Here is a 144,179-nt window from a genome sequence, read left to right as displayed (position 1 = left end):
TAGGCAACAGTCCAGGGTACGGTCAAGGGGGTGCCAAGGTCAAGAGGCAAGAAGTGGGCAGGCCTGGGTGAAAGGCTGTGGAAGGGACCTTGGGGCAATGGGAGGAGGGGAAGAGGAGACAGCAGAGTCAGGGAGTGATGGTAGGTTGGGAGGTCAGGGAGGCAACGGGGACTGTAGGTGAAGGAAAGATGGGGGGTGGAGAAGGCAGTAGAGGCCTGGGGCAGTAAAATACAACTTTCACCAGGGTATTATTTTCACTATGGCTGGCTCTCTCTCCCTCTCTCCCTCTCTCTCTCATTCTCAAGCTAGAGAAGTGGTTGAAGTTGATTTGCCCATAAGAAGCCCTTCACAGAAACCAAAGGGATAGGTGAAAAGGACATGCCTTTGTGTTATATATCCTGTCTAGCAGCCTTTCTCTAGCAATTCTGTACCTGTAGCTAAATTCTTAACTTGCTCTGAAGTATCCAAAATGTAAGCAGTGGTCCCAGAAGGAATCCAGCACTTGTCTGGCATTCCATTCCAGTTTGAACACAGAGTTGGTCTGTAGTTTCCAGCTCTTTTCCAGTCTGAGAATGTGGAATCAGTTCTGTCCCTCCCCACCATGTGGGGTCATCAGATGGCTGACAGATGGCTCTTTCTTTCTCTCCTCAGGGAGAATGCACAGTAAACATATGCTGATAAAACACTTGTGACCACCCCTGTGATTCAGATGTCCTGTGATGGGTTAACACTGCTCCTCTGGGGTGCCACCTGATGTACCGGAGTTCCACTGAGCCTGCCCGTTGACATCAGCCTGGGCTCCTTCAACGTGTGCTGCAAAGCCAGGCCCTCAAGCCTTGGCTAGCGCACACACAGATTGGAACACATCCACTGCAGAAGGAGACAGGCATTTAAATCAGTGCTGCCTGGGAAGGCCTTAGAATTGCCAAGCCCCAGGGCAGTTGCTCCGTTTGCATTCCTCCCCCACCCCCACCCTCCAGTGGTGGGCCTGTAAAGTGGTAGAGGCCAGACTCAGGGTAAAAATGCTTTTGAGATGAAACAGGGAAAGGAAGAGCAAAAGGTCCCCCGTGGAGCAGAAGTTTTGGTTAATAAAAATGGCCATTTTTCATGATAAATGTCGTGTTGCAATGTGAACACTCACGGGCTACATCTACACTGGCAGCTTCTTGTGCAAGAACTGTTTTGTGGAAGAGTTCTTGCAGAAAAAGTTTTCCACAAGAGCGCATCTACACTGGCATGTGCTTTTGCGCAAGAGCATCTATGGCAGTGTGGACGCTCTCTTGCGCAAGAAAACTCTGATGGCCATTTTAGCCATAGGGATAGACATCTTTAGCCAAGAGCTCTTACACAAGAGGGCTTATTCCTCATGGGGAGAGGAATAACTCCTTTGGAAAAAGCCCTGTTTTCCGACGCTGTACTGTAAATTTACTTGCGCAAGAATGCGCATGCAGTGTAGTCTCCTGGCAAGTTTTTGCACAAGAACAGCTGTTCTTGCGCAAGGAGCCACCACTGTAGACATAGCCATACAGTTTTGTCAACAAAAGGCACTTTCCCCCAACAAAACATGCCAGTATAGACAAAGCCTGAGCTAGGCCTGTGTGAATCATTTGCTGCATGCTGAAGCAGCCATAAAAAGTGAAGGGCGGTTCAGAGACAAAAGGGGGAAAATCTGTTTAATTCAGTTCACCTAATTCTAGCCCTGACCTTAGATGTTGACATATCCTCATATAGCTCCCTCAAGTTCAGAGGATCAAAGGAGAAGAACTGTTATAGTGCTAATAAGTCACACATAAGCTTGTAACATAGGATGGGCTGTCTGCACAGATGGATTTTTTTTCCGCATTCTGTCCTTAAAACCTATCCACATTCTATCCTTACAAAATGAGCTGAACAGGAAACTACCTTGGCCAGGAACAAGATTGGGTCCATTGTTCACTGTTGTCAATTAAGAGTCCTTACAAAAAGCATCTAGCTTGTGAGACTGAAATATAACCAGAAACACAAGTTCTGGAGGCAGGTCAGTTGTCTACAGACAAAGAAACATGCAAAAGGAAATAAATGGGAGTAGGAGACATGACAGAGCTGCCAAAGGTGCAAAACCAACATTGGTGCAGCAAATGTGCCCTAGTGGAGCTAATTTGGAAAATGTTTAACTTCTGTTGAGCGCTCAGTCTGCGATGTGGCACTTATTGTGGGCTGGGCAGAAGCTACCTTTCTTGTCCTGGTGGAAAAGTATCTCCCATAGACACAGGCTAAAACAGAAGAGGAGCAGTGGGGTATGTATATGACATTCAGCCCCACCTGCACTACAGCCAGAGTGCTAGGTGGACTATGTGCTCACACAGAGCTGGCCTGTCCATAGGATGGTTCGGGATAGTTGCCCATATTGATGTGAGCCTAGGGGATTTTCTGGGGGGCCTGACGCAGGGCAGCAGCAGGAGTCGGGTCCCCCCCCTCAATCACCACAGCCGTGGGAAGCAGAGTGACGCAGCCTCCTGCATCACTCTGCTGCCACATCTCAGGCAGCAAGTGGAGTGACGCAGAGCTTGGGGGAGCGCAGTGGGCGGGGGCAGGGTCACTCCACTTCCTGCCGCCATGGTGAAGCAGAGAGACCCTCCTGGGGGATGTCAGTGGCGTGGAGCAGGCTGCTGGGTCGCTCTGCTTCCCATGGCTCCCGCTGCTATGGTGAGTTCAGGGAGACCCGACCCTTGCTGTCACCCTGCACCAACTCCCCTCACCCCAAGTAATTCCCTGGGTCACATAGTTTGGGGGAGGGGGCTTCAGATAACGGATACAATGGTAGTGGGGGGGGGGGGGCAAGGCTTGGGGAAGGGGTGGAATGGGGGCAGACCAGGAATGGGAAGAGGCAGGGTGGGGTGAAGGCAGAGCCTGGGGCAGAATCGGGGGTGGGGTAGGGGGATTGCTCCAGGTTCTGAACCTCCCTAGAGACAACCCTATAGCCATATCACAGTAGCAGGTTTGGAAGGGAGAAATGAAACCTTTGAGGGGTTTTCAGGCATTGATCCTTCTGTTGCTACTGCCGTTAACCTTGTATTTCTGCAAATCCCGTAGCTAGGAAACTGCTTGCCAACTGCACAGTTAACGCTTCTCAGCGTGGCTTCCCTTTTCTACCAGCCCCCGGCTGAAATGACAAGGAGATGATTTCCTTTCTCTGCAGCTTAGGCTCAAGCTGGGAGAATTAGAAAGAGAAAAAACTAACTGAACAGAGAGCGTGGAAAAAGGCTGGTCCAATGTATCTCTGACTAGGTGTGTGGATACTCAGAGCAAATTATATCACCTGCACTTTGCTTCTTTTATGACATCCCCGGTGTTGGAGCAATAGCTGCTGGGAAACTGCCCCACTTGTATTCCCACAGTGCTCCCACACTGTCACTCCTGAGAGCTCTGCATTCCTGGGGAGCCTCCAGCACCCTTTTCCCTCCAGTTTAAGACCACAGCACTCACTACACACTACGCCAGGACTACTCAATTTGGAAGCCCTGGGGGCCACAGTGATACTTACAGCACATGCCGAGGCTCACAACTTAAGTGTGGTTGCATGTACATGCAAATATATATGCGAATATATGCAAATAGCTTCTTTCACACTGACAGGTATGAATACAAGGCCTTAAGCCGTGGCACTGGACCCAAACATGGCCAATGTGAGCCAGTCAGCACCTCTCAGGCTCTGTCCACAAAGCTAAGCAGCCAGCACTTCCCACAATGCCCCGGCGCTCCCGGCACCTCCTCCCTGGGGGCTAGAAATGCTGACGCCTTGTACCTGTCTGTTCCAGCCAGCCCGTCTACTTCCATCTTCCAATGCTCACTCTGCCTGGGAGACGCCTCGCCGTCGTGGAGCGTGTTCCCAGTGAAGGCCATTTTCAAAGGGTCCCACTCGTGGGCCTCATGTTGCACCCTGCGTAAACCCAAACTGCAGCGCAGGCCGTAAACAAACGGGCAGCAGGCGCATGATGAGTAGCCCCGCACTAAGCCAAGGACATTCTTCTCACTTGAAAAGGACTGGACATAGGTGACTTCAACCTCAGAGGCCCCCCCGGTGCTTCTTCATTATTCAGATGGATTTTGTTCAGGAGATATGGGACATTCCCTTTGCCAGAGCAGGAGAGCCCAATGTTTACAGGGTCATAAAGGATGAACCTTTTCCTTAGCCATATCCAAAGCTAAAAACGGTATTCCCTACCTCAGCGTGTTCTACTTAAGGCTTAACAGTAAAGAACGTGCCTCCATTCCTATCGGCTGCTAAGATCTGACCAAGAACATGGCAAATAAAGGGATTTTCATGTATATAGGAGAATGATTTTGGATGCAGCATTCCCATGATGAGAGAACCAGCTTCTCTTCTGGTGGTCCTAGATGCTGTTCCCACCTCCACTTGCCACAGGCATTGGTAACCATGGTCACTATTCTGGAGTCCTCCAAGGCTTTCCTGGCTTAGGAAGAGAGCAATGGGACTCCTGGTTCCATGCTGAGCACAAGTCACAAAGGACACTGGGTCAGCCTTCATTATTACATATCTGTCACATGTCTTTTCTGGTTTTAAGGAGAACAGCGAGACATCATGGCACCTTGCCGACACACGATGGACATTTTACAAAGGCACTGCCAGAAAGCTATGGGTCTAGGTCAGCAGTGGATTATGGTTGTAGGCAGCATGGCAAGGGCCCCCGACAGGAGTGTGGTGGCAGTGGCAGGAGGCAGTGGGTAGGATGCTGTTCACAGTCCTGGAGGTGAATCACCTATAGCGCTTGCCTGGGAGCAGTGCACCTGACAAGGTACTGGGAACAATGTCCTATGACCCCCTTGTGTCCCCACAAGGAAGTGATAGCTACACTAGGTACACTGTAGACAGGTTAGCTACAGAGTTGTTCCAGGGTTAATTTGTGACTTCAGGCTACAGTGAACAGTACTAAAAAGTAAGTGCTCCCCACCAGGTACCCACACCACACCAACCCAGATGTTTCTACTGTAAGTTCTCATCTCCTGCTTGTAAATTGTAACTGAAGGCCTAGCACATCGGTCATAGCAGGAAAACTCTCCTGCGTTATCAATGAGCTCAGAGCGTCCCATAAGCATGTCCAGAACTCTCTGTGCATTCCCAGAATGCAGACACCTGCACCCTTCTGAAACACCTGTGAACTGCAAGAGCACTCTAGGTGCTAGAGCCATGCAGAGAAGTGCCCCGAGTACTTCACTTCAGAACCCAGTGCTGCTATTTACATGAAGCTGGTTCTGACTGATCAAATTTTCAGACCTTTAAAATGAGCAGTGAGACTATTCAAACAGTTCTCTTGGGACCATTGCAGGACATTTTCCTTTTCGGCATGGTCTTCTTTGTGTACTAATTTTATGAGATGGATAATCCTCTGCGAAGGGCAACAGGATCCTGAATTCAGGATCAGTTTGCTTTTTTGCTTAGGGATGAGGATGGATTCACTGTGGTCAGCCCCTTGTTTGTTTAGGTCAAATGATTCCCCTCCCTTCCCTTATTTATGCAAAGAAGGTGGAACCATATAATTTCAAACTAGATTACCCTCTGCTTACTATTTTAGCACATGCTTTGTCTCAGAGTCTACAGTATATGTAGCTGGGGAGCACCATAATTTTGCTTTATCGACACCATGCCTTTCAAGCTCTAGAAACTGCAGGAAACTGCCATGTGGTGTTCCAAATCAGACTCAGCCTATGATCGAGAAAACATGCACAGACTCTACCTATTCTCTTATGGAGACTTTACTTTTGTTCTCTCTTGCTCTCATTGAACCTAAAATAAAAGCAATTATTATAAAAGCAGAAAACATAGGGGCTGTGTCTAGACTGGCAAGTTTTTCTGGAAAATCATCTGCTTTTCCGGAAAAACTTGCCAGCTGTCTACACTTGCCGCTTGAATTTCCGGAAAAGCACTGACGATCTCATGTAAAATCATCAGTGCTTTTCCGGAAAAATTATGCTGCTCCCATTTGGGCAAAAGTCTTTTTCCGAAAGACTTTTGCACAAAAGGGCCAGTGTAGACAGCTTAGTACTGTTTTCCACAAAAAAGCCCCGATTGTGAAAAAGGCGATCGGGGCTTTTTTGAGGAAAACCGCGTCTAGATTGGCCACAGACGCTTTTCCGCAAAAAGTGCTTTTGCGGAAAAGTATCCTGCCAATCTAGATGCACTTTTCCGAAAATGCTTTTAACTGAAAACTTTTCCGTTAAAAGCATTTTCGGAAATTCATGCCAGTGTAGACGTAGCCCTGGTAACTCCTTATGTATATAAAACATAACAAGGAATCAGTGCAGGGGCCTCATTTAAGAAAAATTTTCAGGACGGGCAAAGTAGTATCAGCATATCGGATATTCTTTGTGATTGTTTTATATCGTTCAAAGTTGGGGTGTGTGAAGTTGAAGATTTAATGGAGCATATACATTACTAAAAGCTGCTGGGTTTGGGGAGGTGCACAAACTGCTCCCCTAAATTCACAGCAATTCACCCCTCTAGATCTAAAACAAAGAAAGGCTCTGAGAAAGTACAGTAGATAGAAAGAGGCCTTCTGGTGAAACAGAAAACCTTAACATTGTGATCCCACAGGTATCACTTCCAGTATTTAGTCCTCATCAAATGCCTGCAAGAGGCCACTTTTCACATGATCACTCACTGTAGGCAAAATTAGTCTGACACTACCAGTAAGAATTTCCTTTAGAAGCACTTTCATTGCCTGCTTTTTGCATAGTTGAAAGTTTCCACCCTGAGGTCTTGTTTTTCTATAAATAACCAATGATCATAATTGCCTGTCCAAGAGCCTGTTAGCATTCCTTTGTTGAATTCGATCAGAAATGGAGGATAATAATTGTGATACCTAGCTCCTAGATCAGCTTTTCATCATTGGATCACAAAGTGCTTTACAAAATCATTATCCCCTTTTTACAGATAGGGAAACTGAGGCACAGAGTGGGGCCAATGATTTGCCCAGGATGGCCAAGCAGGCCAGTGCCAGAGGCAAGAACAAAACCCAGATCTCCTGAGTGCTCTAGCCTCTAGAATCCACTGCCTCCATCATGCCAGGAATCTGTTGATCATTAGGTATTTTCAGACAAAACACATTTAGGCATAACTGAATACCAGCCATTGTCAGATTCTCTGTAGATTAAGGTCCTTCCTTCTGAAGAGGAGCTTCCTGCTGCTGTTTCAGTGAGCTTGGATACAACATCTGTGCATCACTGGGGAAAGGGCTCAGTCAATCTCAATGAGAAATCATCCCCTTCGTGATATCCCCCCATTCAGCAGGACACTAGTGGAGCCAGGACTAATTTAGGAAACAGAGGCCTCCTCTCCTGTCCTGTACACTGAGCTCGAACCTGTCAACAGGGGGCTGCTGCAGTAAGAGTCATGGGAAAGTTTGTTCTTAATGGAAATGTTGGGCGAAGAACTGGCTTACCAAGTTGCCTTGTGACACACAGCTTGGGTTACAGCTTTCTAGGTGTGTGATGGTTACAACAACACACCTCAGAGAGAAGCCTGCTAGTGGAATTTGGAACAAACTCCTCCTAGAGCATGGCCTATTCCTGGGATCTCAGGTTTGGCTTCAAAGGCACAATGGTTGGACTGAATCCCAGTTTATTACAAAGACGTGAGAGTTCAGCTCCAGTTCAGTCTCCCCTTGGGGAGTGTTTGTCCCACTGGTGTCTTGGAACCAGCTGGACATTCACAAATGCAATCCCAATCTAAATCCGTGAGCTGAGCTCCCCCTCTGCCTGCAGCCAGGGCGTGGCTCCAGTAACTCTTGGAGGGACTCTTATCCCTGGGTGACAGCCCAGATTTGCAGTGTGGATTGCAGACCAGCACAAGTAGGAGACTTATGGTTATTATGGAGGTAAGGATATTAGGAAGCTTTCCCTTGTCCTGGAGGGCAATCTGAATGCACAGCTCAGGGGCAGCATGCACATGCTCTTGTGTACCAGGAATATTATTAACTCTCTATCATCAATTATTTCTATGATCAGAGCACCTAGGAGTCACAGTCAGGAACCAAACATGTTGAAGAGCCAACCAACAATGAGGGGTTTTCTCACCTACCTCTGGAGTCAGCTGGAGGTCACATAATGACAAATAGGGGCACTGCACCCCACAGGAATGGCTCTAACAAGGTATCCGGGAAGCTGTTTTGCCTTCTCTTTGTACCAGCACAACCAGTGCAAATGGGCCCCAGAGCTGCTGTGGCTCAGGTCCCTGGAGCTTACAGGTTGAATGAGAATTAGGGGCTCTTCAATGCAATGAAACACATTGTACATTGGATAAACAGACATAGGCCTGAACCAGGACACTAGATCCCAGCAGACTTCCAGCAAGCAGGCTTTGAATCACCACTATTCTTACCACGAGAACAGGGGTGGGCAAATACCAGCCCATGGGCCAGATCTGATTTGCCAGGGTTAGCCCCTAGCAGACCGCCACCTCTACAGGTATGGGTGATTGCAGCTCTCAGCTGCAGATCGCCATTCTCAGCCAATGGGAGCTGTGGGAAGTGGTGTCGTGGTCTGCACTGTTTCTTGCAGCTCCCATTGGCCAGGAATGGTGATTCATGGCCAATAGGAGCTGCAATCACCCATACCTGTGGAGGCGCAGATAAATATAGCCATGGCAGCCTGCCAGGGACTAACCCTGGGGAATCACCACTGTTTTATTGCCCTCCCCTGGCCTAGAAACTCCAAGCAGCACAAGACCCCATCATGAGTGCCCTTCTAAATCCTGTAGGGGACTGATGAAGTTGGCAATACTCTGGGTGGGCTGGCTGCAGTAGCTTTGTTTCTCTGTAAGTATGAGCTTTGGAGCCACATTCAGTAGCACAGACTCTCTCCCTCCCTTACTATTTTAAGCCGTTTGCAGGTTTCCTGCTTCTGAATGGAGGAAGTTGGGTTGGCTCAAGCAGTTTACAGTACCACTGTGCAGGAGGGGTAGGTCTGGTTTCCAGTTACACCCATACAGCCTATAGACATCATGCACTTTACTTAGGGACAAAAATATCAGCAAGTGTTCTTTATGCAAACAGATGACGAATCCTTCCCACCAAGGACAGATCTTACTGTGATTTACATGCAGAATGGAGCATAAATGAGATAACACAGGTATACTATTTCTCATCACACTAGCTGATCTTGGCAGCCCAGTACACTTTTCAAGATTGTATTGCAATTAATTCAATTTAATGTCAGAGCTACTTTTGTTTTATTCCATTATCTTTTCCAAGGTTTTGTCAGACCTCAACTTTCTCTTTAGAATTACTGTCTTCTCAAGACAAGGGGAAGTTATTGCCTCTCACATTTAATTTCCATGGTAACAAACTCAGAAACCCAAACCCCAACACAGTGAGTCCATGAGATGCAAATGTGTATCAGGCATGAACAATCTATAACCCCAGGGGAAAAAAAGAGAACAAGCCATCCAAAACCAGAGGAACTCATTTTCCTTGAGCTGACTCTTCACATAGAAACATGTGCTGTGAAACCTGATCATACCATTGGACTGTCAAGTGCAGTGTCTTCCCACCAGCTCAAGCTACAGTCATGACAGATATAGCAGAAGATAAAAGAATCCTGTAAAGCAGAGCTGTGCAAAATATAGCCCGCAGGACAGGTCTGGCCCACCAAGCTACGGGATCTGGCCCACAGATACAGCAGGCTCCCTGATTGCTTCTCCCCACCCACACGCTGCTCAGAAAAGTGGCTGCTGGGCAGTTTCTCTTTCACCTCTGTGAGCCCAGAAGAGAGGAGGGGAAGGCTTCATGAGCTGCCCCAGCCCCAAGCACAATCCCATTTGCCAATTTCTGGCCAATGGGAGCTGCATGTTTGAAAAGCAGGCAGCACACAAAGAACCATGCCCCCCCTTCTCTCCAGCTCGTAGTTATTCACACATGCACGTGGCCTGTGCAAGGGCAGGGCAGGCAGGCAGGCTACCTCAGAAACGGCTGGGCTGCTGTCCGGGAGTCACCCAGATAAGTCTTCTGGCCACAGCCTGCCTCTGGCACTCCCTGATGGGTGGGCAGCAGAGGTGGCAGGTAACTGATCACGTTCTGCCTGCATTCATCAGCCACTGCAGCAAGCAGCTGCTGCTGGCTGAAAATAGGAGGTGGAGGCAAGCCTGCTGGGCCTGCATTGACAGACCAGAAAAGGGAGCAGCTGCATGCTGCAGCTTTGCTCTACCACCAGCCTTGCACACTCACCCCCATAGTTAGCCACTGGATCGCCCCACTCACTGCCGGTGGGTGTATGGCTGGTGAGCAAGAATCTGGTAAGCAATAGGCGAGGGGGAAGAGACAGAAAATACAGGATAATTTGCCCATTAAAAAACCAGGGACCCCCACAGAAGGGTTGAAATGTCTTTAGAAATGGGACATCTGGTCACCCACCTTAGGGGACCCGCTTTTCTGAAAGTGCTGAGAATGTCTCCTCTAAGCATCAGCCTACTTTATGGTACTGGAGTCTGAACACTACCAAACCACTAGTTCCTTATGGACATTGTAGCCAGAGTCCTTTACCCTCTTCAGTAAACACAGTGTCCTTCGTCATTTTTCTAGTTTACTGGGGTCCCAGGATCAAGGTGGCTCAAGTTTCCTTGCTGCACCCCTGTTTGCTATTAGTTTAGTGATGCTTTAAGAGCAGCCCTCTTGCTGGGGTGAGATACAGGAATTCCATCTCTCACCCCCAACAGCACTAGAACCTAGACTTCGAGTGATACTAAGGAGCCCTTAACTCCCAATTGATATCAGTGGCAGCAGCAAATACTCAAGCCTGGGTGTTCTCATTTAGTCTTTCTTCTTCTAAGCACCCCGGTATAGGCATGCTTGAATACGGGCAATACACAGCTTAAGGAAGTGGGTCTGGCCCACGAAAGCTCATCATCTAATAAACCATCTTGTTAGTCTTTAAAGTGCTACATAGTCCTGTATTTTGTCACAGCTTAAGAATGAGCCTTCTCTCTTGCTATCTTTTTCTTTAAAAGTCTGCAATGTTCCTTCTTTCTATCCTGTCCTCAGCACAGACTTCAAACTATCCCTTTCCCCTCTCCCATGGAAGTGGCTCCCTAGATAACTGTGGGTGCGTCTACACAGCAACGTTATTTTGGAATAACGCACATTATTCTGAAATAACTATGAGAGTGTCTACACATCAATTCCATTATTTCGAGATAATATTGAAATAACGGGTGGCTTATTTCAGCATTTGTAAACCTCATTCCACGAGGAATAATGCCTCTTCCAAAATAGCTATTTCAAAATATTGCCTGTGTAGACAGAGCAGCTGAAGTTATTTTAGAATAAGTGGCCTCCAGCCCTTCCCACGGTGCCCTGCTGGCCACTCTGTCTACATTTAGTCAAACTCTATAGTCTCCCCTTCCCCTGGAGCCCTTTAAGCTGCAGCCTCAGGGGAAAGAGCTTGTGGCAGACAGGAGGCCCTGAGAGCCCTGAGCCACCCAGCAGCTGCCACAGCTACCCATTTTGGCAAAATGAGTGACTCTGTTGCTCCCATCCAACCCTCCACTGCTCCTAGGGAGCAATTCAGACAGCTCCCAGGAGTTTACCTGGGGACGCAAGAGACATGCACCTTCCTGGTCTGTGCAGAGATCCTGGACCTTATTGAGGTTCAGGATGATGAGACCAACCTCCAGGATCTCCACACCAGATGCAGGAACGCCGACATCTATGGCCCCCATGGCTGGCCACCAAGGGGCACATCCACACTCAGGAGCAGGTGTGGATGAAAGTCAAAGAGCTCCACCTGGCCTATGCCACGGCTCAGGAGTGCAGCTCCCACTCTGGGGAAGAACCCTACACCTGCCCCTACTATGAGAACCTGGACATCCTGGAGGGCTGGGCAGTCTCTACCCGCTCCAGTACTGCCACCAGGGCTCAAGACACCTGTTATCATCCTCCCAGGGGACAGAGCTGGTGAGGAGGTAGAGGAGGAGCCAGACGAGGTGAGCACTGTCATCCTGCTGACCCTGGAGCCGGTACCCCATGCTCTGGGCATGTCTGAGGCATTGACTGAGGCTGGGAAAGGCACATCAGGTGAGTGCCAGCATGTTCCCTACACACATGGGGTGGAGTGGTGGGTGGCGAGAGGCTGGGGTGTGCTCCTCACTCGGCCTTTGCAGCCTGGGGATCGCGCAGCAACCTGTGCAAGTGGGTGCACATGGAACGCCACTCCAGGGCACACGGCCCCAGGAGCCTGTATCAAAGGACCCTTGTGCTATTGGCCACAATGTTTCTGGAGAGGTCTGCCATACTCCTGACACCAGGAGGGGACACCCTCCCACCACAAGCCACCACTAAAAGGAGGTTAGGGACATTGACACACACGCGCACACTCTGCAGTCCTGCACATGGCACATGGGCACTTGCCGCTCACACACACCTCCCCCCTCAACACCTTGACCCCCTCTTCTCCAGTGGGCAGGGATACAAGTTCTCTCCCTGCAGGACACTGCCACTGCCAGACCCGGTGTGTGCGTGGCAGGGAAGGAAGCCCAGCCGCCCCATGCTCCCCGCCCCCCACCAGCAGGCTCCCAGTCTGGCCAGTACCTTCACATGCCTGCTTGTCCCCAGGACATGGGGGTAGTAAGACTCCCCCCCTGGACATCTGGGCCCCTGTAGGAAAAGGCCCACTGGCTGGAGTGCACATGGTCTTACTCCAAGCACATTGCCTTTGTCTGAGCAAAGAACTGTCACTCTTGGCTCTGAGATGAGGGCAAGGCTTCAGGCACAGTGTCTCCTGGGATGACTGACCATCTCTCTGTCCTCCACAGCCAGACCAGCTGCAAGAGGGGTGCGGTCAACACCACCCTGGGCAGCCTCCTGACCCCAAGGGACCTGCTGGTGCAGGAGACTCATGGATGACTTCCAGAGGGAACACCTCACAGCACTCTGATCCCTGGAGCAGACCCTGGACCACTGATTGCAGGAAGACATCCACCTGCGGCAAGACATCTGGCAGGAGCTGCTGGAGCAGGCCCATACCATGTGTGCAGAGGTTCAGTCTCTGATTGCCAGCATGCTGCTTGCTCCTGCTCCTGCAACTGCTCCTGTTCCCGCTCCTCCCTACCTGCCCGCATGTGGCTGCCGAGGCCCCCGCTCCCGTGGCGGTGGGATCTCCAGAGCCAGGTGCCACTCCCAGCCCCAGACCTGAGTCTCTCCTCCCCCTTCTCTCCCTTCAGGCTCTGTCCCCCCTCTCCAAGATTCTCATCCTCCCTACTCCCCCTCTCTCCTCGCTTCTCCCAGGTTCTTTCTCCAGTCTCTCCCCAGTTACTTTGACCCCAAATAAAAAAGCAAAGAGTTTATTTTTTTCAAAACAAAAACTGTGGTTTATTGTCTCTGCTGGAGAGGATGGAGGGGGCGGAAGGGAGGGGTGTGGGAGGAAAGGCAAGGAGGGGCAATGCACAGGCCCCTAGTGAGAAGGCCCAGGGGAGAGCTGGCTTTAGGAATTGCAGGGCCCAATTCGAACAATTTCGATGGGGCCCCACAGCAATTTTGGTTGAGAAAAAAAAAAAAAAAAAAACCAGCACAAAAAAAATCCCCGTCAACACACACACACACACACCCTCCCGCGGCACAGGAAAACCCTGCGCTAAACTCACGCCTCCTGTGTATAATTTTTGGTGGTGCTCCATTAGCCACACCTCCTGACCCCCCTTAACCATGCCCTGACCCCCATTAGCTACACCCCCTGACCCCCATTAACCAGGCCTCTGGAGGTAACACACTTGGGACAAAATGGACACATGACCAGAAGTAAAAGGTGTCATGTGACCCTTCTCGAAGGACTTTTCCCACCATCCTCCTACCAACAGGGATTAGTCTGGCCCCACCAAATCCCCTCATGCAACTATCCTGCAGTTGCATTAACCCAATGTGTGTGACATTAACTCGGGGGCAGAGAGACTTGGGGAAGTGTTCCCTCTAAGGTTATGTCTACACTCACGGCTTCTTTTGCAAGTACAGCCGTTCTTGCGCAAGAACCCACAGAGCAGCCACACTGCCTGCCTGCTCTTGTGCAAGGAAATGTACAGTACGGTGTGGTAAGAGAGGGTATCTTGTGCAAGAGCTACGCTCTTTTCTAACAGTTGTAAATTCTCTTGCACAAGAGGGCAGTGTGGATGCTCAGCAGGGATTTCTTGCACAAGAAACCCCTATGGCTAAAATGGCCATTGGAGCTTTCTTGCTCAAGAGAGCGTCTACACACACGGATGCTCTTGCGCAAAAGCACAGCTCGCACATGGCAGTGTGGACGTGTTCTTGCGCAAGACAAGTACCCTTGCATAAGATGTTCTTGCACAAGAAGCCGCCAGTGTAGACATAGCCTAAGAGTTTCCTCCCATGAGCAGAATGGATTTTATGTTGCCTGTACTGAGTTCATGTGGCTTGTTTGGATGTGCCACTGTGGCACCCAAGGGTATGTCTACACTACCACCCTAGTTCGAACTAGGGTGGTAATGTAGGCAACCGGAGTTGCAAATGAAGCCCGGGATTTGAATTTCCTGGGCTTCATTTGCATAAAGCCGGGCGCCGCCATTTTTAAATGTCCGCTAGTGCGGACTCCGTGCCGTGCGGCTACACGCGGCACGGACTAGGTAGTTTGGACTAGGCTTACCGTTACCATCCCCCCTTTGCCCTCTTTTTCCCTGATGCCCACCCCGTCACCACTCTCTGCCCCATTCCCCTCCTGCCCCTCTGTGCCCTCACACATGACTTGCTCCATCCCCACTTTTCTCATGCCCACCCCTTCTTTCAAGCCTTCTCCCAGCACCTCCCGCTCCCCTCTCTAGCCCCCAATGCCCTTCCCCTTTCCTCTCCTCTCCCAGCATCACCCTGTCCCTCCTCCCACTGACACCTCCCCTCCTGCCCTTTTCCTCATTGTCTGCACTTGGCCCCCTGGCATTTGTCTCTCCTCCACCCTGTCTCTTGGTGTCTTCCTCTTTCTTCTCCTTCCCCCGCCCCCTCTGCACAAGTCCCTTCCTCTCCCCCCTCTGCACAAGCCCCTTTCCCCTAGTTTTTCCCCTCCCCTACCTTCTGCCTTCCACTTTGCGGGGCTGGAGTCTGCGCTCGGGCCCCGGGCTCTGAACCCGGAGCCAGGCTACATGATGCAACATGCCTCCGAGAAGTTTTAAAGTCCCGGGTCATGCCCGGGTGTCCTACCTGCTCATTTGCAAATGCTGCGCACGGCAGCAGCACGCACTGGTGAGGGGGAGCTGCACTGAGAGCCGCACACAGCAGAGATGGGACGGGGCTGAGGGGGACGCTCTGGGGTTGGGGTGGGAGGACGCATGGGGTGGCCGGGACCCGCTCCAGGCAGAGCCAGGGGAGAGACCAAGCTCCACATATTGCTGGAGCAGGGCCCCGGTTCTGAACATTAACTCACTGCCCATAGCGCCTGGCACACTTCCGGGTTCAGGGCAAGGGGACCCTTTAGGTGCAGGGCCCCATTTGGGGGAATCGGGTGAATTGGCCTAAGGCCAGCCCTGCTCAGGACCTCCCAGAGGTGCATGCCCCCCCCCCCCCGCCATGTGCTTGTTGGATGGCAGCCATGTGCGGCTGCTCAAAGGCCCTGCCAATCCAGTCAGCCTCTGCCCCCGACCTTGGTAGGAACACCTCCCCCTTCCACTCACAAATATTGTGAAGCACACAACATGTGGCCACCACATGTGGGATGTTCCACTCCCTGACATCCAGCTGGGTGAGGAGGCATCAGAACCACGCTTTCAGATGCCCAAAGGTGCCCTCCACAACCATGCAGCCTTGCTGAGCCTGGTGTTGAACCATTCCCTGGAGTGGTCAAGGTGGCCAGTTAGGGCCAGGGCAAGAGAGGGCAGGCTGCATCCCCTACTATGCACATCAGCATGTCCACCTCCCTGACCCCAATAGTGCTGTCGAGGAAAAAAAGTTCTGGCTCTCAGCTTCTCGAAGATGCTTGAATTGTGGAAGACATGGGTGTCGTGAGCCTTCCCTGCACACCCAACTTATATATCTGTGAACTGGCCCCAGTGGTCCGTGATGGCCTGCAGGACCATCAAGGGTGGGAGGGATCCAGCAGCATAAGCCACGTCCTCAGAGAGCCAATGCCGGTCTCCCAGAGAAGCTGGGAGTTGGGTTCCTGCGAGGCAGCCTGCAGAAACTGCTGCACGAGGTGCAATACAAACTGCAATAGCCATCAAGTGCCCAGAGGCAGCTCCAGCTCCATAGGTGGATCACTGAGGTGTCTGCAAGGGCAACCACAGCAGGCAAAGAAATGGGTTTGCTGTCCCTCGAGGAGGTAGGCAAAGAAAAAAGCCTGAGACACTGCTGTACAGTCCTTTAAGCAAGAGCTTCAGATAGCCTCAGGCAGCAGCCACGGGAAATGAGTGCTGTCCTGATGCCCTGCCTCAAGGGGTTCTGGGTGGCCTTAAATACGATTCCGTGTCCAATGCATGTGGACGCTCTATTCCGAAATAGCTCAGCATTATTTTGGTGCAAATTTGGTGTGTAGACACGCTACTTCAAAAAAAGCAATTTTGCAGTATTTCTTCCGGAATAACTTCTTCCGAAATAAGTGTGCAGTGTAGACGTAGCCTGAGTGATACAGCACGCAGGCAACTCAGCTAAGTTTTGGACTAGAATCACTTAGGCTGCGTCTAGACTGGCAAGTTTTTCCGCAAAAGCAGCCACTTTTGCAGAAAAATTTGCCAGCTGTTTACACTGGCCGCTTTGAATTTGTGCAAGAACACTGATGATCTAATGTAAGATTGTCAATGTTCTTTCGCAAATACAATGACTCTCCCGTTCGGGAAAAAGCCCTCTTGTGCAAATGTTTTTGCACAAGAGGGCCAGTGTAGACAGCTGAGAACCATTTTGCACAAAAAAACCCCGATGGCGAAAATAGCGATCGGGGCTTTCTTGTGCAAAACCGCGTCTAGATTGGCACGGACACTTTTCCACAAAAAGTGCTTCGGCGAAAAAGCGTCCTTGCCAATCTAGACACTCTTTTCCGCAAATGCTTTTAACGGAAAAACTTTTCCGTTAAAATCATTTGCGGAAAATCATGCCAGTCTAGAAGTAGCCTTAGGGTATGGCTAGACTGTGGAGGTTGGGGGGGGTTGGGATACTGGAGGTATCCTGAAAAAGCTCTGCTGTGTCCAAGGAACGAGTTTGCTCTTCCACTTTTTTTTGCAGAACAGCAAACTTGCTTTTTCAAAAGCCCCTGTATTCCTTGTTCTATGAGGAAGAAGGGGGGTTTTGAAAGAGGGGGTTTTGCCGACATTTGGCCCAGTCTAGACAGGCCAAATGTCGGAAAAGCCTCTTCCAACAAAAGTATTGGAAAAAGCTACGCAAAATGCGAAGTGCATTTTGCATAGCTTTTCCCAACAAACAGATGTTGTCTAGCTGTACCCTAAGGAAAATGGAAAATCTTTAGCTTAGCTCTATCCACATTATCACTAGGCTACAGTTAAGAGTTAAGGGTATGTCTACACTACAGCACTAATTCAAACTAACTTAGTTCGAATTAGTTAATTCGAACTAAGCTAATTCGAACTAACGCGTCTAGAACTAAAAACTAGTTCGAATTAGCATTTTGCTAATTTGAATTAGCATGTCCACATTAAGTGGACCCTGAACCGGGGTTACGGATGGCCGGAAGCAGTGCCGGCAGGGCATCAGAGGAGGACTTAAAGCGTAAAGATGCTGTCTCAGGCTAGCCGAGGGCTGTGCTTAAAGGGTCCCGACCCCCACCCTGGACAGACAGTTCTCAGGGGTGCCCCGCTTGCAAAGCAGTCCTGGCTTGGAGTGCCCGGAGTACCCACACTGGGCACATAACAGCACTCGGCCATCAGCCCGGCTGCACTTGCCGCAGGCTGCCATCTGGGGAGAGGGAGCAATTGGGGGGCTGCAGGAGAGCTTCCACCCCCAGAAACCCACAGAGCTAGCCCAGTCCTCCCCATCGGGGGCTCGTACCCCATTCCTCCCTCACCTCCTTCCACTTACCCTTCCCTAGCCCCTTTTCTTGATGTACAAAATAAAGGACAATTGTGTTCAAAAATGGAATCTGTCTTTATTGAACAAAACTGGGGGAGACTGGGAAAAGGAGGTGGGAGAGGGGAAGAGAGAGGCTGGGAGAGGGGAGGGCAACTAAAATGATCAGGGGTTGGGAACAGGTCCCATATGAAGAGAGGCTAAAGGAACTGGGACCTTTCAGCTTAGAAAAGAGGAGATGGAGGAGGGACAGGATAGAGGTCTCTAAAAGCAGGAGTTGGGTGGAGAGGGTGCATACAGAAAAGTTCTTCATTAGTTCCCATAAAGAAGGACTAGAGGACACCAAAGGAAAGGAATGGGTAGCAGGCTTCAAACTAGTAACAGAAAGTTGTTTTTCACAAAGCAAAGAGTCAACCTGTGGAACTCCTTGCTGCAGGAGGCTGTGAAGGCTAGAACTAGAACAGAGTTGAAAGGGAAGTGAGATCAAGTCATGGAGGTTGGGTCCATGGAGTGGTATTAGCCAGGGGGTAGGAGTGGTGTCCCTGCCCAAGGTTTGTGGAACGCTGGAGAGGGATGGCACGAGACAAATGGCTTGGTCACTGTCTTTGGTCCATCCCCTCCAGGGTCCCCAGGGTTGGCTGCTGTCGGCAGACAGGCTACTGGGCTAGATGGACCTTTGGTCTGAACCAGGACGGCCACTGTAAGCTCAGGGCTCAGGGTTGGGGGTCTCAGTGGACCCCCTTGATTTTCATGCTCACCTGCTCCTGGGTGGCCAGGCTGGCAGCTCTCCTGCCCAAGCTGGCCACTTTCCTGTGCCTAGTGCGGAGATTGTGGACGAGGTCCACGATGTCTGCACTAGCCCAGGCGGGTGCCCACCTCTTGCAGTCCCGGGCAAGCTCCCGGGAGCCGCCAGCCTGGTCCCGGGAAGAGGGGGAGGGCTGGGGGGCATCGGCTGGGTGGCTCGATCCGTGCCAGGTGCAGGGTCTGCTGGCTGGGTGCTGGCAGGCTTGCACCTGGAACGGGCACCGTAGCCAGCCCGTGCCCCTCTAAGGGCTCCGGGGCCGGGAGGGGGGCATATGAGTTGCCCTGGTGGTGCCCAGAGTGGCCACCAGGAAAAGCTGGGGAGGGCTAGCCTCCCACTAGTTCGAATTAAGGGGCTACACACCCCTTAATTCAAACTAGTAAGTTCGAACAAGGCTTAGTCCTCGTGGAATGAGGATTACCTAGTTCGATCTAAGCGCTCCGCTAGTTCGAATTAAGTTCGAACTAGCGGAGTGCTAGTGTAGCGCCCATGAAAGTTAGTTCGAACTAACGTCCATTAGTTCGAACTAACTTTGTAGTGTAGACATACCCTAGGAGAGGTTAGACACTGGCCTTTTCTGGGCAACGCAGGGCTGGTCCCTACTGAGCCTCAGAGTGTCCTGAACACAGTGGGCAGTATCAGCCCATATGCCAAGTTCCACTGAGGAAGGTCAGCAGTGCTTGTGAAGGAATTCCTGGCTGAGTGTCTCTTTTAGTTGGGCTAGAAAATGGGAGAGGAAAAAGACTAGTCCTGCAAAGCCACGTGAGGAGCCCTCTGGTAGCTGAGAGAAGAATGTTAAGGGCAGTTGTGAAGGGCACTTCTGTCATCAGGCAGACATCTGCACAGGGCAGGCCAGGGCCGCCGAGCCTCCACAGGCAAACAAGGCCCTGGAAAGCTAACCCCCAAAAAGGGATGGAAAAGTAGCAGAGTCATGAACTTTCATTCCCTGGTAGAGGGTCTGGAAGGCAGATCAGACACAGGTGCAGCGTAGGCGAAGATTCAGTGAGTCAAGTTCCTTTTTCCTCCCTCTAATAATAACCTGCGACATCCCTTCTGGAGAAGTGTTACAGGGAGTTGTGGTCTGGGTTACATTAGGTCACATGGAGTCAAGCACTGAGGGAATTTGAGCTGGTGAGGCTCTGGGGGAGAGGCAGCGATCCAGTAATTCCACCCGTGGGCATGATCCTCTTCTCAGTTGCACCCGGATTTACTTCAGTATAACTGATGAGATCAGGCCCAGTACGCCTGGCTGAAATCAGCATGGTTGATGCAGGTACAGGTTGTTGAAAACTCTAGCAGGGGATTCTCCCCTGGATGGTTTCAAGATAATGATATCAGGAGATGACTCTTCCTAAGAGAAGTGAAGTCCCAAAGAGAGCACTTTTCCCCTCTCCCAGCTCAACTCTACAGCACCCCAGGGAGCTTTTAGGGTACCCCAGGATTTGGAGCTGTGTGCTCCCCTGAAATAGAAACTATCAGCTCCTCTGGCAGAAGTGAGGGTGCCAAGTAGGGAGCTGTGTTAGTGGTAGATCATCTGCAATGATGTGAGTGGTTGGTACTATATAAATAATCCCTTTCAACAAATCCAAACTGACTCCTCACTGCAACCTCCCTCTCCAAACACCTGTATTAAGCCCAGCATGCGACTGTCAAATATGAATAGGGTTTGTTAAGCCCACACAGCAAACAAGCCTTCATCATCTCCTGTGCCTTGGCAGGGACAGGAATCCAGGCATGAAAAGGGAACAAACTCCCTACCCAACCCTTCCACGCCTAATACATGATCCTAACAGGGTGTAGGATTATAAATGCTTCGTCATACACCATCCTGTGGGATGCTGTGCCAAAGTTTCAGTGATAAACCTCCTATATTCAGGGCTACATAATGGATCAATAATAAAGATAAAGCTCAATTGAGTTGCCTTCTGTTGCCATAGAGCCAGCTGTGGGAACACTCAGAATTATAAAGCACATTTCCTATGGCCCAGCAGCTGAGCCCTCCCTGCCAGCGAGCTCGGTGCCAGAGTAAGAAGACGTAGAAATGTCTGTCTTTCTCCTTCCAAACAGCTCCAGAGGAACCCTCTCCGTAGGCCAAATCCCAGACCCATTTAATAGGAAGAGGCAAGATTTGGGTTTTGGGTCCTGAGAAGGTTAGCCTATTAAAGCTTCTCTAAGCAACAGCAGCCTCCCCAGGGCTGCATGTTGCTTGTACAGAATCCACACATCTCTCAAGGCGGCTATGAATTCTCTCACCTCCGGCTCTGATCCTGCTTGGTCCCCAGCACCGGGACTTGCAAGGAGCGTAGCATAAGGATACGTCCACCCTATCCTGCTCTTCACCCAAGCACGGCCTACTTTGGTACACTGAGGCTTTGGCCGCATTCAGCAGAAACCGTATAGGGAGGGGGCAGAGCTGGCACTCTGTATTTAGGTTGCCAAAGATGTTATGATTCTGCTGTGGACAATACAGTTTAGAACCCCTTCCATAACTTCCCCATGATCTCATGTCATATGCCCTCATCCTAGAGCTGCAGCAGGGAACAACACCTGGTCTTTGTTAATTCGGGCAAGACTCAAACCAGTGAGCAATGAGTCTGTACTACTGCCCATTCCCTAATGCTGTGACCATCAGCATTTGGCCTCTGCTTGTTTGCTACACGTTTGGGGCAGGACAAACCAGGATGTTCATTCATATTAATTTTTCTTCCGTGTTCCTGTGTGCTAGCGATCCACATCTGCTCTCACTCATCTTGCAACCCCAGACTCTTTGCCTTTTCATCTGGCTTCAGTGAGTCCAAAGCCTGTCTGGTGATTTTGGCTCATTTGATATTTATTGATAGTTATATTATTATAACATACTATTTGCTCAGTCAAGACCCTACCTGCTGCAAGTGACTCTGTGAGGCTGTCCCTCCCCTTGTAGGGTCATGTTCTTATAGGTTTAATTGCTCAGACATTGTGTGGGTTCATTACTCAAAAAACCAACTCAAAATGCTGTGTGGAACTTGCTTCTAGAGATGGACCTGGTAACTGATTCATTTTGCTCAGTTTGCTCATCCCTAACTAAATATTCAAAAGGTCAGAAAATATCAGAATGAATCAGATATGAGATGAATATTGAGCAAAAGGATTTTCATGTCAATTGGTGGTGGCGGCTATCATGCTTATAAAAGTTAGTTCAACTTTTCCTCTCTGAATAAGACTCTGCATGAATCCCTGCACCTTCTGAACTCCTGCTTCTAATCTACCTGGCTCTTTAAATGCCCCTAGACTGGCAAGAGGAAGATATATAGAAAAACAATTGGATTCTATTTCTTTTCCTCTCCTTTCATAGCTCTTCTGCTATGATAGCACTTCTTTTTTTATTGGTGTTGATTAAAGCATCTAGTTTCCTCAATGAAACTGACCACCCGGATCAGTGACAGCAAATCCCAGTGTGCCAGGTTTAATTAAGAATTTGAGAAATAAACCTTATTTTTCAGAGCAAAAACTGATCACCAGCAAAGCAATCAGAAAGATCCTTCATTTTGTTCCAACCTCTCCTTCCTGTCATGCTAAGTGATAAGGTATTACAGGCATTATGGTGGTTTATTTTTATACCTTTCTCTAAACACTGGCTGTTCTTGGAGCCAGAGCAGATCTAAGGTCTATCAGCAGGATGTCGGACTAGGTGGAACATTGTTTTCTTCCAGCTCGACAGGAGGAAGGACACCACTGATTTTTTAAGAATTATTTATCATTTGTATTATGGTAGCACCTAGAGACTCAAACTGAGATCAGGCTAAGCAAAGGATCAGTGGATGAGCTGGAAATAGGGCTTGGGTCTCCTGACTTTTTAGCTGGTGACCTATGCACTAGGCTGCACTGATGCCCAGGTAGACTATGCTGATATGGACCATGTGCACCAGATATGAAGTACCTGGCACAAAGGAAGAAGAGTACACTTTGCAGCAGTACAAATTCCTGTGGGAGCTACTATGAAACCCACATTAACACCCTATTAGTTCATTAGGATTCATGCTAGAGCCAGGAAGTCTTCACCAAAGGAATGAATAACAATGAGGCCATTATTTTACAGGGTTTACTGGAAACAATTATTTTGCTTCCATGCAGTATTAGCATAGCCAGAAGATGAAGTTCTAGGCAGAGCTGAGAGACGTTGCCAAAAAGCAGTGATCGCCTAATTCCTACCAGTTAGCAGCTGAGCCAGGACTCCAGGGCCATGCTTCCCTGCTTATTTTAGAGGCCATGTCTTCTTATCTGATTAGTGGGAAACCATTCCAGGGCCATGCAAAGCGTCAGCTGCGAGAATCCAAAATTGGTCTAGGGAGTGACAGTGGCTGACTTCTTTTGCCTACTTTTCTCCTCTTTCTCCACTGGTTTTAGGAACATAGGTCAGGACAGTGGAACAGTCGTCACCATTTTCTGTGGTCAAAAAGAAGCTGTGCCTGAGAAAGACCAGGTCAGATCTTACCTGCTCACTAAAGAAAGTGATTGGAAATAACCAGAATCATCATCCCTCCACTACATGCATCTGACGAAGTGGGTCTTTGCCCACGAACGCTTATGCTCCTACACTTCAGATAGGGTGTGTCTAGACTACATGCCTCCTTCGACGGAGGCATGTAGATTAGCCAGATCGGAAGAGGGAAATGAAGCCGTGATTAAAATAATCGCGGCTTCATTTAAATTTAAATAGCTGCCCCGATCTGCCGATCAGCTGTTTGTCGGCAGATCGGGGCAGTCTGGACGCGATGCGCCGACAAAGAAGCCTTTCTTCATCGGCACAGGTAAGCCTCGTGAAACCAGGTTTACCTGTGCCGATGAAGAAAGGCTTCTTTGTCGACGCATCGCGTCCAGACTGCCCCGATCTGCCGACAAACAGCTGATCGGCAGATCGGGGCAGCCATTTAAATTTAAATGAAGCCGCGATTATTTTAATCGCGGCTTCATTTCCCTCTTCCGATCTGGCTAATCTACATGCCTCCGTCGAAGGAGGCATGTAGTCTAGACACACCCTTAGTCTATAAGGTGCCACAGGACTCCTCGTCGCTTTTGCAGATTCAGACTAACACAGCTACCCCTCTGATACTTGCCACTCATGTTTGTGGATGTTTGCACTGTGAGATCTGTGTCTTTCCCATCTCTGCCCGTCTTGCTTCCCTTGTATTTTTCTCTCAGTAAGTCTGACTGTCTTTTCTCTCTCCCCCTTCTTTCTCTCTTTGTTCACTTTCCTCACTTCCAATTTTTCTAAGGCCTTGCCATTGAGGGATCCCTTTTGCATGGGGAGAAATGGTGCTTGGCTGTTACTGAGGCTCAGCTGCAGTGACATTTTGAAATCAGGGCTTCCTGTGAAAACAATCCCCTCTGAGGTGTTCTGTCCCTACCTGGCATTGGCTGTGTGCATGCACACAGGGCAGGGTATGATCTGGGACAGTGAGTGCAACGTCTTCATCTCCTGAACTCCCCCTTCCCCAGCCCAGTGAGATTAAACTCCTCATGCACAATTTAAAATGAAGAGGGGAACGGAGCAGGCAGAGGCAGGGTCCCCAGCCAGTGAGGAACAGCCTTGGGCAATACAAAATGCTGCCATCTCTCACAAGCTGCCATGTCTGAATATGGTTTGCTTTTGCCCATCTTGAGTGCCTGCACAGCCTGACACCACACAAAACCAGCTTCTTCTGCTGCTTGTTTTCTCACCGGGAGGGGAAAGCACAGCCATGCAAACTCAAAACTCTCCATGTGCTCTTCGGTGCAGGTGCAGATGAAAATTGTCTTTACTCATTTTTGAAAATCCTGCAGAGATTCCTTCAGCCTCTCTCTCATCTCCACCAGCACTGCTTTCCTTTTGGTCCTTCCATACAATCTGGCAGCTGTTGACAACAGTCTTCTTCTCTGCACTGTCTGAAATCTGGAACAGCTTCTCCTGTCTCTCCGCTTGACTGGCTGTCCATCTCATTTCAGATCTCAAATGAAAGCCATCCCTGTTTTCTCACATCCTTCCAAACCCCTCCCACATCCTTGGCTATTTTTCTCTGTAATTCTGTCACCCATTTGTACAGGATTGAAGGGTACCGTATGAGTTGTAGCAGACACACAAAGTTACAGTGGTCTGTGTGGAGTGCAGCTTTCATTATGTCTATGTATTTTTGCAACATCTGAATGTTACCTGCTGAGTAATTTCCCATGAGACAAAGAAGGTTTCGCTTGAGTTTGGCTTCTAACCTCAAACCAAGTAAAGAAATGCCTCTGAGATGAGTCTGGGTTTCCCCCTCCAGTTGATCCTAAGGCAGAGACAGTACATACTCCAGAGATACCATCATACTCTACTCAAAACAGCTCTTTGAATTTTGGTCCCGATAATCTCTCGTGCTATTAATGGTGGAGTAAGGGAGGCTTACGAAGAGACATGGTGGTGTTCAGAGCTTAACTGATAACTACAATTAAGAATCATATTTATATGTGTTTACTATAAATACCTGTTACAGCATGGATTTGTATTCCAGTAAGAGCAACGAAGACTTTCTTCTTCCACATTCAGAGACAGAAATAGCATCAAGCTGACATGCAGGGGGCACTAACTGGAAGAGGAGGAGACCCCAGGAAGTATCTGTTTCCTGATCTTAAAACCTCAACGTGCTTGTGCTGAATATTGCATTTTTGGTGTCAACATGACAATTATCAGAGGGGTAGCCGTGTTAGTCTAAATCTGCAAAAGCAGCAAGGAGTCCTGTGGCATCTTATAGACTAACTGAAGTGTTGGAGCATATGCTTTCGTGGGCAAAGACCCTCTTGGTCAGATGCATGTCATCTAATGTCTACATGACAATGATATCTAAATAAAGGTTTATACAAAATAATCTCAGTAGGGATTTAATATGTCCATCTCATTTCAGACTATGCTGTAAAATTTCAGGTGTTTCTTTAATGCAGTACACGGAGTTTATACCCTCTGAAATATCAGTGTAGGTTAAAATGACCAGAAGTACACAGTCAGACTTAAACTGTGCACAAAATTCCTTGTCACCGCAAAAGATTAATAGTTGTGGGAGAAAGAGGCACTTTGAATACCAGCTATTGCACCTGTGACTACTGCATGGCAGGCGTGGCATCTTCATTAAAATGGCAGGATTTGGGCAGACACCAGGCTATCACTGAGTTTGCCTTGAATACCCATGTTACAGTGCCCAGTAAAAAGGTCTTGCCAATGAAGGAGGGGACAGGTGTTCAGCTCAGTAGTTGATTTAATCATCTCCAGGTTTACTTTCCAAAATTCCTGAGTTCCTATGCTACGGCCAACCAGCATCTGTATCAGGGGTGGGCAATAATTTTCACAGCTACGTCTACACAGCAGTGTTATTTCGGGATACCAGAGGTATTCTGAAATAGCTATCCCGTGTCTTAACAGCAAACCCATTATGTTGAAAAATAATGGGATTGCTATTCCAATGTCCCTGTAAACCTCATTGTATGAAGAGTAAGGGACGCTTCATAATAGGGGGTAATTTCAAAATTTGGCACCATGTAGACAGTGCCAAATTACAAAATAAGCTATTTCAAAATTGACTAGAAATAAGCCACACAATTTGCATAGCTTAAATTGCATATCCTATTTCAAGCTACAGGTGCAGTGTAGACATACCCTTAGGGTAAGTCTGCACAGCACCATTATTTCCAAATAGCTGACATTATTTCTAAATAACAAAGTGCACGTCTCCACATGAGCAGTTAATTCGACATAATGTTGAAATAATATCCAACCGAAGGACTTCTTACTCTGACTCCTGTAACCCTCATTTTATGAGCTTAAGGGACGTTGGAGGAAGAGTGCTCTATTTCAAAATAAGTGCTGTGTAGACATGCTCAAATTCACAATAAGTGTAGTTCAAGTTGCGTAGCTTATTTCGATTTAGCCCTGCTGTGTAGACGTTCCCTTAATGAATTTTGGCACAAGGTCATGGGCTGGCTCCATCCCCACCGGAATGGATGGAGCTTGGGGTGAAAGGGGCAGGATTGAGGACTAGCCTTCCCTCATAATTGTCTGGGACCAGAGGCTGCCTGGGGTTGCTACAGCTATATAAAAGGCCAGTGACTCTGTCACCTGCTGGGGTGTTGCTGCCCTGGAGCCAGGAACATTTTTAAATGGGATCCTGCTGCCTGAACCACCACTTGGAAATTTGGTGTCACAGGCAGTGGGACATAAAGAGAAAGTGACCAGAAGCAGTCCATGGGCTAGATCACAGTGTTCGGTGGGCCACATCTAGCTCCCAGGTAGCATCTTGCCCAGCTCTGTCCTGTATGCTCAGAGAACACAAGATACCCACAGGATGGGTAGCTTGAAACATGATTGACTGTTATGTAAATAGAACACTAAAAAAAAATAACCAAAAATGAGATTTCACCAAAAAAAAAATTTTGTTCTAGGCAAAATGCCATTTGTGACTAAACTTTTCAATGGAAAATTATGAAGCATGGCCACATTTTTCATGTCATTATCAATGGACATTTTCACTTAGATTTAGCTTTTGAAGACAGACTTTTTTTTTCCAAAACTTTAAATTTTTGGTTTTGCCCTTTCTACACTTGGGTTTGTCTTGGTTTTTTAAAATTTATTTATTTATTTATTGCCACTAAATGCAATAGAAATAATGATATGTAAAGTATTTTTCTCACACTTTTTCCACTATTTTTTCTTTCCAATCCCTAAAATTTTTAAATGCGTGTATGCCAGGGCATCTGCACTGCACTGGCCTAGCAAGGGGTAAATTCAGCCCTGGGAGAGGACTGAGGGTATGTCTACACTACCCTCCTAGTTCGAACTAGCGGGGTAATGTAGGCATACCGCACTTGCAAATGAAGCCCGGGATTTGAATTTCCCGGGCTTCATTTGCATAAGCAGGGAGCCGCCATTTTTAAAACCCCACTGGTTCGAACCCCGTCCAGCGCGGCTACACGGGGCTCGAATTAGGTAGTTCGGACTAGGAAGCCTAGTCCGAACTACCTAGTTGGAGCCCCGTGTAGCCGAGCTGGACGGGGTTCGAACCAGCGGGGTTTTAAAAATGGCGGCACCCCGCTTATGCAAATGAAGCCCGGGAAATTCAAATCCCGGGCTTCATTTGCAAGTGCGGTATGCCTACATTACCCTCCTAGTTCGAACTAGGAGGGTAGTGTAGACATACCCTGAGATTGTGGAGCCCACAGCGGTGGCACAGATCAGCCAGTTAGGGCCCAGCTGGGAGCTATATAAATGAGTGCTCCTGAAGGGGAGGGGAGAGATACTTCTGCTCTAGCTGTGGAGTAGGGGGGACCTGTCTGCTAGGGAAGCTAGAGGCAGGGAAAGGCAGGCAGGCAGGCAGAGCTGGGGACCTCTAGCCTGACCTCACTTCCAGGCTCCAGGGCCTGAGGCAAGGCCTGAGGATACTAGGGCTGCAGGGAGGCAGCCAGGGCAGCAGGTCCACCCCTTTGCCTATGATGAGTGGCCATTTCAGACTGCCATTTGCCCTGGGGGCAGGGTTTAGATAATGACTGGCAGTAGGTCACTGAGACAAGATGAGTATAGGACACTGGGGGTTCGTTGAAGGGAAAAAATAGTCAACATGGATTCACAAAGGGAAAGTCGTGCCTGACTAATCTGATTAGCTTTTATGATGAGGTAACTGACTCTGTGGATATGGGGAAGTCAGTGGATGTGATGTACCTTGACTTTAGTAAAGCTTTTTTTTACGGTTTCCAACAATATTCATGCCAGCAAGTTAAGGAAGTATGGAATGTATAAATGGCCTGTCAGATGGATAGAATGCTGGCTAGATTGTCGGGCCCAATGGGTAGTGATCAATGGCTCAATGTCAGGTTGGCGGTTGGTTTCAAGTGGAGTCCCCTGAGGATCAGTTCTAGAGCCAGTTTTGTTCAATTAATGACTTGGATGAGGGGATGGATTGCACCCTCAGCAAGTCTGCAGATGACACTAAGCTAGGGGAAGAGGTTGGAGGTCAGGAATAGGGTCCAGAGTGACCTAGACAGATTAGAGGATTGGGCCACAAGAAATATGATGAGGTTCAACAAGGATAAGTGCAGAGTCTTGCCCTTGGGACAGAAGAATCCCAAACATTGTTACAAGCTGGGGACCGACTGGCTAAGTAGTAGTTCATCAGAAAAGGACCTGGACGAGAAGTGGATGAGAAGCTGGATATAAGTCAATAGTGTGCCCTTGTAGCCAAGAAGGATAATGGCATATTAGGATGCTTTTAAGAGGGGCATTGTCAGCAGATCTAGAGAAGTGATTATTCCTTTTTATTCGGCATTGGTGAGACCACATCTGGAGTATTGTGTCCAGTTCTGGGCCCCCCACTATAGAAAGGATGTGGATGCATTGGAGGGGGTCCAGCAGAAGGCAACCAAAATGATGAGGAGAGACTGAGGGATTTGGGTTTGTTTTGTCTGCAGAAGAGAAGTGTGAGGGGGGATTTGATAGCAGCCTTCAATTTCCTGCAGGAAGGTTCCAAAGAGGACGGAGAAAGGCTGTTCTCAGTAGTGACGGATGACAGAACAAGGAGCAATGGTCTCAAATTACAGTGGGGGAGGTCTAGGTTGGATATTAGGAAAAGCTATTTCACTAGCAGGGTGGTGAAATACTGGAATGGATTACAGGGGGTATGTCTACACTACAAAGTTAATTCGAACTAACGGACATTAGTTCGAATTAACTTTGATAGGCGCTACACTAGCGCTCCGCTAGTTCGAACTTAAATCGAACTAGCGGAGCGCTTAGTTCGAACTAGGTAAACCTCATTCCACAAGGACTAAGCCTAGTTCGAACTTACTAGTTCGAATTAAGGGCTGTGTAGCCCCTTAATTCGAACTAGTGGGAGGCTAGCCCTCCTCAGCTTTCCCTGGTGGCCATTCTGGGCACCACCAGGGAAACTCGTATGCCCCCCTCCCGGCCCCGGACCCCTTAAAGGGGCACGGGCTGGCTACGGTGCCCGTTACAGGTGCAAGCCTGCCAGCACCCAGCCAGCAGACCCTGCACCTGGCACGGCTTGAGCCAGCCACCCGATGCCCCCCAGCCCTCCGCCTCTTCCCGGGACCAGGCTGGCGGCTCTCGGGAGCCTGCCCAGGACCGCAAGAGGCGGGCACCCGCCTGGGCTAGTGCGGACATCGTGGACCTCGTCCACGACCTCCACACTAGGCACAGGAAAGTGGCCATCTAGGGCAGGAGAGCTGCCAGCCTGGCCACCCAGGAGCAGGTGTGCATGAAAATCAAAGTGGTCCACTGAGACCCCCTACCCTGAGCTTACAATGGCCATACTGGGTCAGACCAAAGGTCCATCTACTCCAGTAGCCTGTCTGCCGACAGCAGCCAACCCTAGGGACTCTGGAGGGGATGGACCAAAGACAGTGACCAAGCCATTTGTCTCGTGCCATCCCTCTCCAGCCTTCCACAAACTTTGGGCAGGGACACCACTCCTACCCCCTGGCTAATAGCACTCCATGGACCCAACCTCCATGAATTGATCTAACTTCTCTTTAAACTCTGTTCTAGTTCTAACCTTCACAGCCTCCTGCAGCAAGGAGTTCCACAGGTTGACTATTTGCTTTGTGAAGAATAACTTTCTGTTACTAGTTTGAAGCCTGCTACCCATTCCTTTCCTTTGGAGTCCTCTAGTCCTTCTATTATGGGAACTAATGGAGAACTTTTCTTTATGCACCCTCTCCACAGCACTCATACTTTTAGAGACCTCTATCATATCCTCCCTCCGTCTCCTCTTCTCTAAGCTGAAAAGTCCCAGTCTCTTTAGCCTCTCTTCATATGGGACCTGTTCCAAACCCCTGATCATTTTAGTTGCCCTCCCCTCTCCCAGCCTCTCTCTTCCCCTCTACTACCTCCTTTTCCCAGTCTCCCCCTGTTTTGTTCAATAAAGAGAGATTCTATTTTTTAACACAATTGTCCTTTATTTTGTACATCAGGAAGGGGGGCTAGGGAGGGGTAAGTGGAAGGAGGTGAGGGAGGAATGGGGTACAAGCCCCCGATGGGGAGGACTGGGCTGGCTCTGTGGGCTGCTCGGGGTGGAAGTTCTCCTGCAGCCCCCCAATGGTCCCCTCCCCCCGGATGGCAGCCTGCGGCAAGTGCAGTCGGTCTGATGGCCGAGTGCTGTGATGTTCTGAGTGTGGGTACTCAGGGCACTCCAAGCCAGGACTGCTTTGCAAGCGGGGCACCCCTGAGAACTGTCTGTCCGGGGTGGGGGTGGGGGTGGGGTCCCTTTAAGCACAGCCCTCGGCTAGCCTGAGACAGCAGCTCCACGCTTTAAGTCCTACTCTGATGCCCTGCCGGTACTGGTTCCGGCCATCCTTATCCTCTGTTCAGGGTCCACTCAATGTGGACATGTTAGTTCGAATTAGCAAAATGCTAATTCGAACTAGTTTTTAGGTCTAGATGCCCTAATTCGAATTAGCTTAGTTTGAATTAACTAATTCGAACTAAGTTAGTTTGAATTAGCGCTGTAGTGTAGACATACCCAGGGGGAGGTGGTGGAATCTCCATCCCTAGAGGTTTTGAAGTCTCGGCTTGACAAAACCGTGGCTGGGGTAATTTAGTTGGGATTGGTCCTGCTTTGGAGGCTGGACTCGGTGACCTCCTGAGTTCTCTTCCAGCCCTATGTTTCTATGACCTCAGAGTGTGGGGGCACTAGGTAGGGCAGTACCCTCAAGGAAGGGCTCCACAGCTGGGAGGGACACAGGTCCTGATACAAGGTGGAGAACAAACGAACAGGTAAAGAGCAGGCAAGACACCAGTCAGAAGCGGGTGCTTCAGGGCTGATGTGAGCTAATTCCGCAAGTATCCAGCAAGAGACATCATGGTAGTGAGTTGTGCCATGTGACAGCCTCCAGTAAAAGAAAAACTATATTATGCAAAGGAAAGTAAAGCAACCACAAATCTTGGCCAATATTTACTTTATTGACTTTTGTCGTTCAGTATCTCAATCTTCTTCCCCCAAATAAGCCAAAGACAGAATAATAAGAAAGCATCCAATTGCTCTCCTTGCTTTATTGTTCCATTCCTGAGTTTGGCCTTCTCAGATGTGCTGCCACTATTGGTTTCCCACTGATGAAGCACCAGCAGTGCTTTCAGTCCTATTCTAACAGCTTCTAATAATGCCAGACAGCTGTGCCCTGCCTGTCAGGCTGAGAAGAAGATCATAGAATCATAGAACACTAGAACTGGAAAGGACCTCCAAAGGTCATCGAGTCCAGTCGCCTGCCCTCCCGGGAGGACTGAGCACCGTCTAGACCATCCCTGATAGATGTCTATTTAACCTGCTCTTAAATATCTCTAGAGATGGAGATTCCACAACCTCCTTAGGCAATTTATTCCAGTGTTTAACCATCCTGACAGTTAGGAAGTTTTTCCTAATGTCCAACCTAAACCTCCCTTGCTGAAGTTTAAGCCCATTGCTTCTTGTCCCAATTTTTGCATCTCCTTATCACATCAGCCATCCAAGCTATTAGGCACAAACCTCCTGTCAGCAAACGTGGGGTTAAATAACTCATTGTGGTAATTTACCATAATTTTGACTATTATGAAAGAACTTTAAGACTCTGACACTCCACTTTGGTTTCCATGGAAATTGATAAAAAGGACATCTTTAAATTGCAGAATGCTGGTGTAGATGTGTCACTAGGAAGGATTTTGCATAATTTGCTCATAGAGCAGTTTAATTGTTATTTATGTTTTTTAAGAAATTCATAACGAAAATGTGGATCTATGCAGACCAGCCTCTGATCTGACAACATGAAGTGAAAAGTGAGGGAGAAAACAGTGTTACCAAACTGAAAATGTTGATAATTAAATCCCAGAAAATAAAAATAAAATGTATCCAGGTCTGACAAGAAAAACAGACCTGTTTATTGATGCTGCTTGCCTCATCAGACTTGTGGCTGTGACTTGGAATTGAAGACTCAGAAGGGTACCCAATTCTTCAGGGTGAACTGTTATACTGTTGTTTTCTGCTGAAGCTTTTATGGTGAATTGAGGTGCCAATGAAATCATAATGAATGTGACTGTGAACTATTCAGGTGGATGAAAGACTCCCATTGACTTGAAGGGCCTGATCCAAAACCAAACACAGCACAGGTAATATAACTGGCAAGTGGATCAGCAGTGGAGATATACTTTATTCACCTGCCATTAGAGTACAGCAAAGTGGTGAATGAATTAGATACTCAGCTGTGGAGCACTAAAATTCCAGTCTGATTTCCATCATCTGTTCTTGCTAGAATATTGCAAAAGCATACATAAAGGCACAGCCACCATAAAAACATACCACAACAAACAGCAGGCTCAACAGCTTCACTGGGTGTCAGGACTCTTCCTCACTCTGGCACTCTGAAAGCAGAAGATGGGAGCCCACAAGAGACCTTAAATAACTTGCCTCTATAGGCTCCACTTACAAAAACTCCCCAGAGTCACAGATTTACTGACTTTGGGGGGTAGCTGCCATGACCAAGTGAAACAAACCCCTTCTTGAACCCAGGAAGAAAGCACTTGGACTTCCTTCCCCAGGGGTACCCCAACCTTGTCTTCCACGAGAGAGCTTTTAAAAAGAAACAAAAGAAAACAAACTATCTCTGATAGCTGACCTCTCAGGCTAGGCACACACACACACAGGCCTTCTGTTTCTTTCCAGGACACAAATCAAATCATTGGCTTAAAAAGGTGATTTTATTAGCAAAACAAAAAGATATACCTGATAAAACATACTTGGTTTCTAGGTGTTGCAGACATATAGGTTAAATTCAGAATGAGTCAAAAAATGGAAGAACAATCTCACAAAAATGTTGACAGTTTAAAGTTATTTGCGTTTTGCAAGGATCAATATGATTTGACATCTTTTTCTGATGAGACTTGTTTGATACTGCTATTAATGCTAATGAAATAGATTTAGACATCTTTAAAACATTTGACTTGGTACAACATGATATTTTGTTGAAAAAACTAGAAGGAAAGAACAACAACATGGCACACATTAAGTAGCTTAGAAACTGGCTAACTGACAAGTCTTAAAGCTGGGAATCATCATTGAGCAGGTATGTTTCTCATGGGATTTCCTAGGGATCAATTCTTGGCCTTTTCCTATTGAATATTTTATCAATGACCTGCAAGAAAACATACAGTCCTCACAGATAAAGTTTGCAGACTACATACAGATTGGGAAAGTGGTAAATAACAAAGCAGTCACTGATATAGAACAATCTAGATTGCTTAGTAAACAGGTTTCAAGCAAACAACGTGCATTTAAATATGGCTAAATGTAAATGTGTGCCTGTAGGGACAAAGAATGCAGTCCTTGCTAACAGGATGGGGGATTCTATCCTGGGATATTATGAGACTGAAAAATGTGGGGGTCATGGTCAATAATCAGTTGAATATAAGCTCTCAGGGTATGTCTAAACTACATCCCTCTGTCACCAGAGGGATATAAATCAGACATACTGACATTGCAAATGAAGTGGGGATTTAAATCTCCCGTGCTTCATTTGAATAAAAATGGCTGCTGCGTTTTGCCGAGTCAGCAGTTTGTAGGCAAAAAGCGGCTGTCAAGATGGGGATCTGGCGACAAAGAAAGCCTTTGTTGGCCGATCCTGTAAACCTTCTTTTAGAAGGCATAAGGGATAGGGTGACAAAGGCTTTCTTTGTCACCCGATCCCCGTCTTGACAGCTACTTTTTGCCGACAAATTGCTGACTCAGCAAAATGCGGTGGCCATTTTTATTCAAATGAAGCACGGGAGATTTAAATCCCTGTTTCATTTGAAATGTCGGTATGTCTAATTTACATCCCTCTGGCGACATACCCTCTGTGATTCTATGGCCAAAACAGCCAATAAAATCCTTGGATATAAAAATGGGCATATTGAGCAGGAGTGGGGGAGGAAGGGTTACATTACCTCTGTAGATGGCTCTAGTGTGACAGCTAGTGCAGTGTTATGTCCAGTTCTGATGTCTGCAGTTCAAGAAGGATGTTGATAAACTGCGGTGTTCAAACCAGATCCACAAGAATGATCATAGGACTGGAAAACATGAGAGAGTGTCAAGGAGCTCAGCCTATGTATTTTATGAAAGAGAAGGTTAGGAGGCGACTTGATTACATTTTCTAAGTACCTATATGGGGAACTACAATTTGATATTGGACTAACAGAAAAAGGTGCAACAAGATGCAAAGGCTGGAAGTTGAAGCTAGACAAATTCAGATGGGAAATACGGTGTACATTTTTAACAGCGAGAATAATTCATTATTGGAGCAATTTACCAAAGCTTGTCATGGATTCTCCATCACTGGCACCATTAACATTGAGATTGGAGTTTTCTTCTCAAGGACGTGCTTTAGTTCAAATAGGAATTAATTCAGGGAAGGGCTGTGGAATGTTATATAAAGGAGGTCAGACTGGATGATCACAGTGGTCCCTTGTGGCTTATAATCTATGAGTCTATGAGCATGGCCATATTCAGCACTCATGTTAAGGTGGAAAATACCCAAGGGATAACAGTGGAAAATACCCAAGGGAAGGCTGCAGGAGTTCACAGTGTGGAAAAGAAATGACAGACAAGATAATACAGCTGCTATTGAAGCTGTATGTGTGTTGAGTTATAAACATCTTGTCTGACCTGTGCAGGCTTGCCATCATGTTCATCATTGTGGCTTCCTGTCTAGCACTGCTTTGATGGCACACCGAATCACTGCACACGGAAAATAAAAATGACATCCCATTAACTGAGACTCAGGGAGCTGCCTGGAAGTCAGGGGATGGCAACCTCTGTCTAGGAGGAAGGTGTTATTTCTTCAGACCACTGAAGTTGAGTAATGAGACTGTGAGCCAAGGAATTTAAACACCAGGGACCTCCAGTGACTAGCAAAGGACAATGCAAACTGAAAAAAAAAAGATCATACCTGAGACCAGTCCGTTCCCTGCTTCTTCTCTTCTTCCCGGGGGGGAAGAGCAACAGGATTAGAACACAAGAACAGCCATACTGGGTCAGACCACCGGTCCATCTAGCCCAGTATCCTGTCTGCTGACAGTGACCAATGCCAGATGCCCCAGAGGTAGGGGACACAACAGGTAATCCTCACGTGATCCCTCCCCTGTCACCCACCTCCAGAGAAACAGTGGCTAGGGACACCATTCCTACCCATCCTGGCCAATAGCTATTGATGCACCTAACCTCCATGAATCTGTCTAGCTCTTTTTTGAACCCTGTTAAAGTCCTAGTCTTCACCACATCCTCTGACAAGGAGTTCCACAGGTTCATTGTGTGCTGAGTGAAAAGAAACTTCCTTCTGTTTGTTTTAAATCTGCTGCCTCTTAATTTCATTTGGTGACCCCTTAGTTCTTATATTGTGGGAATATGTAAATAATTTTTCCTTATTCACTTTTTCCACACCAGTCATTATTTTACAGAGCTCTATCATATCCCTCCCTTAGATTCACAATACCATTAACATTCTTCTGGACAATTTGCTGCTTCCTGTGGCTAGCCAGGGTAGAGGAATTCTGGAAAGAAGCCAAGCTAATGTTTATTCTCCACCTCTACTAATGCTGCAGCTCTGTTGACAAATTTAAAGGCATGGGGCATGCTCAAGGGTGCTCTCCCTCCCATTGCCCTCCCATCATGAAATCAATCCCAGAGAGTTTTGAACTGCCCCTGGAAGGCTAGAGGTGGTGATCATAGAATCATAGAACCATAGAGCTGGAAGAGACCTCAGAAGGTCATCAAGTCCAGCCCCCTGCTCTAGGCAGGACCAATCCCAACTAAATCAACCCGGCCAGGACTTTGTCAAGCCGAGTCTTAAACACCTCTAAGGATGGAGACTCCACTACTTCCCTAGATAACCCATTTCAGTGCTTCACCACTCTCCTAGGCTACGTCTACATTGGCCCCTTTTCCGGAAGGGGCATGTTAATTTCAGCGATCGCAATAGGGAAATCCGCGGGGGATTTAAATATCCCCCGCGGCATTTAAATAAAAATGTCCGCCGCTTTTTTCCGGCTTTTAGAAAAGCCGGAAAAGAGCGTCTACACTGGCCCCGATCCTCCGGAAAAAGCGCCCTTTTCCGGAGGATCTTATTCCTACTTCAAAGTAGGAATAAGATCCTCTGGAAAAGGGCTTTTTTTCCGGAGGATCGGGGCCAGTGTAGACGGTCTTTTCCGGCTTTTCTAAAAGCCGGAAAAAAGCGGCGGACATTTTTATTTAAATGCCGCGGGGGATATTTAAATCCCCCGTGGATTTCCCTATTGCGATCGCTGAAATTAACATGCCCCTTCCGGAAAAGGGGCCAGTGTAGACGTAGCCCCTAGTGAAATAGTTTTTCCTAATATCCAACTTAGACTTCTCCCACCACAACTTGAGTCCATTGTTCCTTGTTCTGTCATCCGTCACTACTGAGAACAGCCTCTCTCCATCCTCTTTGGAACCTCCCTTCAGGAAGTTGAAGGCTGCTATCAAATCCCCCCCTCACTCTTTGCTTCTGCAGACTAAACAGACCCAACTCCCTCAGCCTCTCCTCGTAAGTCATATGCTCCAGCCCCCTAATCATTTTGGTTGCCCTCCGCTGGGCCCTCTCCAATGCGTCCACATCCTCTTTGTAGTGGGGGCCCAGAACTGGACACAATACTCCAGATGTGGCCACACCAGAGCCGAATAAAGGGGAATGATGCCAGGAAGATCTGAATTCATTAATCTATACAGGTCTTTGAAACAGGGGGCTGGAAGGTTCTAAAGAAGATTGAGCTATCATGGAGATCTCCTGATCTCACTATGTCATTCCCCTCTTTGAATCCTTTCATGACCTGCTGCCTCCTACTCACAGCAGCTCAAATTTCTCATCCCCCAGGTTCCTTACAAATAACTCCAATTTACACATTACAATAATGCCAGTCTTAGAATTATTATCCACATTTTACAAATGGAGAAACTGAAGCACAAGGAGAGGTGATTTGTCCAAGATCATCCCACAGAGCAGAAGCAGAGGAAGGAATTGAACTATCCTTTGTATCCCACTCATCCTGAAGCTTTCTTCCATGCTGTTATGGAACGCTAAACTGTGATATACGCTTTAGCCATTAGGTGGCACTGTGTGTAAAAATCCCTTATCTAAAAAAAACTTCAAAGATCTTATGATGAACATATCTCCTGTGTACAGTATAAGTAAGATCTGTTTGTCCAGTCCACATTTGGTGAGAAAGAACGTGACATGGTGTCAGGGGCGAATTAAGAACAAAAACCAAAGGAAAACTGCAATAAAGTTTTCAGAGAAAATGAACAAAGAAACAAAGGTTGCAAAGCCTAGAGAACTTCAGCTTTGACCAAACTGCAGAATACAAAGACTGAAAACAATATTTTGTAAGACTTAACATTCAAACCAAATTCCACCAAGAAACTACAAATATACAGATATCTTTAACTTATGCTATGGTGAAGCAGGCAGAGCATATCTTGAAATCCACTGACTTTACTGAAGACAGTCACAAAGATTACTATGAAAAGGTTCTGGCTATGTCTGAAGCATGCTTTCTTGTCTGAGAAATGTGGTTTATGAAGGAGCATGTTGTCGGAAAAGAATTTAACAACCAGGAAAAAATGTTGCATGTTTATAAAAGCTTTGCATATGTTGCCTGAAAGCTGTGGTTTAGGGAATGCAAAACATGAAAATGTCAGAGACAGGCTGGCTATCGGATTAACAAAAAACATCTTTTCACGGCAGCTACAGTTGAAGACAGATTTAACTCTAACCACAGATACATAGTAAAAAACAGTCAGAATTTGGCAAACAACAGAACAAAAGGCAGGAGTAACTTGAAAAACCTGAAAATAGCTTTGAAGCTATAAAAAGACACATGAATATTAAAAGTCATTATCAGATTCCAAAGTGGCCAGAGAGGAAGAGCAGCCAAATCTGATAAAAGGATAAAAGAGCTGGTGAACATGTTACACAACGGAAGTGGCTTAGAGAACTACTAGCTTTAGAACCTGGTGACTGTGTTGTTATCAAATCGGATGGAGAAAAAGGATGGACAACTCCAGCTGTTGTGAAGAAAACATGTTTAGTACTCAGATCCTATGAAATAGAACCCAGCAATGGAAAATTGCACAGAAACCACTGACACCTATAGTTTATTCTTTCCAAAGAACAATGCACATGCTACTGGACAGCCTGATGCCAGTGTTGTTATGCACAGGGCTGGCTCGAGCCATTCCTGCACCCCAGGCAGCGGGCACGCGACGCATGTGCGGCTCCGCCTCCGGGCATCTGGCACATGCGTGGCCCCATCCCCCGCCGCGCTGCACACCTTACAGCTGCAATCGGGCACGCGGCACCTGATGGCAGCTCTAAGGGGCACCGCGTGGCCCCCAGCCCCAGGCATGCAGCGCCTGATGGCAGCTCTAAGGGGCACCGCGTGGCCCCCAGTCCCAGGCATGCAGCGCCTGATGGCAGCTCTAAGGGGTGCCGCACAGCTGGGCACACAGCGCCCCTTACAGCTGCCATCAGGTGCCCCTTAATCTGACCCTGGTTATACATTTGGACCATGTAATTAGACAACTAGTATGATTCAGTGACACTCAATAGACTGATGCATACAGAACTTCAAAGATAGCACCATAGTGTACCTTTTGTAAATGATGGAAACGTAGAACTTAAAGGGGGAGATGTAATGGAATGCTAACCTGTATTATACAGTCCAGCCACAGTGATGAACCTCAACCATACCAGAGGTCATGTACAACAACTGCATCCAAATGCATAACAACTGCAGTGGTCCAAATGCATAACAACTATTTGCAGAGCATTAAAGGATTTTATGATGACCACAGCTTGTGTGTATAAGCAAGGTCTGTGACCAATCCTATCTGGTACAGAAGAACATGACATTTGCCATATCTAATGTCTATCTGTAAGAAGCAAAGACACAGCTCAGAGGAGCTGTACACCACATAGTTTACATCTGTTACAATGGATGCCCTGACCTCCCACAACATTAACATTGGGCTTGGCTAGGTCAAATAATCATGAGATTATCAGTGACAAACAAGATGCAGTTAGCCCAGGCGCAATGCAGTCTTTCCTGCTGCCTTGCTATAGAAGCAAACCATATGAGTGAAAGGTTTGTGATGCTTGTTGCATTCTGCACTCCCTGCTGTTTGCAGGGTAGGAACAAAAATGCACTAGGTGCGGTTTTAAAATTAATCAATGTACAACTGCAAAAATGGAATACCTGATCTGATGCAAAAATGACACAATGACAGGGAAATCTAGAGCACAGAATCAGCAAACTGTTATTGAAAGAAGTCCTTTTGCTGTGAGATGCAAGCAAGAACTGTTTGCCTTTTGGAGAGATTAAACAGATTAAACAGATTAATCAAATATCCTCACTTGGAAACCACTGTTTGTGAGTGTTGCTGGTTCAGTCATATTAACAAGCTTCTTTAACAACAGCCACATAAAGCAATTTTATGTTCTCCCATCAACACACTCTAAGCTACCATAATTCAATTTTGTACATCTAGCCATGAAAGGATGAAGTTGTGTTTTATTGCAGACACATGCTTAGGAAGATCTTCTTGCAGTTATTTTTGAGGATGGGGGAGAAGCTTTTGGCTCTATGAGGCTTTTTGGAACTTCAGAAAAATATTTAGATAACTTGTGGACATCTGAGTATTTAAAAAAGGCTTTTGGAAAGCGAGAGTCAATTCATTATTTTTTACCACATCCCTAAAAGCCCAAGGCGAGCCTCAGTGCTCATTCAGTTCTAAAAGCTCAAACATTCACAATGTTCAGTATGTGAGGAGTATAAAGACATGTTAAGTTGATAAATGGATTGTGGATTAGGAAAGCCCTGAAACCATGTGGGCTGGCAGGCTTGAATCTGGAACCAGAAAAAAGATACGAGGCATAATTTAGTTTTGTAATGTGTTTTGAGATTCTTCGATGGCAGTTGCCATGGGCATGCAAAGTACCACTCCTGTACCTTCAGCTGAGTTGTGCCCAGTGATGCCCTACAGCAGCGGTCTCCAACCTTTCTAAGCACAAGATCACTTTTTGAATTTTAGCGCAATCCAAGATCTACCTCATACCCAAATACCCTTGCCCCACCTCTTTCATGCCTCTTCTTCCAAGCCACATCCCTGCTCACTCCATCCTCCCTCCCTCCCCCATCCTCTCTCCCTTTCACCAGGCTGGGGCAGAGAGTTGGGACACAGGCTCTTCTTGTCTTGGGGATTTGGAGTGTGAGAAGGGCCCTAAGCTGAGCCTGGGACAGAGGTTCAGGTGCTGGGGGGGGGGGGGGGGGGAGAAATCAGTGTACAGGCTCTGTAAGGGAGTTTGGGTCCTGGGGGCTAACGGCTAGGACAGGAGCATGGGGTACAGGAGGGGGTTCATGACTGGGGAAGGGGATTGGAGCTGGCTCCAGCTGGACACTGCTTATCTCAGGTGGCTCCTGGGTGGTGGTACAGTGGGGTTAAGGCAAACTCACACCTGCCCTGGCCCTGCACTACTCTCAAAAGCAGCCAGCAAACTCCCTCCCAAATCCTGTTGTGCTCCCCTCTGTTCTGTGGAGATAGGATACAGGGTGGGAGGGAGGCACCCTGACATCAGCGCCCCCTCCTCTCCCTTTCCTGCCTTGAACAGCAAGCAGGAAGCTCCCAGGGAGGGGGAGCTCCAAGGCAAAGGGCAGGAAAAGCACAATAGTGTGGGGTGGGGCAGCTGAAGTGCTGGCACTTGATAGCCACTTGGACAAACCAGCCAGGATCACCTGTCAGAGGCTCCAAGATCTACCAGTAGATCCCGATCTACTGGTTGGTGACCACTGGCCTACAGTTTTCCAACCCCTGCTTCTAGGAGTCAGTGTGTCCGTGCACGTGTAGGAGACTAAGAGACTGATCAGCTCTGCAGAGCCATTATCTGTTCTCATGGTCTCCAGTCTGATGGGGAAAGGAAGGTAGGTGGAAAATGCTCCAGTGAGATGAATCGGCCAACAAAAATACTGATACTACCAGGCCTGGTTAATAGCCAGGTCAATGCGCTGGTTGAGCCATGGATTTTTTCCCAAAGGATTTGCCAGTCTCTTTCTGAGCAGTTGTCCTGCTGTTGCATCCTTTTCATGTTTGTCTGACCTGGGCAGGAGAGGGGAGGGAAACTGCTGCTCCTAAGGAGGAGCAGGGGAAAGGAGGCATACAGAGGAAGTCAGGAAGAGCACATCTACACAGCAGGGCTAAAGCTGAATTAAGCTATACAACTTCAGCTACGTCAATTGTGTAGCTGAAGTCGAAATAGCTGAAGTTAGCTTTTGGTGTTGTCTACACAGTAGGAAGTCGAAGGAAGAACACTCTTCCTTTTACTTCCCTTACTACTTGTGAAATGGAGGTTACCATGAGTCTGAATAAGAAGTCCTCCAGCTCGACATTATTTAGAAATAAAGGCCTGTAGTGTAGACGCACACTATGTTATTTCAGAATAACGTATATTATTTCAGAATATTCCAAAATAACGCTGCTGCGTAGACGTACCCAGACAAAATAATGCCAACCTACAGGAGAGGTTCATACCTCAGTGGAGAGTGAATATGCCAAACTATAGATATTGTCCCAATATTGACCATATAGTTCACAAAATGTATTGTGCGTAGAACATACTTGTAGTAATGTTTAATGACTGCCTCAAATACTGTGAAGTATGAAGGGTCTGGCTAATCTCTCTTTTATGTTTAAGATCCAGATGATGTTTCAATAGGCACGATGTAATAGTGAAATCTGTTTAAAACAGTGTGTCGTTTATAGTCTCTAATGATGTTGACATCAAGTGATTCCACTGACTGGTGCTTTTGGTAAAGCTATAGAGCTATCCCTGCTATCTACTCCACCACCCCACCACCATATAAGCTCCCTTGTGGCTGAAGCAGGCACTGGCTGGGTTTGATGAGAGAGGAAGTTATGGCATGTGCAATATTATGTTTTGAAATAATTCAAAGATGCCATACCTTGAAGAGGTTACATACCTTGAAGAGTTAACAGAAGTTCATCTCCTCCAAAAGTTTCTATCATGATACTCCAATTTAGTTCCACTTTGCTCTGGTTCTTGTTCTCCTCCTCACTCAAGATGAAAAGATGAGACTGATACAGTTCTCGCCTTCCAATCCCTGCTTCTAGAAGTCAGTGCATCAGTGCCTGTGTTGGAGGCTGTTATGCTAGTGAAGAAATGAATGACATTTCCTTATTCTATTTTTCCACAACTTTCATCATTTTTTAGATCTCTAAGAAAGGGGTGGCCAACTCGTGGCTCATGAGCCACACGTGGCTCTTCTCCCCCAAAAGTGCAGCTCACGAAGCCGCTCCTGTGCCCCCCCCATGGCTCCTGCCCCCCCATCCCGGATTCCTCCCAACCCCTGGCTCCCCTGTGCTCACTGGGGCGGCGATTCAAAATGGCACCCAAGATGGCGGCTGTCAATGGGAGCCTGATATGGCCAAAAAGCCTAAGCTTGTTTCTTAAAAGGGCAACCTCCTATTTTTTTTTTTATTTTTTTTTGCTTGAAAATTCTGCTGCGGCTCTTAACATTTTTTCCCCCGCTGTTTTGGCTCTCTCTGTTAAATGGGTTGGCCACCCCTGCTCTAAGATAATCCCACTCACCCTTTAGTAATTTCTTTTCCAAGATGAAAAGTCCTAGTCTTGTTAATCTTTCCTCATATGGAAGGTGTTCCTTGCCCTAATAATTTCTGTTGCCCATTCTGTACCTTTTCCAAATCCAATATATCTTTTTTTAGATGGTTTGACCAGATCTGCATGTAGTATTCAAGATGTGGGCATACAATGACTTTAGGTAGAGTGTATAAAAATATGATATTTTCTGTCTTATTATCTATTCCTTTCTTAATGATTCCCAATATTCAGTTGTGTGTGTGTGTGTGTGTTTAGACTGTCACTGCACACTGAGCAGATATTTTCAGAAAACTATCCACAATAATTCCAAGATCTCTTTTTTGAGTGGTAACAGCTAATTTGAACCATATCATTTTCTATGTATAGTTGGGATTATATTTTCCCATTACTTTGCATTTATCGACACTGAATTCCATCTGCTCTTGTATTGCCCAGTCACCCAGGGTATGTCTACACTACCCCACTAGTTCGAACTAGCGGGGGTAATGTAGTCATCCGCAATTGCAAATGAAGCCCGGGATTTGCATGAAGCCGGCCGGCGCCATTTTTAAATGCCGGCTAGTTCAAACCCCGTGCCGCGCGGCTACACGCGGCACGGAGTAGCTAGTTCGGATTAGGTTTCTAATCCGAACTAGCTGTACTCCTCGTGTAGCCGCGCGGCACGGGGTTTGAACTAGCCGGCATTTAAAAATGGCGCCGGCCGGCTTCATGCAAATGAAGCCCGGGAAATTCAAATCCCAGGCTTCATTTGCAATTGCGGATGACTACATTACCCCCGCTAGTTCGAACTAGCAGGGTAGTGTAGACATACCCCCAGTTCTGTGAGATCCCTTTTTCAAGAACATTTATGAGAAGTTTAACAGCAGTGATCCAAATGCAAATCCTAGCAGCACAACATTTATTCCCAGGACTCGACAAATAATGCAATCTACTCACCCATGGCGAGTAGATTGCAACCCAGAAGAGCCGGGTTCAGGCGATCTGTGCATGTGCAGATCGCCGGACAGCACAGCTCTTTCCCCCCTTATCTTTTAAGAGGAGTACCCAGAAATGTTTTCACAATGATCTAACAATCCTTCAGTTACTGGAATGCCCAGCCTTTTGTTATTCGTAATCACCTGTCTCCCTCTTTTTATAATACTCCCTGCCCAAAAGGCAAAGCTAGAAGCAGCTCAAACACTGCTGCATTTAAGAACTGCCTTTGGAATCAGAGCATGGGATTTAAGTAGACCTCAAGTATGAAATCCAGGGTTTCTAACTTTGGGGAGCTACTGCCCTCCTTCCCCCCATATATGGTGACTTTGCCCAAACCTCCCAGCACTGACCCCCTGTGACGGGATATATTAACCCTGCACTGGGGAACAGGGAGTGAGCTCTGCTCTACTGGGTGAAAAAGCCCCTCCTCCACTGCCCTGTTGGGCATGCTCACAGTGGAACCTGGCTATAAAAAGCCCTGGGGCAGTTCAGTAGGGGCTGACCGCTGACAGGGAAGTAGCCTCTGAGATGCCTCCAGAGAGAAGGAGTGACCAGAACTTCCAGCAGCAGTCCAGAGCTACTATTTGCAGGGCCAGTGGACAGCGGAGAGATGATGGGAGAGAGCTGGTAGGAAGTAGCTCAGGGTGTGGAGTAACCCCAGAGTGCTCAGCATGTTGTGGCGGGATTCCCTGCTGAGCGTGGCAGCTGCCTCAGACCCTGCCTACAGGGCGCTGGGCTGGGACCCGGAGGAGTGGGAGGGCCTGGGGCCTTCTACCCAACCCCCATAGCTGTCTTGAGAGGCCGACACCCCTGTGAATTAGGCCTAAGGGCCATATTAACCCTGGTATGAGGGACTGGGGTGACTGACTTTGGCCAATGGGCCATATTGTCTCTAGCGAGGGGCCTAAGCTCGAGGGGCCTTCCCGGGGATGGTTTTCCCTCTACACCCCACCCCCCATGCCCTCATCCCCCAACCTCCAACTCCCTGCCCTTATTCCTGAACCACCCAAACTATCCTGCCCTGAGCTCCCCCACACTCCACCCCACACTTATATTTCTTACAGGCACTGTCATAACACACACTCCCACCCCCCTTCCCTGAGCACCCTCCTCCCCGCCCTGCCCTCAAGAGGTGCGATATGACAGTACTTGTAAGAAACAGAAGTTACTTTCACCCCTACAAAATACTAGGCACAATTACAACTATGAAAACTTATTTAATCACTCTTCAATACACTGAGAAGAAGAAGTAAAATAACTAACATTAGCTAAGCAGTAGTGCTCAAGACGTGAGCAGTGAGGACAGGGAGACCCAAAGTTGTATCTTGCATACTTCCCCTCCCACTCCGAACAGCTAGTTGCACCTGTTATTTATCTTTGGTGCAGATATCATTCATCATCTACCAAGGAGTTCTTTCCTCTCTGACCTCAGTATAGATGCCACAGTGCTACTGGAACATTTCTTACCAGATGCATTTTACAGGCAACTTTTGAACTGGAGGTCTGGTGCCCACCTGAAAGGCAGACCCTGCTTGTTTCTTCTCTCCTCCTCCATCATGCTGCCACAAACTGCTGCTTTCTGCTCTCTTCAGTCTTTTCACTCTCCAGTCCCTTCTCTGAACCAGCACAGCTTTTGGTGTACAATGAAAATTCAGGACACAGGAACAGGGTATGTCTGACTTTATTTTTTGGATTCTCCAGGAAGAACAGAGGACTTCAGGTTCACAACAGCTCAGAACAAATGCAACATGTAAAGCAGTGGTGGGCAACCTGCCAGCCACGGGCCACATGCAGCCCGTAAGGGTTCTGTGTGTGGCCCGCCAGACATTTTGGTTTCTGTTGCTCATGTCCAGGGTTGCCAGATTCTGCGGGTTTCTGTCCTTGTTGGTTTTTTTCCTACCATTATGATTAAAGTGACACGCACATAAAGCAAGGGCACGTGAAGTGAGGCGCGTGCTGATTGCACACAACATTGCCCGTGAGAGCCGTGCGCTCCACCTGCACCCAGTCACAGCGCTGCTACGGTTCAATTGGCACACCCCACAAACTCTAGGTACACAAGCACAGTTAGCAAAACTGCCCCCTCCTGGGAGACTGTCTTGGTTACGATGATCTTGCAGCTCACTGAGATGGAGGGCTGCTCATTAGCCTAGGTTGCCCAGCACCGGTGTAAAGACTCCCTATGCAAGCTGGCAATGTGCATTCACTATGATTACATGCAGCTTCATTCTGCATGCCTACAAGGCGCTTGTGCTTCTGTGGAGTGAGCAGTGTACAATGGCGCTCTCAACATCACCCATGGCATTAGCTACTGGAAAAGACTCTGGGGCGGCACCAGAATAAACAGTGCCTGGATGCCCACAATTTGGCCTTTTAAAGCCCTATTTCCAAGAGCCATGGGTCAGTGCAGTCACACAAGTAGCTAAATAGTCCACAATCTAGTTTGAATTTGGTGGGAGCTAGTTTTGTTTGGGATGGAGCTCTTGGTGTTTTCCTGCCTTCATCAGGATTTAGTCCTGTCCTGGGTAAACTAACACTTGCTAATGAACTTGGTCTGGTTTCCCTCTGAAGCAGCTGGGTCACATGTCATGAGGACACTCTGACCTCTTCCTGCGATGGAGGACCAGTGGGGAGCTATCAATCCATGGCTAGCACTTCGGGCACTGTACAGGAACTACTTTGGAAAAGGTTCTGTCACAAACTACTCACAGCTAGAGTCAAGAGTGAATCAGCCTATTTGTATGTTGAATTAGAGAGAGGTTGGAGATTAACAACAATCAGGAAGCAGAGTGACTGATCTGGGAGGAGAGATGAAAGGAGCTAAAGAGGCAGAGCTTAGAAAAGAGACATCTTCCTCTAGACGTGATAATCAGCGGCATGGATTTGAAAGGTGTGGCCAGGGTAAGGGGATGATACTTTTAAAAGAGATGTGTAGATATTAGTACAAACATTCTGAGCTTGGCTGTGGAAAGGTCTCCCAAAGGAGATGGTGAAACTTGACAAACTACTTGCAAATGTAATATAGGGAACAAACCTGTAGGCCCTTGGCAGATGGACTGAATGGTGTCTAAGAGATTTCTTCAATCGCCTATGACTCTGTGAGGAAGCAATCAGTAGTGAACAGGTCACAGACAACTTTGGGGTTGTGTTTGTGAGGTACCAGTGAGACTGCAGCCATTTTAGTTACTGTCAAATACTCCCACACAAGAGAGTATTAGTAAGAAGACTAACTGAAAGTATCCTGTGTTGCTCTTCTGCCTGAAGAGAAATCTGTTGGGTACCATTTCTAAGGGAGACGCCATGGCTGATCAGTCATTGTAATGACTCCTAGGCTAAAAGGACAGTCCTCAAATATTAACAACCAGGACTAGAGTTCACTCTCCAGCACACAAGTTCATGGGAAAGTGAGTTAAGGGATAAGGAATGAGATTTGTAGTCCAATTCAGTAAAACAGGTCCTATGGCTGAATCTGGGGGCTGGCCTACACTACAGTGGGAGACTGATCTAAGTTACCCAACCTCAGCTACCTCAATACCATAACTCAAGTTGACATACTTAGATGTATTTACTGCAGTGTCTTCACTGCACTATGTCGACAGTAGACACTCTCCCATCGACTTCCCTTATGCTTCTCCTTAGGATGGAGTCAGGGGAGCTGACAGCCATCCTGGGCCCCTGGGCAAGGTGTGTGTGGGTATGGGCGGGCTGGCTTCCTGCCCCTGGAAGGGGCGTGGCTAAAGGCCGAAGGGGTGGGTCTGAGGGCCGTTGACCTTCAGCATTGCCCAGACTGTGCCCCCTCTTCCTTTCCCTCCCCAGCACTGCCTGGAGTGTGCTGCACGGTGCCCCCACCTCCTCAGGCAGCCCTAAGAGCTGCCTGGAGCATGCCATGTGGCACTCTAGCAGAGATTTAAAGGGCTTGAGGCTCTGGGTACCGCTGCTGCCACAGCAACAGTAGCAGTGGCTGGAGTCCCAGGCCCTTCTGAACCCCTGGGCCCTGAGCACCCTTTGCCCATTCTCCAACCCTGTCAGCAGGCCTGTGCGGAGTACTGGAGTCAATGGGAGAGTGATTGGCAGTAAATTTATCACTTCTATACAAGACACGATAACTTGACCCCCTCCGGATAAATCACAACCCTGTCAGTATGGCCCATAGTGAATACATTCCCTGTGAAGTCATGCCCTGAGTGTGAGCTGTTGATGATAAAAGAATGGCTACCCCATCTGCCTACAGAATCACTTCACAGCCTGCATCTAACTGGCTGCACTATTCTGTATGGTAGCGTGGGGCTCGTGGGAGACACTGAGCCAGATAATCGCATGGGCTACGTCTAGACTGGCATGATTTTCCGCAAATTCTTTTAATGGAAAAGTTTTCCGTTAAAAGCATTTGCGGAAAAGAACGTCTAGATTGGCACGGATGCTTTTCCGCAAAAGCACTTTTTGCGGAAAAGCGTCTGTGCCAATCTAGACGCGCTTTTGCGCAAAAAAGCCCCCATCGCCATTTTACCCATCGGGGCTTTTTTGCACAAAACAGTACTGTGCTGTCTACACTGGCCCTCTTGCACAAATCATTTGACCAAGAGGGCTTTTGCCCGAACGGGAGCAGCATAGTATTTCCGCAAGAAGCACTGATTTCTTACAGTAGAAAGTTGGTGTTCTTGTGGAAATTCAAGCGGCCAGTGTAGACAGCTGGCAAGTTTTTCTGCAAAAGCAGCTGATTTTGTGGAAAAACTTGCCAGTCTAGACACAGCCATGGTGTAAATTGGTGTAGCACCTCTTCTGTGGGACTATGACAGCTCCAGCAGCTGAGAACTTGGCCAACAGGCACATGCAAGGCAACTGTATATAAAACAAATGTGATTCTTCTGTAGATGGCTGTGCTGGGAAACAATATTAAGCATCTAAAGTACCCGTGAGAGTCTTATTCGCACATGCACACACACTCTGGCTATGTCTAGACTGGCCCCTTCTCCAGAATAGTCATGCAAAGCAGGCAAGTCAGAATAGGGAAATCCGCGGGGGATTTAAATATCCCCCGTGGGATTTAAATAAACATGGCCGCCGCTTTTTTTCCGGCTTGGGGAAAAGCCGGAAAAAAGCGTCTAGACTGGCGCGATCCTCCGGAATAAAGCCCTTTTCTGGAGGATCTCTTATTCCTACTTTCAGGTAGGAATAAGAGATCCTCTGGAAAAGGGCTTTATTCCAGAGGATCGCACCAGTCTAGACGCTTTTTTCCGGCTTTTCCCCAAGCCGGAAAAAAAGCGGCGGCCATGTTTATTTAAATCCCGCGGGGGATATTTAAATCCCCCGCGGATTTCCCTATTCTGACTTGCCTGCTTTGCATGACGATTCCGGAGAAGGGGCCAGTCTAGACGTAGCCTCTGTGTCTTTCACATCCTGCGCAGCAGGTAAAGAATATCAGACTGCAGCCTCTTTTGTTTCTAAACATCAGGCAACCCCAGTGAAATGGCTTGCTTTTATTTTACTAGAGCTCAAGGCCTGCTTATGGCATTACATGAGTTATCGGTGGCTTCCACATACAGACACAGGTTAGGAAGCTGCTCTACAATGCTCTGCAGTCTGGTTTTTGTGTCGCCTCAAGCAGCAAATAAATAAATAAATAAACCCAAATGTACATTCGTGAGGTTATTCAGGTGGGAGTCCAGCTTGTCCGCTCAGTTCCTGTCAAGATAGAGCTGCGTGCAAATCTCAGAATTTCCATTACTGGTGCTGGTGCTTCGAGATCAGGAGGCTGTTAAGCAGAATCCTGTGTTCGCTCAACTGGGCTGGGTGCTTTGCCTACAAAATACTCCTTTTGCCATCAGAAATTACAAGACCATCGCAGCTTTCCTGCTGTTTGAAAGCGTATTTCCAATGGTTCGCTGCAGGGGCCTCGAGCTCTCTACCTTTCCCTTTGCAATATGGGTAAAGAGATGAAGGGTCCTGTGACGTAGTGGGGGGTACCTTGCTGGTTGCTATGATGGGCAGTGGGTTGTGAGTGACCTCCACTGGCTGCTGTCTTCAGCACAGCCCAGCAGGACAGGGAATGAGTCATTATGCAAGGGGGCTTCGAACCTGTCCAACGAGTTATCTCCGAGGGAGTGGAACAATGGGAAGAAGGGGAGTGGAGCCCTGGCTGGGGGCAGGGCTGGAAGTGAGCGAGTTAGGTTTCTGGCTGGTTTCATGGAGGAAGCAGCCTAGGTAACAGGCTGGGATTTAGGGGCCCAGGCTCCCCCATCTCAAGGGGGGCTGAGGCATCCTAGGCCTGCCCTGTAACCAGATTACATCTGTGCTGTGCTGTATCCTGGAGAAGCAATAAACTCCCTCTATTCTACTGGCTGGTGGAGTCTGTCCATGCCATTACAGGGGTGCAGGAGACGGGAAAACCCCAATGCGCCATCACAGGTCCCCTGAGCTTTTGAGATGCTGAGCTCCTGGAAGTGCTGGTCAGCCAGCTCCCCTGGGTACCAGTGGGGGTTGAGCATCTTGTGGACAGTGCTAGGCATCCGGTCAACCTCACAGAACCAAGCCCTTATTAACCAAACCAGGGTTTTTCATTTTGAACCCATTAGAATGTTTTAAAAACCCAGGAAGCTGCGTTTTTTTAACAAGGCTTGACCTGCTTGTACACTGATTTCAATACTCAAACAAGGAATTTGAGCCTGGCAGGGCTTTGGGGCTCAGGTCTAAAAACTAGGCTCCAAGGGTGTGGCGGATGATGTTTGACCATCAGGGTTAAAAAGTGAAAAGTGAAGCTGATCTCCCTGCCCCCACCCAGCATGGTGCAAAAACATTCACACCTTACAATCATTGGAGTCAGTGCCTTGGGGTCTGTGGGAATGTCGTCTGAGTTAGGGTATTTGAGTTAGGGTAACGTCGTCTGAGTTAGGGTATTTGTCTACACAAAGGAAGAGACAGAGAAGACGCCCTGGGTAGAAACTAACACAGAGTGAATCAGAGCAAACTTCAATGCCTCTTGTCTGTCTAGTCTTTGAAGGGTTCCTGTTTCATTGCCAGTTTCATCCACTGCCAGGGCCATGTTCCTGGCAAACTCTTGGCCTAACCAGGAGGCAGTGAGCTTGGCTTCTTTTCCATGAATTGGCCACTGGAGAGGACAGTCCAGCCCTAGAGCTTTCTTGCCTTTCGAAGTGATGCTCTCCAGGCTGGTGAGACAGGGAAACCCTGAAATGTTTTCCTCCTGCTTGGAGATTGAGCTCATTCCAAGCTGAGATACCCCTGTGTAGTTGGGCCATGCTTCCGCTGTCTCAGAGTGGATCCAATTTGACTTGGCTGCTTCCTGGAATGTGGCTCTTTCAGTGCAGGTCAGATTCCCTTCTTATATCCCCCCAGATGTTTGACGCGCTGATGGCTCCTCGCCTGGTTCGCTGCCACGCCATCATCAGCTTCTCCTTCGGGTGACTTGCTGCAGGCGATAGGCTGGGACGAAGGCAGTTGCCAAAGCAGTAGATTCCCACAGATTCACCAGTCTCAGAGAAGCATGGCCATGCTCCTGCTTTCCCTTTCCAGAGCCCTTGTGAGCTCAGCATGGTAAAGACAACATTTCAGTCCATTCAACTTTCAACCATTCCAGGACACCCGGGGATCTCTGTGGAGCAGAGAGAAAAATGATCAGTTTTTTGCACAACAGCTTTATAGGCTAGAAAATACTAAAGACTCAATGCTGAGTCCCAGGATTACATTTCCCACACTGCAATTTATCAGCTAGTGGCGTGGGCTGTATGTATCTAGCAACCACAGACAATCCTGCTCCTGTTAGTGTCAGCGAGGAATGACTCCTTGGCTCCTTATGGCTTATAAGTGCATTTAACCAGCTAATGGAGCCCTTGCCCAGCAGGTCTACTCCCTGCATATGTGCGGCACACGTTACCACAGCTGAGACTAGAACTGGGAGACTCAGTGTGCACAGCTTGACATCCATGAATGGATAGACACTCATGAGGCACCGTATCCCAGGGGAATCCCTCTCTGGTGTTTCGGGTATTTACAGCGTCCATTTCCCTCCACTCTCCTCCATCCCATCATATGCAAAACCAACATCTGGCCACATTCTCTTCATGCAGCTTTAAACACTGTCACAAACAGTAGAAAGCTCAGAAAGCTTTTACTAATAGCACTTCCTGAGCTGCTTCCTAGAGAGGCTGGCTCACTGCACAAGAAGCATACAAACTCAACAAGAGCTGCTTGGGTCCTTTAGGGAGAGAAACTAGTTCCTGACATAGTTAAGGCGCCTCTCCCTCTTTCAATTCTCTGAACATAACTAGGCTCATTCACAGCTTCAAACAGCAGGCCTTGCTCTAGCTCCAGCTCCAGGAGCTTTACAGATGGCAAAATTGGTGAAGAACCATTCTAGGGGCATGAGCCCCTACCCCCATCACTTTCAGACACACCCAGGGGACACCATTGGCTATGAAGCACCAATGAAGCTGTACCCCTCTGTTCTCCTCAGTGGATGGTAGCTCTGCTAAGCCCCTTTTATCTGGAGATTGCTGAAGATGCTTCTCCTTCTGCAGGTAGGTGGAGCTCTGCTGTCACTGTCCCTACAAAAACAATTAGTAGTCCTGTGGCCCCCTAGACTGTATCTAGACTACATCTCTCTGTCAACAGAGAGATGTAGACTAGACATGTCGAAATTGCTAATGAAGCGGGGATTTAAATATCCCATGCTTCATTAGCATAAACATGGCCACCGCTTTTTTTCGAAATGGAGCTTTTTCTAAAAAAATGGCAGTCTAGATGTGGATCTTTCGAAAAAGGGTTTATTTTTCGAAAGATCCGTGTTTAGACTGCTTTTTTTTTTTAAAAAAAACCCTCCTTTTCAAAAAAAAGCGGCAGCCATGCTTGTGCTAATGAAGCATGGGATATTTAAATCCCCGCTTCATTAGCAATGTTGAAGTGCCTAATCTACATCTCTCTGTCGAAAGATAGGTATAGTCTAGATACACCTAGGCTTCGTCTAGGCTGGCATGATTTTCTGGAAATGCTTTTAACGGAAAAGTTTTCCGTTAAAAGCATTTTCGGAACAGAGCGTCTAGATTGGCACGGACGCTTTTCCACAAAAGCACTTTTTGTGGAAAAGCGTCCGTGCCAATCTAGATGCGCTTTTCCACAAAAAAGCCCTGATCGCTATTTTCGCGATTGGGGCTTTTTTGCGGAAAACAAATCGCAGCTGTCTACACTGGCCCTTTTGCGCAAAAGTTTTGCGCAAAAGGACTTTTGCCCGAACGGGAGCAGCATAGTATTTCCACAAGAACACTGACAATCTTACATGAGATCGTCCATGCTTTTGCGGAAATTCATGAGGCCAGTGTAGACAGCTGGCAAGTGTTTCTGCAAATGTAGCTGATTTTGCGGAAAAAATTGCCAGTTTAGACACAGCCCTACAGACTAACAAAAAGACATAGTATCATGAGCTTTTGTGAGTAAAATCAACTTCATCAGATGAGCTGGAGTGGAAATAACAGAGCCAAAAATAGTTGTTGTTTTTAAAATGGCAGACTAACATAGCTATCCCGCTGCGACTGTCCCTACAGGCATTTCCACACAACCACCTTGTGATTTCCATTCACTCTTTGCAATCTCACAAACTGCTGAGTTGAGGAAGCACAAGCAGTTCTGGCCATTTTAATGGCTAAACAATACTTCCCCTCCCCGACAACAAGCCCTCCTCTTAAAAATGGCTAACTGTCACTTCCCTAATCTAGATTAGACACAAGTATTTTAGCTTTTAGGAAACTCAGCTATCATAATGGCGGCTTCGGGCATTCAGATGAACTAGGGAAGAGCACAGGATGTTGGAGAGGTTTTTGCTTTTTTTGGTTAAATTTGTGATCATATACCCTAGTGACACTAATGACAGAAGAAAAGAAGAGCTCTCAATTTTGAGAGAGAGAGAGAGAGAGAGAGAGAAAGGAAAAAAATATGAATGAATATATTCTGGGTCTGATTTTGTTTTTTATTTTTCAGTGCTATTTTAGTGAATGAGGATGATGATCATTTTGGGCTACTTTTATGGATCTTGGAGGGATAAGGAAGGACTTTTCAGTTCTATGAAAACACAACGAAGACTCAAATAAAGCTAAATTTCTGTCTGGTGTGAATGGAAGTCAAACTTCCATAATCATAGAATCATAGAGCTGGAAGAGACCTCAGGAGGTCATCAAGTCCAGCCCCCTGCCCAACTAAATTAACCAATCCCAAATAAATCAAACCAGCCAGGGCTTTGTCAAGCTGAGACGTAAAAACCTCTAGGGATGGAGATTCCACCACCTCCCTAGGAAACTCCTAGTGAAATAGTTTCCCTAATGTCCAACCTAGACCTCCCCCACTGTAACTTGAGACCACTGCTCCTTGTTCTGCCATCCATCACTCTGAGAACAGCCTTTCTCCATCCTCTTTCAAACCTCCCTTCAGGAAGTTGAAGGCTTCTATCAAATCCCCCCTCACTCTTCTCTTCTGCAGACTAAATAAACCCAAATCCCTCTGTCTCTCCTTAAAGGTCATGTGCTCCAGCCCCCTAATCATTTTGGTCACCCTCTGTTGGACCCTCTCCAATGTGTCCACATCCTTTCTGCAGTGGGGGGCCCAGAACTGGTTGCAATACTCCAGATGTGGCCTCACCAGAGCTGAATAAAGGGGAATAATCACTTCTCTAGATCTGCCGGCAATGCTCCTCCTAATGCAACCTAATATGCCATTAGCCTTCTTGGCTACAAGGGCACACTATTGACTCATATCCAGCTTCTCATCCACTGTAATCCCCAGGTCCTTTTCTGCAGAACTGCTACTTAGCCAGTCAGTCCCCAGCCTGTAACAATGCTTGACATGATTTAAATAACGTTGGCTGCCAGTTCTGTTTGTTTTCAAAGCCACCTCTGCTGTGTTAAATACAGACCCTTCTCCACACTTCCTTCCTTCCAACTTACAGTATCTCTGGCCTTGTGATGTGAATCACTGATAGTTTCTGCGGGGCTTGAAGATTATTTTGTGCCCTGCCCGGCAAAGATGGGCACTGAAGTGAGTGCCACATTTTTCTGGATAACATTGCTCAGCGTGGATACAGAGAAATGGGGCTTCCCTGGGAAATCATAGCAGCATTAGAACTGCACTGCTGAAACATGGAATGAACCCAACAGCTGGAAAAAAGGTTTGCAATAAAGTGATCCCAGACACTCACTAGGGGCCTGATCCAAAGACTACCAAAGGCAATGAATAGTCTCCCGTAGACTTCAGTGGTGTTTAGATCAGGCCCCAATGTGAGTAATACAGTAGAAGAATTGGCATAAACTTTCTGCTTTGGTTTTCACATAGAGATTGATTCCTGAGCTCAGGGGAAGGCTATTGAGAGTTCTGGCTTGACTAAGTACTCTTCCTTCTTTTATTGTGATCAGGACTCACAGGCCTAGGGCCTTGTCTACACTATGTGATAAGGTTAAATTTATTAAGGTTGATTTTTTAGCACCCGATTCTGTAAAGTCAAAGGTACATGTCCCCACTGCATGCAAGAGTTTTATGTAGTTCAACGTAGCACATCCCTATTGGGGTAGCTACTATCGACTTCGATAGTGATGCACTAGGGGTAGCTAATCTACAGTTACTGCTGTTCCTTTGTATTCTGGGTCGGGCTCCCAGTGCCCAATGGGACCAAAACTGTGCAGCCGGTGGTTCTGGCTTCATGTAATCAGCACCCCATAATGCAGGGGTTTTCAGACTCTGGCTTGCAGATTGTAAGGGCAAGCCATGAGACACTTTATTTACCTGCACCTCCACAGGTATGGGCAATCGCAGCTGCCATTGGCTGCGGATCACCAGTCTGGCCAATGGGAGCTGTGGGAAGCAGTGCATAGTGGGACACCTCTTCCCACAGCTCCCATTGGTCAGGAATGGTGATTCACAGTCACCAGGTGCTGTGATTGACCATGCCTCTGGAGGCTCAGGTAAACAAAGCATCTTGCAGCCAGCTTCTGGCTTATCCTTACAAGTCATGACTCAGAGTCTGAAAACTCCTGCCATAATGCACTCACCTCCTCCCGCCCTTGCTGCTTGAAAGCAACAGCAATCAATCTTTTTGCACTCCCCCCCTCCTCCAGGTATCCTTGCAGATGCCATAGAATGGCAAACATACACCTGGTTCACCAGCAAAGTTCTGTGGCAATCATAGTAAATATCTCAAGCCATATGCTATAGTATGTCCAGAGCCTATCCAGGGCCCACCAGAGTGAACAGGCCATGAACAGATACTTGTGTGAAGCACTTGAATTGTGCATTTGGCAGATGCTGGCAACATTTGATCCTCTTGAGACAGTGGAATGCCAGTTCTGGTGCCGTGAGACAAGCACAGACTGAAGGGACAGCATAGTTATGAGATTATAGGGTGATCAGCAGTGTCTGTAAAACTTATGCATGCATAAGGCCAATTTTATGGAACTTTAGGAATTGCCTCCCTTGCTGAAGTGCAGCAATAGCAGAAGGAGACCTGCTCCGACAATTGAGAAGCAAGGGACAATAGCCCTGTGGAAGTTTGCATTCCCAGACAGCTACTGGTCAGCCGGGAATCAGTTTGGAGTGGGAAAATCTACAGTGGGGGCTGTTGTGATCCAAGTAGCCAAGGCAATCAATACCCTTCTGCTATGAAGGGTAGTGACTCTGGGAAATGTGCAGGACATAGTAGAGGGTTTTGCCGCAATGGGATTTCCTAACTGTGATGGGGCCAGTGGCGGCCCATCAATACAGGCGACCTAGGCGTTTGCCTAGGGTGCCAAGATAAATGGCTGTTGAGGGCTTTGGAGGCGGGGTCGCCGATTGCGTGCCAATTGCGCATGTCTCCTAGGACGCTAGTTGCCGGCAGCTCTTCTAGGGCTGCTCCTGGATGGGGCAATGGGACACACATCCCTATCTTGGTACCTGACCGCCTTGCCAATGAATACATAAACCATAGGGGGTGCCTCCTGATGGTGTTGCAGGTTCTGGTGAATCACAAAGGCTGTTTCACTAACAGAAATGGTGCATGACATGCACATCTTTAGGAACACTGATCTCTCCAAAAATCTGCAAGATGGAACTTTCTTCCCAGACTGGAATATTAACATTAGAGGCATTGAAATGCCAATAGTGATCCTTGGAGACTTAGCCTACCCCTTGCTCCTGTGGCTCATGAAGCCATATACAGGCGGCCTGGACCGAAGTAAAGAACAGTTCAACTACAGGTTGAGCAAGTGCAGAATGGTAGTAGAATGTGCTTTGGGATGTTTAAAGGGAAGGTTTTGCAGTTTATGGACTAGGTTAGACCTCAGTGAAAGCAACATTCCATTGTTGTGGCAGTCTGCTGTGTGCTCCATAATACCTGTGAAATCCAGGGGGAAAGTTTAATGCCATGGTGGGTGGGACTGAGACAGAGCACCTAGCCACTAATTATGAGCAGTCAGACACCAGGGCAAGAAGGAGAGCACATTGAGGGGCCCTGAAAATCAGAGAGGCTTTGAAAAACAGCTTTGTGAATGGCCAGACAGTGATATGACAGTCATACATGTTGCGCATAACAAAGTGTCCCCTTCATTAAGTGTACTTGCCTATGAACTCTCTAGTCCCCCCTCCACCATGCAACACAAGCCAAAAAGATATTGTTGTTGAGAAATCATGTGTTTTTTTATTTAGGGGATGCAAAGAAGCAGGGACAGAAATGGAGTTCAGAGTGGCAGCTTTGGGGTGGGGGATGATAGAAGAAGGGAAAGTGGGGTATTACAATCCCCCTGTTCAGCAATCACACAGGTGAGAGAAGGAGTCTTTTGTTCTGGGACACATCCCTGGGGATTGACTGTGAGGCAGCCTTTAACTTCCTCCCCCACTTTATAGGGTGCCTGAGAGAGGATGCTCTGGAACTTGGTGAAGTGGGAATGTGATTCAGCCTGGCCCATAGGGGGTCTGTGTGCATCTGACTCTCCTGTGAGTCTATCAGGTGCGTCATCAGCTCCACCATGATCTTCAAGACATTCTCCTGTGTCCCCACTTTGTGTTCCCTGCATGCTTTCCTCTCCTTGTGCTTGACTTGCATCTTCTGCGGCAGCTTCTCCACTGATTTAATTGTGCCCTGACCAAGTGACGGATTGCATTTGTTCATTGACCATATCATCCCAATGATGTTTTCACCTTTATACCAAACAACTGAAGGGGCTGAGGGAGCGGGCAGTAGTCTCACTGTTGCATCCACTGTAATGAAAAAAAGGGAAGGGCAGATTTTATAGGAGATGCATTGTGGAACGGAGAACCTAATATCTTAGAATAAAAAAAGTCTGTCCACAAGAATAGGCTCCTATTATGTACAAGGACAAAGTTATGCTTTTAAGCAACCGCTATGCAGCTGGACTCAGTTTGGTGGCTGGCAGGGTAAGGAAGAGATCAGGGCTTGCTCTTTTGCTTCTGCTTTGAAAGCATGTGCGAAAAAGTGCTTGCAAATAGCCACTTTATCCAGGTTGCTATGCATGATATCCGTCTTCTCCGAATCACGCAGAATGATCAGGAGCAGATGCTGATTGAATGTGGCCAGAAACCTGGATCCTGTGCTGCAATGCTTTGTACTGCAATGATGCCAGATCACTTACTGCTGGCCTGGCATGGGAAGATGTCCCACCGTGGAGGATGGAATAAGGCAGCCTCCCCAGAAACCTTGTGAGAAGGATCAAAGAGTTCTTCTATGACACCTTTATGGAGATGTGCAGGGAGGAGTCCCACTCTGTCTCCAGACACATTAACAAATTGTTCTAGGGAGCCCCTGCAGTGTAAGTAGAGTGGCTGTTACAGATCACATCCAATTACCTTAACCTACTTGTAACATGATTGAAAATGTGAACTCACCAGAAGTTCCCTCCCCAGGGTCAGTGCCTGGCTGTGAGTCATCCTGGGAGGAGGGGATTAGCTCCAAAGTTATAAAAAGGTCCTGGCGGTCAGTGAGATCCAATGCTCCACTTGCCTGCTGACCATTCTCCTCCTCCTCTTCTTCCTCATCCACAGTGTCCTCCCTGCTGGTGCCCAAGGATGTCTCCTGAAGATTCTCTTGGGAGGAATCCATGGATTAGGTTGGGGCACTGGTCAGGTCCCTGCCCCCAGAATCCCATGCAGCTGCTCATAGAAGTGGCATGTGTGCAGCAATGAGCCAGACCATGCATTTGCCTTCTTCGTCTTCCAGTACACCTGCCTGAGCTCCTTCATTTTCACGTGGCATTGCTGGGTGTCCTTGGCATATCCTTTCTCCACCATGCCCTATGCGACCTTGGCATAGATATCAACATTTCTTTTGCTGATTTGTAGTTCTGCTTGAACAGAGTCCTCTGCCCACAGAGCAATGAGCTCCCATATCTCTTGCATGCTTCATGCTGGAGTTCGTTTGGTCAGGCATGCTGCCTGCTCTGAGGTCTCCTTGCCACACTGGCCAAACAGGAAATGAAATTCAAATTTTCCTGGACCCTTTCCTGTGTACCTGGAGAGCATCAGAGTTGAAAGTGCTGGCCAGAGCGGTCACAGTGAGGCTCTGTGGGACACCTCTTGGAGGCCAAGACTGTTGATTTTCACAAAGCTGCATGTGCACTTTCCTAAAGCTGACCATGCAAGGTTGAATTTACCGTTACTCCTCATGAAAAGCAGGAGGCCCTTAAAGTTGACAAAATGGCCCTTAAGGTCAGCAAAACAGGCTTGGGGTGTGTACTTATTGTTTAGAAACTCCCACTAATGTAGCTAAATTTGACCTAAACTTCTAATGTAGACCAGACCCTAGGATACATCTACATTGCATAGCTATTTTGAGATACCTCTGGAATCCAAAAACAGCTACCCCACGTCTTAACAAGCTGCCCGTTACTTTGAAATATTTCTCAAAATAACGGGCATGCTATTTCGGCATCCCTGGAACCCTCGTTCCACAAGGGTTAAGGGATTTCTTGAAATAGGGCTAGAAATGTAGCCGTGTTAGTTAGTTAGTTAGTTAATTGTATCCTTTGGTATATATGGTTGTGATAATTTTCTTCTGCTATTTGATCTGAGGAAGTGGGTCTGGCCCACGAAAGCTCATCACCTAATAAACCATCTTGTGAGTCTTTAAAGTGCTACATAGTCCTGTTTTTTGTTGAAATAGGGCGTTATTTTTACATTTGACACTGTGTAGATGTGCCAAATTTCAAAATAAACTATTTCAAAACAGAATTGAAATAAGATATGCAATTTGCGTAGCGCAAATTGTGTATCTGATTTTGAGTTTAGGGTTCTGTGTCCAGGGCTCAGAATTCGCCAAAGAACCATTTCAACACATGCTTCATGTAGCAGCCCAATGGCACTGTTTTGGCAACATTGGCTAGTGGTTGGCAATATTTGGGGGAAAAGACGGGCAATGTAAATTTTAATTTTATTCCTCATGAAAATGAGGAGGATTGATAGTGCTGACTGACAAAAGCTAGATAATGTATGGAGGATAGGCCTATCAATAGTTAAGGGGATACACATGAGGCCACGTGCACCCCGTCCAGCATTGGCAGGACGGCCGGCACCAGAAGCAGGAGTCCACGCCCACCCACTCATTGGTAGCAGCAGCGAGGAAGATGCAGGCCAAAGTGGCTCCAGCCCATGCCATTCTACTCCCCATCCACACCACTCCAGGGAGTGCCAGGAAGTGGTGCGGGGAGGGGTAGAACAAGGAGCAGGGAGATGCAGGACCTGCCTACTCTCCTTTCCCTGTCACCAGTTGCCACTGGTCAGGATGAATAGGAATGGTGTCCCTAGCCTCTATTTGCCAGAAGCTGGGAATGAGCGACAGGGGATGGATCACTTGACGATTACCTGTTCTGTTCATTCCCTCTGGGGTACCTGGCATTCTGCTCTGGGGTACCACTGTTGGGAGACAGGATACTGGGCTAGATGGATCTTTGGTCTGACCCAGTATGACTGTTCTTATGTTTTTATATTGTGTTGCACCTTCTTCCTTGCCAGTTTTTCTCATAAAAAAGATGGATCTATGTAGTGGTGTTGTGGGGATCAGATAAAGATCTCCAAAGTCAGTATACCTCAACAACAATAGTAGCTACAAATCCTAATTTAATGAAACTTTAAAATAAATGTCAAAGACAAAAATAGAACATTTTAAGACACTTTAATTGCTATGAAGGCTTCTGTTAGCCACACAAAGGACAAGGAAGAAAATATGATCCTTGGTATTTCCTCCTCTAAAAAGGACTACGGACAGACAGTATTTCTGTCATTGCACCTATTAAAATAGACCAAGGGTTTGGTTTGATACACACTTACCACTAAGGTAGTAGGAAATTTACTCAATAAATAATCTTGGATTTTATTATTTTATTATATTGTGGTTAGCTTATTTCTCTCTGTCCACAGAGTTTCATAAACTATTAAAACATATAAGAAATCATAGCCCCCTTGCTCCAAAAAGCTTGTGATCTAGCAGCTCACTAAACTTGAAATTCCCCATTGGTTTCAATGGACAATGGCACCACATTAGGTGCAGTGAAGGACCTGGAGCTAAAGGTTTAACAGCAAAAAATAACAATATAATAAAGTCTGAAGTAATGTTGTAAGGGTGAAACAAATCAACATCTTGACAATGATATGTAAAAGCCACCCCCTGAGTGACAGAAAACTGGAGTCAACAAGTAAAGCTTCTCTTCCTATAGGACTAAATTGGAGCCTGAAGGGTTCATTTTCAGTTTCCCTATAGATGGAGCTCTTGAGCTGACCTTGATGAGGAAATTAACTTAAAAGTTGAGAGTTGAGGAAGTGCCACAATGCAACCACTGAGAGAAGATCCTCTGGTTTACAAGAGATTCACTTTAAAATAAGGAAAATAATGTATTGGGCAAACAATACATACAAAATTCAAAACAGGAAGTCCACAAGGCAGAATAGAATCGGATTTGATAGGACATAGCAACAGCAACATAACAACCTACTTCTCTAACTTTGCAAGAGCCATGTTTTAGCCCCGCTACATGCTCAGTCTTGTAGGTATTTACTGCCCACAACTCTTAAGTCTAAGCCCGAGGTCCTTACATAGTACTTATTCAGGCAAACGCACACCAAAGTAATTCTTTATCTGTAGGTAGATTATGAGGAATTTATTCTGAATTCAAATTATGTTGGTTAGTTTGGACAAATCAGTTTTGTTGCCTATTTCTGCTTCCTGATTGGACAAAATGAACATATAGACTCAAATTCCCAATGCCAACAATCACCATTTCATTCAATGTTTGTGACTCTTCAACAAATTCATACTGATTCCTGCCAGTGGACTCTGCTAGCATAATCACAGAAAGCAAACTCAAGAGAGGCAGGAAAAGTGCAACTCTAACCATCCCCAACTCTAATCATTCCCATTTCAGTAACACTGAGCCCTGGTCTACACTAGGGAGTTATCATATATACTAGCCAATTAGTCCGTCATAAGACGGGATTTTCAGGTCTTCTCTCTGAGCTCTCTCGCTCTGTCTCTCTCTCTCCCCTCCTACTGCCTCCCCCTCTCTCTCTCAGCTCTCCTCTGCCTTCTGCCTCTCTCTCCGTCTCTTTCTTTCTCTTCTCTCCCTCCTGCCTCTCATTCTCCTTTTCTCTTCTCCTCCTCGTCCTGCCTCTCACTCTCTCTCCACTCGGTCTCTCTCTTTCTCTTCCCCCCCTCCTGCCTCTCACTCTCTCTCCGCTCTCCTCTGTCTCTGTCGGGGATGCATGAGCGGGGCGGGCAGCACTCTGGGATCTGCACACACCCGGGTGAGTCCGGCTCCCCACCGGCCGATTCCCTCTCTCCATCCCCTGCCAGCCAGTTCCTCCTCCTAATTTCCCATGGCCAGCCTCGCTGCCCCCGACTCCCACCCGCGATGAGCTTTGCTTCCCGCTGGCTGCTCCTTCCCCCATTCTCCCTTGGGCAGCTACTGCTGCCTCTGACCACCCCCACCAGTTCTGCTTCCCCCACAGCCAGCCCCGCTCTTCTCCTGGCCAGTCCCTCCCTCCTCCTGCCCCCGATCAAGGGTGTCCAGTTTTTTTTTACACCCTACCCCAGGGACGTACACAGCCAGGGGGTGGGGCCATGTATGTCACCGCCCCGCCCCCTCCCGCCGTGGCACTCAACTGAGTGCTGCACACTCAACCGGGCCGCCGCGGGGGAGGGGAGGCGGGGCAGTGACGTACATGGCCAGGGGGTGGGCCCAGCCATGTACGTCACCGCCCAACCCTCTTCCCTTCCCCTCCCGCCGTGGTGCTTGGCTGAGTGCTGCGTGCTCAGCTGGGCCACTACGGGGAAGCCTAAATGGCCGCTTGCTCCCCCGCAGCAGCCCAGCTGAGCGCCACGGTGGGTGGGGAAGGCAGGTGGGACAGTGACATACACTGCCTCACCCCCTGGCCGTGTACGTCACCGCCCCGCCCCCTTCCCCTCCTGCTGTGGCGCTCGGCTGAGTTCTGCGCCGTTCAGCTGGGCCGCGGTGAGAGAGCAAGTGGCGGCAAGCTGCTGTTTGGGGTCCGCAGTCCCCCACAGCACCTCTGTGCTGTGTGGGGAGTGCGGACCCCAATCGGCTGCTTGCTGCGGCTTGCTCCCCCACCGCAGCCCAGCTGAGGGGTGCAGAACTCAGCCGAGTGCCACCGCGGGAGGCAAGAGTGCTAGCCAGAGGTGAGTCTGTAATGCTACTATCATATATATGAGAGTAGCCCAATGTCTGTGACTCTGTAACGCTGAAACGCTGGCGGTTCCCTCTGGGCGGCGCTGTTGCCTCCCGCCGTGGTGTTCGGCTGACTTCTGCATGGGAAGCGGGGGGCCCAAACGGCCGCTTGCACCACTTGCTCCTGGGTGGCGGCCTGGCTGAGCGGCGCAGAAGTCAGCCGAACACCACGGAGGGAGGTAACAGTGCCGCCTAGAGGGAACAGCCAGGGCACAGGGCCTGGACGAGCGTGTGTCTCTGATGTCAGGAAAGGACGCCAGATTCAAAAGAAGGAAAGCAGAGCAGACACAGAGGATGCAGAGGAGACAGAGAGGAGAATGGAGGCGGCGGAGGACAGCGAGAGAAAGAGTGAGAGAGATGCAATAGGAGGAGAAGAGAAACACAGAGTGAGAGGCAAGAGGGGGAGAAAGAGCGAGAGAAGGAGAGGCAGGAGGCGGACGAGAGCTGAGAGAGAGAGAGGGCGAGGCAGTAGGAGAAGAGAGAGAGAGGCCATTTGCACTGCTTGCTCCTGCGCAGCGACCCAGCTGAGCTGCACAGAAGTCAGACGAATGCCATGGCGGGAGGCGAAGGGGGGCGGGGTGGTGATGTACATGCCCATGAGGTAGGGCCTAGATGAGCGAGCATCCCCAACAGAGACAGAGAAGAGAGGAGAGCGAGTGAGAGGCAGTAGGAGGAGGAGGAGAGAGAGAAAGAGAGAGACAGGGAAGGAGGCAGAAGGCAGAGGAGAGCTGAGAGAGAGAGGGAGAGGTAGGAGGAGGAGGAGGAGAGAGAGAAGGAGATGAGGAGTGAGAAACCAGAGGCTCGGGAGAGAAGACCGATGTGGAGGAGAGACCTGAAAATCCCGTCTTATGATGGGCTAATTAGCTAGTTTCAAAATAACTCCCCTTATTTTGAAATAACAAGTGAAGCGTCCACACAACCAAGCCCGTTATTTTGAAATAATAACTCCTGCTTTCCATGAGGAATAATGCTTATTTCAAAATAGTTATTTCAAAATAGTGGTCGTGTGGATACTCCACTGCTGCTATTTTGAAATAACTACTCCCCAGAGTATTTTAAAGTAATTACTTCCCAGGGCTTTGTGGAACTCTAAGTTGAGGTAGCACATTCACATTAATGAAGCCTACCTCAGACTAATTTTGAAGCTTCCGTGTAGTGTGGACATGCTATTTCAAAATAGTCATTTTGGGTATGTCTACACTAGCCCCCTAGTTCGAACTAGGGAGGCTAATGTAGACATTCGAAGTTGCAAATCAAGCCCGGGATTGAAATATCCCGCGCTTGATTTGCATCTTCCTGGCCAGTCGCCATTTTTGAAATTTACAAGTCTGGACTAACTGCCGGGACCCGGTATTTCGAATTAAAGCCCTAAATCGAACTACCTGTTATTCCTTCTGCAAAGAGGTTTAGACACAGGCAGTTAGTCTGGACTTGTAAATTTCAAAAATGGCGACTGGCCGGGAAGTTGCAAATCAAGCGTGGGATATTTCAATCCCGGGCTTGATTTGCAACTTCGAATGCCTACATTAGCCTCCCTAGTTCGAACTAGGGGGCTAGTGTAGACATACCCTAAGGGAGTTATTACTTCAAAATAAGTTATTTCAAAATAATTTCCTAGTGTAGACAGGCCAGGAGTGGTGATTTTCATCTTCTATTCATGCTTTGATCCAGGAGTGCTGGGAGGGTTTTTTTTTTCACTTTGATGGGACGAGTGTGAATGAAGAGCAATGTTTTATTCTTACACTAATGTACACGTCCATCCTGTCCAATCCCCTTGAGCCACAAGTATCTCAGGTCACAGAAACTTAAAGGGCTGACTGTATTTCTTTTTGAGTTTGTCATGATCCCTCTATGTCTGGGACACTGGTCACTGCTGTTCTGTAAACAGTGGAGCCTCTAGAATAACCTCACAACTGAGCATTCCAGGAAGTCTCCTTTGTTAACTTTTCTGGGTTGATTCATGACCCTCTTCCTCTCTCCTGGTGCTTCATCCTCAGAGACTTTAAAGGAGTTGTAGCAGGTATGGAATCTCTTCACTGTATGAACTCTGCTGATGACACTACTCTCTTAGCATACACACACACTATTTTAAAGTCCCCAGTCATTTAAAAACAATTAACAAACTAGCTGCAAGCCAATCAAGGACACCTGGCCAGAGAGGGCAAATAGGCATAACTCCACTGACTAATGGAGCCACGAGATTTATATCTACTGCAGGTCTGGCCCTCCTCTTTCCTGCAGTTAGAGCCGTAAAATCCCCAGACATTTGCCAGTATTTTGTCAGGCAAAAGCCTCTTTAAATCCCTGAAGGTCAACAAGCTCAGGCTCTCACGAACCCTCTAGGAAACTGAGTTCCTCAGCCAAGGGCCCTTTCCTGAAAATTCCTTTCCCCCCTCCCCCTTCTGCTTAAAGCTAGGAGCTGTAACAGAAGGAGAGAGGCAGCCCTGATGTAACCAGGACCAAGTGGTACAGGGTCAGATGCTCCCGCTTTAACTTCCTTACTCTTCAAACAGTGCCCATTAGGAGTAAGGGGGCTGGAAATCTGGTCCACAGAATATACAGATTAAAGTCAATGCCCTGACTGATGCCCAGTAACGAAGTTGAGGCCAGTGTAGAATATCTAGAGGAGGCATCCCAGGCTTCCTACAAGGAGCACCACAAAGCCAGCATCTCACTGCATTTTGTTCTAGAGATAGTTTCAGGTGCACCTGCAGATGCTGGGGTCATCTACATTTCGGACCAGTATGTACTATTCCCAGTTAATTAATGACTATTCCAAGAAGGTAAACAAAAGCACAACAGAGGGAGGCTGACTACTGCCTAGGGAATATAACTTGGTAAGCACAAGTATTTGCAAAGGTGCCGGCTGTGGAAGGTAACAACCTACCCTTACACTTTCTCTCTCTCTCTCTCTCTCACACACACACACACACACACAATCATAATATGTCTAATGAAGTAAACTAGACACACACACACACACACACAATCATAATATGGCTAATGAAGTAAACTAGATGGCTCCAGTGTAACTCTGCTGAAGGTGGTAGACTACCCCAGGGATCAAACTAGCCCAACAAGCTGAAATTAGGCATGTCTGTTTAGTGCTTTGCTGAAGAAAAAAATAATCTACATTTTTACCCCTGGTTCTTAAGACCTCACACTTGCTGTTGACAGGCCAGATTTTGAGCTCTGTTACACCAGGGTAAATCAGGAGTAACTTTTAATGGCATTATAGTAGATTTACATTAGTGTAACTGAGATCAGAATCTGGCCTGCTTTTATATTATCCTGGTTCGGAATGTCCAGTGGTCATCCATTTTCTTATTTTTGAACATTTTGGGCCCAATTCTCCTCTCATTAGCACTGAAGTAAATTAGGAGTAACACCATCAGAATCAAGTTTGCTGGTTTTCTTCTCGTTTACACCAGTGTAAAACCACTGTAGCTCCCCTGACGTCAGTGGAACAATTCCTATTGTCCACTGGCGTCAATGAGTGGAGACTCAGATCCAGCAGATTAACACCGCTGTAAAACTGGTGTGAGAGGAATATCAGTTCAGCATTATACAGTATATACAGGCAGTGATGGAAGACAGGGCTAGCTGTTCTAAGAACTGCATTGCCTAAAGAATTCTTATTTATGGTTCCTGAATGTGTGTGTGCACGTAGGAAGGAGCCTTGGAAGATGACAATTAAAATAAACTTCAGGTCATTTTTCCAAAACATCCGTCATATAAATGCAAAAATCAGATGTTGTTCTGGAATGTGAGCTATCTGCCGCTCAGCATAACCCAGCGGGAACTGCAGCTTGCCTGACCTCTCATGATCTCACCTCTGATCTGGGAACTAAATTCCTCAGGGTTCACAAACTAAAACATGAGTTTCAAAACAGAAGCTTGCTGAAGAAATCTGCCAGTCCCTCTTCATGACTCCCAGTCTCTGCTTGCCTATGAGAAGTCCAGATTCCTTCCAGGAACTGATGAGATGGGATGACAAACCACCTCCATACCACAGTGCGATGTTGGACATGACCAGGAAACCGGGCTGTGTGCCAGAACATGGAGGAATGGCACAGCCTGCATATGTGTGTATCTTATTATCTTGCTAGCTACTAGGCCAGGCTGAACTCATTAACCATATTTGCTGTCTGTATATCTACATACCCATGAAGAGGGAATGTTTCTGTTCTGTTGCGATAGGTAAAGTACTCGGTGAGGAAAATGAAAATGACACTTGCACAAATGAGCCATCCACATTTATGACTGAGTGACAAAGGGCACTCTGAGTAACCAGGTGAGGGGACTGGAGGGGGACAAATTGTCTTCAGGTTATGGACTGGCAGCAGAAGGCTTCAATAGCCTCTACTATATCCGTGCACAAGGAGGGCGGGGGAGGAAGGGGAGCTGCAGGAGCCCTGTAATGAGCATGGCCTTTGAGAGAATTTGGTGGATCAGCACAGTCATGGACCACTGGTCCCACCCCTCATCAAGCTCATTCCCAGCTCCCCACCCTGTACTGAGGAGCAGAGAACTACTGCACAGCAGGGAGGAATGGATAACTTGGAGATCTCCAAACCCCTGCTGTCCCAGTGCAGTGGAACCACACACTGTGTCCTGGATGCCTGGTGTCCACTGGATTTGGGGTGAAGTGGTGGCTGAGGCCAGGGGCGGATGAGGATTTTGCGGGGCTCAGGGTAGTTCAATTTCGCGGGGGCCCCCCTTTGACCCGGCACATGCACCGTGGCACCACGGTGCATGCGCGGGGATTCTTAAAGCGCGGGGCTCGGGGCGGCCGCCCCTCTCGCCCTGCCTTATATCCGCCACTGGCTGAGGCAAAACTGGGATTTACCCACCACACTCAGCAAAGCTGAAGAGCTAATCATTGCAGTGGCCACATCTTTGCCTCGCTGTTCTTTCTGTCTCACCCGAATTACTCACATATGAAAGAACAAATCATGAATTCTTATTGTTCTAGTTTATGCCCAAACCCCTGTCATCTGTAGTTTGCATCTTGTCACCTGGCTCGAAGAATGCGTGCTAATGGCCAGCACTCTGTCCCACGAAGAAGAATGCAAAATAACTCTAGGGCAGGGCTACTCGACACACTGCCTGCAGGCTACATGCAGCCTGCAGTCTGTTTGTTTATGGCCTGCGGTGCAGATTGGGTTTATGCGGGGCTCAAAACACGGCCCGCGGGTGGGATCCTCTGAACGTAACCTTGGCTGGGAACACTCTCCACAATGGCGAGATGTTTCCCAGGCAGGGTGAGCACTGAAAGACACAAGCGGACGGGCTGGCTGGAACAGATGGATACAGGGTGTCAGTGTTGCTAGCCCCCAGGGAGGAGAAGCTGGGAGCTTCAGGCATTGTGGAAAGTACTGGTTGCTTAGCCTTGTGGGGCAGAGCCTGAGAGGTGCTGACAGGCTCATACTGGCCACATTTGGGTCCGGAGCTGCAGCTTAAGGTTTAATCATGCCCATCAGTGTGAAATAAGCTATCTGCATATACAGGGCTTGACAAATAATACAATCTACTCGCCACGGGCGAGTAGATTGTAACCCGGAAGAGCCGGGTTCGGGCGATCTGCGCATGCGCAGATCGCCGGACATCGTGGCTGGCGAGCAGGGCTCGCCACGGTTCGGCGAGCCCTGTACATATTTATTTGCATGTATATGCAACCACACTTAAGTTGCGGCCCTCGGCATGTGCTGTGAGTATCATTGTGGCCCCTGGGGCTTCCAAAGTTGAGCAGCCCTGTTCTAGGGTAACTGACTATCAGGGTACGTCTACACTAGCTCGTTAGTTCGAGTTAGGCAGGGTAATGAGGGCAAGTGGAGCTGAAAATGAAGCCTGGGATTTAAATATCCTGGGCTTCATTTGTATGTTCCCGGGTGCCACCATTTTAAAATCCCCCTTAGTCCGAACTCTGTGCCCGTGGCTACACGTGGCATGGAGTAGGTAGTTCGAAATAAAGATCCTAATTCAAACTACCATTACTCTCCATGGAATAACCGCCTTGGCTTAACCATGAGATCTTGCAAGATCTAAAAATAAAAAAGGAGTCATATAAAAAATGGAAAGTAGGACAAATTACAAAGGATGAATATAGGCAAACAGCACAGGAATGCAGGGGCAAGATTAGAAAAGCAAAGGCACAGAATGGGCTCAAACTAGCTACGGGAATAAAGGAAAACAAGACTACTTTTTATAAATACATTAGAAGCAAGAGGAAGACCAAGGAGAGGGTAGGCCCACTGGTCAGTGAGGAGGGAGAAACTTTAACAGGAAACTTGGAAATGGCAGAGATGCTCAACGACTTCTTTGTTTTGGTCTTCACTGAGAAGTCTGTAGGAATGCCTAACATAGTGAATGCTAGTGGGAAGGGGGTAGTTTTAGAAGGTAAAATAAAAAAAGAACAAGTCAAAAATCACCTAGAAAAGTTAGATGCCTGCAAGTCACCAGGGCCTGGTGAAATGCATCCTAGAATACAGGCAGTCCCCGAGTTATGCGGATCCGACTTATGTCGGATCCGCAGTTACGAACGGGGTTTGCTGCCCGTCTCCCTGGTCTGCTGGAGACCAGCAGACCAGGGAGACGGAAAGCAAAGCCTCTGAGGACGCCGGCAGCGGGACAGCCGCGGCATGTCTGGGCTGTCCGCTGCCCGCGTGCTCCACGGCTTTGCTCCACGTCTCCCCAGACCAGGGAGACGGGGAGCAAAGCCGGGCAGCGGACAGCCCAGACGCGCTGCGGCTGTCCCGCTGCCGGCTTGTTCCGCGGCTTTGCTCCGCTTTGCTCCCCGTCTCCCTGGTCTGCTGGAGACCAGCAGACCAGGGAGACGGGGAGCAAAGCTGCGGAGCACGCGGGCAGCAGGACAGCCGCGGCACGTCTGGGCTGTCCCGCTGCCCCCGTGCTCCGCGGCTTTGCTCCGGACGCCTGAGGTACAGCAGCTGGGGCGCTGCCAGTTGGTCCCGTAGCGCTGCTCTGGGCGCTCTGGGTGCCGAGGAGCTGCGCTACTGGAGCAACCCAGCAGCACCCAAGCTGCTCTGCCCCAGGCGTCCCCAAGTCAGCCGCTACTGAAACTGATCAGCGCTGACTACCGGAAGCCCGAGGCAGAGTTGCTCTGCCCCGAGCTTCCTGGAATCAGCCACTGATCAGTTTCAGCAGCAGCTGACTTGGGGACGCCTGGGGTTCTTAAGTTGAATCTGTATGTAAGAACTGACGTCCAGATTCAGCCTGTTGAAACTGATCAGCGGCTGATTCCAAGAAGCCCGGGGCAGAGCAACTCTGCCTCGGGCTTCCTGTAGTCAGCCGCTGGTCAGTTTCAGCAGCTGCTGAATCTGGATGCCAGTTCCGACTTACATACAGATTCAACTTAAGAACAAACCTACAGTCCCTATCTTGTACGTAACCCGGGGACTGACTGTACTTAAGGAGCTGATAGAGGAGGTATTTGAGCGTCTAACTATCATCTTTGGAAAATCATGGGAGACAGGAGAGATTCCAGAGGACTGGAAAAGGGCAAATATAGTGCCCATATATAAAAAGGGAAATAAGAACAATTCAGGAAACTACAGACCAGTTAATTTAACTTCTGTGCCAGGGAAGATAATGGAGCAAGTAATTAAGGAAATCATCTGTAAACACTTGGAAAGTGGCAAGGTGATAGGGACAGCCAGCATGGATTTGTAAAGAACAAATCATGTCAAACCAATCTGATAGCTTTCTTTAATAGGATAACAAGTCTTGTGGATAAGGGAGAAGTGGTGGATGTGGTACACCTAGACTTTAGTAAGGTGTTTGATACAGTCTTGCATGATATTCTTATCAATAAACTAGGTAAATACAACTTAGATGGGGCTATTATAAGGTGGGTGCATAACTGGCTGGATAACCATACTTAGAGAGTAGTTATTAACGGTTCACAATCCTGCTGGAAAGGCATAACAAGTGGGTTTCCGCAGGGGTCTGTTTTGGGACCGGCTCTGTTCAATATCTTCATCAACGATTTAGATATTGGCATAGAAAGTACGCTTATTAAGTTTGCAGATGATACCAAGCTGGGAGGGGTTGCGACTAATCTGGAGGATAGGGTCATAATTCAAAATGACCTGGACAAATTAGAGAAATGGTCTGAGGTAAATAGGATGAAGTTTAATAAAGACAAATGCAAAGTGCTCCACTTAGGAAGGAACAATCAGTTTCATACATACAGAATGGGAAGCGACTGTCTGAGAAGGAGTATGACAGAAAGAGATCTAGGGGTTATAGAGGACCACAAGTTGAATATGAGTCAGCAGTGTGATGCTGTTGCAAAGAAAGCAAACATGATTTTGGGATGCATTAACAGGTGTGTTGTGAGCAAGACACAAGAAGTCATTCTTCCGCTCTACTCTGCGCTGGTTAGGCCTCAACTGGAGTATTGTGTTCAGTTCTGGGCACCGCATTTCAAGAAAGATGTGGAGAAATTGGAGAGGGTTCAGAGAAGAGAAACGAGAATGATTAAAGGTCTAGAGAACATGACCTATGAGGGAAGGCTGAAGGAATTGGGTTTCTTTAGTTTAGAAAAGAGAAGATTGAGGGGGGACATGATAGCGGTTTTCAGATATCTAAAAGGGTGTCATAAGGAGGAGGGAGAAAACTTGTTCATCTTGGCCTCTGGGGATAGAACAAGAAACAATGGGCTTAAACTGCAGCAAAGGAGGTTTAGGTTGGACATTAGGAAAAACTTCCTAACTGTGAGGGTAGTCAAACATTGGAATAAATTGCCCAGGGAGGTTGTGGAATCTCCATCTCTGGAGATATTTAAGAGTAGGTTAGATAAATGTCTGTCAGGGATGGTCTAGACAGTATTTGGTCCTTCCATGAGGTCAGGGAACTGGATTCGATGATCTCTCGAGGTCCCTTCCAGTCTTAGTATTCTATGATTCTATGAAGATGGGCCAAATTTTAGAAAAGCCTGTTCTCACAAAACTATTGGAAAAAGGCATACAAATTGCGAAGTGCAATTTGCGTACCTTTTGCTGAAAAAAAGCAACAGTCTAGACATAGCCTCAGTGACTGCTTCTTGCTGACACCATACCAGCCTGGCCCGGTATCCAACCTGGAGTTCTAGCTTCTGCAATGCATTATGGGGCCCCAAGTCCAAACACGCAATATCCCAGATTTCTTAGCATGCTTCCAAAATATGGCCAGTGTAGCTGTTAGTTCATGGTGCACTGTGGGAAAAAGTCACTGTCTAGAGGACAAAGAAAGTCAGCCTGTGGAACATTTTAGGTGGACTTGTAGAGCATGAGTCCATTGAATCTACATCTACATTGCAAATAGGTTTGAACCTTGTGTTCTGGCTTGAGTTAGGTTCAGACTTTTCATACTCGTGGAGTCCGGAGACACTACATCTGTGCCCTGAGTTAGCACAATATGTGTGTAGACAGAAAGTTAGGTTTGAGCTTGATTTTGAGCCCTGGGGTTATGTTGCAATGTAGACACACTCAGGGTGACTCTGGGTGGAGTCAGCCTGGGAGTCATCTGTGGAGAAGCAGAGGGAACATGGTCTGCCTGTGTCCATTAATCGTCATCATCAACAACAACAAAATAATTCAGTACGCCAGATTCCTGGCTCTTAACCATCTCAAAGGACAACACATAATGGTCCAGATCCTCAGCAGCTGTAAACTGGCAAAGCTCTTGAAACCAGCCTACCTGTACAGAAATGGAGCAGGTGAGGATCTGTTTATTGCCATTTCTAGACTTTTTAAATATCCTGAGACCATGTCTTGATGGATATGGGCTAGTCCAGTGGGACACTGCAGAGGGAGGGGGAGTTGGAGGGCTCCTCAGTCTCTCTAATTATTTTGAAGTTTACAAAACTAGTTTGAATTCAAAATCCTTTTGTCCCTGTAATTTAAATGGGTGAGCATTTCCCAAGGGCTATTCAGCTTTGTGTATACTAGAATTCTTGTGCCTGCCCTTCTCAGCTTTTTTTAAACATCCTGTCTGAATTGGAGGGTGTCTATCAGTGTTCCCTGTAAGCTGAGTGCTTGGGTAGCCAGCAGGAGCTTCAAGTGCTGCTCAACTAAATAGCAGAGTGCCCACAGCTGCCAGCATGTGTTTCTACTGGTGGTGCACATCTGCACATGCCTTGGTGCACATAACAAAATTTATTCTGCCATGGATGGAAAAAAATTAGAGGGAACACTGGTGCCTATTCCTGTCTGCACCAATTTTTTCTTTGCACCAGTCTCTCCCAAGTGGATCTGATAATCATAGAATACTAGACTGGAAGGAACCTCGAGAGATCAGTCCCCTGACCTCATGGCAGGCCAAACTCTATCTATATCATCCCTGATAGCTGTCTGTCCAACCTGCTCTTAATTATCTCCAGTGATAGAGATACCACCACCTCCCCAGTCACTTTATTCCCATGTTTAACCACCCTGACAGTTAGGAAGTTTTTCCTAATGTCCAACCTAAACCTCCTTTGCTGCAATTTAAGCCCATTGCTTCTTGTCCTACCATCAAAAATCAAGGAGAACAATTTCCCCCTCCTCCCTGTGACACCCTTTTAGATACCTGAAAACCGCTATCATGTCCCCTCTCGGTCTTCCCTTTGCCAAAGTAAATACGCCCAATTCCTTCAGCCTGGACACAATATTCCAATTAAGGCCTAATCAGCGCAGAGTAGAGCGGAAGAATGACTTCTCATGTCATGCTCACAATACTCCTGTGAATGCATCCCAGAATCATGTTTGCTTTTTTTGCAACAGCGTCACACTGTTGACTCATATTTAGCTTGTGGTCCACTATGACCCCTAAATCCCTTTCTGCAGTACCCCTTCCTAGACAGCAGCTTCCCATTCTGTATGCATGACATGGATTGTTCCTTCCTAAGTGGAATACTTTGCATTTGTCCTTATTAAACTTCATCCTATTTACCTAAGACCATTTCTCCGGTTTGTCCAGATCATTTTGAATTATCACCCTATCCTCCAAAGCACGTGCAACCCCTCCCAGCTTGGTATCATTTGCAAAGTTAATAATCGTTCTCTATATTTCATCATCTAAATCGTTGATGAAGATATTGAACAGAACCGGTCCCAAAACAGATAACGGTTGAATTTGAACCAGATTTTCTAACCCAAGTTTCATCAAGTGAATACACGAAGGCCTATGCACTCTCATGACCATAGTACAGAAGTGGAGAATCTTTTTTGGATCAGGGGCTGCTGATCCACAGAAAAATCAGCCAGGATGAGGGGAGATACCCCCCACACACGTGAGAAACAAACAAAAAAAACAACCTCCGGGCCTGATGTCACCGACTCCGCCGCAATAGTGTCTGAGTCTCTCACGGTCATCTGTGTATTTATCCTCGTAGTTCTCCAGTGAGGTCAGGCAGAGCTACTATGCCCATTGTACGATGTGGGACCTGAGACAGAGAGACCAAGTGATTTGCCTAAGATTACATAGTCTGCAGCAGGGCAGGAGTTGAATCCAAGGCTTCCCAGTTACAGGCTAGAGTCCTTACCGCATCCTTTGTCTTTGCTAATCTACCACTTGTTACCCGTTCCCAGATTTAATTGTACAGCACTCCTACTTGCTGGCAACGTTACCCTGCAAGTGTGAAGGCCTAATTTCTCACTTTCATTTACCATTGATGAGACAGCACAGACTTCACATCAGAATGCCACTCCTTGGTGTCACCGGGATACAAGTGACAATCACTGGCCCGTAAAGTGGTATAACCGACAGTGCAGCTGCTTAGTTCCCAAATGGGTTCTCATTCACTTCACGGAGAAATTACATCCAAATACCATTTTAGATTTCAGGGATATTTTCTCATCCTGGCAGTGGATAATTTGAGTAACTCTGAAGTTTAGTTAGAATGTGGAAAAGCTGAAAGGCAGCATGAGCTGAAAGCCAGTGTTATTCTATTCCTCTTGTTTGCCTGGCCTGGCTTTTCTGATTTTATTTATTAGTCCCTGAACAATTTGGACTTTGGTCCCAGAAGCGCTGTAAGTCCCTTTACACTTTGTAAAATCTATCCATAAAATCTTCATCCTGGCAGGAGTTTTTCATTATATGAGAGTCAGGAGGGCTTTTGGTGTTTTTGCCAGCAATCATTTTTTCCTCCCTGTATTTCCCTGACCAAAAGGCTACGTGTGTGTTAGTGCATTCATGCGGAAATATTTTCATGTGTTGCTTTGTGCATTCAAATCAGTAAAGCTGGTTTTCTCCATCCAACAGAGCTACTGTGATGTGATGTGGGGAAAAGAATGAGAGAGGATGGGCTATGAAGATGGAAGCCAGTCCTTCCTCTCCCTCCCCACACTCTTGATCCAAAGGAGAACTAACTAGCTCACTAACAAACCTGACATATTGGCAGCAGTTTCATTTCCACCCAGGAAACATTTGGTTACTGTCAAGGAGAAGGAGAAAAGAGTTGAGATTTTATAGAAACCAGACTGTTGAGTTACTGTCCTTTGTGAGATTCAGGCAGAAACATGCAACCAAGATAAAGAAACCACAGCCTTAAAGTATATGTTCCCTATATTCAAGGTCCTGACAGCATGTAACAGCAACATTGAGGTGACAGGCGCCTGGTTACAGATGTGCACACACTCAACCTGGTTACATGTAAATCACAATTTGCAGTATAGATGGCTCTTGAGCAGGGCTGGGCAGTACTTGCAGATGTGCAGGTAAAAAAAACATCTGGTGGCCCAGTAAGGCAAACCGCGTCCAGGCCACAGACTGCTTATTGCGCACCTCTGCTCTTCAGCCAGGCTTGACTTCTGGAGAGTTGCAGCACAGTTTGCAAACTCTGAAATCATGCTTCAATCTTGTCTGCCCTGCAAGTCCGAAGCCCAGGTTTTAACTATGAGGGAGACAAGAATGTTTGTATTCAGATCCCTGACACTATAGTTATAATGTAAGCTGGATTCTAATCAACCCAGTGCACATTCTACTTTCTTGTGGATGATATGGTTTTAGTGTAGTATGGACAGGCTTCACGCTGGGGTTGAAATGCTATTATCAAAAGGGCATGTTCAACTGCTCCAGATGGAAAAAATAAAGAGCAACGTAACACGGAGTAGAAATTCTCACTTTTCCTCTAGGGATAATGGAACATTCCAACTGCTCCCTCGCTTCTCCATCTAGCTGTGTTTTTGTATGGCATGGTGGTACCTGACAGCCGAAGCGATGTCACACAGCTTCCAACCCCCCGTCTACCCAAATCAAAGCAGAAAACTTCCCTTTACAGTAGTCAATGACTGCAGATTCCAGTTGCCCTCTCTAAACACGTGGATCCAGACACTGCCTTCCCTCTCCCCACAGTCTTTTGCTGACAACAGAAACAGAGTTCAGAGGAGTGGTAATTGACAGAATCAGTAATGGCAGAGACAGGATTAAACACAGCTGTTCAGATCACTGATGTCTGTTTCTCTCAGAAGGTTGCACAACATGGCTGTGGCTCATCTACAGCATCCCTCCCTTCCTTGCCAGGCTTACCCATGCAGCCACGTGTCAGCTGCAACATCATTTTCCTGCACATTGCTACTGTCACATAAGATGCCCTCACTCTCTCTCTTCCCCAGTCAGACCTTACACTGTGCAGCAGGCCCCGTGCACAATGAGATCACAGTGCTGTTGTCAAGACCGGTCAGGTGTGATCACTGCTGCACTGTCACAAGGAAAAGCGTCCCAGCTGCAGTCTCAATCCAGAGTTCCTTTGCTACTAGTAAATCTCTTCAGCCAGAGCCCTTCCCCAAAGAGATGCTCTGGTATGCGAGCAGAGGGAAATAGTATATGTGAAATCAGAGGGGTCTGCCAACTTGAGTCCAATCTAAACCTGACCTCTTTCAGTCTTGCTTCTTTGAGTCTGAACCTCTGAAATCCTCTCCAACAATTCATGTTTTAATTAATAGTGATAGAAATGTAGCCGTGTTAGTCTGGTGTAGCTGAAACAAAATACAGGACTATGTAGCACTTTAAAGACTAACAAGATGGTTTATTAGATGATGAGCTTTCATGGGCCAGACCCACTTCCTCTGATCTGAGGAAGTGGGTCTGGCCCACGAAAGCTCATCATCTAATAAACCATCTTGTTTTAATTAATGATATTAATATCACATAGTTTAGTTATTTTAAAAAACTGTGTCTAACCTTGATGAAAGCTACCAAACCGAACACCTCCAGAGCTGGAAACCCTGCATGCACTAAAGAGGCCCAGCAACAGTGCTTGAAATCTTCCCCTTGTCATCCCCCCAGGCCTGTGAGCCTCAGTCTTGATCGGGGTGGGGAGTTCCCAGTGGGGATGGGAGTTGTCTCCATGGCTCATTCAGTCCTTTGGCACTCCGCAAGGCCTGCCATTGATAGGGGTCCTTAGTGTCAGTTATGGGGCTGGTTTTGCCACCTACCCACAAGGAAAGGAACAGAGACACATCAGCAGGCCTGGATTACGAAAGGGGCTTTAGGGGCTGTACCTGAGCAAAGGGGAGGCTCCCTTAGACTAGGGCTCTGGGATACAGCCCGTAAAGCCCCGGAATGCTGTGGCTCTGCCTGGTGGGATGAGGGGAAAGTGGCACTGTGCACTGATGTTCCTCCACTTCCCCCTCAGCTGAAGCCATGTGCATTGCCATGAGCCGCACTCGCCTGCAGGCCCCACGCCCACCGCTCCCATTGACCGGGACTCATGGCCAATGAGAGTGGCAGGGGCGATGCCTGCAAGTGCAGGGTTGTGTGGAGCCTCCTGTTCTCTCCTGGGAGCTGCAACCGGTAAACGCCCCAATTCCCTGTCCCTTCTCACAACCCCACCTCCCAGACCCCACAACCCCACCCCTAACCCCAGCCTGCTCCTACACCCTATCTTCTGCTCAGACCTCCCACACCTATTTCCAGTCTGCTCTTATGCCCTACCTTCTGCCCAGACCCCACCCCGCTCCCCAGCAGTCCCCTCCTGCTCACTGAACCCCTAATTTTGGCTCCACCCCAGAGCCTATAGGACCCACAAAATCTACTAGCCCTGGACTGGCAAAAGAGTTAATCTGTCCCTGCCCATCAGCCTCCCCAAAGTTGTTATCTTTCATTTCCATTTCCAATGGAAATACATGCACTGGGAGCTGCTTAGCCTTGTAATTGCTAGATAAGCTTGGACAAGATTTTCAGTCCTGACTCATGATGCCAGTTTCTCAGTGCCCAGAGGGCAGGTGCTCAGAACTCTTTGAGTATAAGGCTCCTTTATGGTGTCTTAGAACTGAGACAACCAAATTCCCAGGTCACTTTGGATAGTTTAAGCCAAGGGCCATGCATTGTCTAATTTTAGATGCAACCTAATGAGTGAGAGTAACAAATAAAAGGGCCATGGGCTGAGGAAGGACAGGATTACAGTTACAGGATGGTAGGATTACTCAGTACTGGCATTGAAACATGTTGAGGAAGCAAACAAACATTACTTTCAAATATACAACATTAAAATTGGTCCTGAGTCTGAAGGAGGAAAACTTTGTGGACACTTGGCTTCAAGTGATGGAAATACTTCCCCAGCTGTAAGACAATTGTTTGTGAAACTTGAGTATGAATTGCAATTCCCTCCTGACTGCTGAGCTGTTACAACAATTCCTGGGAAACTTCAAGTGGGATTTTGGTTGCTTGTTTGATTATGTTACATCTTTACTGTTGTACTATCTGAAATAATTGGGATGGGAAGAAAGCAATAACATTTCTTATTTTTAAAAGTCCAAGTTTGTGACCATCCAATCTATAGATAAAGATGTACACACAAGTGGAGTCTACTGGTTGTTTTCAAAGCAAATGAAGGTAGCTTTTGTTGTTACCATCAATAAGCACAGGGGTGATTTCTTGTTGGGCTGTGCATTTCTGGCAAGAAGACCTGGAGACTGACAACTACAAAAGAAAATCCCTTTTCAGAACTGTTGAGGGCTTAATCCTATTGACAGCTCCCATTTAAATGCCGGTAAAACCCATCCTTCCTATGCTCAAACATTGTTGAGGGTTTGATGTGTGTAGATCCCTTACTAAAGGGGCCTCTGATTTTTACTTGGAGTATCCTTTGTGCTGCAATCTAGCCCTAAGACTACAACTCGCACGAGCTCTTGGGAAAAAGGAGGAACAGTGTCTCTTCCAGCGTATATGGACAGAGAGTTAGGAGGCTCCATTTTGGAGAGAGGAGCCAGGCTACTGGTGTGGAGCCTTTTCCAGGCCAGGAGCTGTTGTGTTGCAGCTAGAGAGCCTGTTACTGAGAGCCTGCTAGGGCTTGGATCTAGCAGGCTGCTTCAGGGGCTATTGATTGTCTCTGAAGGGGACAGATCCTGGATGTGCCTGTGGCTGGGAAGAGCCTACATAATCCTGCACGGGAGGTAACTGTGGCTGTTTGGAAAATTTCTGCCTAGAGCAGAGTACAGAAGACAAACTGACTGTACATCCAGTGAGAGCCAGAGTGATCTGCCCAGGGAACCAGAGGTGCTGGCATTTGGTGGGGCCTGCTCCTGTGGCAGAGGGATTTTGCAGCTGGCTGCTCAGCTTGGACTAACATAAACACAACCTGTGCATTGCTGTCTTCACTACAGCTTCAGGCCTTCAAGTATGTCCACACAAGCAATAGCATTTGGGACTCTGAATCCAGAGGAGTGCACCCTCTGGGGTGGGATAAACGATGGCAGTGTAAATGCAGATAGCTAAGATTCCTTTCTTTCTGTGTACTTTGTTAAATCATTTTATTCACTTTTAATCTGTTAATCCCTGGTTCTTTAAATTGTTAAGTAAAGGTGTTAATTCTAATTTACTCAATTAGATTTGTATTATTTATAATTGTTGTCTTGGAGTTAGATCCAGATTATTGTTGGAATAATTTTATTCCTGGAGGCTCCCAAGGCACACCATTAAGGGCATAAAGGGCCAGCCAGGTGGAGACACTTCCATTATATATTCTTTAGCAGCAAGAGGGTGGCTAGGCAATCCCCAACTAAACAACATCACCATTGGGGTACTCAGAATCTCCTTTTACATTCAAAACATCAGGTGCCTAGGCACACATGTGAGTGTGATCTGCTCCCAAGTAACCCAGGTAGGAAAACAAAATACACTGCAGTAAAAAAACCCAGCATTCTTGGCAGAAACCCTACAAAAAGCAGCCAGTGGCTCACATACAGTCCACTTCACCAGCACAAAACCCACAAGAAACCCTACATTTATAGTCTATCATGTGTAGCCAAGTGGTTATGAGTGGGACTCTACCAAATGCACAGCCTTAAAAAAAGTGTGTCACAGACCACAAAATCTGGTGTCCCCCATGAAATCTAGTCTCGTGTGCTTTTACCGTATACTAGACAGATTTTATAGGAGAGATCAGCATTGCTCAATGTGGGAGTCCTGAGCCAAAAGAGAGTTACAGGGGGGCACAAAGTTATTTTGGGAGAGTTGCAGTATTGCCACCTGTACTTCTGTGATGCCTTCAGAGCCGGGCATCTGGGGTACATCTAGACTACAGGCTTTTGTTGACAGAAGTTTTGTCCACAGATACTGACGACAAAGCTTCTGTCGACAAAGAGCATCTAGACGATATCCAGTTCTGTCGACAAAGCAAGCCGCTTTGTCGACATGACAGTGTAGACGCAAAGGACAGTGTAGATGCAACAACGCCTTCTGTCAACAGAATGAGGTTTACAGCCGTCAACAAAACTGCTGAGTTCTGTCAACATTATGTTGACAGAACTCAGCAGCAGTGTAGACGCAGGTATAGTTTTGTCGACAAAAGTCCACTTTTGTTGACAAAACCCTGTAGTCTAGACACGCCCCTGGAGAGCAACAGTGGTTGGCTGGGTGCCCAGCTTTGAAGGCAGCACCCTGCCAACAGGCGTGCAGAAATAAGGGTGGCAATACCATGCCATGCCACTCTTACTTCTGCGCTGCTGCTTTGAGAGCTTGGTGGTTGGACTGTAGAGGATGCTGGCCAAAGGCCCAGTTCTGCAAGTAGCCATGGAGAAAAAAGAGTGGCAATGCCATCCTTACTTCTGTGCTGCTGCTGGAGGTGGCTTTGCCTGCAGAGCTGGGCTACCAGCTAGCAGCTGCCACTCTTCAGCCTCTCAACTATGAAAGCAGACCCACCACCAGCATCAGTGCAGGAGTAAGGGTAACAGTACCACAACCCTCCCACATATGCTTTCATATGCTTTATGAAAATTGGCTTCTGAAATCATAGAATCACAGAACATTAGAACTGGAAGGGACCCTTGAGAGGTCATCGAGTCCAGTCGTGCATATCTCTCTCTCATTGATAAAAAGGGTGAATATCCTCATGAGCTTTTTGTGTGTTTGAGAGAAATTTTATTTGTGGGTTTGATCCCTTTTGAAGGTTGGTTTCCTGGGTGCTGTGCCCTAGAACTGTATTCTCCCAGAGCTGAAGTGATTCAGTGTCTGCACTGCTCTTCAAGGGGATGGTAACCCCAACTCTGTGCCTTGTCTGGGGGAGACCAGAGAATCACGTCCAGCAGGACAGGATGGTGAGCAGTATTCCCTCTAAGCCCTGTGGCAGCACAGCTTCACATGTGATTAATCAGCCCCAGTCAACTGGGCAGGGCTGATTAAGCACCTGAAAAGCAGTGCTGCTGTGCAGCTTAGAGGGAACACTGGTGGTGGGGAGCCCCAGAAACCAAGAAGGTGGGTGTCAGTGATATAATCAGCACACTGGGGAACAATCCCAATAGGTCTTCCATGACTGCACCCCATCACAGCCCCCATTCCTTTTTGGGTCAGAACCTCTACTATTACAGCAATTTGAAATTTCAGATTTAAATTGTTGAAATCATGAAATGTATCATTTTAAAATTCCTATGATGGTGAAATTGACCAAAATAGACCATGAATTTGGTAGGGCCCTATTTATGAACAACCCTAATATGATGCATTTTCCTCCTATATATGATGGAAACAACAAAACAGACAAGGAAATACACTTTGGCTACGTCTACATTGGCAAGATTTTGCGCAACTATTTTAATGCAAAAACTCTTGCGTTAAATGTATTTGTGCAAGAGAGCGTCTACGCTGGCATGTGCTTTTGCGCAAGAGATGTGCTTTTGCACAAAAGCATCTGTGCCAGTGAAGACGCTCTCTTGTGCAAGAAAGCTCCTATGGCCATTTTAGCCAGCGGGCTTTCTTGCTCAAGAAATTCATGTTGCCTGTCTACACTGGCCTCTTGCACAAGAGGGCTTATTCCTGAGCGGGAGCATCATAGTTCTTGCGCAAGAAGCACTGATTTCATACATTAGAACGACAGTGTTCTTGCTCAAGAACTCCCTGCCAGTGTAGGCAGGCAGCATGTTTTTGCACAAAAGCGACCACTTTTACGCAAAATCTTGCCAATGTAGACACAGTCTTCCATTCTGAGTACCACTCACTGTGTGACATTTGCTGCTATCCCCACAAAGTAAACACAAGCTTGGTCCTCTACTGATTGTCCAAAGAGAACGCAAAGGCTCCATTATGGTTTCACCATGAACTCTACCTCACCAAGTTTACTTGCTGGAAGAATCTATTTGAATGGTTGTTACTTTACTCCCCTTCCTCTTTTGTTCCCATTTTTTCAATCTCTAGTGTAATTGATATTAGCCTTGTTACAGTAATGGTCAGAGTGTTTGAATTATCAATGCATGTATATAGATAAGAAAATTCCAGTAGCATCCCTGTTTTAACCTGCTGTCTTTATTGCAGAGGTGCTTTTCATATGCCTCTGATGCTGCAGGCATCCCACAGAGAGGATTTCTTGAATAGAAATACCCTAACAGGCCTGATGAAGAGGAAATTGTCTGTTTGTCATGTGCATTTCCTGCTCTGTAGCAGAGTCCCTGCCGTGCACTGTTCCCATGTGAGCCCACTATGTGGGGAGTCAGCAGCTCCAAGTAGAACAGAACTGAAATGTGGGAAATGATTTACAACACTGGAGTTAAATCCCAGGCAGCTATTATCCCAGCAGGTGCATGGGGGAATAGATGCAGCAATGAGGGGGTTGGAGCTGAACACTTTTACCCTTCTTTTTCTAAGCATCTTGCCTCCTACTGCACCACAGCTGGCAGCTTTATACAGCAGGAATTCACTACTGGTTCATGCTTCGTCTGCAGCTGAAATGGGACAATTAAGCTAAGTAGAACTGAGCTGGGAATGGGTGCCTGCTGCTGTGACAGATGACTGCTTCCTGTCTGCTCCTTTCTTAGGAGCAAACTTTGATCAACATAGCTAATTTCTGAGAAAGGATCCCCACCTCTGGGTGTTATTGGCTATGCCAATCTAATCCCAGACTGCGTCCATCAATTTAGCTGCCATCACTTGGGAAGGTGGAGTTAGAGAAACACCTGCATCACTGCCCTCTGTCTGCACTATGGACTTGTGCAGCCATAGCTCCAGTGCTGTAGCTATTCTGCTGTAGTGTTTGTAGGGTAGATATGCCCTCAGTCTTCTCAGTGACACTTTCCTCCTTTGACAGCACACACGTGATTGTAGAGTGAGATGCAAAAGCTTCACGTTCCTGCAAAGCCAGCTACTCTGCACAAGAGTAGTAGGAACTGGTAAAAGTAGCTACACAAAGGAGATAGCTCCCAAGTATACTCCTGTATGCTTTATGCCAGTCAAACTCCTGGTGAAGTCCATGTTGTTTTAGGAGTACAAGCAATGCAAGATCCCATCCATTGTTTTTAATGTAATAACACCTCACTCATACAGTACCTTTCATCTGTTGCTCTTCAACCTTTGCCCAAGATCACAAAGCAAGCCACTGGCAGTCAGTAATAAAACCCTTGTTACCCGAGTTCCAGTCCATAATGTTTGTCCTCTGGACCAGTGATCAAGTGGCTCCCTAATGTGTCTCCTGTGGCTCTTTGCAGAATATGACATTCAAACACTGAATTAATTATAAACCAGGTTAAGAAAGTTATTAACCAATCAGGTTTTTTCCCTATTAACCAATTGTAAATTGATACTACTACTAGCTGGGCAATCATTTTGGTGTATTACTTGCCTCAGAGGCTCATAGCAGCCTTCAGTTTAGACACCAGCTTGCTATTTGTTGACCTACTCTCATCATTGGCCAGCATGGGGAAAAGAAGGGAAACCAAATTTCAAAGTCTCTGTGCCTCCTCCAAGTGATACAGGCTAGGACAAACCCCTGTACCAAGGCCAGTCTCTTTCTACTACTGGAATGGGGAATTGGTGGTGGGGAGGGGGGAACCTGGGCCCACCCTCTCCTTTGGGTTCCAGTCCAGGGACCCTGTGATAGCAGCTGTCTGCAATGTCTCCAGCAATAGCTGCATGACAGCTGCAAATCCCTGGGCAATTCCCCCACAGCTTTCCCCAATACCTTCCTTACTACAAATTCTTCCTCCTGCTTTCACTTTCTCCTCTCAGACGCTCCACAGCTCCTTATATCCTCAAACTCCTCACACAGGTTGAGCTACCAAAAAGGGAGCTCTTTTTAATCAGTCTCAGGTGTTCTGATTAGTCTAACTCACTTGACTTTGAAAACCTAATTAGCTCCAGGTGACTTAATTGCCCTGATAGTTTTTGGCAAGTTCCTGCTGATTCTGAATTAGCACTTGTTAGTTTGCCCTGGGAACAGAGATTAACTCAATCTAGGGCCAATATACCAGAGAGAGAGAGATACATACACAGGAAATAAATCTTTTCCATGACGCACAGTTTATACAATCCAATGGTAAATGAAACAAGGTATTCACACGACTGTAACTCTCGTGGGTAATGCTGATCACTAATTTGGCTCCTGAACCCACTGGCTGTGCCTAGACTGGCCACTTTTTCCGGAAAAGCTACTGCTTTTCCGGAAAAACTTGCCAGCTGTCTACACTGGCCGCTTGAATTTCTGCAAAAGCACTGATGCTCTCATGTAAGATTGTCAGTGTTTTTGCGAAAATACTATGCTGCTCCCGTTCGGGCAAAAGTCTTTTTCCGAAAAACTTTTGCACAAAAGGGCCAGTGTAGACAGCAGAGATTTGTTTTCCGCAAAAAAAACCCCGATTGCAAAAATGGCGATCAGGGCTTTTTTGCGGAAAAGCGCGTCTAGATTGGCCACGGATGCTTTTCCGCAAAAAGTGCTTTTGCGGAAAAGCGTCCTGCCAATCTAGACGCGCTTTTCCGAAAATGCTTTTAACGGAAAACTTTTCCGTTAAAAGCTTTTACGGAAAATCACGCCAGTCTAGACGTAGCCACTGAGTTCTGAACATCACTGCTCTGGATTATCCTGCTGCCACACAATATTAATTACTCATATTAACATATACAATGACACAGATGTACATTTCACTTCACAACAAATCTTTCCTCAACAATGAGCTATGCCAATCTAAATTCAAAGTGTAGACCAGGTGGGGGAAATGGGAAGACAAGGAGGTGGGAGGAACAGAGTGCACTGGACATTGGGAGGGAGAAAAGGAGCAAAAGGGAGGCAGTTTCTGTCACAGCAGCTCAGAACTCAGCTCTGGTTAGCTTAATTGTCCCATTTCACCTACAGAAAAGAAGCATGTGCCAGCAATGACTTCCTCCTTTGGGAATTTATGATCTCCATTTGTTTCTTATTTATCTAATTTCTTTTGACTTAGAAACTGAATCTGACCCAGCTACAGTTGATGGGGGAAGAGTACAAGAGAACCAAGGAAAGTCCTGAGATGTGCTTTATTAGAAAGTGCACATCTTGCTCCTTCCTGGGTTTTAAAAATATGAATTAATTATATTTTCATATTGATATTTGAAACCAATGTCAACCAGAAAGAACTCGGGGTCACAGGTTAGGTAAATGATGTAAGACACAGTGGATTATGAAGATGTTTGGAGGATCTATTCTTTAAGAATTCTGCTTTAGAGTTGCACAGGCAAAATTTCACATTCTATCCTGTTCAGTTTGTTATATGGGGCCCATCGCTGTAGTGTCTCAAAGCTCTATATTAATACAGGCAGTCCCCGACTTACGCGGATCCGACTTATGTCGGATCCACACTTAAGAACGGGGCTTTCTCGCCCCGGAGCTCGCAGGCAGCGATCCGCCACCTCGACCTCCGGGGCGAGAAAAGCTGCTTCCGGTGCCCCTGGTCTGCTGGAGACCATCTCCAGCAGACCAGGGACACCGGGAGCAAAGCCGCAGCGGCAGTGGGGTGCTCTGGCAAAGCCTCAGAGGCGCGGGACCGCGCCGCGGCTGCGGCTTTGCTCCCGGTGTCTCTGGTCTGCTGGGGACCGTCTCCAGCAGACCAGGGACACCGGGAGCGAAGCCGCAGCCGCAGCAGCTTTGCTCCTGGTGTCTCTGGTCTGCTGGGGGGGGGGGCGCAGCTAGTGTGCCCCCCCCAGCAGACCAGGCTTCTAGACCCTGGGGCAGAGCAGCTGGGGCGCTGCCGGTTGGTCCTGCAGCGCCGCTCTGGGCACTACTGGACCAACCCGGCAGCACCCCAGCTGCTCTACCCCAGGCGTCCTGATTCAGCCGCTGCTGGTCAGTTTCAGCAGCGGTTGAATCAGGATGCCTGGGGCAGAGCAGCCGGGGTGCTGCTGGGTTGGTCCAGTAGCGCCCAGGAGCGGTGCTACTGGAGCAACCCAGCAGCACCCCAGCTGCTCTGCCCCAGGCGTCCCCAAGTCAGCCGCTGCTGAAACTGACCAGCGCTGACTACAGGAAGCCCGAGGCAGAGTTGCTCTGCCCCAGGCTTCCTGGAATCAGCCGCTGATCAGTTTCAGCAGCAGCTGACTTGGGGACGCCTGGGGTTCTTAAGTTGAATCTGTATGTAAGTCAGAACTGGCGGTCAGTTTCAGCAGCGGCTGAATCTGGACGCCAGTTCCGACTTACATACAGATTCAACTTAAGAACAAACCTACAGTCCCTATCTTGTACGTAACCCGGGGACTGCCTGTAGATAGTTTTGGGGCACAGAAGGATACGTATTAGTCAATCTTGTTTCAAAGGGATCCTTGAGGATTTCTGTGGGAGTTCCTTGAGGATCTCTGTGGGAGGCACAAAGTGTCTGTCTGGTCAAGGACTCACTATCCCTAAGGTAAAGCTTTGTGGAGAGCTAAAACTAAAGGGGAACTATCAATGCATTTTAGCTCTGACAAGGGCAGGGAATGTTGTCAACTCTTATGATTTTAACATGAATCTTGTGATATTTGGCAGTTTCTCTAAAGTCTAGTGCCTGGAGGCAAGTGATTAGGTAGGGATCTCAGCTTTCACTATAAAGTAAAAACTAAAAGAGCATCTAGCCCTCATGTTTGCAGAGGACAGCTTAAAACTTGACATAGCTGCACCCTAATACTGCATTAAGCAGAAGGCAGAGAGAACAGACCCAATCGTTCTTTTCTAAAAATAGCCAAACACGTGATTTTTTTTTTGCATGTTTGGGGTGGATGCTGTTGGGGAAGAGGTTGCATGACAGTGGGTGGAATGATTCAGCAAATAAAAACCAGTTGCAGTCAGCAAGACCTCTTCCTCAAGAACGAGCATCTACAATGAGAAAGTAACATAAGGATCAGAATGTAGACTAGCTGGGCATCGTTCCAACTTGCCCACCCTTGGTTCTTCCCTCCCAGTAGCCACTCTTATAGCTCTTCTCTGACACCATTCATGGAAAGGGAGAAAGAAGGACTGAAATTAACCCTTTGTTTGGCAGGGTCCAGATAGTTTCCCGGACTCTGCCATAAAACCCAAACCTGAACTATTTGTAGTGCACACGTCTGTAATTTCCACAGAAACGTATGTGCAAAAGGTTGGTTTTGTCTGTGTGTTTATTTTTTATTTGAAACTTCACTTCCCTCTACTGATAGAATCAGAACTCAGCAACCTGGTGTGAGCACAGGAGCTTGAATAGCCTCTCTGACCTTGACCTAGTGATGCTGATGAACCTACCTCTGCTCTCTCTTCCTGAGTGGAGTATGCAAGTGAAAGCAGCAGTGTGTACATGTTGCACCGACACTGGGTCATTTACAGTTCTCTCAGCTGCAATTAAGAATACCGCAAAGAACTGCCTCCAGAGCCAGCCCCAGGGATCTGTGCTGAGCACTGCATAGCAGGTGCAGACTCCGGCTCAGTTTCTATTCTCTTGCTCCCTGACTTAGCAAAGGCTGCCAACAAGGTATCTCGCTTTGCAGTGGCTCTTCTAGCCAATCTGAGTATAATGCTGGTCGGTCCCTTCGTGCCCTTTGTGTCTCATGGCAGGTAGCAATGGCACCAAGCCTCCACAAGTCATCAGGTCTCCTCTGTAGCACAACACAGTCCTAATGGAGCCTGTATGCTGCAGAGTGAGGTACAAGTGCCTGTTGATAATAAAGATTCATCTCCCTGTAATGACTCCTGGGTGGCTGCTAAAGCTGTTGCTTTTAAGCCATTTTATTTTTCCTTTACAGACTATTTGACCCATACATGAAGGGCCCAACCCTGCTCCCTTGGAAATCAGTAGGAAAGCTCCCAATCATTTCAGCACGACTGTGCCCTGCATCCTAGCTCAGCAATGCCTGCGTATTAATGGATACAGCGGAGCTGTGGGGAAAGAGCCCAAGAGACCGACGATTGAGTCTGCTAGTTCAGAATTTAAGTGCTGCATTAGTTTTAGGTGCCCTGTCTCAGGACCCCGCAGCTATGTGAAAGGAACAGGATCTGCAACTACTGCAGAGGAGCTCAGAATTCTTGAGCACTTTCTTGAGTCTTGCTTCTCCACTCCAGCAAAAAGCTCTGCTACCACTGTGGCAGCAGCCCCAGCCACTGAAACCACACTGAGCTGATAGCCCTTGACAACAGGCTTCTAAGTATATCTCCCTATCAGGTGTCAAACCAGCAAACAAAGACCATAATCCTACAGGCAGTGGCTACCCTCTGATCCTGCTCATTGGTCTCCTGTGTCCTTCTCCCCAGACAAAAACTATTTGCAACCAAAACAAAGAAGAGAGCAGAATAAAATCCCATTTCACTCTCCAGAACAAGCTCTTCCTGTGATGACAAATCTCTCTCCTTCCCTCACCCACTGTGCTGGGGCGTTATGGAGAAGAGTCACTCTCACTGGGCAATATCCATTTCCCAGGGCAATGAGGATGGGACTGGAGTCCCTTCAAGGCTGATTGATTGTCATTGATCCTTAATGGAGGATACTGCAGCAGCACAAGACATCTCATTGCCTTTGCAGTGGTATTTTTTGTCTGTGTTGTCCATGGTAAATTAAAGTATAACAGAGTTTTAGGAACCCACAGCTAAGCCGGCACTTTGGTCAGTTAAACTTCAAATAATTCCCCTCAGAGTGGACTTAATGGGTGTAATAGTGGATCAGAATGGGCTGGCTGAGGAAGGACAAATGAGCAGATTGGCCCATTAACACAGGAGGTGTATGAAGGCACTGGAGAGAGAGGCAGGCTTGCAGAGCTAGAACCAGAATGAATTTCTGGGAAGATCTCTTCCTTCTTCTCAGCAGAGAACTGAGGAGAAATGGAAACTATCAATAATTATGTGGCATAGAGAAATTGGAGAAGGTCCAGAGAAGAGCAACAAGAATGATTAAAGGTCTAGAGAACATGACCTGTGAGGGAAGACTGAAAGAACTGAACTTGTTTAGTTTGGAAAGGAGAAGACTGAGGGCGACATGATAGCTGTTTTCACGTATTTAAAGGTGTCACAAGGAGGAGGGAGAAACATTGTTCTCCTTGGCCTCTGACGATAGGACAAGAAGCAATGGGCTTTTAACTGCAGCAAGGGAGGTTTAGGTTGGACATTAGGAAAAAAACTTCCTAATTGTCAGGGTGGTTAAACACTGGAATAAATTGAATAGGGAGGTTGTGGAATCTCCATCTCTGGAGATATTTAAGAGCAGCATAGGTAGATATATCTAGATCAGGGCTACTCAGCTTTGGAAGCCCTGGGGGCCACAATGATACTCACAACACATGCCAAGGGCTGCAACTTAAGTGTGATTGCATATACATGCAACTATATATGCAAATAGCTTCTTCCACACTGACGAGTAATACAAAGATTAAGGCAAGATTATACAACACACAGGCCCCATTTAAGTCAGTTCTGCTGATATTAATAAAATGCAATATTTACCCGATTTTCCACCAATATGACAGCACTTTTAATGAGCAATGCCAGTCCAGGAATTTAACGACTAAAACACATACCAACAGAAGACCATTATATTGACTACTTTTTTGTTTTGGCTCCCACCCACGGGCCGTGCATTGAGTCCCACGTAAATCCAAACCGCACAGAGGGCTGCATGCAGTCCATGGGCTGCGTCTTGAGTAGCCCTGGTCTAGGCGGTACTGGGTCCGGCCATGAGGGCAGGGGACTAGACTCGATAACCTCTCGAGGTCCCTTCCAGTTCTAGCGTTCTATGGGTCAGTAACATACTAGGAAGAGCCAATATAAATAAACAGCACTGGGATATAAAGGTGTTGGAATCTACATAGATGGAGCAAAGCAGGAGCAGGATGCCACTCGGTCACAGAGAGAGGGGGACAGGAATCATATCCAAGTCTCCTGCACGGCAGTTGCAGACAACTCTGGCTTTGCCATCCCAGGGCAAATCAGAAAGCAGGCATGGAAACTAAAAGTGGAGCTCTCTTTTGGCAGTGCAGTGCCCAGAGACAAAGCCTGCAGGCTGGCTGGCATACGTTCTATAATAAGGCATAGGCGGGGGGGGGGGGGAAGGAGGTTCAGCATTGTTGCAAGCCCTTGGTGAAGGAGAAATGGAAGGTCTTATTCCAGACTCTTCTTCTGAGTCTTATTCCAAACTCTTCTCCGCTTGTTACTTTCACCCTTATGCTTGTTTGATGCTTCTCAAGTGGAAAGTCTGCCCGGCACCGTACATTTGTGCAGTGTCCCTCCTTAAATGTATGGCATCTGACTGCCCTCCTCTCTCCTGGCTATTGTCAGTGATATGAGATCTAAATAGAAAGAACTTAACAGGCCAGATTCTTTTATCAGTTACACCTCTGAAAATGAGAGTGAATCCATTTATTTTGAGACAGGCATGCTGCATTTACACCCAGGTAACTTGGCTGAAAACAATCAAAGTGACTCTTTTTCTACTCTGGGCTGTGCCGTTTGGAGTTCTGAGCATGTTATCGTTTATGGGAAACCCATGGAACCCACTGCCTTGTCACTTCAGGGTTGGTCAGACTAAAATTGTGCAGCTGGATGGATAGAGGGGATAAGGAGGATAAACTAGCTGGTCGTTAATTCTTTGCTGCAAGATAAATCTGGGATAAAAATTTCAGTGGCACCCAAGTGACTTAGGAGTCCAAATTCCACTTTCAAAATTGGGCAGTCATTCACTCAGCCTTTGGAAGAAAAAAGGGTGAGTCATTTTTACTTGACAATAACTGGAACAAAAGTGATTTTCACCTAACCAGAACCGTGAAGGGTGGGGTAGGTAGATTTTATGCCTAAGTAGATAAATGTTCCTGAGTTTTGCACAGCTGCAACTGGTGAGCAGAAGAGCCTGTGAAAAGGATGGTGAGGCCACAGGTGACCAAGTTACAGTACTTTCTGTTTGGCCTCATCTAATCAACCAACATTACAGCCAGCTGAGCAAGTGGTGGCCCCCAGTGATCTAGCAGACAGGCACTACACAACCCCACAGGTGGGGAGTGACCTAGTTCTGACATATAAGCAGAATAAAAGTAATGACCTAGAATACATGGGTGGAGCACACGTAACACCCAGTTAAATAATGTCCCAGCAGTGGGGCCTGTTTTTCCAGGCCCCAGCTCTGCAAGGTGATTACACCATTCAGCCCTTGGGGACTTTTCCGCAAGATCTCTGGCAATCACTGTCTTAAATGAGCAAGGTGTTGGCATCTGCCACTGGGATATAAAAAGATTTCCACGTGAGGTGTAACTCTGCTTGCTGATCATATCATGGTTTCAGTCATGGTGATCTTCCATGTTTGGTTTGAGCACCCACTCCAACATCCTGCTTGCTCCCTGCTTTGCTAGCAAGATATATATATATATATATATATATATATATATATATATATATATATTGCCTTTGCTTTGAGCCAGGAAACCCAGGCACTTGTAACCTGCTGATCTCCAGTTCAGATCTCATCCTGACGTACAGCTCGACGTAAGGACACATCCTCCCTATCCCCAGAAGGAATGGTAGAGATCACACAAGGCTTGGGAAAGTTCCAAGAGGGACAAATAAAATCGAGACATTGCCAGCAAGATGTGCAAACAGTTGTTGCAGGGTTTTAAGGGATGCTGCAAGCTAATGACCATCAAATCTTTACCTCACAGTATCGTTACTCTGCAGCACAATTTCACATTGCATTGTGAAGGCAAAAGGTAACATGGTCTAAATTTAAAATGTAGATGGTCCCAAGATATTTGTCAGTGACAGTTTTGTACCATATGACTACCTGGACCTTCTTCACTACTGTGACAATCTCCTAGGGAAAGTCCTCTGGATTCCTGGCTTTTTTACTTAAGGTAAATTTCATAGTAACAAAAGACACACCACTGAGAGACTTAGAGACTGGAGTCCTCCATTTACCCACAAGAGAGGTACAGCACAGGGAGTGGTAGCTGATGTTTCTTTGTCACTGGCCTCCAACATATCTTAACCCTGACCCAGAGGGAACCCAGGAGAGATCAATTATCATGACTCTCTGTTGAGATTGCCAGTAAAGATACTATCATTTGTGGTGCTGGTTTCAGTGACATAGAAACCTATCCACTGGGACTTAGAATGAGGACATCAGAATTCATTTCACATGAGCTACTGAACAGCCATCACATGCTAACTCCTTCTAAAAACAGTCCTGGTATAAAGATATTCTGGCAAGTTACATTTCTTCATCTTCTTCTTTGCCATCCCCTTGCTCAGTCAGGGTCAGTGGCTCTCATTCTTCATCTCCAACAGTTCCATGGAGTGTGTCTTTCAAGAAGACAACGGTGTTTTTCATGTCTTTTTTCAGCAGCTTGAACCACAATTTCCTCAGTTTTCTGTGACCACTATTTCTTATATTTTCTGGCCAACATATTCCACGCTTCCTCCTCTCCCATGACCCAGCCATCTCAGCTGAAACTGCCTTGGCTTTTCTGTGATGAAGTCTACCCACCTCATGGCATGTAAGATTGTACTGTATAGGCTATCAACTATCTTACCCAACATCCACCTGAGCAGTCTTATTTCAAAATATGTATGTATATACTTAACTCTATCCATCTCGCCTCACAAACCAGTCCTTCCAACCCTTCAGTTGGTTTGGCTTCTCTTCTCTGAATTCTCTCATATTCATTATTAAGAAGAAGAATGTATTGACTATTTGTATTGCAGTAGCCCTGATGAATCCCAGCCAGGATGCCATTGTGCTAGGCACCGAACAAACTCAGACTAAAGAAATGGTCTTGGTGTCAAAGAGTTTATAATCTCAGTGGACTACATTGTGTTGGTATCTTTGTTGCTATTAAAGCAACCAAAACTACAGAACAGGGGTCACAAACTCCCAGCCTGCGGGCCATCCCCAGCCACAGCAATTGTGCAATTTGACCCAGGATTGCCAGTGGGCTGGAGGTGGGGGGGGGGGGGGGGACGACAACTATCCATTACCATTCCCTAAGCCCCTCCCCTTCTTGCCATTGGTCTGCCCTCTCCCTCTATGACAACCCATTCCCCAAGGATGCAACTTAGGGGATCACCAGGGGGTGTGCCCGGTACAGCAGTAGCAGTCCCCACACACATGCTCTGTGGTGACCATAGGGGGGTGGGGGGAAGGGCATTGGCAGGAAGAGACAGGGCTTGGGGAATAGTAATGACCCCCATGCTCACCAACACTCCTGGGCTGAATTGTGCAATTGCTCCAGGTGGAGATGGCCGGTGGGCCATGAATTTGAGACCCCTGCTATAGAAAGTGTCCAAAGGACTTTTCACAGTGAGGATAATTAACAATTTGAACAACTTAATGAAGATTGCAGTGGATTCACCGTCTCTGGCAATTTTTAAATCAAGACTGGAGGTCTTAAAAAAGATCTGCAGAATTTCAAAGAGGAATGAATTCAGGGAAGTTCTGCAGCCTTGTTATACAGGAGGCCAGACTAGATCAGAGGTTTCATACGTTGGGTCGTGGCTTGTAAGGGTAAGCCACTAGCTGGCTGCGAGATGCTTTGTTTACTGAAGTGCTTTGTTTACTCATGCATCTGACGAAGTGGGTCTTTGCCCACGAAAGCTTATGCTCCTACACTTCAGTTAGTCTATAAGGTGCCACAGGACTCCTCATCGCTTCTGCAGATTCAGACTAACACGGCTACCCCTCTGATATTTGTTTACTGAGCGTCCACAGGCATGGGCGCTTGCAGCTCCCAGTGGCCATGGTACATTGTTCCCAGGCGATGGGAGCTGCGAAAAGTGGTGCGGGTTGGATCACCACTTCCTGCAGCTCCCAGTGGCCAGGAATGGTGAACCACAACCACTAGGAGCTATGAATGGCTGTACCCGTGGATGCTCACTGCTAACAGTCTTCAAGCATGTACACAGGTGCTGGCTTCCTTCAAGACCCAGGAGTGCTCAATCCCCCACCCCTGGCCAGGCTGAACTCTTTGACGGTAAATGCTTCAGTGCAGTGACTGGTTCTTCCTACGTGTTCCTCCTGCACCTAGCACAATGGGGCTGTGACCCAGACATAGACCACTGTGAGCCACTACAAACCAACTAATATGAATGAAAAGTAAACTACGATGAGGGAGCATGGAGAGACACACAGTGGGGTTGGGGAGCCCTGAACATAAAAGCTAAGCAGAGTCCCAGTCTGTGAAAGTCCCAGGTTTGCTCTCCTTTCTCTCCACTCTTCCTGGGCTTCTTTCTTTAGAGGGAGATAAACAACTTTGGCTGCTGGAAGGAAAATGCCACATTACTCACACATTCACTGGCTTTCAACAGGTGGCCCTGCTTAGAACCCAGCCCTGTACCAGGCAAAGCATTACGACAGAGAGAGAGAGAGAGAGAGAGAGAGAGAGAGAGAGCAAAGACCATGCTAATTTACCTCTGTACCTGTCGGATGCACTCACTGAAAGGGATAATGACTGCTCCAACTCAGAGTGACAGACACACGCCCATTGCAATAATGGCCTGAGGAATTAAAGCAGCCATGGAGAAGGCAGATGGCTTGCTATTAGTCTTAAGGAAACACATCCAAAAACCAAGCTGCAGCAATGAGGCAAAGCTTGGGGAAGGAGGGGAACAGTGCAAGAACTTAATTGCCACAAGTAGCCTGGCCTCGGTGTCAGGTCTTCGGTGAAGACATTCTCCAGACACGCAGCCTGGCTCTAAATCCCCAGGCGGAAGGAAAAGAAGAAGCTATGTTAGAAAAATACTTGGTTTGAGTTTGAGCAACTCAAGAAGAGGAAGTAAGGAACAAGAAGGAAGAGGAAGATGTGATAAGAACCCCAGGCAAATTCCTGGCAAAGATCAGCAGGCTGTCCCCACCCACCTGAGATGGGCAGCTGGGTCCCTTTCATCCAGTCCCTACCTCCAAAGACATGGCTGGAGATGTGGAGGGGGAACTGCTAATGGGAGAGACCTTTTCTTAGTGAAGCTTCAGTTCATGCCAGCCATAGAGGAGACATTCACTGCACTGATACTGCCAGCCCCAAACTCCAAAAATCATGAGTTGGACTCCTCCCCCCAAATAATGGAATCATAGAAATATATGGCTGGCAGGGACCTCAAGAAGCAGAACCACATTAACCTAGATCGGGGTGGGCACTCCAAGAGTTTGGTAAGTGGTCGAGGGCCGCACTCTTCCATGATATTAATGGAGGAGGTGCGGGGTCTGGGATGGAGGTTGAGTCAGAAGGAAGTTCAGGGTAGGGACCCGGGGGTGCAGGAGCGGGATGGGGGTCTTGGGTGGGAGTATGGGTGAAGGAGGGGGTTGTGAGCTAGGGCAAGAGATTGGGATTTAGGAGGGGGTGCTGGCTCCACAAAAGATAGAGGGGTTGCAGCAGAAGAGGATTCTGACCTGGAAGAGAGAGGTGCAGGAGGAGGTTGTGACCTAGAGAAGGTCAAGGATTTGGGTGTGACCTGGTGGTGTAGGGTCTGGGAGGAGGTATGGGTGCAGGAGCAAGAGTGCAGAGGTATGTGGGGTAGGGATGAAGGAGGTGGGGCAGAAGATGGAGGGGATGCCAGATGCAGGCTGTGACCATGAGATGATTGCCTAGGTGGCTGTTATCCAGAAGCCCAGTGGGCAGGCTCCCTGCCTGCCCGTCCCCCACATGCTGCTCAGAGCAGCGAGCTGCGGGGACCATGTGCTGCTCTGATTGCTGCAAGCCCAGGATGTGTGTGACATGCAAATAGTTTCCAGCCAATGAGAACTGCCAGATTTTGCTGGGCGGAGGACAGGATAGCAAACAACCTCCCCCGCTCCTCCTGGCTCACGGCACTTAGAGCAACACATGGTCCCCACAGCTGGCCACTTTGAGCAGTGGGGGTGGGGAGGAGCAGGGCAGGCAGGGATCTCGACTGATGCTCTCACTGGCCCGCGGGCCACATATGGCACAGCACACTCGGAACAGAACTGAGGGTGTCTGGGGGAGGCACAGCACACTCGGAGCAGAATTGAGGGCTGTCTGGGGGAGGCACAGCACACTCGGAGCAGAATTGAGGGCTGTCTGGGGGAGGCACAGCACACTCGGAGCAGAATTGAGGGCTGTCTGGGGGAGGCACAGCACACTCGGAACAGAATTGAGGGCTGTCTGGGGGAGGCACAGCACACTCGGAGCAGAATTGAGGGCTGTCTGGGGGAGGCACAGCACACTCGGAGCAGCATTGAGGGCTGCCTGGGGGTGGCACAGCACACTCGGAGCAGCATTAAGGGCTGTCTGAGGGAGGCACAGCACACTCGGAGCAGCATTGAGGGGTATCTGGGGGAGGCACAGCACACTTGGAGCAGCATTGAGGGGTGTCTGGGGGAGGCACAGCACACTCGGAGCAGCATTGAGGGGTGTCTGGGGGAGGCACAGCACACTCGGAGCAGCATTGAGGGGTGTCTGGGGGTGGCACAGCACACTCGGAGCAGCATTGAGGGCTGCCTGGGGGTGGCACAGCACACTCGGAGCAGCATTAAGGGCTGTCTGAGGGAGGCACAGCACACTCAGAGCATCATTGAGGGCTGTCTGGGGGAGGCACAGCACACTCGGAGCAGCATTGAGGGTTGTCTGGGGGAGTCACAGCACACTCGGAGCAGCATTGAAGGGTGTCTGGGGGAGGCACAGCACACTTGGAGCAGCATTGAGGGGTGTCTGGGGGAGGAACAGCACACTCGGAGCAGCATTGAAGTGTGTCTGGGGGAGGCACAGCACACTAGGAGCAGCATTGAGGGGTGTCTAGGGGAGGAACAGCACACTCAGAGCAGCATTGAGGGCTGTCTGGGGGAGGCACAGCACACTCTGAGCAGCATTGAGGGGTGTCTGGGGGAGGCACAGCACACTCGGAGTAGCATTGAGGGCTGTCTGGGGGAGAAACAGCACACTTGGAGCAGCATTGAGGGGTGTCCGGGGGAGGCACAGCACACTTGGAGCAGCATTGAGGGGTGTCTGGGGGAGGAACAGCACACTGAGCAGCATTGAGGGATGTCTGGGGGAGGAACAGCACACTCGGAGCAGCATTGAGGGGTGTCTAGGGGAGGCACAGCACACTCTGAGCAGCATTGAGGGGTGTCTGGGGGAGGCACAGCACACTCGGAGTAGCATTGAGGGCTGTCTGGGGGAGAAACAGCACACTTGGAGCAGCATTGAGGGGTGTCCGGGGGAGGCACAGCACACTCGGAGCAGCATTGAGGGCTGTCTGGGGGAGGCACAGCACACTCAGAGCAGCATTGAAGGGTGTCTGGGGGAGGAACAGTACACTCTGAGCAGCATTGAGGGCTGTCTGGGGGAGGAACAGCACACTCGGAGCAGCATTGAGGGGTGTCTAGGGGAGGAACAGCACACTCGGAGCAGCATTGAGGGCTGTCTGGGGGAGGCACAGCACACTCTGAGCAGCATTGAGGGGTGTCTGGGGGAGGCACAGCACACTCTGAGCAGCATTGAGGGCTGTCTGGGGGAGGAACAGCACACTCGGAGCAGCATTGAGGGGTGTCCGGGGGAGGCACAGCACACTCGGAGCAGCATTGAAGGGTGTCTGGGGGAGGAACAGCACACTCGGAGCAGCATTGAGGGTTGTCTGGGGGAGGCACAGCACACTCTGAGCAGCATTGAGGGCTGTCTGGGGGAGGAACAGCACACTCGAAGCAGCATTGAGGGGTGTCTGGGGGAGGCACAGCACACTCGGAGCAGCATTGAGGGCTGTCTGGGGGAGGCTAGCCTTGGCCCCATCTCTTCTGCCTGAGACCCCGCTCCTTCTGGAGGCATGGAGCCAGCCCAACCCCACTTTGCCCGGGGCCTGGCACTGTTTCGCTGCAACCACGTGGGCAAGAAACTTACATTTTTAGAATGAAGGCTGAGATTCTTATATTGTCACATGACTCCAGAAGCTGGGGTTTTAAAGAAAAACATCATAAAGCTCACAAAAACACATGAGAGTTGGCAACACTGCTGTGCTGTCCCGCCAACCTCCTGCACGGCTTTGCCAGGGCATCTCAAGCCTGGCGTGCAGCACCCTCTGCTACCCAGTCACCTGGCACCCGGACCTCTCCGATAAGGCCTCTCAATCCTACACTGAAGCACCTCCCATTGTTTCAAAGGAAAGCGGGAAGGCAGCTGTACGTGAGTAAGGATTTCAGTTCTATCCTGGATTCCTGGTGGGACCTTTGCAATGCTGTCTCCTCAGTGGGGGTAAGAGCATGCCCCTGTCTGATAGGGAATGTGTGAGGCTTCATTCATTAATATTTATAACTTAGTTTTGTGACAGCCGCCATCTTGGCCAGAGCCAGACTAAGCTGGTGATCTGCTGAGCTGAAAGCAGAAGTTTTCACAGCTTGAACTAACGAACCAGCCCTGCTAGCTGGACCTCAGACTCACATCCTCTTTAGTATGAGCACAGAGAGGGGCCCATCTCACACATTCACCAGGGGATGGTTGTTGTTTGTCTCATCCTGGCACTTCCAACAGCTCTGTCAAAGCCTGGAAGCTGCATCCTGGCACCCTCCTGCGAAGGGACTGGCAGCTGGGAGGTGTGTTATGTAAACAACAGATTCCTAGAAGCATTCTCCCTTCATGTAGCGTGCATCGTTCTCCGAATCTGGCCTGGACTCAGGCGTCCACTGGTGCCTTCCGAGCTCACACTTGTGAGGTGGGGGAGGGGTAGAATGTTCATATGATTGAAGTTCTTACACTTCCTTTTATAAATAGATAAGCTTGTTGTCTCTTCCAGTTTTAATCATGCCCACTTCCTGATTGGTGGTTTCTGCTGCACCTATATTTAACCAAGCCCCAAACAGCATCACTCCCTTTGTCAGCACCTAAAAGCTACCAGTGCTGCTCACAGGACATCAGCATAAGAACATAAGAACGGCCATACGACCATACTGGGTCAGACCAAAGATTGATCTAGCCCAGTACCTTTTCCTCCAACTGTGGCCAATGCCAGGTGCTTCAGAGAGAAAGAACAGAATAGATAATCATCAAGTGATCACTCCCCTAGAACTACAGAATCATAGAATCCTAAGGTTGGAAGAGACCTCAGGAGGTCGTCAAGTCCAGCCCTCTGCCCAAAGCAGGTCCAACCCCAACTAAATCATCCCAGCCAGGGTTTTGTCAAGCTGGGACTTTGTCAAGCCTGTTACCCATTCCCAGTTTCCAACAATCAGTGGCTAGGGACTTCATTTCTACCTATCCTTGCTAATAAACATTTATGGACCTATCATCCATGAATTTATCTAGTTCTTTTTTGAACCCTGTTAACGTCCTGGTCTTCACAACAACTTCTGGCAAACAGTTCCACAGGCTGACTGTGTGTTGCATGAAGAAATACTTGATTTGTTTGTTTTAAACCTGCTACCTATTAATTTCATTTGGTGACCCCCTAGTTTTTGTGTTATGGGAACTAGTAAGCAACTTTTCCTTATTCACTTTCTCCACACCAGTCATGATTTTATAGACGTTTTATCATATCCCCCCTTAATCTCCTCTTTTCTAAGCTGAAAAGCCCCTATTTTATTAATCTCTCCTCATATGGCAGTCATTCCAAACCCCTCATCATTTTGTTGCCCCTTTCTGAACTTTTTCCATTGCTAAGATATCTTTTTTGAGATGAGATGACTACATCTGCACAAAGTATTCAAGATTTGGATGTACCATGGATTTATACAGAGGCAGTAAAATATTCTGTTTTACTCTCTATCTCTTTCTTAATGATTCCTAACATTCTGGGGCTGTGTCTACACTGGCACCCTTTTCCGTAAAAGGGATGCTAATGAGACACTTCGGAATTGCAAATGCCGCGGGGGATTTAAATATCCCCCGCGGCATTTGCATGAACATGGCTGCCGCTTTTTTCCGGCTTGGGGTTTTGCTGGAGAAAAGCGCCAGTCTAGACGGGATCTTGTGGAAAATAAGCCCTTTTCCAGAAGATCCCTTATTCCTACTTGATCTTCCGGAAAAGGGCTTATTTTCTGCAAGATCCCGTCTAGACTGGCGCTTTTCTCTGGCAAAACCCAGAGCCGGAAAAAAGCGGCAGCCATGTTCATGCAAATGCCGCGGGGGATATTTCAATCCCCCGCGGCATTTGCAATTCCAAAGTGTCTCATTAGCATCCCTTTTTTGGAATAAGCAGCTGCTCATTAGCAGCTGCTTTTCCGGAATAAGCTGCGAGCTGTCTACACTGGCCCCTTGAATTTCCGGAAAAGCAGTGACGATTTACTGTAAGAAATCAGCTGCTTTTCCGGAAAAACTATGCTGCTCCCGCTCGGGCAAAAGTCCTTTTTCCGGAAAACTGTTCCGGAAAAGGGCCAGTGTAGACAGCACAGTAGTCTTTTCCGGAAAAAAGCCCCGATCGCGAAAATGACGATCGGGGCTTTTTTCTGGAAAAGCGCATCTACATTGGCCACGGACGCTTTTCCGGAAAAAGGGCTTTTCCGGAAAAGCATCCTGCCAATGTAGACGCTCTTTTTCCAGAAATACTTATAATGGAAAACTGTTCCGTTTTAAGCATTTCCGGAAAAAGGTGCCAGTGTAGACACAGCCCTCCTGTTTGTTTTATTGACTGTCGCTCTACATTGAGTGGATGATTGCAGAGAACTAGCCACAATGACTCCAAGATCTTTCTCTTGAGTGGTAACAGCTAATTTAGTCTCCATCATTTTGTACTTACAGCTGGGATTGTGTTTTCCAATATGCATTACTTTGCATTTATCAGCATGAAAATACATTTACTGTTTTGTTGCCTAGTCACCTAGTTTTGTGCTGCTCTTCTCTCTGTGTAATCTGCACTGAGCAGAGCTCTGCAATGGGATTAGGTCACTGGAAAATAGAAACCAATCCCTTAGACCACAGAAGGGCACTTGCAGGAGGAAACCTCTTCAGTAGAGCTTGGAGACCTCTCAGAAGGATTCAATTAATGCCCTTGACCGGTAGTGCTGTGAGGACCCTTGCTGTGGGATCTCCTCCTTGGCTGAGTGAGCATGCTGAGGTCACAGTGCTTTCTGCAGAAGAGATAATATATACAGGCAGTCCCCGGGTTACGTACAAGATAGGGACTGTAGGTTTGTTCTTAAGTTGAATTTGTATGCAAGTCGGAACTGGTACATATTGTAGGGGGAACTCTAGCCAAACATTTCTCCAGAGCTCAGTTTTATTCTCCCACACCTCACTTCCCTCAGTCCTTTATTCTCAAGATGAAGTGTCTGCTGAGAAAAGCCGCTCCGCGTCTCCCTGGTCTGCTGTGGGAGCGCTAGCTTGGCGTGTCCCTGGTCTGCTGGGGGGAAGCAGCTAGTGCGGGGTTGCCTCACCCCGTTTGTAAGTAGGGATCTGATGTAAGTCGGATCCATGTAACCCGGGGACTGCCTGTACTTATACCTCAGTCACACAGGGTCCCATATACACAGCCTGCTGGAAAACAAGGCACCTTTTGCCAAGATTTCTCTATGAGGTCACTGTTTGGACCAACAGCTGCTGCTGGACTGTTGGCTCCTGACTTCCAGTAAAACCCTTTGACAAAATGCAAACTTCCGTGTTTATCATAGTGGAGTAAGTGTGAAAAGAGGCTTGGGGCTCATGTGGAAATGCTACAGGCAGCTCAGGCTGGAAGAGATGAACAAGGCTGCTGTTCATCTATGTTCCCAGAACCAAATCAAGGGAAGGCCCCACTTGACAATACTCCCAGCTAGTGGCAGCTCTCACAGGATTAACATGTCAGTGATGCGTGTCACAGCCTCCGAGTGGAAGGAAGGAATGTTTTGAAATGGTTTCTGTGGGGCTGGCAGCTGAGACTGAAGGAGAGGCAGAGGGTAAAGATGAATCTAGCTTGAAAGAATGTTCCTCCCTGTGCAACAGATAGTGGGGCAGGCATAGGAGAGAGAACAGGGAGAGGTGTCCATGCAGAATTCAGATGAGGAGCCAGGTGCAATGAATGCTGGAGGGGGCAGAAGGGTTCAAACAAGGGTGCAACATGCAAATCTAGCTGTGACTGGTGATGGTGCCGACCACACACAGTACTCAGGCTCCACATCATGAATTAGCTAAGTAGACCTGCAAATTCCCCTCACCCTAGTTGCCAGTAATGCTTTCTGATGGGAAAGTAAAATAGTCATTTTTTCCATTGTCATCATCATCATCTTTAGTGCAAAGGGCAGGAAAGTAGATTTTTATGATTGGGCTAGTACGTTTCATGTCAATTTAACAAGGCTGAGCCCCAGGGTTTCGAGAGATTTAAATATTGCAATAACATCCCCTCACTGCAAAAATAACAAGGAGCACTGTGGCACTTTAGAGACTAATAGATTTATTAGGGCATAAGCTTTCGTACGTAAAACCCACTTTATCAGATGAACTGGAGTGAGGTTACAGAAGCAGGGGTATATATAAGGAAAAAATTGCTTGTATTAATGAAGCTAATTGACTCATTCACAGCATTTGGTGTGGAGATGTGAATATCCAGAGAGGAGAAATTGCCTTTGTAAGGTGTTAACCACCTGAGATCCTTATTCAGTCCTAAGTTGATAGTGTTGAATTTGCAAATCTTTCTTTCTTTCTACATTACCTCAAAATAAGCTCAAAATAAGCTATGCAATTTGAATAGTTCAAACTGTGTAGCTTATTTCGAGCTAGCACCACAGTGTAGGCACACCCTGAGGCTACGTCTACACTGGCCCCTCTTCCGGAAGGGGCATGTAAATTTCAGCAGTCGTCGTAGGGAAATCCGCGGGGGATTTAAATATCCCCCGCGGCATTTAAATAAAAATGTCCGCCGCTTTTTTTCCGGCTTTTAAAAAAGCCGGAAAAGAGCGTCTAGACTGGCCCCGATCCTCCGGAAAAAGTGCCCTTTTCCGGAGGCTCTTATTCCTACTTTGAAGTAGGAATAAGAGCCTCCGGAAAAGGGCACTTTTTCCGGAGGATCGGGGCCAGTCTAGACGCTCTTTTCCGGCTTTTTTAAAAGCCGGAAAAAAAGCGGCGGACATTTTTATTTAAATGCCGCGGGGGATATTTAAATCCCCCGCGGATTTCCCTACGACGACTGCTGAAATTTACATGCCCCTTCCGGAAGAGGGGCCAGTGTAGACGTAGCCTGAATGTATAAATGTCCCTCCTTGGTCTGTTTCTCCTTCCGCCAGCTGCAGCTTCTGGCTGGATCCTCTCTGTAGCTTTTCCCCAAGGTCACATAAGGGGGGGACCCACCTGCATCCTAGTGTCCCCAATGTTGAGGGGGAGGTATGACAGTTCCCCCATCCCATGCTGTTTGAGATTGTCTCACAGACACAAAAAAGTACAACCCAAAGCCATGAAGCCATGAGCTTTTCCATTTTTGTGGATTCATTCAGGGCCTCCCTGAGAACCTGCGGAATTCCATGGCGGAGCAGTGTAACTGGAGAGACATGGCCTCAATCATCCCTATTTTAACTCCATTTATGATACACGAGAGGTGAATTTCACCCACGATGGTAACTTGCAGTATAGGATCTTAAAGATGTGTTTGCATCTTGGATCTCACACCATTTTTTAAATTGATGAACCTTGAAGATTATGGCCTATGGAACTAACAGGCTGTCTATTCTATTATTAGACACCCATAGCTAGCTTGTGCCAGCTGACTCAGAATTGCAGGGCCTGGATTAAGTGGTTGTTTCAGTGCAATGTAGATGTTTGGGTTGGGTTGGGTTGGGTTGGGTTGGGTTGGGGTTGGGGTTGGGGTTGGGGTTGGGACCCTCCCACCTTGCAGCATCTGAACCCAAACATTTATACCACAGCTAAACAGTCCCTTAGCTTGAGTTCTGCTGTCCTGGACCAGGAGCAGGCTTGTAATTGTACTGCAGACACACCCAAAAAACCCAATTGCAGAGGCATATGTGACACCACAGTTTAGTGCCTTTGTCTTTCAGCTCTGGAGATGTGAGTTCAAATCCTGTTGCATGGTCACAGTGAATGCAAAGAGTGGAAATTTCCTCCTATGACTAGTTAGTGGCCAATGCGAGTCCTTTTTGCCTGCTCCAGGAATGAATTTGGCACATATATTGTAGCCAACGCTTGCAATTCTTAACAGAAGTCTTATGGGTTTTAGTGTTTTTATTACAGCTTGTACCTCTCTTGTCCAGCACTCTGTGGTCTGGCAACATTTGTGGTCCGTCATGATTTTAGTTAGCTGGATGTCCACTTATCATGGGTGTCGCCAAGTTTTCCCCAATCCCATAAAGTTTGTTTACAGCCCCCAGTCCTGTATCTCAGTGTTCTGGGCTTTTATTTAGCTCTAATTTATCCCTATGGGCACGTCTACACAGCAGAGCTCGACTCAAAATAAGCTATGCAACTTGAGCTACATGAATTGCTGCTCTCTACACAGAAGTTATTTCAAAATAGAGCACACTTCCCCTGACTTCCCTTACTCCGCATGAAATGAGGTTTACAGAAGTCAGAGTAAGTAGCCCATTATTTTGAATTTATTTCAAAATAACAAGCTTGCTGTATAGACACGCACTATGGTATTTCAGAATAACTCACGTTATTCTGAAATAACGCTGCTGTTTAGACATAGCCTAAATTTCTTCTAAGAGGCTAGTAAGCAGTAGAAATGTTGGCAGTGCTGGTAGACAATATTGACTTCCTGTGGTTAGGCAAATTTTCTTGTTTGGCACCGGTCACATCAGGTCCTGAGGGTGCTGGACTGGAGAGGTTCAACCTGATTATATAAAAATTGCTGCTTTTTTTCTTTCTTCTTTTTTTTAGTTTATAACTTTCCTGGCTAGAAAGCAAAGCTTGAAAATGTGAACTCAAAACCAAGAAGGAAAATAAACAGAATCCAAAATGTATTCTTTGAAATAAGAGCCCCTCCAGGTTTTTATATTAATCTCATGATTTGGGGAGGCCTAGGGGTCCTGGATTTTGAAACCTTGGGGTTGGCAATACTGCCATTATTTATTATTATTGTTAAATATTATCTGTGTTATTTGTTATGCTACCATTGTATATAACAAAATGATGCTCCTGCCTTGAAGAGTTAAGTGCTGTTGTTTTTCCAACGTTTTCAGCTTTAGAGAGAACTCTTATGCCCCCGACAGATATTCAGCTCTGGCATAGAGGAAAACATAACATTAGAAAAATACTCGCACCTCTGGAACAGCCACCAGAGTTTTGCAGTATCACTGTGGCACAGGTACTCGGTCCATTCCCACAGAATGCTGTAGTACTGTCTTACATAGGGAGACACCTTGTGCTGTCTGCCTTGGGTCAGAGGGCAGAATGAGCCAGGTAACTGCCTGCACTGGGAGGGGAGCTATGAAAATGATGCCATGTCTCTGAACCTCCCTAAGCCTGGAGCAGGCGGAACATCCAAACGTGCGTGTGTGATCAGAGATCAGCAGAGAAGAAGGTTGCTCCTGCCAGCAGTTATGAAAGCCAAAGAAATGGAGGCTTTGTGGTTTGTTTTTTTCCCTACCCAAGCCTCCTACTTTGTTTTTATCTTCACCGGCCAAAGTCAACGCGTCACACCTAAAAACAACAACTGTGCCTGTCTTGTCCCTCCTGCCGCTGCCTTTGCTTCTGAGACCAGCGACACTTTATTTGCATGCTGTGCTCCTGACCTTTCCTTACTGGGAATGGCCTGGGCCCTTTGCCATGGATCACTTGACTCCTTTACCTCTCATTCTGCTAGATACAGTGCAGCTGGATAAGTCACACCCCCACCCAGAGCTGGCGACATACAGTATGTCATCACCTTTTATTGCTCGTGAGAACTGACCACAACTGTCACTTACAGTCTGCTAGCAAATGTCAGCCCATAGGCTGCACTAGGCACTGGGAGGGATGGGGGGGGGGGGGACGGGTACAGAAGGAACAGCATGTGCATTACTCTCCTTTTGGGAGACTGAAAGATGTTCATTCAGGGCTGGACAGTTCAGGGCTACCTCTTTGCAGGGTGCTGGACTGAAAATAAACACTTCCAGGATCCTCTGAGAGCAGCGTTTCCCAACCTATGGGTCACGACCCAAACATGGGTCGCCACACATTTCAAAAGGGTCACCAAGTGTCTCCCCAGGTCGTTCTGCCCTTCCTCCTCCCCCTGTTTTTGAATTATCTTGGGTTGCCAAGTCTTCCTGAATTGTCAAAATGGGTTCCCATCTGGAAAAGGTTGGGAACTGCTGTCTTAGAGCATAGGTGATGGGTGTAATTGGCCAGGGCAGACTAAGCCTCCCCTGGCACAGCTATGGTCACTAGACACAGATTGTGAGATTTGCAAGGGGACGTTTTTGCTTATTATTATGCCCTGTGCAGGTTCCAGGGTGGCTGAGGAGGCAGGATGTGCTGCTCAGCCTCCCAGGTTCATCAGCCAGCTAACTGGAGAGACAGCCAACTCTTTGGAGAAAGACAGGAGATTTTTCCACAGGACGGACTGGGGTCTCAGGAGGGGAGGGTGGGCAGCTATGGGGGCTCTGGCTGACTATCAGGTCCTCCTGCTTTTGGGGGGGGCACCTTAGGTGGATGGGATAGAGTTAGGGTGCTTGCCTCCACGAAGAGAGGCACCACCCACCACCCCTACCTCACAGAGGGAATTATCTTCCTACAGATCCATGCAGGAGCGTGGACAGCCTGCCAGTTTTTCACAGTTAATGAAATAAACCCAATGGCACATTTAGAGCATGCTGTGTGTGAGCTGTTCTTTGTTAAGTCATACAATGCCTTTGGCATGGTTCTGCTCTCGCTCTCTCTTTCTCTCACACACACATTCCTGCCCTTTCTGCCAGGTCCCCTCTCTCATCTCCCTCTGTCATTCTCCAGGTGCACTGAACACATATTCATTAGTTAAATGGTCTCTGACCTTGCCAGCTTCCCTTCCATTCTCCTGTTCTTGGGGTGGGTGCTGTGGCTTCTTATTGTCTTACAGCCGTCAGGGTCTACACTCTGCAGGTGCCTAGGACACCAAGATCTTCTCAGATCTTCATTGATACTTGAAAATGTTCCCCCATGGTGAGTGTGGGCTACATGAACCCCGCTGTGCTGGTCCACAGAAGCTCTTGAACAGAGAAGTGATGATTCAGCTGATGCTGTAGCCTCTCATACGTTTATCTCTGGAAGCCCCCAGTTTGATCCCTGCTACGATGAAACAAATGGCCTCCCTGGGCAGGAGCAGAACTTGGGAAGGAGGCTCAGCCTGGCCTCACCAGGTGTTTTTGGCTCTCAGGCTCCTAAGCCAGTTCTGTGGTCTCTATTATAATCAGGTTTGTCTCCTCCAGAGCCAGGCTGCTGGAATTGTCCTAATTACAGGCAGAAGCCCATTTTCTGTTTTTAAACTGGCTGTTGCCTTGGAGTGAGAGATAGTGCTCTAGTGCAGCCTTTTTCAAACTTGGGTCGTGGGGCTGCTGGGGAAAGCTGCTGGTGGGCCCACGCCACTGTATTTACCTAACGTGTCCCATTGGCTGCAGGGAGCCCTTGGCTGGAAACGGCAAACTGCAGCCAATGGGAGCTGCAAAGCTCTGTAGTCACAGACACGTTAAGTAAACAAAGTGGCACGGGCCCACCAGTGGCTTAGCTGGAAGCCCCATGACCCACGTTTGAAAAGCACTGCTCTAGTGTGAAGAGCGAAAGGGGAAGGAAAGGTGTCATGTGGGAGAGCCAATGAAGGGCTGGTTCTGATCTCGCCCTGGCTTTGCTCTGCTGTAGCTACTGATACAATGGAGAAGACCCTCCTAATTTACATCCCCGGGAGAGGGGAAACTATCACCTGGACTCTGACTTGGACTACAGGTCTGCACATGGGCACTGGGAGGAGTAAGTGCCCTCTCACACTCTTACACACACAACCTGCACCACAAAACTGTGACTTGGCACTACATGCCTCTTTCTTTCCCTGGCACCGGCCAAAGCAGCCAGGGCCTTGGCACTGTGCCCCAACTCACCAGCTGGCACAGCAGTTCCAGTGTCAGGAGGGTAGTAACCTGATGCTAATATAGACCCACAAATTACTGCTCCCCTTGAGTAGGAGGGAAGCAGGAAAGGGACTGTACCTCCCTGTGTACTTTGCATGACACCTCCTTGTTCAGGACAGTAGCTAACGCCTCACAATCAAGCCCGGAGCAAAATACAAAATGAAGACACCAGAACCTGTTCTACACTAGGGAACTGTACCACATTCCATATAATTTCTTCCACCAGCACTGTTGTGAAATCATTCCTTAACCAGGCTGGCAAACACTGTGCTTTTTCAGAGTTTAATATCAGCTGTTAGATCTGATGTAAGTGGAGTGATCACATTTTCACCAGCATAGCAGAGAGCAGAAACTGAAAGGACAAATAGGCTAAATAATAAGCAAGACTCCTAAACTCTGTGCCCTTGAAGGTCACCACACAGACAACCCGCCTGAGGAATGCCCAAGATCTGGAGATATTTGGGTTTAATTAGGATGAGTCACGCAGGCCCTTTGCTTTGAAATTTAGTTCCTGAAAGGCCAGAGTCCTGACTAATTATGACTGCAGAAGTACAGAGGATGACATCAATAAGGGAGGCATGGGAATGGTAAAATGGGGGCTTGTATATAAAAAGGTGTGGTGGGGAAGATCAAACCTTCCAGTGAGCATGACCTAAACCTAGCTTCTGAGATCCAGCATTCAGTTACCAACCAGCCCCGGCAGTGATCACTGTGATGTGTCTCACTCGAAATATCTTTCTTTCCTCCCATCATTTCTTTTTCTGTCTATTTTGGTTGCTAGGCTGATCACACAAACCTTATACCCAGGAGATTTCTGCATCTAGAACAAAAGGGATATTTTAAATCTAGAACATGCATGGAAAGAAAGAGGGCCAGGTTTTGAATCCAATTGTACTAGTGTAACTGTGCAATACTATGATTATTTGTTCACATTACGGTCGCATGCCGGGACTCCAGTCACGGTCAAGGCTCCATTGGGCTAGGCATGGCACAAACATGCTCTAGGAGACGGCCTCCCTTCCCCAGAGAGACTGCTGACTGAAAGCCAAGGATGCCAGGTTCATTTACACTGGTGTCACAGAGCCCTGACTCATGGGGCCTAGTTTCAAGCAGGAGCTTATTGGCTGTGGAACGACAACCTATATTTAACAGACACGGATACCTGCCATCTATTCCCAGAACAAATAAATCAGGTGGAGACCACAAAGGGTCAGGGGGTGGTTCCTGAGCCAGGAATGAGAAAACATTTGGATACTGAATGGTGCAGGAGTGGGGTCCAATATTAATATATTGAGAAATGAATTAACAAATATTTAAAGGTGTTTCTTCTCCCCCTCCCCCATCTGCAGGCACTGTAACTCTCTGGAGCTCTGTTACACAAAGCAAAATCTCCTTTTAAAACATGTGATCCAGAAGATACATCTCATTGAGCCATCTGCTATTTACTCAGGTTTTATTCAGTGCTTACACAGGCAAAACTGCTAGTAAAATCAGTGAGTAAAGGCTGAGTAAATACCTTCAGGATTTGGTCCCTGGATCATGTAACATTATGAGCACAGTTGTACCAGTGGGTTTGAGAAGCAAGCGTTCAAGTTGCAGTGGTTCAGCTGTGGGGAAAGTCAGGCAGGGTGAGTAATGTTCCCAGCTGGGTGTGTATGTGTGATGGAAGTAACGACTGAAGGCTTAGGGCAAAAGACCCTCCGCACCCAAGGTTGCTTGAAGGATTCTTTGTGGCCCTAAAACCTCAAGGAGGGAATCTTGCACTAGCAAGCACACGAGAGAAGAAATATTTACCTAGGGAGAAAGGACTTGGAGGGGATCCCCCTGAGGCACCTTTTGCTATACACCCATTTCACAGGACTGGGTTGAAGCGGCAGCTCTGGAATCTGAACACCTTAGAGCTCAGCAAGGGGTGATTGGAAATGGGGGTTGGGACAATCCTTAGTAAGGATGCTGGCGCCTCCTTCCAAACCAGGTTTCCCAGCTGCTTGAGCCTACAGTGAAGTCAGATGGTTGTGAGACTGCAGAGAGTTTTCATACTAATCACTGTGCTGTCAGATTGTGCTTACTACAGTGACATCACTGCAGGAACAAACCTGAGGGCTGTGTCTACACTGGCATGAATTTCCGGAAATGCTTAAAACGGAATACTATTCCGTTTTCAGTTTTTCCGGAAAAGGAGCATCTTCATTGGCAGGCTGCTTTTCCGGAAAAGCCCTTTTTCCGGAAAAGCGTCTGTGGCCAATGTAGATGCGCTTTTCCGGAAAAGAGCCCCGATCGCCATTTTTGCGATCGGGGCTTTTTTCCGGAAAAGACTACTGGGCTGTCTACACTGGCCCTTTTCCGGAACAGTGTTCCGGAATAAGGACTTATGCCCGAGCGGGAGCAGAATAGTTTTTCTGGAATAGCGGCTGATTTTGTACAGTAGAGGGTCGTTGCTTTTCCGGAAATTCAAGGGCCAGTGTAGACAGCTCGCAGCTTATTCCGGAAAAGCGGCTGATTTTCCGGAATAAGTGGCCCAGTGTAGACACAGCCGAGGAGAACTCCCAGCCCCAACTCTGAAGCAGTGAGAAGGCAGGTTGGGAAAGGAGGGAAGCCCTGGTTCACACCCAAGGGATTAGGTGGGGCATGTCCCAGAGGGTAAAATGCTGTTTTATGCAGTGTGATATGCTGGAAATCGACTCCAAGATGAGGTCCCACTTGGAAGAGGGGACTTGCTCCAAGGAAAGGGCTGATTCTGTGTGGTGCTGAGCAGAGCTCAGAACATTTTGGCACCTGAGGCGGGGCGCTCAAATGATACCCCCATGCTCCCTCACTGCACCAGCAGCAGACACAATTTTCTACTCTCTGGGTGGCTGCCTCAATTCGCCTCATGGTAAGGCCAACCCTGGTGCTGAGTGCTCTCAAATCCCATTGAAAGTGTGGCTCCAATTCAGGGCCTGCTCTGTCAGGAAAGTCAGGATTTCTCTCTAGTGTTCTCAGTCCTTTTAAATGCAAATGAAAAAATTATTACAACCTGGAGAGTTGTGGTGGCTTTGGCAATGGGTAGATTTAACCACTTCCCTGCTCAAGCTACACTATGCTCTGCAATGCCCTGCTATAATTTTTGGGAAGGGGAAGTGCTGAACTACGCATGGTATATGTAACCCACACACCTGAGTGTGGTGCACTGTCCCACCTAATGGCACTAAGACCACTGACAGAGAGAATAATGAGTCTGTGCTACAGGTTTAGCTGCCAGCCAGCTGGCTTTTGGCTCAAGCTGTAGTGGCTCATGCATGAAGCTCCAGAGGTCCTAGATTTGGTTCTGCATGTTGCATTTCATGTACATGGGGCCTTTGCAGAAGCCCTTATGGCCCGAAGTAGCATGAAGAATGCAAAATACTCTTCACTGCAACACTCTAGGCCAGTGTTTCTCAATCAGTGGTACGAGTACCCTTAGGAGTACTTGAGAGACGTCTTTGGGGGTACATCAACACAACTGAAATTTGGAGAAAACTGAATTTTTGTTTTACGTTTTACAGCGCTTTATTTAATTTATTTATTTATTTATTTATTTATGTATTTCATTGCCTGCCGGGCTACAATGAAGTTGTTTAAACAAATGTGATGCAATGGTAGAAAAAAATGTTGTGCGTCTGAAAACTGTAGGTACTGGGGGTATTTATAATTTTTTTAAAAGGAGTACTTTATAAAAAAAAATAGAGAAGCACTGCGGTAGACTGTGTTTCTGGCTGACTAATGTCATTCTGTTTCCTCCTGGTCATGTGCAGTGATGAGTCTCTTGGAGCAACCAGAGGAATGAGGTTCTGAAACAGCCTTCCACTAGGAGCACTAAGGGAAAGATCCTAACTGGTTTTTAGGATTGAGCTTGATAAATATACTGATGTGGGGTTGCCTGTGATAGCAGGGGAGTGGATGATCCAGGAAGTCTCTTACAGTACAGTGTTCTTATATGCATGGTGAAATGAGCCATACAATTATAATACTTTTCAAACACCCCTCCTAGCTGCTCCAGCTCTGACTTAGATCTACCTTCAAGGAGCTAAAGAAGGAACAAATGGAAAGGACCTATTGAGGTATGCTGTTGCCATCCCCTGCCAATGTAAGAATGGCAAATCAGACCTCAATAGGAACATTTTCTAGTGCTTGGTCCTTTCTCCTTTTTAATGAGCTAATCTAGCAGGAGAATGAGCTCGGTATTTTGCGTCTAGTTCTGTGAATACCTGCTGGAATACTGGCACTGGGGAAAAGCAAAAGTTTAATGGTTTAACAGTGCATGACAGCATCTCCTAAGCAGGCCTGTTCTGTGGCAAAAGTACATTATTCATTCAGCATACGAGGGAGTGAAGTAATATCTTTTATTGGCCCAATTCCTGGGCTACGTCTTCACTGCGGTGCTATTTCGGGATACCGGAAGTATCCAGAAATAGCTATTCCGTGTCTTTTGAGCACACCCGTTATTTCAAAATAGATTTCAAAATAACAGGTGTGCTATTCCGGCATCCCTCTAACCCTCGTTTCCACCTACCTTATCTCTCTAATATTTGGAGATAAACACAGCTATAATGATGCGGTAAACAGTATTCATTCAGGGCAGAGAGATGTTGTTTGCAAAGTGATCAGACAGAAAAGCAGACAGGTTGTTTGAAAACTATTAGAACGATAGGCCTGGGTGGTGAGACGAAACACAGAAGGGGCCCTATCCTGGAAGGTGCTAAACCTGCAGGATTCAGGATATGAAGATGCTTCCTCATGGGATCAGGCCCCAAGAGAGGAAAACCAAATGCAGACTCAAGAAGATTTTGGATCTTGCATGGCTGGTGGCTTTTGCTTTGTTTTGTTTCCGTATCTTAGAGAATTCAACAGAAGTGTGAGACTTACAGCCATACAAAATGACAGCAAAACAAGGATACAAGCACAGACAGTACCATAAATACTCTTTATTTAAAACACATATCAAACAGTGGGGCCTGTAATAAATACTCAAAATTTGTACATGCATATTTTCATCTCTCTCTCTCTAGCTAGCTTTGAGAACAAAAATATCTTTACATTCATTTACTATTTTACTTTATATTTTGATATATACAGTTGTGCAAAAATGACCTTACCAAGGAGAGTAAACAAGAACTATTTCCCCATGTACTCTCACTGACACCAGTAATATTGCACAGAAAAATTCACAGAACCTTTCCAGCGATTGGGAAGCTGAGAAAATAGGAGGAGAGAAGAGCTGTTATTCTATTCATGGAGGACCTGCGAGCCCATTAAAAAGTTTTCTTTCAAGGTCTGACACCTTGTAAAATATTGGGCCTGATTCTTCACACCTTTACACTGTGATTCCTGTGTAAAATTGGTGTCAGAGTGATGTGTCATGGCTATTAGGGTACAATCTTACGACTAGCCCCTGGCAGCAATTTTCAGGCAAGATAGCCCAAGGTATTCTACAGTGCAGTCTTTAGCTGCCTTTATCTGTAATACAGATGTGCAGCCCATAGATCCTAGAGCTTCCACCATGCTCTGCCCTGATCCACAAGCATTGCTGAGATGCTCTGGGGGTGGTTAAAGATAAGGCTAGTTATAGTCTGCTCCATATTATGCAAACATGAGCCCACACTCAAAAGCTGATAGGTGCATGGACTGCTGTGCCCACCAGAGTCTGCTGGAGCTTCAATGTGGCACCCGGTGGGTGAAACAGTCTGCCTTGTGCTATCAGCTGTAGCATCAGGGCCTTAAAATGCAGTCATAAGGCTCCTGCAAGCTGCAGAGCTGGGCAAAGTTTTAGTTCCCTACTTTGTAGTATCACAAGAAGTGGCTGGTCTCATGTATTCCCTTTAGTACCCATTGGGTATTTTTGCACTGCAATTAAAAGCTGGCAGTTGGCTCATGACAGCTGATTTTGGCTTACAGAGCTTGAGCTGTTTAAATGCTGTAGACATTTGGGCTGCACCTGGAGCCCTGGGACTCCCTCTCTCCTGGTAGGGTCCTAGAACCCGAGCCCCAGCATGACTGTCTGTCACAGTGACACAGCCCCTCAGCCCAAGTAAGCTGGCATGGGCCAGCCACAGGCCCATGCAATGGAGACATACCCATGATGATCTCTCTTCTTACTCCTAGAAAGAGAGATGTGGTGAGACTAGAGTATAGCAAACCCCTGTGGAACATGGCTGTGTTTTGCAGCATGCGTTTCTGTCTGAGGTGGACAAGATGATTAAAGCTAAAGTCACTACCAAAAAAAAAAAAAAAACAAATGAAATACCAGTGCTGCTGGGTGCAGTATCATGAAGTGCAAAGATCTTCACATAGAAAGAGCCTTTGCTACCCCGATACTAACTGGTGTCTAGGGTCCTCCATGGGAACCAGATAAATCAAAGACAATGTAAAGCAAGTCTTGTAAAATCCTAACGCCCAAGCAATTCGTAAATGAGCACATAGAAGCAGATGTAAGTTACTAGTAGGATTGTGATCCCAGGGCTAGGTTTTCGAATGAGCTCAGCACTCAATAGCTCCCATTTAGGCACCCAAATAAGAACTGTAGGTACCAAGTACTTTTGAAAATATAGCCTGAGTGTGTGCATTGAAACATCACTAATTTTAGCTAAGGAGATGGGCTGGGACATAGAACATTTTGCCCAATACGTGTCAGTTACTGATAACCTTGTGGTCATGCAGGAACCATGTTCCATCCTACTTTATAGGGGAGGGCAATTTCCATTACGCAGGTGGGGATCAGAGATCCCAGACAGCAGAAAGTGAACCTAACAAAGGGAGAGTAAACAATGGAGTGAGCCTGCAGCCAGGGGAAATGAGCCATTCCATAAACTGATCTCACTGGGAAATGGATTTGCCATGCTCATGAAAAAAAGTCAGCAAAACAAGTTGGAAGAGAAAGTAGCAATAGAACAACTCTTTCCTGTTTATCAGCCTAGGTGTTTCTGGCTCTTGGAGACAAGAAGGCAGGGAGATGCTGGAAAGGGTCTCAGCATTTTGTTTACTCTTGCCTGGCACTGTCAAAACTGGAGGCCTTGCACACCAGCTAAAATACGTCCCTTAAAGTTAGTATGTAAAGAAATAAATGAAAGGTTTGAAAAAAGTAGGGTGGCATGACATGGCCAAGCTGGAGAACACAGCATGTGCTCACTCATCCTTTCATTCCCTCTACACAGAGGCAGGGGCTCTTTCTTGTTTTATCACATCTACGCTTTCTTTACATTTCAGGCTGCTAATATTTCTAGATATTTGGTAATGAATCCTCCTCATCCTTTCCCCTGCCTCCACTCACTGTCTCAGCACAGCTCTCACTCGCACCTTTAACATACCTAGCACAGACCTATTGAAAGTTTAGCCATTTTGGAGCTAAATAGTGAAACACGTGGACCAGAGTGCATGGGAGAGGGATGGGGATAGATTTACATGTACAGTCAGTGAAACCCTCAACTCTTTGCATTTGATCCTTCAGCTTGCAACCTTAGCTCCTCTTTACACAGCTGTACACGCCCTTTTGATATCACACTACAGTATAATATGCGATGACCTGCAGAGCGTTTCACTAATTTCCTATCGCAATCGGCTATTTGCTGAGTTGGAGGATATGAATTAGCTAGGTTCTATAGCATATGCCATACGTCTGGACCAAGGCACACACACAGCTGAGGGGGAGAGAGATTTCACTGTAACTAGAGATGGCACAGACCAAAACCCTGCTTCCAAAATTCATCATAGGCAGAATAAAAGCACAGGGCCCTGAACTTACAGGTTTGGAATCTAGGTGTAAATCTGGATTTCTCCAGAGCTTGGGATATTTGGAAAGAGGTTTACGGTGTAAGAATTCCACATACAGTACATAGTATCTAGATCAGCATATTTCTCATAGTACACCCATCACTAATTCTCTGATATTGACATTTCATCTTCTGGGGCCTAGGGTTCTCACAAAACAAAAGCTCTCCACAAATTGTCTCCAAGGAGGGAAAAGATGGTCACAGAGGAGGAACAGTACATAATATGTCTGCTTTGGAGGATGGAGTGACAACAGCTCCTGAAGTAGAAAATGCAGCTACCAGCATAAAAATGACTCAGGGATCTGCAGCTACTACGCTATTTTGCAACGATGCAAAAACAGGAATTACAGCATTGAGATTTACCAGAATCAAAAGAATTACATAACTGAACATGACATGATGCAAAACTCTGTTCAGTCAAACTGCAATAAGCAATAGATGTGGAGGGCACTTTTGCCCCACTACAAAATATATTCACAGGGACTGTACCTATAGCGACACAAAAGGTTCAAAATAGTCTACTTACATCCAGTGTAATCTCACTGACATTGCAGGGGTTGTGGAAGAAACAGACCAGCAGCACAGAGTGCAAGCCAATGTGTTTTCAGTGCAGTGGATTGTTTTAGGTGAGGTCATGGAATTTCATTTCAGAGAGAGGGGAATTCTCTCGGTTTTTTTGTCCATGAGTGAAAGCAGCATTGAGCCAGAGTCTCTGCTGGATAAACAGACATAGCTGGACAGGAGTCACTTTGCACCAGCTGTGGGCCTGGCCCATACTCCAGCTGTACATACCGATTTCGGCTGGTTTCTAGGATATTTTCTTCATTACAAAATAAATGATCGGACAAGAGGTTTTCCTTTCTGCATTTTTTTAAATTTCCACTTGGCAGTTTCTAGAGGCCCCAGTTTATTGTGTATGTCATATTGTAACTGCTTGGGTCCATGACAGTTTTGTTCTTGCACTTGTCACATTTCTATGAAAAGCCACCAGTTTTCACTGATCCAAATCCAATGAGAGTTTTGGCTGAGTAAGACTTACGGTATGTCTACATTATGCAGCTTTTAGTGACAAGGCTGTGTCGACAGCCCTGTTGCTCGAAGTCAGAGTGTGTGCACGCTGTACTTCTACCGCAACAAGAAGGCTTTGTTTTTTCAGCGATAATAGGTGCACTTGCCACAGTAGAACTCTGTTGTTCACGGGGGCGGTGGGAGGGGAGAGGGAAGAGTTAAGCACAAATGGACGACAAAAGTTTTGTGGAGCAAGTACAAGTGTAGACACCATCTGGGTAACACATAACTAAGCACCTGAGAATTTGACCTGAGAATTTGTGGATTTCCAAAGAAGTTGCTGATCCTTTCCTTCAACTTCAGATGGACTGAGACCTCCACAGCTCAACCTGCATCTGTGCTGACTTCAGAGAGAAAAGTAAAATCTGCAGCAATTCTCACATGATTTGCATACAGATCCTAAGACTGATAATGCCTCCTTTGCCCATTCTATCTGTGTTGTTCAGAACCACCTTATCCAGGTTGTCTTCCCAGCCTTGGCACACAGTGAATAATCTATTGCTTCCTGACCCTTCCACCTTCCAATGCTTTGAACAGCAATGTGGTTCTGAAATAAACCACATCCCAGATCAGTCCTCTTCTTCAGATACTCATTGCAACAGCATTTGAAGCTATAATATCACATAGCCAAAGAAACATGGTCATGGATAAAATATGCACAGTGCTTGCAATGAGGATGCAGAATTTGTTTGCATTCAGGGCCTGTGCCTGTTTGAATTCAAGGCAATGGAAGTTTGGCTAGTAATGTCAATGACACCAGTAATGGGCCCTTGCTAAAGAGAATGTAATCCTGTTACTTGTGAAAGGATGACAGTCTCCCGCCCCTCCCCCCATTTGGCTCAATCAGTCTTATAAAGCCACCCTGTCTTGGTGTAGATCCTTTATGTCACATATATATGTAATCCCATTCATGAGGATATGTTCATATTCATTTTACAAACACTGCAAGCGACTGGTGGTTATTGGTTGTTCAGACTGACAAACACGGGAGAGGAAATTGAGAACCACAACTTGTAACTAATTTTGTACTTCCTCTGGATTGCTATATAATAATAATGAATAGATACACTGATGCAGAATATGGACATATAGATCATGAAAGTGTGTGTTTGCATGCACCTACTGTACTGTACAACTGTACTTCTGCATCTAAATCCTTGCATTGTACAAAACAAGCTTCATTAACAAACAGCACTTCATTTTCTGAGTTCCTAAATGTTGCACTGTGTCAGGTTTCATTCTGCCAGGACAGCCTGTTAATGTTTATTTGCAAAGAGATTGTTTTTGTAGACCCTGTGACTTCCCGTATCAGCAATTGCATGTACCCTGTAATGTCATCACTCTGCGTGTTTGTTTCAGTGGAACTGGCTGTATTTTAAAGGCTTAATATGGGAATTAAACTGCGCATGGGATCTGCTTACAGCCTGACATCAACAGCAGGGAGAGATGCACCAATCAACCTCCCCATAGCAAACCTGTTCTCTCTTTGGTGCTAGGGGGCAGTCAAATGGTAAACAAGCAGGGACTTCCTGGAACTCACCTCACATAGCAGTCAATTACTGAAAGAGGCAAAAGCCTTCTCAGGCCACATTCACTTTGGGTTCAGCTCTGAAGTCCTGATCTAATCCAGGCAAAACTCTCTTTGTAATGGCAACCATACCTGCTGGCCTTTGAAGGAGGATTGAAGGATCGGGCTCTCTCAGTCCAAAAAAGTGAGTGCACAAAGTGAGTGAGTGCACAGTGGGCGTGAAAAGAAAGCAGAAATGGTGGGGTTTACACCTGCTTTGAACTTATTTTACAATAGAGTAAATTATTTCAGGTTTTTACTGCCTTTATAACCACCTGCTTGATGTAAATGATAATCCCAAGCATGACTGTGCACAAAAGGAAAGGTTTATGAATGTGGTTTGGGCTACAAATGCTCACTTGCTGCTTAACAAAGTGCTTTTTCCCTGGGAGGTAGGTGAGCAAGTTGGGAAACAGAAAGAAACACTGCACATTATGCAAAGAGCACCTTCCATGTGGGACAACTCCACAGATCTTTTACCAGTCTGGCTGAGGAGAAGTTCTTGTGTGCACAAGGGGGGGACTCCATGAATTAGTTACATCTCTGGCATCTGCTGTTAACAGACACAACAAAAATCTCCCCTGAAAGAGAGTAGACTACAGATTTCTGATCAAGACGCAGAGACTTTAGCTTGTAAGAAATCAGCAAGCAAATCCTCACCACTTTATGCTCACTTGACAGTCTCTGCAGCAGGCCTCACTTGGCAGGATAATGCTTATGAGATCTGAGCTTCCTGAGGCCTCAACAGCTCCTAGGAACTACAGGAAACTTTCCCAACCAAGTGCAGAAAGTATTTTCAATACAGAAAGAGCCAAAGGCAAAGACAATCTATGCTTTACATGAACAGGCTCACTCAGAAATGCATTGGAAACACCAATTACAATGACAATATTCTTTTTGCGGCAAAGCTTTGGGTGTGTGGTTGAACAAATGCTGCATTTGGGAGCAGCCCATCATCTGAAATCATTACTACTAAATTTGCAATTTTGTTTTGTTTTCCCTCGTATTTTTTTCTCATTAAGGTTCTATTCCAGGTCACCCCTTATGCGAATCCTAGGACACGAGTCAAAACGTTTTTAGATGGAGTTGCCTGACCTTTGCATGACTCCAAGATTGACTAAAAGCTATTTCAAGCAAATTAGTCAAAGCGCAAAGCAGTTTCCTAAGACAGCAGTTCTGTATTAACAGATTGTAATAACAAAGCAGGAAAACAGAAAGAGCCCAACATCCCAAGATATGAAGCGTTCAGATACTGTGATGAGGGATTTGGCATGTAAGTACACAGAACAGATTGGAATGGAAAATGTAACTGCCTGGTAAAGGACCCCGTGGGTGATTTCCCCCCACCTCAATATGTTTTGAAAGGACCCTTCTTTTTCACATCCCCTTTGCAGTTGAGCCGCACCCTTTTAAAAAAATGCCCATGTGAGCCTAAAGAAAGAGCCCTGTTCTCTAATCAATTCCTGCATTGAGAGAGGCAGAAGAGCAACAGTTCCTTCTCAGTTCCTCACCCCTGACTATACTCCTTCCCGCCTGCACCTGTCCTCTTATGTCTAAGTATTAGCTTCCCGTCTGACAGCCCAGGGGAGCTTGCAGCCAACGGGAAGCAAGTTTTGCAAACCAGGAACAACATGAAAAATTAAATTAAATTAAAACAGTGCCACAAAAACACACAGTAATATTGGAAACTGACCCAGCCTTCCATATCCATTGTCTCTTGACATCAGACACTCTCTGAATTAAATAAACCAAGTTATTTTATTTTAAATAACAAACCTTTAGCTAGAAGTTTGACTAAAATGATTTTCTGTGACTTAACAACAGAGACAACTTTCCAGCTACCATCTCAGTGACATTTTCAATCAGTCTTCTTCATTCTCCCAAATTCCCCGTTTTTTTCTATTTTTATGACACAATCCTATAGAATGTAATAGAGAACACTCTTTTATTTGTTTCTATAAATCATCCTACCAAATTTAACAGACCTATATCTTGTATATATTTCTATAGAGCAGTTCTAAATCCCTATAGAAATGAACTCATTTCCTTTAAACATATAAAAGTTTTATGGAAATTCTAAACGAACCTTTTCAGAGCCCTGCAGAACTCTGCTGGTTCTGTAGAGTTCCAGAGGATTATTCCATAAGCAGGACTTCGCACCATACTTTCCATCAGAAAATTTCTGACCATGTGATTCATTTCATTGTTTTCTTTTGTACAACAAGAAAATTCAGGTTCAAGTGCTGGTTTATTGGCTGTGTGTGGGAGCAGGAGGAGGGGAGATTTCACTTTATAACAGCATGGGGTGATCTGGATCATCGTATGGTGGTTCCTGGCCATCATGAGATGAGGGACACTTATTCAGAGGTGACACAAAATGCTGTAGGACAGACTGCCAGTTGCATGACACCAGTAGCACTGGGGTTAGCGGGTATAACCACTTCTGAAAGATGGGAAGAGCAAAAGAGGGAAATTTTAGGAGTGGGGAAAATACTGCCCAGCAGATTTCCATTAAAATGTCATTAGAGTCCCTCTGTAAACTGAACCAATGATGGAGGGCTGTAACTGGGAACAGCTCGAGGGCTACTTGCTGAGCTGAAACCTGCTGGACCCTGTTCTGACTGACGGATCCACCTTTCTTAGCTATGCTTGTCACCTCCAGGGCAGAAGAGCTAGGAGTGGTGGCCTGGGAATCAGGCTCACTGTGGTCAGAAGGGAAGGGCTAACTCATGTTACAGCTCTCGCTGAACAGTCCAGTTGCCCCTGCCCCCTGTGTTTGGGTGATGTAAACTACAGAAACCCAGCACCAACAATGATGGGCTTAATCCTTGTTAATTCTCTAGTATTTATGCTCAGATCCTTCTAGATGCCAACATTTACCTATGTCCCAAGTACAGGACATAAACCCACTTTTAGCGTATGTCTACACTGCAACACTATTTTGAAATAACTAGCTCTATTCTGAAATAACTTAGTCCGCATCTACACAGCAGGCAGTTATTTCAAAATAGTATCAAAATATTGTCAAGCTGGAGGACTTCTTACTTGGATGCGTGTAACCTTCATTGTATGAGGAGGAAGGGAAGTTGGAGAAAGAGTGCTATATTTGGAAATAAGTGCTGTGTAGACCCTCCCTATTTCAAAATAAGCTATGTCAAAATAAGATACATCATTGATGTAGCTCAATTTGCATAGCTTATTTCAAGTTAAACCCTGCAGTGTAGACACATCCTTAACCAAGGAAACTTCTAGAAAGGAGAAGTGGGGTTAGTTTCTTTAGCATAAGCTGACATTACCCATTACTCTCACAGCTAAATCACTGGGATTTCAATAATACACAGTAATGAAAATGTGTGGGTGAGAATTAAATGTAGATCTCAAGTGGAGGGCAATTGAAAATCATTTCTGGACTACTGTGAAGCGTGACCATCTGAACTGGGATTAATAGGGATGGAGGGAGGGAGGGAAGGGAGATGAGCCATTCCTAGCAGAATTTAGTATGAAGCCATTAGAGCTTCATCCCACTGTTAGACAGTGGAGAGGACTTTGCACTGACAGGTGCAGGGAGGTCAAACCAATAGACACTGCACAAAGAAGTAAACTTTAGCCTCCATTCCTCAGAGGAGGGGAAATTGAACCCTGAGTGGTCCCGAAGTAAAGGCTCCACAGACAGCCCTCTGACGTGAGACACCCACACGTCACCAAGGGACTTGAGTCCAGCTGGAGTCTGAGGGCAGCGGTCACCTGCTTATTATTACTAGAGCTATGAGGTAGATAAACAGGAACAAGAACACCGCAGCAGTCACGCATTCCTCAGGGGACGAACCTCATCCACAGTCTTAAAATAACCCTCAGTCGGGGAGGAACTAAACATGTCCTTGCCCGAGGATTCTGTACATCCTGCAAATAAACAAGCCCTCCCCCCGCGAACGGGGCACACCCACATATGTATAGCGAGCTTGCTAGGTTTAGTCCCTTGGCCCTACCAAAGAACCGTTACATTGTTGGTGCCTTTTTAATTGGACTCGGGGGCGGGGAGGAGGGTGTAAAAGCGCGTCTCTAGAACACGGACTCGGTTGTGCTATGCCTGACGCCCTGGGACTCCACGCCACCGTTCCGCACAGTACCTTTACAGTGCGCTAAGTCCTCGCTGGCAGGCAGCCCAGCTTCTTCACACAGCAGTTCACACGTTTTGCCCTGTCCCAGGGGACAGCCATTGTCCTCCTCCTCCTCCTGGAAGTCACTTTTCCCGTAGCTGTTGGAGTACCCATTGGCATGCAACTTCAGCGCAGCTCGCCGGAGGCACAGCAGTTCCTGAAAAGCGTACCTGAAGTCCGGGCTTCTGCAGTAAATCAGGGGGTTGAAGGCGGAATTGACATAGCCCACCCAGTTCAAGAGGATGTAGAGGTAAGTGGGGATGATGTTGTCCCGTATCACGTGCACGATGTTGACGATGAAGAAGGGCAGCCAGCATAGAGTGAAGGTACCCATGATGATCCCCAAAGTTTTCAGGGCTTTGTGCTCCTTCAAGCAAAACTTGGAAGTTCTCCGGTGACTCGCTCTCCCGTTCGGCTCCTGCTGGTTGTTGTTCTGGTTATGAAACCTCCCTTCGCTTTTGTCTATCTTCTTCAGCTGCTTCTTGGCTACCTGGAAGACCTTGGCGTAGACGAAGACCATGACCACCAGAGGCAGGTAGAAGGAGATGATGGAAGAAGTGATGGCATAGGCTTGGTTAGTGAAGAAGTGGCAGCAGCTGGCGTTATTGTAACACTCGAGGGCTTCCGGGCTCTCCGCTCTGTACCAGTGCATCTGGATAGGCAAGAAGGAGGTCAGAACAGACACCACCCAGACCACGAGGATGACAACCCTGGCTTTGCTTTTGGTCAAGAGACTCTGGTACTTGAACGGGGAGGTGATGGCAAAATACCGGTCCACCGCGATGACGCACAGGGTCTCGATGCTGGCTGTGACACACAGCACGTCTACGGCGGTCCAGAACTCGCACAAGAAGTTCCCGAACTTCCACTGGTTCAACATGATGTGGCTGGCGCCGAAGGGCACCACGGCCAGCCCCATCACCAGGTCGGCGCAGGCCAGGGAAGTGATGAAGTAGTTGGTGACGGTCTGCAGCCGCTGGAACTTGGCGATGGCCGTGATCACCAGGACATTGCCAAAGACGATGGCCAGCACGATCACAGACATCAGGATGCCCATGCCCACCATCCAGACGTCTTGGTGCAGGCTGGGGGAGTCTGTCCCCGCCTGGCTGCTCCCGTTGCCCGCGTGGCTGGGACTCACGGTCCCCATGGCTTCCTCCCCGCAGCGGCGACAGCTCTGCGCCCTGCGGCGGCCCCGCGTCCCACCCCCGCCGAGCTGCGCTGGCGCTTTGCAGGCAAGTCCGGGACTGTCCCAACCGGCGTCCGCTGCTCGCTGCACAGCCCCACACGCGCTAGCTGTCTCCGGCGGCTGGTGCTCGGCTGGTGCCTGCAGCAGTCACACGATGCGTCTTCGAGGTGCTTCCAGCACCGCAGCTCCCAAGAGAGGCCGGCGGCGGCTTGGCCGGGCTGGGGGACTCCTGCAGTTGGACTCACTGGTAGGTTGTTTGGAGGTTGGGGATTTGCATTGGCTGGTTCCCCTTGGCCCCCTCCCCGCCCTGCCCTGCCGCAGCTCCAGCCTGGGCAGCCGCTGCCCGGCCCGGGCTCCTGGCTACAAGTGTCCTGAGCCCGTTATGTGGCAGGGCGCTTATAGGAACAGCCCGTCGTGACATCAGGCAGCCCCAGCCAATGGGCTGCCAGCAGGACACACGCGCGCGCGGCTGCCGGGGCTCCTGCTAGTCTGGCCCGGGGAACGGGTCTTGCTGCCCGGTCCGGGTGCCTCGCGCTGGCCTGGTTCACGGGGGAGCCCGCACTTCGGTCCGCGCTGCCCGCACCGCCCCCTCCTCTGGCCGCGCGCAGCCCAGGACTCGGCCGCTCGCTCCAGGCGCTTTGGTGGACAGAGGCAGACGCGCCCCCCCGGGCGCTGTGCGTTCCGCGCTGCCCCTTCGGCCCCTTCGCTGGATTCCGCGGCCGAGCAGGGTTTCGCACCGTTTCCCTCATCACCCTCGCTCGGGGGCGGGGGGTCGTTTTGCGTGCGCCACGCCCTGTCCCCACGCCTGTCGCTGCTTCGCGAGCGAGGTGCTCGGCGCGCCCTAGCCAGGGCTGCTGCGCCTTGTGTGCTTGCACCGCGCTGCGGCCGCGGGGCTCTGAAGTGGACCCGCAGAGCCCCCCATGCGTGGGAGAAGCCGCACGGGCAGATCTAGGTGCTGCGTGTCAGAGGGAGGAAGGAGGCGGGATACTCTCTGCCCGCCCCCCGCCGACACCGCCCGATGCCCCAGGGACTGCTGGTGTACAGCTCCCAAGGGCACTTTGCCAACAGCCTGCTACTACTTAGCCTTTGTTCTTCAGCTTTAATTAAAATCACGTCGGGGCGCTGGAGACGGTGCATTTGTACAGTTTCCCTGCCAATCGCTGAGACGCAGGTAGTTACAATCAAGGAGCCCGCTACGTATCTGCCTAACTACTTTCAACGTTTAGCCAAGTTACTGCGGGTACGGATCCGTGAGTGCAGATAGTATCGAGATTCCATATTTAGAGCAGTAGGTGCAACTACTTTGTTTGCCAGATTAAGCTTCCAAAGAGACTTCGTTTCTCTAATTACAGCATTTATCTTGCAACACCCTCCTTTTAAGTGCATGTCTAAACGTAGCACATGATCCCTGGAACCAGATCATTTAGCTCCTGTAAGGAAAACTTCCTTCCTGATGGAAGAAAATACAGGGCAACATTTAACTGCGATGTCTAGGGATAGGAAAGAGAAGCCGAAAAAGCAGTGTTATGTTGACTATGTACACATACTTTTGGTACTCTACACAGCAGCGTTATTTTGCAATAACTGATGTTATTCCGAAATTACATAGTGTGCATCTACACTACAAGCCTTTCTTTCAAAATAATGTCAACTTCTTTCTCTGACTCATGGTAACCTTCATTTTAAAAGGAGGAAGGGAAGATGAAGGAAGAGTACTCTTCCTTTGACTTCTTGCTGTGCAGACAGCACCAAAAGCCAAATTAAGCTATTTTGACTTGAGCTATGCAATTGACATAGCTGAAAGTGGGTAGTTTAATTCAACTTTAGTCCTGCTGTGTAGATGTACCCTTTGAGACAAGGACCCAAATCTGCCTCCTCTTGCAAATTTTCCTGCTGGACCCATTCATTGGGATTGCCAGCACAGTAATGTAGTGGTCAACAGGAGTAAAGATGTCAGGATCTGGCTCTTTAATATTTTGCAGTTTTTATTTTGAAAGCAGACACATTTTGTCATTGCATAGGGAAGTCATGGAAACCCATAGGAACAACTGACAGGGTATAACTGGAATGGAGGGCAGCTTCCCCAAGTCTGAGCCTGTTAGTGTTGGGGATACAACAGTACAGATTTCTCATTGTCGGTTTCCATTCTGATCCTATCTGCTTGCTTGTAGCTATCAGTGGGATAAATCCAAGAGAAAAAAAGGAGGCTGGAGAGCAATGGGTTAAATTGCAGCAAGGGGGATTTAAGCTGGACATTAGGGGTATGTCTAGACTACATGCGTCTGCCGACAGAGGCATGTAAATTAGACATACCAACATAGTCAATGAAGCAGGGATTTAAATATCCACCGCTTCACTAGAATAAAAATGACTGCCACGTTGTGCTGGCTCAGCTGTTTGTCAGCATGAACCAGCAGTCAAGATGGGGATCAGTCGACAAGGAAAGCCTTTGTCGACCAATCCTGTAAATCTCATTTTATGAGGCGTAAGGGATTAGTCAGCAAAGGCTTTCCTTGTCGACCGATCCCTGTCTTGACTGCCGGTTTGTGCCGACAAACAGCTAAGCCGGCACAACGCGGTGGCCATTTTTATTCTAATGAAGCGGGGAATATTTAAATCCCCACTTCATTGACTATGTCAGTATGTCTAATTTACATGCCTCTGTCGGCAGAGGCATGTAGTCTAGACATACCCTAGGAAAAACTTCTGAACTGTCAGGGTAGTTAAACACTGGAATAAATTGCCTAGGGAGGTTGTGGAATCTCCATCAGTGGAAATACTTAAGAGCGGGTTAGACAGACATCTATCAGTAATGATCTAGATGGTGCTTGGTCCAGCTCTGAGGACAGGGGACTGGACCTCTTGAGGTCCCTTCCAATTCTAGTATTCTGTCCATATGTGGAATAATTTTATGTGCACTGAAGCATGTGCAAATGTGCACCAACAGTAGAAACATAAAAGCATAACTGAGCAGCATTGGAATCTCTCCTGAACAGCCACAGAAGTGCACAGCTTTCAGGGAAGAGTGATGGAGGGAGACCATGTGTTTTGGACTGAGTTGGAAGAAGGCAGGGGAAGTGGATCAAAGATTCAAGAAATTTGAACCAGCTGAGGACCAATCTCAGACACATTGTTTGAACTACATCTGTGTTCTCAGAGGTCATATACAATTAAAGACCGATATAGTCTTTTTAATCTGTTATAGGACAGTTCAGCTATTCCAGAGGTCCTGAACACTAGGAGAAAGACCTTTTTCTTCCTCTGGTTGTGCTGCAATTTACAGTTTACTAATTTCTTGGTAAGTAGCGAGAGACCTTTTGACTTGAGAAAAGCAATATAGAAGGAGAAGGAGGAAATGTTATGTGCCTTTGTTACATGATAGCTTTGTCTTTTCATCCTCCCCCCCTTCTCCCCATGCCAGTTTATATTGGAATTGTTAATACACTGTAACAATTTTATCTGGCTGTACACTTAAAAAGATAATCTTTTCAAATTAAAGGTTAATAACTTTTAATTTATTTGTGGCAAATGCATGGGGCAAATGTCATTTCTCTCAACAGCTTCAAAGATTTCTCCTTAATGCACGTCTGGTCTATAATCAGAGAGTTGTGACCCATCTTCAGTAAAACCATGGTACTGAACAAATGTATTCAGTGATTTCCCAAAACACTTGAGAAATGCTGTTAGAAATATGCCTGACCTGACCATATATATTCCTAACATGGTTAACCTGCTGGTCTGAGTTTAAATGGATTTTCCCCAAAAGCAAACAGTTTGTTATGTTAGGGAATAATGATTACCATATGCTCCTTTTTATCTAAAAGGAGATAATTTTGCCTTTTATGTTTAGTATCTGCTTATTTATTTATAATGAAACCATATCAACTCAACGCTTCTTTTTTCTGAGATAAAGTACATTCCATGTAGCATGTGAATTCTTTTGGACATGACTTTAAAATCTGAGGTCCTTTGGGCTGTGATGTACACGGACTTTAAGATCTCCTAGCATTTAAAATTAAAGATTGCAGCGGTGTCATGTCTAAAATACACCTCTTGTCTATAGTTGTGCATTATGCTGTGCACTTGGTAACTGCTGCCTTCCACACCAGAGGTAGCTGCATTTCTCACACACACTCTCTCTGAACTACCATGTAAGGACTGCTAATGTATGCGTACATTTGAAGAATGGGGCCCACAATTTGCAAAGCTCTTTGGAATAAAAGGTGCTATAGAAATGCAAATATTATTCATAATTAAATGGGTTTGAGGTAGAGGGCTGATTATTAATCTTCTTTAGATTTCTGAAGGATTAGTAATGTTGAATCACATTTTAAAGTTATCAAGACATTAAACATTCATAGGGTTACAGGATTCTGTCTCATTTTCCCATTGCTAATAGAAAATTAAATGTAAAAGTAATAAAGCCCTGGATGTTACATTCTGCAACATAAGTCTGCCTACAATTGCTCTGCTTCTTTCACTATCCATCATTTCTAAGACTTTGGGGTGTGAGCAAACTTCTCAGAACCTGTTGCTTCAAAGCTACTAGGTGTCCCATGTCACGCAAATTCTGCTCTTGAGGTTGCATTGTTTAAGCCCAGACCTGCTATAGTTAGAGTGCTACATTGTACACGTTCTGTGGTTTTATGAAAGAAGGGTTAGTAAGGTGCTAGAAACTAGAAATAAACAGTGAGGTTTTTGCTTAGTGTTGCAGAGGTTTCTCTTAGGATGTCTCAACCACATTACTGGAAATATTTTCAGACCTTACCCCCATGTTTTGTAGTTAAAAGCCACCCCTAAACACAGGATCTTTAACATTACTAAAATAAATAGTATTTAAAAAAAATAAAAATTGATGATGTGTACAAAAACTGTTTCCCCTGGAAATATCCAAGACCTTTGGAAAGAATGGGGGTTGGATAATCAAAGCATGCACATATTACAGAATGAAACATAAGTGACCTTTGATAAAATAGTCCTTTCACTTCACTGGAGATGGGGTAAATACAGGCAGTCCCCGGGTTACGTACAAGATAGGGACTGTAGGTTTGTTCTTAAGTTGAATCTGTATGTAAGTCGGAACTGGCGTCCAGATACAGCCGCTGCTGAAACTGACCGCCAGTTCTGACTTACATACAGATTCAACTTAAGAACCCCAAGCTTCCCCAAGTCAGCTGCTGCTGAAACTGATGAGCACTGATTCCAGGAAGCCTGGGGCAGAGCAACTCTGCCTCAGGCTTCCTGTAGTCAGCGCTGGTCAGTTTCAGCAGCGGCTGACTTGGGGATGCCTGGGGCAGAGCAGCTGGGGTGCAGCTGGGTTGCTCCAGTAGCACCGCTCCTCGGCGCTACTGGACCAACCCAGCAGCACCCCAGCTGCTCTGCCCCAGGCGTCCTGATTCAGCCACTGCTGAAACTGACCAGCAGCGGCTGAATCAGGACCTGGGGCAGAGCAGCTGGGGTGCTGCCGGGTTGGTCCAGTAGTGCCCAGAGCGGGTGCTGCAGGACCAATCCGCAGCGCCCCAGCTGCTCTGCTCCAGGGTCCAAAACAAAAGCCTGGTCTGCTGGGGGGGGCACACTATCCGCCCCCCCCAGCAGACCAGGGACACGGGGAGCAGAGCAGCAGCGGCAGCGGGGTGCCGCGCCTCTGAGGCTTTGCTCTGGCAAAGTCTCAGAGGCGCGGGACCCCCCCCCCCCGCGGCTGCGGCTTCAGTCCCGGTGCCTGTGGTCTGCTGGGGACCGTCCCCAGCAGACCACAGGCACTGGGACTCAAGCGGCAGCAGCGGGCAGGTTCCAGCGCTTCTGAGGCTTTGCTCTGGCAAAGCCTCAGAAGCGCGGGAACCCGCCCGGTGCCCCTGGTCTGCTGGAGACGGTCTCCAGCAGACCAGGGGCACCGGAGCAGCTTACGAACGGGGCTTTCTCGCCCCGGAGCTCGCAGGTAGCAATCCGCCACCTCGACCTCCAGGGCGAGAAAGCCCTGTTCGTAAGTGCGGATCCGACATAAGTCGGATCCGCGTAAGTTGGGGACTGCCTGTACTCTAAATACATCTCTATTCATTGAGAATAGATCCCCAGCAGGAGTGAATCAAGATAATTCCATGACTTACAATGATTTATACCGATTGATACCAGCTGAAGATCTATCTAGTCCATAATTGTTTAATGCAGCCCACTTGCTTTGAGACAATTTAATAGCTTGCTCTTTCCATTCCTTCTTTACACATGGGCTACGTCTACGTTGGCATGATCTTGCGCAAATATTCTTTAACGCCAGAGTTTTTACGTTAGAGTATTTGCGCAAGAGAGTGTCTATATTGGTCCGGGACTCATTGTAAGAATGATGCACTTTTGCACAAAAGCGCGTCTACATTGGCAGGATGCTTTTGCGCAAAAGCAGAAGCCCGGAACCATTTTGCAGAGGGCAAAAGGGCACCAGCCCTTTCCAGGGGCGGGGGCTGGAGCTCCTTTGAGACATGTGCTTAAAGGGATCTCACCGGACAGCCGTTTCTCTCCTGCTGTGAGCTTTAGGACCTCTTGCAGGGACTGACAGCCGTAGCAGTTCTACTTGTGGTTGCCCTCTGTCTTGTTGGACACCACTGCCTTGTGCCTTAGTGCCATTAGCTGATTTTTGGACCTCGGCTCCCTTTTTGTGCCTTGGAGCCAGGGGTGGCCTTGTGCTGTTCTGGCCCCTTCCAGCCATTTTGGAGTGCCTGCAGCTGCTGCTCCATGCTGCTGCACTCATCGTCCAGGACCTCGAGGCGCAGGTCGCTCTGGACTCCCTCACCAGGGAGGCCATGGCATCCCTGTGGCATCCCCACCCCACCATGGAGAAGCTCTTGTGGAGACTGGACACCAGTACCGACTGGTGGGACTGGCTGGTCCTGGGACAATGGGACGACCAGCAATGGCTCCGAAACTTTTGGATGCGAAAGCAGATGTTTCTGGAGCTATGTGCCTAGCTCACCCCTGCGCTCCAGAGAACCACCACCCAGCTGCGAGCACCCATCCCCATCGACAAGAGGGTCGCCATCGCAGTATGGAAGCTGGCCACCCCGGACAGCTACCGATCGGTGGCACACCAGTTCGGGGTGGGCAGATTGACTGTTGGTGCCGTCATCATGCACCTGGGGGGGGGGGGGGGGGTGCTGCACTCCAAGCCCAGGGGCAGGCAAGACTCTAGGCTGGGCCAATGGGGAATGCCCCATCACCCAGAGGTTTGGGCCATCCCTCCCTTGCACAGGCCTGCTGGTGGGGGGGGGAGGGACCGTGGGGTGAGGGAGCCTTGGGTGTGTGTGAGTGTGAGGGCAGAGGGCATCACGGGGGGGGTGGGAAGCCCCCAAGGGAGCATGCACTCACCCTGCCTTATGTGATGCGTTCCCCTGTGTTTCTGTGCACCCTTCTGCAGGTCGTCCATGCCATCAACGACGTCTTGCTTCAGCGAGTCATTCACCTGCGGGATGTGGAGGCTATGGTGGCCGGCTTCGCTGCCCTGGGGTTCCCCAACTGCAGGGGAGCCCTGGATGCAACCCACATCCCCATCCGTGCCCCGGAGCATCGAGCAGCCCATTTTATAAACAGAAAGGGGTATTTCGCAATCATACTCCAGGCCCTCGTGGACCACTGGGGCCACTTCCTGGACATTTATGCAGGCTGGTCCGGCAGGGCACATGACACCCGCGTCCTACGCAACTCCGGCCTGTTTGGCAGGCTGGAGGTGGGCACTTACTTCCCCCAGCGGGAATTTACTGTCGGGGATGTGCCCATGCCCACATGTGTTGTGGGGGATGTGGTCTACCCCCTGCTGCCCAGGTTAATGCGGCCCTACACAGGACGGACAGACCACAACCGGGCACGGTTCAACGACCACCTCAACTGGGCCCGCAACCAGGTCGAGTGCACCTTCAGCCGTCTGAAAGCCTGGTTTCGGTGTTTGCTCACCCGTCTGGAGATGGGTGAGTGGAATGTCCCCGAGGTAGTGGCCGCGTGCTCTGTGCTCCACAACATCGTGGAGTGGAAGGGGGAGGCCTTTCTCCCAGCATGGATGGCAGGCGAGGGCCAGGCCTTTCAACAGCCCCGCACAGCTGTCATCCACCAGGCGCACCGTGATGGGGTGCACATCCGGGAGGCCCTGACGGAGATGTTCTCCCAGGCCCCACAGTAGGGGTTGCCTCTGTCTCCCTTTATATCTCCCTCCCATCCTCAATCCTTCCCTCCCCTTACCTCCCAATAAACAACCAACACAGTTTTTTTTGGAACACAACATAACATTTGGAACTTTTTATTTACAATTTTGGATGGGGGAGATAAAGGGGGAGGAGGCTTTTAACTGGGATGGGGGAGCTACTGCTGGGAAGGGTGGCCCAGTGACTGCTTCTGCGGGGGCGGACCTGCACATGGGGGTCGGGCCGTGTCGGGGCAGGCAGCACGGGGAGGTGGGCAGGAGGGGCAGGAGCAGGAGGAGGCATTGCAAGAGCAGGAGGGGCAGGAGCAGGAGGGGGCATTGTGGGAGCAGAAGCGGCAGGAGCAGGAGGGGGTACGGGCATTGCTATGGGAGGGATGGCGGGTGCATGGGGCAATGCCATGCCATAATGAATGGCTTGGCCAATGTGCGTGGTGAGGGTGGAGATGGCATCTGCCATTCGCACACACTGGGCCTGGAAGGGGCCCCAGGCCTCCTGGCACCACTCCAGGTCCACCTCCACCCAGCGCGTGATGGCTGCCTCCACGGCCTGTATGTGCCGCCGAAGCAATTGGTCCCACTGCCGGACCTGCCGGCTTGGTGCTTGGGCGGCTGGGGGTGCTGCTGCCGCCGCAGGGCTAGAAGGTCCCCTGCTCCTGCTTGGTCCCGCTGCAGGGAAGAGAAGAAAGGATGGGTCAGTCAGGTAGCCCAGCCACTGTCCCCACACCCCATGTCCTCCACCCCTCAGCCCAGGTGACACCACAGTAGTGTGGCTTGGGCCCACTCGGTTACCCCCCTCTTCCCGTGTTGTATGTTTACAAGGAGGACCGCCCTGGGGTAGGGTCCTCCTCCATGTATTGTAACCATTGGTCTGAGTCCTGGCCCCTTGGGGGGTGGGAGGGCTCTTGTGTTGTGTTAACCTGTAAACCCCCTGCCGGTGGAAGCTGTGAGGCTTTGGGCTAATCACTGGTGTTTGACAGGGAGCAAGATGAATCCCCACACAGTGCCTGGGAGCACGTCTGGCAGACGTGGTCTGAGCTCTCAGATCCCCATCACGTGGGATGTGTCCTAGACGGAACCAGGAGAGTGACTGGGGAGTGTCCCATCCTTGCAGCAAAACTCAGGTGGCCTTAGGGCTGGCCCGAGCGTTTTCCCCCTCCCCGTCCCATTGTCCTCACACACAGTGGGGACTTCCTTCGAGGGGCCAGCCAAGGCACCAGGAGTAGGCGAGGGGCTCAGTGGGGGCCACGCTCACAGGGCTGTGACGCTGTGGTTTTCCCAGGAGCCAGGCATGGGACAGTGTTGCCGTTCTGCGTGCTGCACCCTTGCAGAGGTGCGGGCTCTGGCCTGAGCCCCTGGGGCCCTGGATGGTTCCAGCTGGCATCCACCCTTCCCCACTGGTCCCGCCAGATGTGTGTGAGCACCACGGTCCCAGGAGTGCCCTGGAGCTGCCTGCTGCGGCCATGTGCCGCTCGGTCACCAGGCTGCACGTGATTGCACGTGCTGCTTCCTGCCTAATGCTACGCAGCGTGCAGCTCACTGAGTGATGCTCTCTCCCCCTCCCCACTCCAGGTGCCTGGCTCCCCCCCGCCCTTGTGAGTGCAAAGAGCAACACTCACCAGTGGATCCTTCCCCGGCCTCCGAGGATACCCGGGAGACACGGGGGCTGCTGGAGAGGGCCCCCGCCTGGAGGGTCCCGCTGCTCCCCTGGTCCACCTCGTCCTCTGACCCACTGGGCAGCTGTGCTTCCTCCTCCACCTCACTGGGCCTGGTGACGGGGGGGCACCTGCTGGTGTCCACCGGCACCAAGGGTCCGTGGAGTGGTGGTGCCTGGCCCAGAATGGTGTGGAGCCGTAAGTAGTGGAGGCAGGTGTCGGCTTCTGCCCCCTGGCCCTCACTGGCCCGGACATAGCCCAGGCGCAGCTCTTTGACCTTAGCTCGGACCTATTCCAGGGTCCAGGCTGGATGACCCTGGTCAGAGAGTGCCTGGGCCATGCGGCGGAAAATGTCTGCATTGCGCTGACAGGACCGTGGGTCGTAGAGGGCCTCTTCCTCAGCCAGAGGTCCAGGAGGGCCTCGATCTCCCCTGCGGACCAGGAAGGGGTGCAGCGCTTTGTGCCCCTTGAGGCCTCCTGCGCTGGAGGTGCGGGTTGTTCCCTCCCGGAGCGGCCATCCTTGGTGGTCTGGTGGCTGTTGCAGGGAGCAGAGCCGCGTGGCAGAGCTCTGGGCAGAGGTGGCAAAGCTGCTTCTGCCTCATGGCCTCTGCAGGCTGCATTTGCCTTTAAGGGGGCTCAGGTTACCAGGCAGTCCGGAGCTGCCTGCAGGTATGGAGTGTCCAAGCGGCCACAACGGCTTTTTTCCATTTAGACTGCTTTTGCACAAAATGTCTTGGCTGCCTGTCTACACTGGCCGCTTGCGCAAGAACAGTTGCACAAGACGGCTTCTTCCTGAGCGGGAGTGTCAGAGTATTTGTGCAAGAAGCACTGATTTCATGCATTAGAACGTCAGTGTTCTTGCGCAAGAACTCGCGGTCAGTGTAGACAGGCAGGAAGTTTTTGCGCAAAATCTTGCCAATGTAGACACAGCCATGCATTCACCCTTCCCTACCTGAGAGCCAGCAGTACATGCTTCACCACAGGTACACCGAGAAAATAATGGGGGGGGGGGCTTATTAGGAAAGCAATATCTCAGAGGAGCTAATGGGCAAGAGGAAAGGGGAAGGGGATGCATTTGGGAATTTAGGCACCTAACTACCTTTGAGGATCTGGGTTTGTCATAACACTGAACTTGCAGGCTCTTGCTCCTGTCTTAACACCTGGTCAAATAAACCAGAAAATGATCAGCAAATGTTTTTGTGAATAAAGTAGGAATTTCACTTCACTGTACTTTGGGGGGAATAATATTTGTTAATTGTATTTAATTATCATCTCCAAGAGTTCAAAAAAGCATATGACAATCTCATGACACTTCTAACCTGCAATATACAAAATCTCCATATCTGTAAACATTTGGGGGTATGTCTACACTACCCCGCTAGTTCGAACTAGCGGGGTAATGTAGGCATACCACACTTGCAAATGAAGCCCGGGATTTGAATTTCCCGGGCTTCATTTGCATAAGCGGGGAGCCGCCATTTTTAAAACCCCGCTGGTTCGAACCCCGTGCAGCGTGGCTACATGGGGCACGAACTAGGTAGTTCGAACTAGGTAGCCTAATTCGAACTACCTAGTTCGTGCCCCGTGTAGCCGCACTGCACGGGGGTCGAACCAGCGGGGTTTTAAAAATGGCAGCTCCCCGCTTATGCAAATGAAGTCCGGGAAATTCAAATCCCGGGCTTCATTTGCAAGTGCGGTATGCCTACATTACCCTGCTAGTTCGAACTAGGAGGGTAGTGTAGACATACCCTTGGAGAGAGAGAGACTTTGCTTCTTTGCATTATTTGCATCATTGCCCCCCAAAAGCATATCTTTAAAAGAGGAGTAAACTTACTATTTGAAAGTCCAAAAGTGTTCATGAGGTCTCACATGTCACACACACACACAACTGGCCCACTTGCTCTCCCCTCAATTGATCTCAGAACTCTAAAGCTCTCTATCATTGTGGATGGAAAGAGCCATTCGGCCCACTTTAAGTCTTTGCTGATTTATACAAATTCCATGAGCCTTTGCCTGGTTAGCTGGGTAAAGTGGGAAAGTCAGGAAAGGAAGATTTCCACTGACTTGGCTGCCAATAGCATTTTTTAAAGGGTGAGATTTGCATCTTTACTGCCATGCCATTGAGTAAAGGTCCTTTGGCTGACTTACCTGGACCTTGCCCAGCTTCATTAATTCAATATAATCTGCTCTGTTGATCTGAAAATGAAGATTTCATTTGTTATTTCCAGCAATGTTTTCAAGAATTTATTGCATTGTTAAGTAATGGGGTAGATTCTTTGGTCCACTATGACCATTATATCAGCCAAAGATTCACACCAAAGAATTCTCCCTACCAAGATGTGAGGGGGAGGAGGTGACAAGCTGAGCAGATGATGGTGATGAGGTCCAATCCTCTGCTACCTGAAGGACCCTTATGCTAGCAGTGCCAGTATCCTGAGTTAGTTAACATACATTAAGGTCAGGCAGCTCTGACAGACATAGTGAAGAACCAGGGCTATTATATGCATAACATGAGCTCAGGGGATATGGGAAATAGTTGGTGTGAAATGCTGGCTCTTGTGAAGACAATTACCAAACTCCTATTGACTTGAATGGTGACCGGATTGCATCACTGGGATCCTGTTCCAATGAAACCTGTAGAGGTCTCTGGGGCTTCAAACTATAAAACTGGAGCACCAGTAACACAGTAAAACATCCACAAGACACCATATGCATGGCACAATGTCTGCTGCAAGCTCCAGGATGTGTTTCTCTAACCCTTTCTATATAGAGAAGATTGTAAAGAGGTACCACTATTTAAATAACACTGACCCATTCTAGTTTTTGTGGTCACTGAATAAAATCAAACTCCTTGCTTTGGATGGGCAATTAGTGTGAATTTCTGATCAGCTCTGGGTTTAGCTACAAGGGACATAAGTAATGTTGTCCTATAATCAGAACAATTTTTCTACCTTCTTCTTATAACTACCTTTTATGTACTTGAACATTCTTAACATGCTCCCCTCCCCCCTCGCCCTCCAGACTAAACAAATCCAGTTTCTTCAATCTTTTCTCATAGGTCATGTTTTGTAGAACTTTAATAATTTTTGTTGCTCTCTGGACTTTCTCTAATTTATTTGTCCACATCTTTCTTGAAACATGGCACCCAAAATTGGATATAATGCTCCAGTTGAGGCCATATCCATTTGGAGTAGAACAGAAGAATTATTTGTCATGTCTTGCTATCAACATCTCTGCTAATATGTTCCAAGATGATGTTTGCTTTTTCTGCAATAATGATACACTGTTGAGACATATTTAATTTATGATCCACTGTGACCCCTTGATCGCTCTTTGTGAAACTCCTTAGGCAGTCATTTCCCACTTTGTATGTGTGTAATTGATTGTTTCATGAGTATGCTGAGATAACCTGATTCAAATCCTTCTCCAATCTCACGCCTCTACTTACCACCTGCCACCCCTTACTGGAACCCATAAAGGTATCATCAAATAATTACAAACCACAATAAATGGGGACCCCTCCTGAAGTAAATCTTTTCTGAACCCCTTGTTCTGGTCTTCAAACAAGGCCAGAACCTCATCAGGCTAATCATCAGAAGCAAGATACCCCACAGACCAGAACACACAAACTTAATGTGGCACTAAACCCTGCCAGAACAACAGATACAAAACTTGTAGACTCATCTCCACTGCTACCATGATCCATACTCACCACAACACACCTTTCAAGATCCAAGGGTCCTACATGTATCTATAACAACATACAGAGACATATTAACCGGCCACTTAATCTTCAGTGTCCCTTGAAATATGCTTTAACTATTTATGCTCAACAATCTATTCCATCTTATATATAGCTGTTGAGTCTCTGAGTACACACACTTCTAAGAACTGAAGAAGAGCTCCATGTAAGTTTGAAAGGTTGTGTCTTTCGCCAGCAGAAGTTAGCTCAATTCAAGATCTTCCTTCACTCACTTTGTCTCTCCTGGTACATATTACATTTAAAAGAGCACAGTTACACTGCTGTAGACACTCTCTATGCTGATGGGAGGGATTCTCCCAACTGTGTACGTAATCTATCTCTTTAAGAGGCAATAGCTCTTCCTTTGACCTAGTGCTGTCTACACAGGGATTTAGGCCATCTTAACCAAGCTGCTCAGAGTGTGCAGATTTGTTTATACTCAGACCAACATAGTTAACCAATTACATTTTTTATAGTAGACCAAGCCTAAATGGGACCCTGGAAAGGCAGAATCCACTTAAATCACTGCTGTGTGGATACTGCTCTGGAATTCAGCAACGGAGATTGAATGGAGTCCCCACGGCAACATCTGTGATATGGATGACTTTTGTGGTGGAGAATTAAAAATACTAATGAAAGGGAAACTTCAGTGGGTCATTCTTCCTGTCAAGCATGGGTGGGTTCCCAGCTCCCGGGGGGAGGGGGGGGGGGGCAGAATTGTCTCAACTTCAAACAAAAGAGCTATTCAGGAAGCATGTAGCTTTTATGAGGAGACTGTTGTGGTAACAAAATAATCCAGCTTGGTTGGTTGTTATTTCTCTTTCTCTTTTTGAATTGTGAGGTGGGGCAATTTTGAGATTAACCTGGCACCATAAATCACTGGAGGAGGAAATGTTTATATTTGTTTTGAGCCACAGCCTGCCTTCCTTTGTCTGATTTGAAATGAACACTGAAGTGACAAATGAGCCTGAGTTTTTCCTCTCAGGGCTCCCTGCGTTTCCTTGTGACAGTCCTGTGGACCCTCTTTCCTATCTTTTACGCCCTCGCTCTTGAGGCCCGCTCTGTCACTGCCATTCCCACAACCAAAAAGGAACTAAGTAGGAGCTCAGAATCTGTCAACACTTCTGCCAGAGGGTTTGGTTTTGTGAAGCGCTCACTCCATTTCTTTATCTTTCCCACAGGAGGAGAATGTGCTACCTCTGAGCTCCAAGAAAACATGCCTCATGGAGAAGATACTTGGATTGGATTTAGGTTAAAGACCTGGGCTTAATCATCAAGATGGCAAGGGCTGTAGGATATCTTAGATGGCTGATGAAAAAGAATAACTTCTCGCTTCATTCAGTGATGAGCCTTCCTTTTGTTTAAGGAGTGATGTTGGGCAACTGGTTGACTCAGCAGATTGGCCATGGAATTCTTTAGTCTGAATTCAGGTCTGTAGTGTAACTGTGTTGCAATTACAGCCTGGCCAAGTTCTCTCTTCTGGACCTAAATCCTGGGCTCCACAGACTTCCAAGTTTGGATAGTGACTGACAACTCTTCCTGGCTCTGGGTCTTTCAGCCACACTCCCAGATGCAGATCCTTGGACACCATTCTTGGGCAGTAGGACCCAGGAATCTAGCTGCCTTACCCCCCTGAAACCAGTGCCGCAGCCTTTCCAAGCTGACATATTCTTAAAATATATGCTTAAAACATATTCCCCAAGACTCCACTTGGCAGTGGGAGCTGTAGTTTCTAGATAAGCCCTGCTGGGAATGTGGCAGGAAAGCAGGGAACACAGGCTTAGCAAAGGAATTTCTTAACCATAGATACTTTATTTTTAATAAAGCATACTAGAGAGTTATGAGTCTCAGAGGGGTAACAGTGTTAGTCTATCTGCAAAAACGAGGAGTCCTGTGGCACCTTAAAGACTAACAGGACCTAACCATGTCAGTTATACGATCAAGGGCTCATATTCCTGTACGTCCAGCAATGTGATATATGCCTTCATATGCCAACAATGTCCCTCTGTGATGTATATTGGACAAACTGTTCAGTCGCTTGCCAGAGAATTAATGCTCACAAATCAGACATCAGACATCTCCACACAGAAAAACCTGTTAGCCTACATTTTCATCAAACTGGCCATTCCCTTAAAGATCTAACAACACGTGGCTTACTACAAAGAGACTTTAACACCAGATTACAGAGAGAGACTTCAGAACTCTTTTTTATGCTAAAATTTGATGCGTTGAGAATGGGCCTTTATTTAGATGATAATTACCTTACACGAGGTGTATGGGGTGTTCAGGGAGGGGTAGCACCTCTGATGTACAGGCATGTCGTGTCCTTTTAGGGCAGCTTGTCCACCTTTGGTCCTCACTTGTCACTCAGCTCTCACCTGTGGCTCCTAGTAGCTGTAGCATGTGCAGCAGCCACACCCCAGGCAACAGCTTCGACAGGCTGGCTAAACCAGGTTGAGAGTAGCCGTCGGGTCATCGACCTTCGGTGAGATAGGGACTTGTCTATCCCGAGCATGTGAAGACAGACTCCGGCGGATCGAGCAGATGAGACATATTAGAATAGGACCAACGGTCATGAAGGTGGTTTCTGCAAGCGATGTGGTACGCTAAGAGCACGGCAAAACATGAAAGATGCCCTGGTCAACCACTGCGCCCAGCCCATCTCCAACCATCTTGACATTAGTCCTGCCATTGGAGCAAGATGGAATCTGGGAAGAGAGAGTGAGGCTGATTATGTGCACCTCTCCCTCACTTTAATCCAATTCACGCGCAAGTCTTGACATCTCGACATCCCTTAATTCCCGTAAACCTTAAAGTCCTGTGGCAACGGGCGAGCGACGAAGCAGCAGGTGTGGATACATGGGGAGCTGTAGCCGCGGACCTGCACGCAAGCGGCTCAGGTCTAATGGTCATCTTCTTGCTGGCCGAAGCAACAGCTGGATTCAGCGTCTACCTGAGTGACTGAGCAGCCCTCTTTAGGATTGCACTGCTCACCTCCATAGTAAGAGGAAGGGGCTAGAAAAGGTGCCCTAAACATTGTTTGCTTCATAGAACCCTGGCCAGCTTACCGCGGCTGGAGGGGATCCCATCTCATGTGGTCGAACAATAAAATTTCAAACAAAATGCAAGGTGACACCACTCACTATTGGCACATGGAATGTACGCACGCTTCAAGACAACCCTTCAGCAGATCGACCAGAAAGAAGAACAGCTCTGGTCGCCAGAGAGCTCACAAGATTTAACATCGATATTGCGGCACTGTGTGAAACTCGTCTAGCAAATGAAGGTCAGCTCATGGAAACAGGAGGTGGTTACACATTCTTCTGGCGTGGACGCAGTGGTGACGAATGTCGTGAATCAACGTCAGTAGACTGAGGAACCCCAACACAGCAGCTTCACTAGCAGAAGATCTTGGCAACCGACTTTTAGAGCTGCAATTAGAGGAAAATGCTGAGAAGGACTGGGAACGCTTCTGGGATATTGTGCACTCTTCTGCACTAAAGGTTCTTGGACCCTCACACAGGAAACAGAAGGACTGGTTTGATGAAAACAATGAAGAGATCAAGGCCATACTTGCTGAAAAGCATCGCCTTCACCGTGCTCATCAGAATGAACCGTCGTCAACAGCTAAGAAAAATGCCTTCAACAACATTCGCAGGATCGTACAGAGCAAGCTTCGCAAGATGCAGGACTCCTGGTTGAGTGCCAAAGCAGATGAAATCCAGAAGTTTGCTGATAGAAACGATGCCAAACAGTTCTACGAAGCCCTTAGATCCTTGTACGGACCTCAGCCCTCAGGGAGTTCCCCTCTACTGGACTCAGATGGTGCAACTCTCATTACTGAGAAGACTCTGATTTTACAGCATTGGGCTGAGCACTTCCAATCCGTACTGAACCGCCCATCTTCCATCAATAACGAGGCGATTGATAGAATGCCCCAGGCGGATATCAACCGCAGCCTGGATGTCTCACCATCAGAGACTGAAACCTTACAGGCCATCAGCCAGCTGTCCAGAGGCAAGGCCCCAGGATCTGATGCGATCCCAGCGGAAGTCTATAAGGGTGGTGGTGCAGTGCTTGTCGACAAACTCACTCAGCTGTTCCAGTCCTTCTGGAATCAAGAATCTATTCCTCAGGAACTGAAAGACGCGTCCATCGTACACCTCTACAAGAGGAAAGGAAATCGACAAGTTTGCGATAATCATAGAGGAATATCACTGCTTTCCATCGCAGGTAAGATCCTTGCACGAGAGTTGCTGAATTGCCTGATTGACCACCTGGAACAGGGTTTACTACCCGAGACACAGTGCGGCTTCCACAAAGAGCGTGGCATGGTGGATATGATCTTCGCAGCCCGACAGCTCCAAGAGAAGTGTCAAGAGCAGAATCGTGAACTGTACACCATCTTCGTGGAGCTCACCAAGGCTTTTGACACTGTCAGTCGCGAAAGTCTGTGGCGCATCATGTCGAAGTTTGGGTGCCCTGACAGATTCATCCTGATGGTACGTCAGTTCCAAGACGGCATGATGGCTCGTGTTCTGGATGATGGAGAAGCTTCAGAGGCCTTTCCCGTCACAAACGGCGTCAAGCGAGGGTGTGTGCTGGCACCGACCCTGTTCAGCATAATGTTTTCAGCCATGCTGTCAGACGCCTTTCAGAACAGTTCCTTGGGAATCAGACTGAGATACAGGACCGATGGGAAACTGTTTAACCTGCGAAGACTCCAGGCTGTCACCAAGATAAAGGAGACTGTGCTACGAGACCTCCTTTTTGCTGACGACTGCGCCCTGAATGTTGGATCAGAGCAGGAAATGCAAGCCAGCATGGACAAATTCCCAGCAGCATGCGACAACTTCGGCCTTCTCATCAACACAAAGAAAACCGAAGTGATGCACCAGCCAGCTCCGAAAGCTCAACATCAAGAGCCCACCATCACAGTGAAGGGACAAAAGCTGCAAGCAGTGGACCAATTTACATATCTTGGCAGCACCCTCTCCCGTGCAGTGACAATTGACATCGAGGTCAACTGCAGAGTCGCCAAGGCAAGCTCTGCATTCGGCAGACTGCTGACCAAAGTGTGGGACCGCCATGGAATAAGCC

General features: G+C 47.8%; 1 protein-coding gene across 2 annotated transcripts; it reads right to left on the bottom strand.

Annotated features, from left to right (window-relative positions):
- Positions 1–46,137: 46,137 nt before the first annotated feature.
- ADRB2 (adrenoceptor beta 2) lies at positions 46,138–126,426 on the bottom strand. Of its 2 annotated transcripts, XR_016346962.1 has the most exons (3): positions 124,288–126,425; positions 49,847–52,078; positions 46,138–49,431 (listed from the first exon to the last, which is right to left on the bottom strand). XR_016346962.1 is itself a non-coding variant. In XM_075900248.2 (2 exons), the coding sequence occupies exons 1-2, from the start codon at positions 125,465–125,467 to the stop codon at positions 122,518–122,520; spliced, it is 1,266 nt and encodes a 421-aa protein (XP_075756363.2). In that variant the 5' UTR covers positions 125,468–126,426; the 3' UTR covers positions 105,483–122,517. The 2 variants fall into 2 exon arrangements, 1 of the variants encoding a protein (XP_075756363.2); XM_075900248.2 differs by lacking the exons at positions 46,138–49,431; positions 49,847–52,078 and adding an exon at positions 105,483–122,603 and having other exon boundaries at positions 124,288–126,426.
- Between the last annotated feature and the right edge of the window lie 17,753 nt (positions 126,427–144,179).

The sequence above is a fragment of the Pelodiscus sinensis genome, chromosome 16 (assembly GCF_052426305.1).
Source record: "Pelodiscus sinensis isolate ZL-2025 chromosome 16, ASM5242630v1, whole genome shotgun sequence".
NCBI classification, from domain to species: Eukaryota; Metazoa; Chordata; order Testudines; family Trionychidae; genus Pelodiscus; species Pelodiscus sinensis.
Note: the sequence above shows the minus strand (reverse complement) of the source record. Positions and strands in the feature narration are given on the sequence as shown.

Coding starts and splice junctions, on each gene's coding strand:
- ADRB2 (XM_075900248.2), bottom strand. CDS start 125,467: ATGGGGACCGTGAGTCCCAGCCACGCGGGCAACGGGAGCAGCCAGGCG. Junction 122,604..124,287: donor GGACTTAGCGCACTGTAAAG/GTACTGTGCGGA, acceptor CCCATCTTTCAG/AAGTGGTTATACCCGCTAAC.